Here is a 120,893-nt window from a genome sequence, read left to right on the forward strand (position 1 = left end):
TGGGCTCAAGTGCTCCTCCCACCTCAGCCTCCTGAGCAGCTGGAACTACAGGTGCACACCACTATGCCCAGCTAATTTTTTGTATTATTCATAGAGATGGAGTTTTGCCATTTTGCCCAGGCTGGTCTTGAACTCCTGGACTCAAGTGATCCATCCGCCTAAGCCTCCCAAGGTGCTGGGACTACAGGCATGAGCCACTTGCCCATTAATGGGTTATTTCTCTTAGATCTCATTTCTCCACCCTTCCTACTTTTGCTTTCCCCTCATCCACCCTTCCTCTCTGCCAAACATATCTAGTTGAATTTGTGTAAGTTCAGCACTTGTGTGATGCTCTGTCCCCCCTCTATCCATCTGTCTTCTGAAGCATTCATGCCTTCGTAGCCTTCCTGCCTCCTAGTCTTGAGGTCTAGTTCCAGTCCTAATCCCTGCCAACCCTCTTTACATTTCATTTCAGAGAAATATACCTCTTACCTAAGTAGACCTGCCTGAAGACCTGCCTTGACCTACAGCATTCCTGAGATGACTGTGCCAATCAAGTCCCTTTGGAGCCCTGGTTTTCTCATATTCATGGTGTTGTGTATTCAGGGCTTATTAAGGCATGTAAGTTAACTGAAGAGAAGAAGCTTTCTTTGTGTTCTCTGAGAATAGGTCTTATGGGCTTGGTTGTTGACCAAATTGGGTGTCAAAGTCAGAAAACTTAAAGGAGATGAAAAGATCAAAGCTCCTGCCCGAGGCCCCCTTTAGGCCCTTAGGTACCCAATTTTGAAAGACATAGCACCTGCCCTAAGGAAATCACAGCCTAAGAAGAAGGCGGGTATTTAAGCAGGTGAATAAAATACCTTATGGTAAGTGCTCTGCTAGTGGTGAGCATGCATTTGACAGAAACTAAGAGAAGAGAACAAAGCTACCATGGAAAGGTGGGGAGAGGGTCAAGGAAGACTTCTTGTAGGAGGTGCCACAAATACTGTGTTTTTGTTTTTTTATTTATTTGAGATGGAGTCTCGCTCTGTCACCCAGGCTGGAGTGATCTCGGCTCACTGCAACCTCTGCCTCCCGGGTAAAAGTGATTCTTGTGCCTCAGCCTCCCAAGTAGCTGGGGCTACAGGCATGTGCCACCACGCCTGGCTAATTTTTGTATTTTTAGCAGAGATGGGGTTTCACCATGTTGGTTAGGCTGGTCTCGAACTCCTAACCTGAAATGATCCTCCCACCTCGGCCTCCCAAAGTGCTGGAATTACAGGCGTGAGCTACCTCGCCCAGCCCATTTTTAACTTCAAAATACACAGGTAATGTATGTTCATTGTAGAAAATTAGAGTGAATTAAAAAGAGACACTGAAGATGAACATAAACACATTTTTAAAATGTTCTAAAGGCCAGGCATGGTGGCTCACATGTGTAATCCCAGCACTTTGGGAGGTGGAGGCAGGAGGATCGCTTGAGCTCAGGAGTCTGAGACCAACCTGGGCAACACAGTAAGACCCCATCTCTGTTTTTTTTAATGTTCTGACTTGTGCCAAGTTGGAGGGAGTTATGAGACTAAACATGTAATCGCTCCCTTGTACACGATCCTCTTCTGGAACATCACGCTTGGTAATGAGTGCCTAAAGATGCTGCCAGAGCAGTGTGCTGTATTAATAATTCCCCAGACTTGGAAGAGACCAAGATGTACTTTAGTAGGTGAATAGATAAACTATGGTATATCCGAATAATGGAATATTACCCACCATTAAGAGGAAATGAGCCAAGCACAGTGGATCACACCTGTAATCCTAGGACTTTAGGAGGCCAAGGCAAGCACATTGTTTGAGCCCAGGAGTTTGAGACCAGCCGAGGAACAAGGCAAAACCTCATCTCTAATAAAAATACAAAAAATTCGCCAGGAATGGTGGCACATGCCTGAAGTCCCAGCTACTCAGGAGGCTGAGGTGGGAGAATCACCTGAGCCCAGGAAGTCCAGGCTTCATTGGGCTATGATTGCACCACTGTGCTCTAGCCTGGGCAACAGGAGTGAGATCCTGTCTCGGAAAAAAAAAAAAAAATAGGGAATTACCTATCAAGCCATGAAGAGACATGGAGCAAACTTTAATGTATACTATTAAGTGAAAGAACCCAGTCTGAAAAGGCAACATAGTATATAATTCCAACTGTAGGGCATGCTGGGAAAGACAAAGCCATGGAGATACTAAAAAGATCAGTAGATCCCAGGGATTAGGGGAAAGGGAGGGATGAATAGGAGAGTGAAACTATTCTGTATGATAGATACTATAATGGTGGATACATGTCATTATACATTTGTCCAGACCCATAAAATGTATAACACCAAGGGTGAACTCATGTAAACTATGGGCTTTGGATAATAATTATGTGTCAATGTAGGTTCACAATTACAACAAATATACCACTCTGGTGTGGGATGTTGATAGTGGAGGTGGCTGGAGAAAAGAAGTCTGTGGAAAATCTTTGCACTTTCAACTCTATTTTACTATAAACCTAAAACTGCTCTAAAAATAAAGTCTATTTAAAAAATTTTGAAGAGTCATTTAGAACATCGACTTTGGGCCAGGTGCAGTGGCTCACGCCTGTATTCCCAGCACTTTGGGAGGCCGAGGTGGGAAAATCAGCTTGAGTCCAGGAGTTGAAGACCAGCCTGGGCAACATAGCAAGACCTCGTCTCTACTAAAGATAAAAAAAAATTAGCCGAGCATGGTGGTGCACACCTGTAGTCCCAGCTACTCAAGAGGCCGAGGCGGGAGGATGGCTTGAGCCCAGGAATTCAAGGCTGCAGAGAACTATGACTGGGCCACTGCACTGCAGTCTAGGAGACAGAGTGAGACTTTGTTACCTAAAAAGAAAAAAAACACACACACAAAACTTTGACAGATATTATTATGATTGTATCAGCTTTCTTTTTCTTTTCTTTCTTTCTTTTTTTTTTTTTTTTTTTTTTTTGAGACAGGGTCTCCCTCTGTCGCCCAGGCTGGAATGCAGTGGTGTGGTCTCAGCTCACTGCAACCTCCACCTCCTGGATTCAAGCCATTCTCCTGCCTCACCCTCCCGAGTAGCTGGGATTACAGGTGTGTGCCACAATGCTCGGGTAATTTTTGTATTTTTGGTAAAGATGGAGTTTCACCATGTTGGCCAGGCTGGTCTTGAACTCCTGACCTCAGGTGATCCACCCACCTCAGCCTCCCAAAGTGCTGGGATTACAGGCATGAGCCACCATGTCTGGCTTGCATCAGCTTTCTTTCTGCTGTTGTTTACATGTACATCTTTTTGCAAATACACCTTACCATTAAGATATGTCTTGTCTTTTATCCAGTCTGACAAGTTTTGACTTTTAAGAGGAGTACTTACTCCATGTATGTTTAATGTAATTACTGATACATTAGGGTTTTAAATCTACATATGGCTGGGTGCAATGGCTCACATCTGTAATCCCAAAACTTTGGGAGGCCATGGCAGGTGGATTGCTTGAGCCCAGGAGTTCGAGAACAGCCTGGGCAACATGGTGAAACCACGTCTCTAGTAAAAATACAAAAATTAGCTGGGCATGTTGATGCATGCCTGTATTACAGCTACTTGGGGCGGGGGGTGCTGAGGCAGGAAGATCACCTGAGCATTGGAAGGTTGAGGCTACAGTGAACCGTGATCATGCCACTACACTCCAGCCTGGGTGACACAGCGAGACCCTATCTCAAACAACAACAACAGCAAAACTACAGCTAACTATTCTTTTTATCTTATCCCACCTGCTCTTTTGTCCTTTTTTTTCTCCTTTCTTGCGTGCTTTGGTAAAATTACATTTTTTTATTATTCCATTGTTCCACTCTACTAGCTTGGTAGTTATACAATCTTTATAATTTTTTTCTTTAATTTTATTTATTAAAAATATAGAGACAGGGGTCTCACTATGTGGTTCAGGCTGGTCTTCAACTTGGGGACTCAAGTGATCCTCCCACATCCACCTCCCAAAGTGCTGGGATTACAGGAGTGAGCCACCGTATCCAGTCAATCTTTATAATTCTTTAAGTGATTACCCTATAATTACAACATGCATTCCTATTCCTGACTGGTTACAGTATAATATAAATTAGTACTTTACTTTGCCAGACAACACAAAGATCTTCGCTACTTTAACTACTGCCACCTTTTGTGTTGTAATTATATATATATATTTCTTTTTTTTTTTTTTTGAGATACAGTCTCACTCTGTCCCCCAGGCTGAAGTGCAATGGCGAGATCTCAGCTCACTGCAACCTCCACTTCCCAAGTTCAAGCGATCCTCTCACCTCAGTCTCCCAAAGTAGCTAGGACTACAACCGCACGCCACCACGCCCGGCTAATTTTTGTATTTTTAGTACAGATAGGGATTTGCCACGTTGGCCAAACTGATCTCGATCTCCAGTGATCGAGTGAACCACTCACTTTGGTGTCCCAAAGTGCTGGGATTACAGGCATGTAGTTATATATTTTAAGATTACATACATTCAATATTATGCATATTTAAAATTCCCAAAGACATTAGTACTCTACAAAACAATAAGTTTTCCTTATATTTACTCCTAAATTTTTTTAAATTTAACTTTTATTTTAGGTTCAGGGGTACATGTGCAGGTTTGTTCTATAGCTAAACCTGTGTTTAGGAATCACCACACTGTCTTCCACATGGTTGAACTAATTTACACTCCCACCAACAGTATATAAGCGTTCCTTTTCTCCCCAACCTCACCAGCATCTGTTATTTTTTGATTTTTTAATAGTAGCCAAGCCGACTGGTGTGAGATAGTATCTCATTGTGGCTTTGATTTGCATTTATCTAATGATCAGTGATGTTGAGCTTTTTTTCATATGCTTGTTGGCCACATGTATGTCCTTTCTAAAATAGTGTCTGTTCATGTCCTTTGCCCACTTTGTAATGGGGTTGTTTGTATTTTTCTTATAAATTTGCTTAAGTTCCTTATAGATGCCGGATATTTGACCAGATGCATAGTTAGCAAAAGTTTTCTCCCATTCTATAGGTTGTCTGTTTACTCTGTTGATAGCTTCCTTTGCTGTACAGAAGCTCTTTAGTTTAATTAGATCCAATTTGTCGATTTCTGCTTTTGTTGCAATTGCTGTTGGTGTCTTCCTCATGAAATCTTTGCCTGTTCCTATGTATGGAATGGGTTTTCTATTTATTTCTGGGTTCTCTATTCTGTTCCATTTGTCTCTGTGTCTGTTTTTGTACCAGTACCATGCTATTTTGGTTACTGTAGTATAGTTTGAAGTCACGTATTGTGATGCCTCCAGCTTTGTTCCTTTTGCTTAGGATTGCTTTGGTTATTTGGGCTATTTTTTGGTTCAATATGAATTTTTAAATAGTTTTTTTCTAGTTCTGCGAAAAATGATAGGAACAGCATTGAATCTATATATTGTTTTGGGCAGTATGGCCATTTAAACAATATTGGTTCTTCCTATCCATGAGCATGGAATGTTTTTCCAATTGTTTGTGTCATCTCTGATTTCTTTGAGCAAGGTTTTGTAGCTCTCCTTGTAGAGCTCTTTCACCTTCCCAGTTAGCTGTATTCTTATGTATTTTATTTTTGTGGTGGGAATTGTGAATGGGATTGCATTCCTGATTTGACTCTTGGCTTGACTGTTGTTAGTGTACAGAAATGTTAGTGATTTTCGTACATTGATTTTGTGTTCTGAGACTTTGCTAAAGTTGTTCATCAGCTTAAGAATGTTTTGGGCCGGGCACAGTGGCTCATGCCTGTAATCCCAGCACTTCGGGAGGCCAAGGCGGGCAGATCACGAGGTCAGGAGATTGAGACCATCCTGGCTAACATGGTAAAACTCCATCTCTACTAAAAACACAAAAAATTATCCGGGCATGTTGGTGGGCACCTGTAGCCCCAGCCACTCGGGAGGCTGGGGCAGGAGAATGGTGTGAACCTGGGAGGCGGAGCTTGCAGTGAGCCGAGATTGTGCCACTGCACTCCAGCCTGGGCAACAGAGTGAGACTCTGTCTATTAAAAAAAAAAAGGTTTTGAGTTGAGACTATATGGTTTTCTAGATGTAGAATCATGTCATCTGCAAACAGGGATAGTTTGACTTCCTCTTTTCCTATCTGGATGCCCTTTATTTCTTTCTCTTGCCTGATTGTCCTGGCCAGAACTTCCAATACTATGTTGAATAGGAGTGGTGGGAGAGGGCATCCTTGTCTTGTGCCAGTTTTCGAGGGGAATGCTTCAGCTTTTGCCCATTCAGTATCATGTTGTCTGTGGGTTTGTCACAGATGGCTCTTATTATTTTGAGGTACGTTCCCTCAATACCTAGTTTATTGAGATTTTTTAATATGAAGGATGATTGAATTTTATCAAAAGCCTTTACAGCATCTATTGAGATAATCATGTGGTTTTTGTCTTTAGTTCTGTTTATGTGATAAATCACATTTACTGATTTGCATATGTTGAACTAACCTTGCATCCCAGGAATAAAGCCTACTTGATCATGGTGGATAAGCTTTTTGATGTGCTGCTGGATTCAGTTTGCCGGTATTTTGTTGAGAATTTTTGCATTGATGTTCATCAAGCATATTGACCTGAAGTTTTCTTTTTTTGTTGTGTCTCTGCCAGGTTTTGGTATGAGGATGATCTAAGCCTCATAGAATGAGTTAGGGAGGAGTTTCTCCTCCTCAATTTCTTAGAATAGTTTAAGCAGGGATGGTACCAGCTCCTTTTGTACATCTGGTAGAATTCAGCTGTGAATCTATCTTGTCCTTGGCTTTTTTGTTGTTGTTAGGCTATTTATTCCTGACTCAATTTCAGAGCTTGTTATTGGTCTGTTTGGGGATTCAATTTCTTCCTGGTTCAGTCTTGAGAGGGTGTATGTTCATAGGAATTTATCCTTTCTTCTTGTTTTTCTAGTTTATGTGCATACGGGTGTTCATAATACTCTCTGATGGTTGTTTGTATTTCTGTGGGGTCAGTGGTAATATCCCCCTTGTCGTTTCTGATTCTGTTTATTTGAATCTTCTCTCTTTTCTTCTGCATTAATCTTGCTAGTGGTCTATCTATGTCATAAATCTTTTCAGAAAACCAGCTCCTGGATTCAGTGATCTTTTGAATGGTTTTTTTGTCTCAGTTTCCTTTAGTTCAGGTATGGTTTTTGTTATTTCCTGTCTTCTGCTAGCTTTGGAATTTGTTTGCTCTTGGTTCTCTAGTTCTTTTAGTTGTGATGCGAGGCTGTTGACTTGAGAGCTTTCTAACTTTTTGATGTGGACATTTAATGCTATAAATTTTCCTTTTAACCCTGACTTAGCTGTGTCCCAGAGATTCTGGTATGTTGTATTTTAGTTCTCATTAGTTTCAAAGAACTTCTGATTTTTGCCTTAATTTCATTACTTACCCAAATGTCATTCAGGAGCAGGGTATTCAATTTCCATGTAATTGTATAGTTTTGAGTAAATTTCTTAATCTTGACTTCTAATTTGATTGCACTATGGTCTGAGAGATTGTTATGATTTCAATTATTTTGCATTTGCTGAGGAGTGTTTCACTTCTGATTGTGTGATCAATTTTAGAAGATGTGCCATGTGGCAAAGAGAAAAATGTATATTCTCTTGTTTCTCAGTGAAGAGTCCTGTAGATATTTATCAGGTCCATTTGATCCCATGCTTAGTTCATGTCCTGAATATCTTTGTTAATTTTCTGTCTTGATCTGTCTAATATTGTCAGTGAGGTGTTAAAGTCTCTTTGAAGATCTCTAAGAACTTGCTCTATGAATCTGGGTGCTCCTGTGTTGTGTGCATATATATTTAGGATATTTAGATCTTCTTGTTGAATTGAACACTTTACCATTATATAATGCCCTTCTTTGTCTTTTTCAGTCTTTGTTGGTTTAAAATATGTTTTGTCTGAAACTAGGATTGCAACCTCTGCTTTTTTCTGTTTTCCATTTGCTTGGTAAATTTTTCTCCATCCCTTTATTTTAAGCCTATGTGTGTTGCTGCAAGTGAGATGGGTCTCTTGAAGACAGCATCTCAAAGGGTCTTGTTTCTTACTTTTTTTTTTTTTTTTTTTTTTTGAGACAGAGTCTCTCTCTGTCGCCCAGGCTAGAGTGCAGTGGCATGATCTTGGCTCACTGCCAGCTCCACCTCCCGGGTTCATGCCATTCTCCTGCCTTAGCCTCCCGAGTAGCTGGGACTACAGGCACCCGCCACCATGCCTGGCTAATTTTTTGTATTTTTAGTAGAGACGGGGTTTCGCCATGTTAGCCAGGATGGTCTCGATCTCCTGACCTCATGATCCATCTGCCTCAGCCTCCCAAAGTTTTGTGGGTTTTTTTTTTTTTGATACAGAGTCTCACTCTGTGGCCCAAGCTGGAGTGCAGTGGCACAATCTCAGCTCACTGCAACCTCTACCTCCTGGGTTCAAGCCATTCTCCTGCCTCAGCCTCCCGAGTAGCTGGGACTACAGGTGCATGCCACTACGCCCAGCCAACTTTTGTATTTTTAGTAGAGACAGGGTTTCACCATGTTGGCCAGGCTGGTCTCAAACTCCTGACCTCAAGTGATCTGCCCGCCTCAGCCTCCCAAATTGCTGGGATTACAGGTGTGAGCCACCATGCCCAGCCAGGTTTGGTTCTTTATCCACCTTGCCACTCTGTGTCTTTTTTTATTTTTCTGAGACAGAGTCTTGCTTTGCCACCCAGGCTGGAGTACAGTGGTGTGATCATGGTTCACTGTTACCTCCACCTCCTGGCTTCAAGCAATTCTTATGCCTCAGCCTCCCAAGTAGCTGGGATTACAGGTGTGCACCACCACACCCAGCTAATTTTTGTAATTTTAGTAGACACGGGGTTTCACCATGTTGGCCAGGCTGGTCTCACACTCCTGGCCTTAAGTGATCTGCCTGCCTTGGCCTCCCAAAGTTCTGGGATTATAGGGTGAGCCACTGCACCTGACCTCTGTGTCTTTTAATTGGGGCATTTAGCACATTTACATTGAAGGTTAGTATTGATATGTGTGAACTTGATCCTGTCCTCATGATGTAAGTGGGGTATTTTGCAGACTTGTTTATGTGGTTGCTTTATAGTGTCACTGGTCTGTGTACTTCAGTGTGTTTTTGTAGTGGTCAGTAATGGTCTTTCCTTTCCATATGTAGTGCTTTCTTCAGGCAAGTCTCATGGTAACAAATTCTGTCAGCATTTGCTTGTCTGAAAAGGATTTTATTTCTCCTTCACTTATGAAGTGTAGTTGGGCCAGATATGAAATTCTGAGTTGGAATTTCTCATCTTCAAGAATGTAATATTGGCCTCCAATCCCTTCTGGCTTGTAGGGTTTTTGCTGAGAGGATTGCTGTTAGGCTGATAGGATTCCCTTTGTAGGTGACCTGACCTTTCTCTCTAGCTGCCTTTAAAATTTTTTCTTTCATTTTGACCTTAGAGAATCTGATGATCAAGTGTCCTGGGGATGATCTTCTTATGAAGTGTCTTACTGGGGTTCTCTGGATTTTTTTAATTGGAATGCTGGCCTCTCTAGCAAGGTTGGGGAAGTTCTCATGGATGACATTCTGAAATATGTTTTCCAAGTTGGTTCCATTCTCCCTATCTCTTTCAGGTACACCAATGAGTCACAGATTTAGTTTATTTACATAATCCCATATTTTTTGGAGGTTTTGTTCATTTCTTTTTATTCTTTTTTCTCCATTCTTATCTGTCATATTTCAGAAAGCCAGTCATCAAACTCTGAGATGCCTTCCTCCACTTGGTCTCTTCTTGCTATTAATACTTGTGATTGCATTATGAAATTCTCATAGTGAGTTTTTCATCTTTATTAGGTCGATTACATTCTTTTCTATACTGGCTCTTTTCTCTGTCAGCTCCTGCATTGTTTTATCATGATTTTTAGCTTCCTTGTATCGGGTTTCAACATACTCCTGTAGCTCAATGACCTTCATTCGTATCCGTATTCTGACATTTCAGCCATCTCAGCCTGGTTCAGAACCCTTGCTAAAGAGACAATGTGGTTGTTTGGAGGAAAGAAAGCACTCTGGCTTTTTGAGTTGTCAGGGTTTTTGCACTGGTTCTTCCTCTTCTTTGTGGGCTTATCTACCTTCAATCTTTGAGTTTGCTGACCTTTAAATTTTTTTTCTTTTATCCTATTTGATGACCTTGAGGGTTTGATTGTTGTATAAGGTGGATTCAGCTGACTGGCTTCGTTTTTGTTTTTGTTTTGTTTTTGTTTTTGTTTTTGTTTTTGAGATGGAGTCTTGCTGTGTCAGCCAGGCTGGAGTGCAGTGGTGTGATCTTGGCTCACTGCAACCTCCACCTCCTGGATTCAAGCAGTTCTCCTGCCTCAGCCTCCCAAGTAGCTGGGATTAAAGTGCGCCCCGCCACCACGCCCAGCTAACTGTTTTTTGGGTTTTTTTGTTTTTATTTTTGTATTTTTTAGTAGAGACAGGTTTCACCATGTGGGCCAGGCTGGTTTCGAATTCCTCTCCTCAAGTGATCCGCCCGCCTCGGCCTCCCAAAGTGTTGGGATTACCGGCATGAGCCACCACACTCGGCCTGGCTTCATTTTCAGAAGATTTTAGAGGGTCGGTGCTCAGCTCCCAGCTCCTGAACTGTGTGCTCTAACTCTGGAGGACTTGTATTGGGCCCTGGCTTTGTTCTCTGACTCCTTGGGGTTAAGAATTCACTGTGCTAAGGGGCCATGGTGGCCCTGGACCACTGGTCACTACACTGCAATAGGTGGTGTCAGCCAAAGTGTTTCGTAGTGGGGTGACAGTGAGATTTGACCTCATAGTGGCAGCTGTGTCAGAGTGCTAGCAGGTGCCAGGTTGCCTGCCCCTCTGTGGGTGTTCACACAGTGGCAGAGGCAATGCAGCTAGGGCAGGAGGGCAGGGTAGGGGGGTGGTTATGCTGGTGACTGTGTGGGCAGTCGCACTGGAGGTGGTGTTCGCTGGGGGTGGGACGCTGGTGGGCGCAGGTCTGGGTGCCTTCTCTATGCTCCACAATTAGGAGTGGTTGCTCAGGGCTGGGGAGGACCCGCTGTTCTCTATGCAATGCTAGCGTAAGGGTCGTGCACTGACAGAGGTGGGGCTGGCTGGCTTTGTGCCCACCAAGGCTCCATCTGCAATGATGGTTGGTGACGGCGGGGGCGGGGGGTGAGAGACTGCACTCCCCCATGCTGGTGGGGCAAGGAAAGCAAAATCTGCCTGTGCAGTCATGCACCAACAAAGCTATGTTGGGAGATGTGGTGGGCCCACGGGAAGCTACAGTATGGGGAGGGAGCGTGTGGGCTGGTGTGTGGCCATACAGGCCACCCCATCGTAGCTCTCCACTGGTCAAGCATGGTCCACAAGTGCAGAAGGTATGATACCCCCCAGGGCACCCTAGACTGCCCTGCAAGCAGGTGTGAACAGGCTGGGGCCCTGGGAGAGGCCAGCATACCAAGGAATGCTCAAGTTGGACTGGCTCCATCTGATCGGCAAGACCACCCTGCAGAGTTCAGTTTCTACAGCTCCCCTAGAACTAACGTCTCCTATGGGAGCAAGGAGAGCCTAGGGGGATGGCCGTCCCTAGCTGTACTCCACTACAGACGCTCCCACATCAAACCCTCTGGGCTCCACATCAGCTGGTGTGCTGCCTCTACCACTTCTCTAAGCAGCTCTCCCTGCCAACTCGAGTGTCAGTGGTGGTCAAGGTATCTTCTCCTGCCAGGGTTCCAGAGGCCCATGGCAAGAACAGGTTCCTCCTTGCCAGTTCAACTCACTCATTTCCCCAGAGCCATTGGGCGCCAGGAACAAGTCCCAGTGTTCCTGGCCCTATACAGGATTCCCAGCTTCCTCCCGCTTCAGCCCAGCTTCTGTGTCTTCCCTCCATCCACTCTCAGTGCCTTCCCTCTGAAGATCTGTTAGGAGCATGCCAGTTGTCTCAGTCCCTTGGTGGGAGCTGTTCTACCTGGCTGTGTCTAGTGGACCATCTTCCCTCCCCCACTTTACTCATAAATTGACTCTTTCCCATAATAATCTTCAGTTCTCCTCCCCTTTATTTTCAAATTTCCATCTTGGGCCATTTTCCCTCCATTTTAAAAGCTCCCTTTAGTATTTATTTTACTGTAAGTCGATTGGAAACAAGTTCCTTTGGTTTATTTTTTAATGTCTTTTTCTTGCTTTCATTTTTGAAAGACATCTTCAGTGAGTATAGTATTATAAGTTGTCAGTTTATTTTTTTCTGCACTTTACAATGTCACTTCTTTGTCTAGTAGAAAGGCATCTGTCAATCCTTCTATTGCTCCTTTGAAGGCAATGTGTATTTTTTCCCCAGAGCTTCTTTTAAGAGTGTCTCTTTGATCTTCGTTTGTCAGCAGTTTCGCTAGATGGATCAACATGTGGTTTTGTTTTGTATTTAAATTGCCTGGTGTTCAAAGAAATTTTTGAATCTGTGGTTTTTTTAAATCAATTTTTGTAAATTGTTAGTATTTCTTTAAATACTTCTTCTGCCATCTCTCTTTCCTGAAGACTCCAATTACACATATGTAAACCTTTTCACAATGTTCCCTGTATCTTTTAGGTTTTTTCCCTACATTTTCCATTATATTTTTTCTTTGTGATTCAATTGGAATTTTTTTTTCTGAGAAGTTTTCCAGTTCACTAATTCTCTCAGCAGTTGTTAAACCCATGTACTAAATTCTTAATTTTAATTAATTAATTGTTTCTTTTAATTAAATAATAGCTTTTGGGAACTAAATCCACCATGAAATCTTTTACAGTGTATAATTCAGTAGTTTTTTAGTATAGTCCTAGAGTCATACAACCATCACCACTATCTAATTTCAGAACATTTTCATCATCCCCGAAAGAAACTCCAAGTACATTAGCAGTCATCCCCTATTCTCTCCTTTCCCAGACTCTGGCAACCACTAAACACTACCTTCTGTCTGTATGGATTTGCCTATTCTGGACATTTCATATAAATGGAATCATACAATAGGTAGCCTTTTACGACTGGCTTCTTTCACTTGGCATTTGTTACCAAGGCTCAATCATGTTGCAGCATGTGTTGGTACTTCATTCCTTTTTATGGCAGAATAGTATTCCCATGTATAGATGTATTACATTTTGCTTATCCATTTATAAGTTGATGGACATTTTGGTTGTTTCTACTTTTTGGCTATTATGAATAATGTTGCTATGAACATTGCTGTACAAGTTTTTGTGTAGATATATGTTTTCAATTCTTGTGGGTATGTACCAAGGAGTGGAATTTCTGGGTCATATAGTAACTATGTTTAACATTTTGATAAACTGCCAAACTGTTTTTCAATGTTTCAGCACAATTTTGCACCCCCAGCAAGGTACGAGGGTTTAAATTTTCCACATCCTGGCCAAACTTTGTTACTGCCTTTTTTATTTTAGGCATATTGGTGGGTGTGAAGTGGTGTTTCATTGTGGTTTTGGTTTGCATTTCCCCAATGACTAATGATGTTGAGCATTTTTATGTGCTTATGAATCATTTGTATGTCAATTAATTTATCTCTAAGTTCTAAAAGTTTCTAATAGATTCGAATAGATTGCAGGTCTTTGATGAAATTCTCCATTTTGTCATCTTTTTTAAGGATGATTATCCTTTTTTAAGGATGATTATAAAATAACCACAATTATTTTATAGCCTGTGTCTGATAACACCAATATCTCAATCTTCTGTAAGTCTAATCTGTTTCTGTTTTTTACTTTTTATTTTCTGTCACTTGGTTCTATTTATTGACATTACCTAGAGATTTTTACTCAGATGCTAGACATTGTATATGAAAAATTATAGAAGCTCTGTGTGATGTTTTCCTTCTTCAAAGACAATTTAATTTTCTTCTGGCAGACAGAGTAGGGGCAGATCACCCTAATCCAATTAGGTAATTTGATACTTTGAGGCTGGGTTTTAGGTTTTTTGAGGCTAGTTTATTTCTGCTTTGCCCTTACTCCTATCTGCAGTCTGTCAGAAGTCTCAGCTGAAAGTGTGGAGGCATTTTTCAAAGCTTCAACTCTTTGCTAGGACTGACCTCCAATTTTTGACCCCTCAGCACAATGAGACTTTCACTTTTTAGCTTCTTACCTGTCTCTCACTACGTAGTTTTTGTTTGTTTTTTTGTTTTTTAATCTCTCTTATTTGAATGACTTAGGAACCAGCAACTGCCTTAATGGGGGAAAAAAAAAACTATCAGTCTCACTTTTCAGCCATTCTCTCTTCTATGGGATCTTTAACCTTTTAATGCTGGTTTTCTTGCTAGCTCTGAACTCCACATTTTGTCTCTGTGGCCTTATAAGACTCCTAAAAGCTCTCTAAGCTGCACCTTCCTGCATGGCCCTAGACCCTGCGCTTTTTGCTTATAATTCATTAAATGTCTCAAGAGAGAAAATGGTAGGGAGTATTACCCTGATCTAATTGCTTTTTGTTTCTTTCTCATTCTTAGCCCCTCAGGTCTTGGATGCTGTGGTTGCTTTCTGATACCTTCAAAGATTTTTTTTTAATCTAACTTAACAGTGAGATATGTGGTCTAAAACCAGCAACCATGTCAGTACTGGTAGCTGATGCCCAACAGATGATAATTTAATGAAACTACAGCACTACTCTGAAAACAAATACCACAGTGACAGCTAAGACAGGTTGTTTTCAATCTGGCCCACTGACAAAACTACATTCTATGTGAGGACTAAATTCTCCCACGACTTTTCTTTATTTGAACCACTGTGTAACACTTGCTTTTAGAGGATACCAGTCATTTGGCATTTATTTGGTAGCAATGAATCATTTATATAAAATATGCATCTTACTTTTTCTCAGTTGCCTGTAACAATTAAGATAGCATTACTTGGTGCTGGTTTGATAGACACAAATGCAAGTTTTGGCCCTGAAATGCCAAAAGGGTTTAGCCAGACTATCCTATAATTACATTATATTTTTAAAAAATCATCCAAATAAAAACATAAGAAATTTGAAATCTTATTCTATACTTGCTGACCATTAGGAATATGCTGATGTCCACCATGTGAAATAATTTTATCTATTGTTAGTGATACAAAGTGATACTTCACATTTGTGCTTACTATTGCCACCTGGTTGTTTAGATTGTTCTGATTATAAAATTGTGTAAACATTCTCTACAGAGAAAAGAGGCAGAACATTATAGAAAATGGAAATGAAGTGACTAAAGACAGCCCTTGGTGTAAGTGCCCACTGAGAACACTGGAAGAAACTGACTTCAGAGTCCACCCAGTACAAATGGCTGCTGAGAGTCCCTGGTATAAGTAACCAAGGCAGTGCCTGGTCCAAGATGCCACCTAAAACACTGTGAGACTTAGAGAGGAGAAGCAGATTCTTTCAGAGCACACGGCAAGTTACTTGGCAGTTCCAGGGTCAGTGCTATGCTCTACATTGCCTCTATTTCTTCCTGAATTCGAAGAATTACAACAACTGGAAAAATAAAATTACTCCCTCTCTTCCCCCTAGACAGAAAATGAAAGTAATGAAGACTTTGGGTAAGAATTTTACAGCGGCATTTTCAAAGCTTTGCAAGGGGCTTTGTGCATTTAAGAGAATTTGCTATTTAGAGGTCCAGAGATCTGGCTTCTGGAGTTTGGTTATGAAGAAGGAAGAGGCAAGTTTGAAGAAAAGGCACTGATATTTCTCAGTACAATGTGAAGTCCTGAAATCATTATGAAATAGAATTCTTTGCAATTTATAAAGCAGTTAGGAAAATCCTCTTGTTTGTACTTAAGAGTTCACATGTACACATGCTCATGTATATAAGTGTGCACAGGCACATGTGTTAGCATTTGTTTCTGCATTTATGCATACATGCTTGCAAATCCCCCTTTTGGAGCACTCACCAAAAGGAACAGAATGGATCATCCATATTGGCCCAGGACTGGACCAGACTATATAAATTCAAGGGTTTATAATTATCAATTACTGTCCTTGTGAAGCACCAAGGCATTTCTCTAGACTTAGTTACTCAGACAGGAAAGAAATACTCATGACGGGTATGGCTGACTGAATGTATGGTCACAATGCTTCTCTCCCCGGTGGTAGCATACACATCCACACTCTAGCTGTGACCTCATGGTATGTGGAGTGTGCTTTCCAATCCCTGCACTTTGAACTTGGCCATGTGACATACTTTGGCTACAGAGCTGTTCATAGACATAGGAAGGCAGAGACTTGAAATACGTATGTGTGGCAGGCCTTGCCCTCTTGTATTTCTATTATTGCCATAAGAAGAACATGCTCCAGGTAGACCATTCTTCCAAGGAGGATGAGAGACCAGTGGAGTAGACCTGGGTCCAGCTTAGTTTGGAGCCAAGCCCCAAATGACATGCAGACTTATGAAGATGAATACATTACTATTGTTAAACAAATAGTATTACAAACTATTGTTAAAGTTTTAGGGTAGTTTGTTATAAAGAATTATTGTGACAATAGCTGACAAATACAATGGGGGAGGCAGTGAGTCCTGGGCTGAGACCAATTTCTGTGGGTAAGAAGGTGAAAAGAAGTGAAAGTAAATGTATCCAAGACAGAAGAATAGAGGACAGAAAGCCGGGTTAGGAATAGAAGCATGCATGCGAGGGGACCCCCGAGGGCAGCATTAATTTTGGGAGTTCCTGCTTTAATTAGCCCATCCTTTCAGCAAAGTTTGATCTGCACATGCAGTCTTGTGTGGTGGGTATAGAGAATAAAGTTTGGTTGGAAGCTGTGGGTGAAGAGCAGCCTCCTACTTAGGGGCTGTGTCTAGGAGTTCTGTGCAGTGACTACAGTGAAGTGGCCATGACCCACAGTCAAGTTGCAAACATCTGAGATGAGTTTGCTATGGCCAGGAAGAATTTTCTAGTACATCGTAAAGGAGAAATTAAAGGCCTCTGAATTGGTGGGGGATTGCTGGGAGTGATAATGGACTCTCAAGTAGCACTTCAATGTAAAGAATTACTGATATAAACTATGCACATGTAAATAAATTATAGGCATATAGAAAAATTATGAATTTCACAAAATCCACAATTTATCAAACATATTAAGTCCAAAGTGCCATGTTCCTCCACTTTTAGTATACGTAAGAGTCTCCTAGAGTGTTTGTTAAAACTGCAGATTCCTGGACCCCATTCCCTGAACTTTTTGATTAAGTCAGTCCAGGGCCACACTTTAAGAAACATCAATAAGCTGCTTCCTTGCTATGGTTACAACAACCCCTTGTCTTTCATGTAGGAATTTGGATATTTCAGGCCCATTTTACACATGATCCAACTATAATTGTCCTTTTAAATGTTGAAATAGCCACCAGAAGACCAGGCTTGTTGCTATGTGCCCTGCATTTTTTAAGCAGAACCTCCTGAATTCCTCTTTCCATCCTTGTTATTCAAACAACTTCTAGTGCTTAAAGTGCACCCCAAAACTCCTTATTGATGTGTCATATGTCACATCAAAGCAAGCTACATTTAATTTTTTGTGTTTGTCTTGTCACTTCATTGGTTAAAATCTTTGAAATTTCAGTTTTTAAACAAACAAAATCTGTTTTCACATCCTTCTGCCTTTTTTGGGGCAAAGTGGAGGAGAAAAAGTCTGTATTGCTTTTTGTTTAAGTCAGGTCTATTAATATATGATTTATATACAGTAAAATTCACCCTTCTTAGGTATACACTTCTATGAGTTTGACAAACTTATATACTGACATCACCACCACCACCAATAAGATTTGGGATCTTTCCATCACCCAAGAAAGGTTCCTTGTGTCCTTCGTTAGTCAATCTCATCTCCTTTGTAACTATGGTTTTATCTTTTGCAGATGTCAATACATGGAATCATAAAGTATATAATATTCTGTATCTGGCTTCTTTTACTTGGTTCAACACTTTTGAAATGCACCCTTGTCATTCATATCATCAGTAGGTTGTCCCTTTTTACTGCTGAGTAGTATTCCAGCATATGAATGCACTATAATTTGTTTACCCATTAACTAGTGGATAGACATTATGATATTTCCAGTTTGGAGCAATTATGTAAAAAAGCTTCTATAAACATTTGCCTACAGGCCTTTTTACAAATACACGTTTTTATCTCTTAGGTAAAAACTTAGGAGTGGGATTGTTGAGTCATATGGTGTATTAGTCCGTTTTCACACTCCTGCAAAGATACTACCTGAGGGCAGGGCACAGTGGCTCACATCTGTAATCCCAGCACTTTGGGAGGCCAAGGCGGGTGCATCACTTGAGGTCAGGAGTTCAACACCAGCCTGGCCAACATGGCGAAACCCCATCTCTACTACAAATACAAAAATTAGCTGAGTGTGGTGGCACACATCTATAATCCCAGCTACTTGGGAGGCTGAGGCAAGAGAATCACTTGAACCTGGGAGGTGGAGGTTGCAGTTAGCCGAGATCATGCCACTGCAACTCCAGCCTGGGAGATAAGGCGAGACTCTGTCTCAAAAAAATAAAAATAAAAAAATACTACCTGAGATAGGTAATTGATAAAGGAAAGAGGTTTAATTGACTCACAGTCCCACATTGCTGGGGAGGCCTCGGGAGACTTACATTCATGGTGGAAGTCAAATGAGAAGCAAACACCTTCTTCACAAGGTGGCAGGAGAGAGAAAGCACAAGGAAGTGCCACACTTTAAAATCATCAGCTCTTGTGATCACTATCACAAGAACAGCATGGGGGGATCACCCCCATGATTTAATCGCCTCCCAACAGGTCCTTCTCTCAATATGTGGGGATTACAATTTGAAATGAGATTTGGGTGGGGACACAGAGCCAAACCATGTCATATGGTAAGTGTATGTTTAACTGTAATAGAAATTGCCAAGCTGTTTCCAAGATAGTTGTACCATTTTACCTTCAGACCAGCAATGTATGAGGAATTGCTCATATATTCTTGCCAGCACTTGATATTGTATTTTTAAAAATAGCTATTCTAATATATATGGAGTAGTATCTCATTATGTACAATCAGTTATATCTGTTCCTGAACCTAGCATGAGCAATTGTGGAGCAATTGTTCATGCTAGGTTCAGGAACAGATATAACTGATTACTCGTATAGTACTTGTGGTAGAGTCTCCTAGGGTGTTTGTTAAAACTGCAGATTTAGGCCGGGCACAGTGGCTCACGCCTGTAATCCCGGCACTCTGGGAGGCTGAGGTGGGTGGATCACCTAAGGTTGGGAGTTCGAGACCAGCCTGACCAACATGGAGAAACTGTCTCTACTAAAAATACAAAATTAGCCGGGTATGATGGCGCCTTCCTGTAATCCCAGCTACTCAGGAGGCTGAGGCAGGGGAATAGCTTGAACCCGGGAGATGGAAGTTGCAGTGAGCCAAGATTGCACCATTGCACTCCAGCTGGGGCAACAAGAGCGAAACTCCATCTCAAAAAAAAAAAAAAAAGGAAAATCTGCAGATTCCTGGACCCCATTCCTTGAACTTCTGATGAAGTCAGTCCAGGGCCACACTTTAAGAAACACTGATGAGCTAATTCCTTGCTACAGTTACATTTTAGTTCCATGCCCTCTGTCACATGACTTTGCAGTTTCTTTCACTAGAGGCAGGGCATGTTGTCCTGCCTCTTTGATGTCAGGCCTAGTCATATGCCTTGCTTTAGTCCATCCTGCTCCAATAATAAGTGCTCCAGTTCTGATACTAGTTTTAAGAGGCCATGTAAGTTTCCACCCATCTTAATTGTGTTTCTTCCATTGCCATAAGAAAATCGTGCTCTAGCTAGATCAGGCAACTCCAGGTGAAGGGTGTCAGAGTATACATTTTTGCTGTTTTAAGCCACTGAATTTTGGGATGGTTGCTTACACAGCATTGTTATGCCAATAGCTAACTGGTACAACACAACAAATTTCACTGTGTGGCAAACTCTTCAAGAGTGCCTACCCATAAACATTCCTCTCTTTATAAACACTTTTAATAGACATTTTACAAAAGATGATATATAATGTCCAACAAGCACATTAAAAGATGTTCAAAATCATTAGTCGTCAGGGATATGCAAACCAAAGCTACAATGAAATGGCATCACATACTTACTAGAATAGTTAGAATTAAAAAGACAATTACCAAATGTTGGTGAGGATATAGAACAACTTGAACTCTCGTGCACCACTGGTGGGGGTATAAAATGGTACATCACTTTGTGAAAATGCTTGGCAGATTCTTATAAAGTTAAACATCCATCTACTATATGAGCGAGTTATTCCACATCTAGGTATTTACCCAAGAGAAATAAAAACCTACATCTACAAAAAGACCTGTACATACATAAATGTTCTCATAGTAGCTTTATGTGTAATGGCCAAAAATTGAAAATATACCAAATGTACTCCAACAAGTGAATGGATAAAGAAACGTGGAACATATAAAGCAGAATACTACTCAGCAGTAAAAAGGAACTAAGTATTGCTACATTCAACAACGTGAATAAATTTAAAAACATATGGAGTGAAAAAAGTAAGACACAAAAGTACATACTGTATGACTGCATTTATTAAAGATGCTAGAATATGCAGACTAATCTATTGTGATGGAAAACAGATCAGCGGTTACCTAGGGGCCTCGGGTAGGAGGGATTGACCACAAAGGGACACAAGGAATCTCTTGGAGTGATGGGAATGTTCTGTATCTTGACTGTGGTATATACATCTGTCAAAACTCATCCAAATGTATATTTCCAATAGGTTCAGTTTATTGTACATGTATTATACTTCAGGAAAACTGATTACACATTCTTCCTTTCATCCTCACTAGCAGAATCCTCATTTTGCTTAGCAGCAGCATGGTCTGGCCTGGGAAATGTCAGTGAAAATTCCTTGGTGGTGCTTCCTGGAGAGCTCTTTGATAGGGGCAAATTCAGGTGGTTACATGCCTTTTGTCATTCCTCTTTGTCCTACCTATAATAAAGAAATGATACTGGAGTTGCCATCCCAAAACAGTGAGACGACAGGCAAAAGGAACAAAGTCACCCATGAAGCATGGAGAAACAGAAGGAGCATAAGTTTAAATAAAACATCACTGTAGAGCTGTGGTGTCAGTAAAAAAAACAAACCCACTTCTTGCTTCACCCACTATATGGCAAGGTTTTTGTTATTCACAATCAAATATCATTTCAACAGATGCAGTCTCTCTCTGTTAAGGGATTGAACTTACTGTTTCTAAATCTCAGACCTATTTTGCTGATTTTTTGGGCCACACTCAGTTGTAGAATCTTGGTTGTTTTGGGCAACCCTGGCTCAGGGTACCTGAGCACCAGCTTCTTTTCCTGGCCCAGCCTCACGGGCCAGCTCTCATGCCCGGTCCCCACTTTCTTACATTTCCCTGAGGCACCCAGGTTCCAGAGTTCCCACAAAGTCACTGTGAAGCTCCATGCTGTCCTAAAGCAGGTAGACTCTCTTTTCTCTCCTTAATTTATTTTCCCAGTCAGCACACTTCGACTCAGGCTTTTTTTTCCAAAATGGAAAATTTGTGTTTTGTTCCCAAGTATAAAGCTTGACTCTCCTTACTGGCATTTTCCACCACTGTGCTCTTCTGCCCGTGCCTTTTTCATCATAGCACTTATCTCAGTTTTAATAATATATGTGTGATTGTTAATGTCTGTCTCCCTAACTAGATAGGTGTTAACCTTCAGAAGGGCGGGAACCACATCTATTTTGTTCATATCTTTATTCTCATTATTTGCAGGTGGTCATGTGGAATCCCTGAATGTTAAATGAATAAATAAAACTTCCACAGTATTTACAGGTGGCAAGTAGACTCCTAATTCATTAGTTCAGATTAATAGCCTTGTTCATGCCATGATCATTTTTTGAAAAAATTACAAAACCATGAAGACCAGGCCCACTAAAATATATACACTAATTTCAAACAGGTAGTTAACAATCATTTTTCATCTTATGTTAATTTTCTGACACCTTCCTCATACCAACTAGTATAATCCCTTTTAGGTGGGCGATTTTATCTGCTATTTTGTTGAGTAGATAATGGTCAATTGGTTTGAGTTCGCTCATCTATTTTCTCTACTTTTCAAAATAACTTACTCTCTAGGAATACCTCCTACACTCTACTTTCAACATGGAAGGCAGAGCTGCCCCTTTTCCTCCAGATACTCTGGAATCTTGCTCTCATAATCAACCCCCTCTGTCTACAGCAACTGCAGTCTCTTCCTTTCCAGTTGTCTCTTTCCTTCTGTCCTCAGGTATTCATTCATTCATTCATTCATTCATTCAACAAACATTTATTAAATGCTTGCTAAACACTTTGCACTGTTTTATGTCTTCGAATACATCAATGAGCAAATCTTCACAGAATTTACAAGCAAGTGGAAGGAAACAGAGCAGACAATAAACAAAATAAATATGTAAATTACAGTATTTACATATTTGTAATGTATGTATCGGCTAAGCAGAAATAAAGCAGGAGAGAAATAAAGGAAGGAAGGTGATGGAGGTTTTAATTTTAAATAAGGTAGTGAAGAGGGACTTCACTGGGATTAGCAAAGCCTCAAATAAAGTGAGGGAACACATCTTGTGGGTACCTGGGTATTATGTGCTAAATTGTGTCCCTCCAAAATTTACATGTTGAAGTCCCAACCTTTAGTGCTTCAGAATATAACTATACTGTATTTGGAGATAAGATCTTTAAAGCAGTGATTAAGTTAAAATGAGGCTGTTAAAGGTAGCCCCACACTCCAATCTGACTGGTGTTAGAACAGGAAGAGACACCAGAGGGAAGAGGAAGTAAGAGGGCTGCCATCGGCAAGCCAAGGAGAGAGGCCTCAGAATCCCACCTTGATCTTGGACTTCTAGCCTCCAGAACTTCGAGAAAATAAACTAGTTTTGTTCAGGCCACCTGGTCTGTGGTATTTGTTAGGGCAACTCTAGCAAACTCATATACCTGGGAAGTTTCCTAGGCAGGCAAAACAACAAAGGAAAACCCCCAAGGTGGGTCTTGATTGGCCCAATGGAGTGAGCAAAGACAGTATGAAATGAGATCAGAAAAGCCATAGGAACCAGATGCTGTAGCACCCTGTAGTCTATTTTAAGGACTTGACTTTTATCCTGAGTGAACTGGGGGACCTTTTGAGGGTTACGACCAGCACTATGGAGAAGCAAGAAGACCGGTGAAAGGTGTTCTAGACAGGAAAAACTTGAGTTGCTGGATCAAATACAGCTGATAAAACAAAGATTATCCTTTGAATACAGCACTGGTGGCCTCAGCGAGAGCAGTTTTGGTGGTGTGAATGCCTGACTGTAGTGTACTTGGGAATGGGAGAAGAGGAATTGAAGATAAGGAATTTTGAACACTTGAGTTTTGCCATACAGAGGAGCAAAGACTCGTGGTAGGAGCTGGAAGGGGAAGAGAGGTTTCTTGTTTGTTTGGGGCTGGGGAGAGATTAGAGCATGTTTTTAGCAGATGAAGGATAATCTAGGTATACCCATATTGCCAACACCTTAACAAATCTTCACCGGTTTTGGACCAGGTGCGGTGGCTAATGCCCGTAAATTGCAGCACTTTGGGAGGCTGAGGCGGGAGGATGGCTTGAGGCCAGGAATTTGAGACCAACCTAGGCAACACAGAAACCCCATCTTTACAAAACAAAATTAAAAATTGGCCTGGCATGGTGGCACGCATCTGTAGTCCCAGCTACTCCGGAAGCTGAGGAAGGAAGATCGCTTGAACGCAGGAATTCAAGGTTATAGTGAACTATGGTCAAGCCACTGCACTCCAGCCTGGGCAAAAGAGCAGGACCCTCTCTCTAAAAAAAATTTTTTTAAAATGTTCACTGGTTTTGATGCGGGTAATAGCCTCCCGGCCAGTCTCCTCATCGTTGATGCTGTCACTGCTGACGATGCATTTTCTTATCACTTCACTCATCTGCTCAAAAATCTTCAGGAAGTCTTGACTTGCAGCATTAAAAGTTCAAATGCCTTGGCTGAACATTCCAGTCTTCTCCACTCTGCCCTTTTGCAGTTTCATCACTGTCTTTGGTGAGATACAAAGTGTGCCAGGTCAGAGTCAGAAGACATGAATTAAAGTCATGATTCTGTGACCAACCAGCTACGTGATCTTAGGCTAACTACGTCAGTACACTGGGCCGGGGCTCCTTCCCGTTCGTAAGGAGGCGGGAGGCGTGTCGGGCAGACTGGATTGTCACAGGTCACTGCCATCTCTAACAAGCGGACTTCTGAGCCCCGTTGCGGCCACAAGTAGGACCATCTCCTGCACCCTCCTTACCCTTCTACTTCTAGGGACCACACGGCTTCTGTGGCCACTTCTTGCTGCTTCGCTTTTGCCTTCCTAAGTAGACTAGGCTTTAGAAGAGCTACAATGCCAGCTCCTTTAAGGTCGACCTCCTCCCGGTCACAAGGGACTTGCCTCCCACTCTTCACTTGGGACCGTCCTCTTCACAGTCAGAATCCGCCACGTAGTAAGTGCCGCTTCCAACCAATCAAGAGGCAGTTAGCGCAGACCTTTGAGGGACATCCACTTCCACCAATGATCTTCAAGTCTTCTCCAGCGCCTCGCTTTGTGGGGCGAGGCCAACCACCGCGATGGCCAATCTGTTGTAGAAAAGGTATTCCGGGAACTGATGAGCGCACCAATCAGGTAAAAAGACGTCGGGGAAGGGCATTTCTCATTGGTAATTGCGTCCGGAAGAGGGACGGGCCTCGAACGACGAAATTACGATTTGATTGGTAGGTGCGATGTTGACCACCAGGGAAAGTCCACCTTCCCCAACAAGGCCAGCCTGGGAACTTGGAGTGGCAGCGGCCGCAGCCAATGAGAGAGCAAACGCGCGGAAAGTTTGCTCAATGGGCGATGTCCGAGATAGGCTGTCACTCAGGTGGCAGCGGCAGAGGCCGGGCTGAGACGTGGCCAGGGGAACACGGCTGGCTGTCCAGGCCGTCGGGGCGGCAGCAGGGTCCCTAGCACGTCCTTGCCTTCTTAGGAGCTCCAAGCGGCGGGAGAGGCAGGCGTCAGTGGCTGCGCCTCCATGCCTGCGCGCGGGGCGGGACGCTGATGGAGCGCGCCATCAGCCCGGGGCTGCTGGTACGGGCGCTGCTGCTGCTGCAGCTGCTGCTGGGGCTCGCGGCAAGGACGGTGGCCGCGGGGCGCGCCCATGGCCTCCCAGCGCCGACGGCGGAGGCGGCGTTCGGCCTCGGGGCGGCCGCTGCTCCCACCTCAGCGACGCGAGTACCGGCGGCGGGCACCGTGGCTGCGGCCGAGGTGACTGTGGAGGACGCTGAGGCGCTGCCGGCAGCCGCGGGAGAGCAGGAGCCTCGGGGTCCGGAACCAGACGATGAGACAGAGTTGCGACCGCGCGGCAGGTGAGGGGCTGCCGACCCGGGGGAGGCAACTTGTTTACGCGCGCGAGCCGCGAAGGATGCGGTGTAGGGGGGCGGAGATCCGGGACCCGGGCGGGCGTCTTCCCTCGGCTGCGGAGGGCAGCTGGCGACCTGGGGACGAGCGCGGGGCCACGACGCCCTCCCATCCCCCGGCCAGCGACCTGCCTGGGCTCGGCTCCCGAGGGCCTGGTGCTGGCCGACGGGTCAGAGCAGCATCCTCGCAGGTGCGGGAGAATGGAATTCCAGGGTTGCAAAGAAACGCCACTTCCCCTCTTTCATTGTTTTCGGGCATTGATTCTCTTCCAAGGAACCTTTCCCTCTTTTTCCTTGCGCACATCACCTCCTGTCTGTGCTGGCGTGACAGCTGTTTTGAGAAAGGACTTTAGCAAAAGACGTCTACATTTTCTTTCAAACACAACTCTGTAGTGCCCCCGGACAAGGATTGAGATCAGTGTCTAATTGAGATCTGCGGAACACCTGCATCCGAATCACCTGGGGATGCTGGTGAAATCTACAGTTTTCTAGGCCCTACCCCAGTTTTACTGAATCAGACATTCCCTGGGTAAGAGCCTGGCATCTGCGTGTTTAAGAAGCGCGCCGGATAATTCTTGCACGCTAAAGTTTAAGAGCTATAGTCAGATTCTTGAATATTGGTTCTTGAACCTAAGAGCCATGGTTAGGTTCTTGAATAAGGGGTTTACTGTATAAACATTTAATATAGGGTTTTCTTTGAGTTTCTCAGCATTCAAAAAATGTTACTTCAAGGTGATTGTTTTAAAGCACTTTTCAAAGTCTAGACACAATGTAAGGCATGTTAACAGTAAATTTTGGGGACAGCCAATCTTATCACACCCGTGGAGAAAGTGATGTCCCATTTTATAAATGGAGTGTTAAAGGGAGCATTAAGTAAATTAAACTAGGGAAGGCTGGGCTCTGGATTGGAACATATTTTAGACTTATAGTCATTACTAGATCGTAACAAGCTAGATTTAATTTTAAATTAATATTAGAACTTTGATCTATATATCTGGAGACTACTATAAATAGGATAAGTACTAAAAGTCTCTAGGCACCATTTGAATATATAAACATTTGTAAATATATATATATAAAACAAAGTTTTCTTAGGTTTGCTAATGAGTCAGTTTTCCTGGAAGAGTGTTTTTGTTTATCATAAAGAAATTTCTGAAGCTCCTGCTCAAAATGAATTACATGAAGTAGAGTTGAGACGTTTTCTTTTTCTTAGAATTCAAATCCACTTCAACAGGTACTTACTGGTTAACAAGAGCCCAAGGATGCCCTGGGTGGCAGAGGTTAGGCAGGTAGTTCCTGCCTTCCAGGAGAGCGTGCAGTCTAACAGTACGGATGAAACGAGAAGACCTATAACAACATTACAGACTAGAAACAGTGCCAGTGTCAGGAATGTCCCAAGGTTTTTGTGGTGTTCTACTAGGTGAGGTATGGGAGTGAGGGTAGGTAAGAAGATAAGAGAAGGTTGTGGCAGAATGAGTTGGTTCCTGAAAAATGGGTAAAATTGTAATGGAAAGTCACTGGACTTGAGGAAACAGCAAGAGGCACAGAGGCCGGAGATTATGTTTGGAAAACATTTTGTCTCTGTGTATGTCTGTGTGTGTGTGTGTGTGTGTGTGTGTGTGTGTGTGTATGTAAGCGATATAGACATGCACATATGTATGCTAGGCAGGGAGAAGTAGATGAGGATAGAAAAAATAGGTTAGAGCCGACTGTGTATGCATATAGTCTGATGCTAATAGCATCATTGTCACTTGGGAGTATGTTAAAACTCCGGAGTGGGGCACCACCCCACACTCCCTGAATGAGAGTATCTGCATTTTAACAAGATCACCATGTGATTCACATGCACGTTAAAGTTTGAGAAATGTTGGGTAGAGTATCCTGAGTGCCAGGCTTGATCAAAATTACACCTAAGGAATGTTTCTCTAGCAATAGTGTGTACTGAAAACTTGAGTTAAGAATACCAAAAGGAGAGTGTTATAGCAGTTCAGATGAGAGGTTTAGTGTAAAGTGGTATAGGACAGAGGGGACAGAGTTGAGATATTTGATGCAAAATCTAGGTTCCTGGCAAGTGAATGCATTCTTCCTTTCTTGGTACCCTTGTCCAGAGATTGAGACTGCGTGGCCAGAAGTTGACAAAAGAGGTTTAAGGGAGCAGGGAAGAAAAGGTAAGGGGTTTGGTGTTGGACATGTGACTCGGAGGTGCAGGCAGGACATCCAGAGGGAGACATTAGGTAGGCGGGTGGAAATGAGTGACTAGAGCCAGTGAGAAGGCAGCGTAAATATGAATAGGTGAAGCTGTGGGAAAGGGAAAGCTCATGAGAAAACCTCAGGAAATGCCTTTTATTTTAGGGAGGAAGATGAGCCAGCAAAGGAGACAGAAATACAGCTGGCTAGGTTGGAGGTACAGGAGGAGGACTGGGAAGAAAGAGATTTGGCGATGAGCACACTTAAAGAGTTTAAATGAAGCAGCAGAGACAATACTCAAATTGCAAGAGGTTAAAGATTCAGGCCCTTCTGCCCCAATCCCTCCTTTCCTCACTGATGAGGTAATTTTTAGGAGAAGGAACCTCCGAACTTACTTATGTACTGAAAAGAGGGAGCCTGTGTAGACAGAATGAAAATGAAAGGGGCTGGGCGCATTGGCTCAGCCTGTTATCCCAGCACTTTGAGAGGCCAAGGCGGGTGGATCACCTGAGGTCAGGAGTTTGAGACCGGCCTGGCCAACATGATGAAACCCCATCTCTACTAAAAATACAAAAAATTAGCCAGGCATGGTGGCGGGTGCCTGTAATCCAAGCTACTCGGGAGGCTGAGGCAGGAGAATCACTTGAACCTGGGAGGCGGAGGTTGCAGTGAGCTGAGATCGTGACACTGCACTCCAGCCTGGGCAACAAGAGCGAAACTCTGTCTCAAAAAAAAAAGAAAAGGAAAATGAAAGGAACAGGTGATGAGGTGAAGGTAGTTAGAGAAGATCCACTTAGCAAACAGGAGGATCATTTCTTTCTCATAAATTGCAGTGAAAACAGGAATTTTGGCTTGAAGAGCATACATGATCACCAAACAGAATTGCCTAGGAAGAGATAGAGCCCAGTTTTGGGGTCTGCCTTGTAGTGTGGACTTAAGATAGTGTGGAATGTTTGAGAAACCTTGAATAAGTTGATAGTCAACAGGAGATAAATACGCAGTTTATAAAAGTTTTTTCTAAATGCTCTTAAAAAAAGATAAAAACCCAGAGAATATTAATTAGTTCAGTAATAATAGACCGGTAATTCTGTTTGTTTCAAGGAGTATTAGGGGAACAGATTTGAATTAACCAAGCGTTTACTATGAACAGCTGTGAAGAACTGCAGTACTGGCAAAACTTTTAAAAAGGAGGAGGTGTGGAATTATCTTTATTTTTGCATGTTGTCTTTTGATACTCAAGAAGCAATCCGAGATTCACCGGTTCATTGATACTTTTCTCTTGGTGGAATTTTCAAGTTTCATTCTAAGTGCTTACTGTGCATATCAAGCATGTGAATGAGTGAATAAGCTATTTATTTTCTTTAAAAGTTAGCTAAAATAAACTTGTTTTTCTGGTACCAATCTCGTTGTCCATGTTCTTCTGCTAAACATTACATTAGTTGATATTTAAGTGGGATGGTCATTGCAGAAAGTTGGGAAGAAAGTCTCATCACCTCACTGTTAGATTTTACATATGTTTATGTAATTTTGTGAATTACCAGTCTTCTGACTTCAACACAAATAGCAAATTGCAAAGTGTTACTTGGGGTTCTTGGGATGGGTTGGGAAGTCATTCTGACAATCTCAGAAGTTCTAAAGAACTAGTTTTATCTTAACTATCACTAATTTGCAAAGTACATGTTCCTTTTTCCTCTGGCTCTAATTCCTCTCTAACAAAAGTATTTCTAAATTTGACATTAATCTCTGGTGCTTCTTCAATATGTGCATCTGCAAACTGATTTTTTTATTAAATGAGATAACATGAAAATATTTGCAAATATAAGATGATATAATTTCTCTTTTTTTCTCTGTCCTTTTACAAAGTGATCTGATGTGAAACAAAGGTACAGAAATCTAGTCTTCCTCAGACTTTCAGATTTATAATCTTTTTTTGTTTGTTTTTTTAACTACTAGGACCCTTGAATAGTAGCATATCAGAATACCATGTTGAAAGGAAGCTCAGTCATATAGTCCTATTCCTATTCACTCACCCAACTCCAGACTTTTAAAGTTAACTAACAGTCACCTTTAAAGAAGAATTTACACAGAACTTTCAAAGCAAGTAATAAGCCAAAATAAATATACTTCAGGCAAGTAATGAACTATCCTTTGTGTCTGCAATTGTCTTTAGCTTAATTGATGCCAGGACTGTGCTTAGACTATGTGGACAGGGATGGGAGATTGCTTTTTATCTGATCTCAGGTCCCTGCATTCATAGGCATCTTCCAGATTGCAGAGAGGACCTGTCTTTATCAGTTGCTGTGAGCTGTAGCTTCAGCGTGTCTCTTTACTCCCTAAACATTGCCTGATAACTCCATTTGCTTTTCTCCTTTTTTTGTAAGAGGGGAACTTCTTATACATTTTTATTACAAATTGTTTTAAAATACAAAGGAGAAAACTTGTAAGTTGCAGAGCTAAATGTGAGGGGAGGAGATAAATTTGTGTGTGTGTTTAATTCCATTCTATTTGTAAATGACCATTTTGATTAAAAGTCTTTCATAGGGCCGGGCGTGGTGGCTCACGCCTGTAATCACAGCACTTTGGGAGGCCAAGGCAGGCGGATCACCTGAGGTCAGGAGTTCGAGACCAGCCTGGCCAACATTGTGAAACCCTGTCTCTACTAAAAATACAAAAATTAGCCAGGCATGGTGGCACACGCCTGTAGTCCCAGCTACTCAGGAGGCTGAGGCAGGATAATCAATTGAACCCGGGATGCAGAGTTTGCTGTGAACCAAGATCATGCCACTGCACTCCAGCCTGGGTGACAGAGTGAGACTCTGCCTCAAAAAAAAAAAAAAAAAAAAAAAATTATAGAATAAAGTAGAAAAGGTACTTTCAAAAATGTTTTAATGTAACAGGAAAAGGATATCTGTTACGCTTATGTTAAACCTGTACCACTGAAAACTTAGGTTGTATGTCTTTAAGGTCTAGCTGATATGCCAAAGTTATAAAGTATAGTTGGTAATTTTTGATATATTTGTTATGATTTGGGGCATGGCTAGTCTTGTCATATGTTTAAGTAAAGGAGGTTTGACTTGAAGATTTACTTAGTAGGTGAGGACCAGGAAGTATAGTCTAATCAGTACTACTTTGTTTCTAAACAAGAACATATGCCTCCTTTAGTGAGAGCACAAGTTTGGGCAAAGGATTCTCAGCTACGCCAAAAAAACAGGTTCAACCAAATCACATTTATAGTTTTGTGAAATAACGCCCTCTCCCCAACCCCCAGAAAGGATATTTGAAATTTTAAAATAAACAGTTGTTAATGTAGAAACTATTTAATCCATACAATGTTCTCCTATCACCTGCTTGTCTTCTTTCACATCGGAAACTTCCACAGGAAATAAAGTTCCTTTAAAATGATTTTATGAAGAAATTTAGCATACACTTATCAGAATTTGATAAACTTAACTGTAAATAGGCAGGTGTTCTGGGTAACTTAAGTCAGCACAGTTTTTCTTTTTTTATTGCGTATTCATTGTGGCATAAAGTCATTTCTCCTGGATTGAGGACATAATCAGAGCAATTACAGGATGAACGACATCTATGAGATTTCTGAGAGGAATAAAAAGCTGCACGTTTTAGTAATATAGTAGTTGCCACTTATGCAAACTTACAGTTAACAGAATAATGAGTTAAAAACCTGAATTTCTGCTCCTGTTCAAAATTTTGTATTTGGTGCATAACCTTAGGTAAATCACATCTTTTCCCATCTTCTCAGCCTTTTTGGTGGTGATTGTTTTGTGTAGATAATATGTTTGTCCTACCAAGGTTTATTCATTCAACAAACATTTATTTAGTTTTACTGGGGCCCAGGTACTGCTAGGCCCTGAGAGTAGATAAATGTCTTTTCCATAGGAAGCTCCAAGCCTGACAGATCATTGTGTTAAAGAATTAACTATCCTCGAATGGATAATAAGTGACATAAAAGTAGTGTGAGAGTGAAAAGAATGGAAGTGGCAAGTTATTGAGTCCCGGAATGAGAAAAATATCAAGGACAGTGTAGGCAACAGAATAGTGTGAGCAAGGGCACAGAGCAGGGAGTTTGTACAGTGAGCACAGAGCAGTGGTTCCTAAGCCAGGGCTCCAGGACCCCTACAGATCTGCAAAGATAAAAATGGGGATCCATGAGACTGCCAGTATTTTAAAATAACCTAATGGAAATTAAATATTTAATAGAAGGTACATTAAAAAGTCAAGTTCCTTTGCTTTGAACTAGAATTATATAAAACCTTATATAGTAATTACAGTTCTTTCAAGAAATGTTGACTATTTTGATTGGTTCTTAAGTATTTCCTCTAAAGATGGGAGAATTTATTATACACAGTGTTCATTTGGCAGGTGGAATAATTTAAGACATGGGGGAAAATATAGACTAGAGAACTTTTGAAAAGTTCACCCCATGGAAAGGGGGGAGTGTGGAGCTGGGAAGGAGAGGGGAGAGAGGGTTGGGCTGGTACAAGAGGCAGAAAAATGAGATTAGGAAAGTACACCGAAACCACATTGTGAAAGGCTTTATGTGCCACACCAAGCAGTGTGACCTTTCTTTTTCAGTGGGCACAGGGAACCTTGGAAGTTTATCAGATCTCTATTACAGAAACAAAACTGTGGGAAGAAGAGAGGGGAAAGAAACCTGAGGCAGGAAAATGTGTTAGAAAGCATTTTAAGGTGTTCTGATGAGAAATGAGAATCTTCTAGAGCAAGAGCTGTGGTAATGAAGAAGGCAAAGTTTTTTTTTTTTTTTTTTTTTTTTTGAGACGGAGTCTCGCTCTGTCGTGCAGGCTGGAGTGCAGTGGTGCAATCTCAGCTTACTGCAACCTCCGCCTCCCAGGTTCAAGTGATTCTCCTGTCTCAGCCTCTCCCAATTAGCTGGGATTACAGGTGCATGCCATCACACCCGGCTTACTTTTGTATTTTTAGTAGAGATAGGGTTTCACCATGTTGGCCGGGTTGGTCTTGAACTCCTGATCTCAGGTGATCCATCCGCCTTGGCCTCCCAAAGTGCTGGGATTACAGGCGTGAGTCACCGTGCCCGGCCAGAAAAGATTTAAGAGAAGCTTCAGAAATAGAATTAAGAGTACATGGCTGTTGTTTAAATGTAGAGGATGAGGGAGCACAAAGAGTTGATGTCTGATTTAAATGTTAGGTAATAGATGGATGGCTACCCTTTTAAGTGGCAGGAATAGGTTGTGGGAAAGAAGTTTCCTGAGCCTGTTATGGTGATAACAAGTAGATCCTGCTGAAGATGCAGAACTAGGATAGGGGAGACATGGTGAACTATAAATCCTGTACAGGTTTGGGGGCTGTCATACTCTAGATGGAGGTGAAGCTGTAGACATTGACCATCTAGGTAGAACATGTAGTACAAACAGGAAAATGCCTGCTCTATAGATAGAAAACTATAAGGATGATAGGTGAGGCCGGGCACGGTGGCTCACGCCTATAATCCCAGCACTTTAGGAGGCTGAAGCGGGCGGATCACCTGAGGTCAGGAGCTCGAGACCAGCCTGGCCAACATGGTGAACCCCCACCTCTACTAAAAAATAGAAAAATTAGCTGGGCATGGTGATGGGCACCTGTAATCCCAGCTACTTGGGAGGCTGAGGCAGGAGAATCGCTTGAACCTGGGAGGCGGAGGTTGCCATTGAGCAGAGATCGTACCATTGGGCAACAGAGCAAGACTCCATCCCAAAAAAAAAAAAAAAAAAAAAAAGAATGATAGATGAGGACCCAGGAGGGACTGGTCCTGTAGAAACCAGGAAAGAAAAATGTCCAGAATGAGGAGCTGGCCACAACGGTGGCTTTTGTGAAGACAGGCCTGATGAGGGGAGTGAATCTGGCAGTTAGGAAACCATTGAAAATCTTTCTTGAGAGTGGCTTCCAAGGATTGGATCATGGGTGAGAGTTCAGGGCTTGCTGAGGAATCATCCAAATAAATTCTTTTGTAAGCTACAGCAAAATGTAAGTGAGAGACAGAAGTCTCCAAAGTATTTACTGACAGAGATGTTCAATATGCCTTCTTCATCCACATCATAAATTTAATTTTTCTCTATGGAAATGACTAAGGTAAAACAGTGTTTGCACAACTGGTCTTATGAGACTCACCTGGGGTGCTTGTTAGGCTACATTCTCCCAGTCTCCCTCTTAGGATGAGACATGGGAACCTTTAATGGTTTTTAACAAGCACTCCAGATTATTTTTATGATCAGGTACACTTGGGTTACACTGAGATAGGTGAAATAACCATATTTTGCCTATGAAAAAATAACTCGAATAAAGCCATGAGGAGAATGAGAGGAGAGCCATGGGGATGTACACCCAGGTCTGACTTAGGCTTTGGTTCTTTCCACTGGAAAAGCTGTCTCTGCAGTTCCTTCAATTCTTGAATAAGTTAAGAGTTTTTCATCTTGATCTTGGAACCCTCAAAATAGGGCAAGTGGTCTTGGGGAGATAAATAACCTTACATTCTTCCTGTTTTGGGAGGTGTTCATTTTTCACTTTTTATCTCTGTTTATGTTTCTTCTTCTTTCTGGAGACAGCATTTCACTCTAACACTTAGGCTGGACTGCAGTGGTGCAATAACAGTTGACTGCAGCCACGACCTCCTGGGCACAAGCTATCCTCCCACCTCAGCCTCTGAGTAGCTGGGACTACAGGCATCTGCCACCATACCCGGCTAATTTTTAAAGTATTTTTGTACATTTGGAGTCTCAGTATGTTGCATAGGCTGGTCTGAAACTCCTGGCCCTCCAAGCAGTTCTCCTGCGTCAGTCTCCGTGAGTGTTGGGTTTACAAAGGAAAGCCACTGCACCTGGCTGTGTTTGTTCTAAATGCCATACCTTTTTAAAGTTCAACTTTTACTTCAGATACAGGAAGTACATGTGCTGATTTGTTACATAGTATATTACACCCAGGTAGTGAGCATAGTACCCAATGGTAGTTTTTCTTTTTTTTTTTTTGAGATGGAGTCTCGCTGTGTTGCCAGGCTGGAGTGCAGTGGCGTGATCTTGGCTCACTGCAACCTCTGCCTCCTGGGTTCAAGCGATTCCCCTGCCTTAGCCTCCTGAGTAGGTGGGACTACAGGCATGCACCACCACGCCCGGCTAATTTTTTTTTATATTTTAGTAGAGATGGGGTTTCACCACGTTGGCCAGGATGGTCTTGATCTCCTGACCTCGTGAGCCACCGCACCTGGCCCCAATGGTAGTTTTTCAACTCACCCCCTGCCAGTACTCTGCAGTGTCTATTGCTCCCATGTTTATGTCCATGTGTGCTCAATATTTAGCTTCCACTTATAAGTGAGAACATGCAGTATTTGATTTTCTGTTCCTGTGTTAATTCGCTTAGGATTGTGGCTTCCAGCTCCCTCCATGTTGCTGCAAAGGACATGATTTCATCTTTTTATGGCTGCATAGTATTCTATGGTATATATGTACCACATTTTCTTTATCCAGTTTACTGCTGATGGGCACTAGACTGATTCCGTGTCTTTGCTCTTGTGAATAGTGCACTAAATGCTGTATCTCATTGCTATCCTCTGGTCATCTCTGCATTCAGCCTGAGGACTTTGTTTTTTAGCAGTATCTGTCTACTTGATGTTTTTCTTGATCTACATTATGCCAATGAGCACCTCTTTCTTAGACTGTGATTAGGTATAGTAGCAAATCTTTATTGCTCCGGTGGTGCTTCTTAATTCCAACCACAGCAGAAGGGGTGCCTCCATTCCAGAGACATGCTTCTGGGGAGGAGCCCACAATGAATACTACAGCTGGCTTGTAATGCAAGAGAGTCTTGGTCAACTTGCAGTTTTACTTTGAATTTATATACATTGTGCGTCAAGTGATATAGAAGAGATAAAGTTGCATCTTGTATTCCTGACCAGGAGTATAACTATACATGCTTACAGTGTGCATGGTCTTTAAAGCTGATAAATACACCTAATGAATTCCTAGAACAACTGTACAAGTCATCCTTTAAACAACTATTTAGGCCGGGCAGGTGGGATCACACCTGTAATCCCAGCACTTTGGGAGGCTGAGGTGGGCGGATCACCTCAGGTCAGGAGTTCAAGACCAGCCTGGCCAACATGGTGAAACCCCGTCTCTACTAAAAAATATAAAAATTAGCCGGGTGTGATGGCGGGCACCTGTAATCCCAGCTACTTGGGAGGCTGAGGCTGGAGACTTGCTTAAACCCAGGAGGCAGAGGTTGCAGTGAGCCGAGATTGCGCCATTGCACTCCAGCCTGGGCGACAAGAGCGCAACTCTGTCTCAAAAAATAAATAAATAAAAACAAATAAATAATTTATGGAGAGTCTGCTCTGTAGCTGGAGGTGTATGTTCCAGGCAGAAGGAACGGTAGATGCAAAGGCCCTAAGCAAAAATTTTGCATGATGTATTTGAAGAGTTGAGGGGGTCTGTCTATGGATATGCAAACTCTGAAAAGCCTGTTAGACAGTCTAAATCAGGTAGGTGGTTAGATATGTATGTCTGCAGTTCAGGGGAGAGGCCTGAAACCAGATATAAATTTGAGAGTTGCCAGGATATAGATGGTATTTAAAGCTATGAGACTGGATGAGATCACCAAAAAAATTACATGTAGGTAGAGACTATTTTAAGAGATAGGAAAGATAAGAAGGAACCAGAAAATGAAACTGAGAGAGAATAGCATAGAACTGAGTCCAAAAAAAAAGAGTGTGGTGACCTGGAAGCCATATAGAGTGTGTTTCATGGAGGGCAGAAATGGCTGGTCAGGTGCTGCTGGGTGGTCAAGTGAAGCAAGACCTGACCACGGGATTTATCAGTGTGGAGGTCATTCTTGACTCTGACAAGAACCAGTTTAGTGAGGTGGTAGGGGCGAGAACTTGATTAGAAATAGTTCAATATAGAAGGAGAGGAAGAGATTAGGAGACAGTATATAACAACTCTTTCAAGGAGTTTTGTTGCAGAGGGGCAAGAAGTAGATTGGATGCTTGAGGAGGAGAAGGATTCATTTTGTTTGATCTGGTTTGGTTTTTAAGTTGGGGAAAATAGTATCAGGTTTGAATGCTGCTATAACAAAATACTGTAGACTGGGTGGTTTATAGACAACAGACCTTTATTTCTCATAGTTCTAGAGGCTGGGAAGTTCAAGATCAAGGTGCTGGCAGATTCAGTATCTGGTGAAGACTGATTCTTCACAGAAGCACTCCTAATGGTGGAAGGGGCAAGGGCATCTCTGGGGCTGCTTTTATAAAGGCATTAATATCATAAGTGAGGACCCCACCTTCATGAACTAATCACCTCCCAAAGCCCCACCTCCTGGTATGATCACCTTGGGGATTAGGTTTCAACTTATGAATTTTTTGGTGGGGACACAAAAGTTCAGTTTATAGCAAATGCTGATGGGAATATTCTAGTAGAGAGGGAATGACTGATGGTGTGGGAGTGACAGAAGACATTTGCAGGAGCAAGACCTCACGAATGCGTAACGGGGAGCTCTGTTGCTTAAGTGGAGGTGATGGTGGTAGATGGGAGTGTGGACAGTTCACTTGCACTAACAGGAGGGAAGGTGGAACCCATGGTCCAGGTACTGTTGCATAGATAGAGGTGGTAGGGGGAAACAAGCTGATTTCTCCTGTTTTTCCCTATGAAATAGGAAGCACAGTCACCAAGATGTGTGAGCTTGAAAGAGCTGGCATCAGAAGTTTGAGGAGCAGGGAGACATGAATGGCTAACATGGTTCAGTGGCATAATGGATAGACTAGGGAAGGGTGTTATGATTGTTGAGCATTGTTAGTAGCCTTTTTGAGGTTGGTGGTCGTTAATTAAAGTGAGGATAGTCAACATGGTATGTTTCTCTTCAGATACGTTCAACTGCACAGATGTAGGAGTGAGAAAGGGGAGAAGATTGACTTTAACCAGTTCTTCCAGAGTGTGACATGCGATATTGAAAACCCAAAGAATTGAGGCAGAAGTATGTTAAATATGTTAGGTGGTGACAGTAAACCAGCAGCTGAAATCCTCCAGGATGGGGCTAGTTACCTAAGGGTCAATTAGATGTCTACTAGGAGGGGTAAGGGACAAAACAGTCTGATCCTGAGGATTTTCAGAGAGGAGAGGAAAAAAGTGGTCTGGAAATGGCAATGAGATACATGGAGTCCACTTACCCCATTCTGAGCAAGGGTTATGGGAGAAAAAAATTATCTGTGCTTCTGTAGGGAAGCGATGTCCTCAGGGAAAGCCTGGTTTCTATGAGAGCAAAAAGATAAGTGAACGACCAGGGAAGACAGTGTTTCAGGGGAAGGGCTTTTAGGAGGTATGTAGGTAGAAGAGGACATACCAGGGGACATTGTGTTCCTTATGGGAATTAGAGTGTGGAATGAAGGGTGACCTATGAGTCAGGGGCTTTTCATAAGTTACATAAACAGATAAAGGGCATATTGAAATTGTCTTGGTCCAAAGACAGTGGTGGCAAGAGTGGTAGAAGGCCCCCTCTTTCTACGAATAGAGGCCTGGACATGGGCTGGTTTTCTTTTGAGTATGTGGGATAAGTGCCCAATATCTTAGATATCTGTTAATTTTAAAAATATTTTTAATATTTACAGGTCATTAGTAATTATCAGCACTTTAGATGGGAGAATTGCTGCCTTGGATCCTGAAAATCATGGTAAAAAGCAGTGGGATTTGGATGTGGGATCCGGTTCCTTGGTGTCATCCAGCCTTAGCAAACCAGAGGTAAGAATTTTCTGTTAACTGTTGACTGGAAAACTTAATTCTAATGAGTAATTGCTGATATTAAGAAGTTAGGGGCCCTATTGCCCAGGTTTGAGGCCTGTCTGCCTCTTACAGGTTGTGTCCCTTTAGGGCAATTACTTAACTTTTCTATTCCTCAGTTCCCCTCTTGTGAAATGAGATGGATAATAACATCTTCTTAGGATTACTTGGGGCATTAAGCGAGTTAATCCTATAAGTGAGCAGCTGAGGATACTATCTGCCATATCAGCAAAGCACATTATCTGAGCTATAAATGATTGTTTATTATCATCACAAGGTCTCTAGGAATAATAAGATAAATATAAATAAAAACTTTATTGAATTTTACTAGTTAGAAATCTGTGCTGCAAAATCCCATAAATTATTATTCCCTAATTATAAGCAGAATTCATCTGAAATTTTTTTGTAATGTAATTCCAGGCAAATTTGATTATTTGCAGAAAAAGTGTACTTAATAATTTGGAGCTCTAGAATAGTAGAGGGGAAAGAGCATAGATTCAAAGAGACCTCACTTCCAAAATTACTCTGTCACATGACTTCAAGCCCCTCAGAGCTTTAGTTGTTCTCATCAATAAAGTGAGGACACAGCCTGCCCGCATGGGGTACAGATGGGGGAGATTAAATAAGAGAAGCTGATTTTCCTCACCTTTAGTTTCAATTCTGATGGATTAAGTCTCTCTCCTTTTCTGGAGCTTTAGTCTGTTGTTTAAATTACTTAAAAATAAGTCCATCTTTTGAATGGTGACTACTAACATTGAAGCAGTCACCTCTGTTTTCCAGAATGCCCGTGGCCTTCTTTTATATCGAGTTGTTCTTGTAGGACACTCCCTAGGGTAGTCTTTTTTCTCTTTTGTCATCAATCTTTTTCTTTAAAAAGCTTCCTAGCTGATATTAAGTATGGAAAAGACAAATTCTTACATGAGGGGTTTGAGAATGACCTGAATATTGGTGACCAAACTTTCCAATGGGAAACTGCTACCAGTGACCCATCTATAATAACAGACTTTCCTGTGCTTTCCAGTAAACCCAGCCCAAATCTTTTCTGGTGCACCCAAACTGATATTTAAGGAAACAACACTGCCAAATTTCCACATTTGCTGTGTGCTAAACCCTGAGTAGACTTTATAAGTGGCTACTGTTTCTCAGTATACTGAAAATATATTTTGAGAATAGAGAACTTCTATTGTATTATGAATTATTAATACAAATAGCAATTTGATTGTAAATTACATTAAGTTTATAATTGAGTATGGTATTCAAGTGAATTACTACTTAAGATAAACTTGTTTATTTTTCTTCTGCTGGGATTATGCTTGGGTATGCATGTTTTACTTTATTTTTAAACTAGACATAAGAGATGATCAGCAAAATGAGAAGATTGTAAGCTGCTTACATCTGAGGTAATATCACAGTGTGTTGTAGTGGTTCAAAGCATGTGTGTGTTTGCAAACTGAAATATATATAGGTACAAAAAGATAAGTTGCATGCTATGGCAAAGTAGAATGCAAATAGTTGTAATAACCTGAGTGCTAGTAAGTGTGTTTGAGTTATAAGCAGCTAGTTGTATTTGAAGGTTTTCTTACACATAGCCGTTATATTAGCTGTTTTTAAAACTACAGTTCAACATTCTTACTATCTTTAGTTCGCACCATTTTCTGTGGTTTATTAGGGCTCCCTTGTTTTCAGTGTCCTCTCTCACACCCACCCACCCCCAATCCTAGATCTTTTGGATAAAATTTTTGCTTTGAAATGTTGAATCGTAGGCCGGGCGTGGTGACTCATGCCTGTAATCCCAGCACTTTGGGAGGCTGAGGCGGGCGGATCACAAGGTCAGGAGTTTGAGACCAGCCTGGCCAACATAGTAAAACCCCATCTAAATACAAAAAATTAGCAAGGTGTGGTGGCAGGCCCCTGTAATCCTAGCTACTCGGGAGGCTGAGGCAGGAAAATCACTTGAACCTGGGAGGCGGAGGTTGCAGCGAGCCAAGATCGTGCCACTGTGCACCAGCCCAGGCGACAGTGCAAGACTCCCATCTCAAACAACAACAACAAAAGAAATGTTGAATCGAAAGCCTTTTCAGAAAGCTCACTGGTCGCTTTTCATGCAGGAAAAGAATCCTGATACCTCTTTGCATTATCTAGATTTTCATTTTCTACTTCATAGAAAAAAAAAAAAAAGAAAATCTGAAGGTATTGAAACAGCTGTGATAACGTGATAGATTAACTAGATTTTACTGCTGCCCAAATTCTTGGGACCATTTCTTGAGAGTGGATGTTTAATATGTAGAGATACTGATGATGTAACGTTGTTCCCAGCATTGTAACATATACTCGATGCTCCTTACACAGTGTAATCCTCATAGTAACCCTTCTGAGGTTGATAAGTTGGTCCCATTTTGTAAAGAGGAAATTGCAGCTCAAATAAATTTGCTTGAGGTTGCTGACTGGCTATATATATGATGAGGTTGGAACTGAGCCCGAGATTGCCTGACTGTACTCCATTCTGCCTGCTCTGAAGCCCTTTTGCCAGCTTGTATATACCTCCCTTTCTTTACAAGCTCAGGCTCTTCATAGACTACAGTGGTTCTGAGACTGTTTGGTGTCAGGACCTGTTTATACTCTAAAAAATTATTGAGGGCTCTAAAGAGCTTTTTATCAGGCTGGAGTGCAATGGTGTGATCATATCTCTCTGCAGCCTTGAATCCTGGGCTCAAGCAATCCTCCTGCCTCAGCCTCCTGAGTAGCTGGGACTACAGACATGCACCACCTTGCCCAGCTAACTTTTTTTTTTGTGGAGACAGAGTCTCGATATTGCCTAGGCTGGTCTTGAACCCCTGGGCTCAAGTGATCTTCCCACCTTGGCCTCTCAAAGTGCTGGGATTACAGGCATAAGCCACCACGACCAGCCTAAAACAAATGTTTAAAAAACATGTATTTTATTAAAGAAATAACAATAAACCCACTCCACAATAACGTAACATTTTTATGAATAATAACTATATTCTTTAATACAAAAAATTTAATGAGAAAAGTAGCATTTTACATTTTTACAAGTCTCTTAAATTTCTGGTTTAATAGAAAACAGTTGTATCCGCGTCTGCCTTAAATATATTGCATTGTTGTTTTGATTTAACTACATAAAGAAGAAAATCCAGCCACATACAAATGTAGTTGGAAAAGGGAGGAATATTCTAGTAGCCTTTTCAAATAATTGAGGCCATTCTTTTTTAATAATCTGCCAAAACAAGTGGAAGTTTTTTAAAGGTTAGTTGCAGTGTGGAATCAGAAACCATATCAATGAACATTTTATACTCTGAACACTAACATCCATTGGTCTGTCTTGCCTTTTACTCATGCATGATTTTATAACTTAGAAAATACTGAGTTACATAGATCTTTTAAATGTTGGCATATTTCCTTATAGAATATTTTTTAAAAAAACAAATTTGTTGCTGTTACCACTGATCTCATCAGAAAAGTCTGTAAGTACTGGGAAGCTGTGAAGCGCAAATTGGCAGATCCAAGTTGTTTTGTTTTGTTTTGTTTTTTGTCTTTTAGAGACAGGGTCTCACTCTGTTGCCCAGGCTGGAGTGCAGTGGCGTGATCATAGCTCACAGTAGCCTCCACCTCCTGGGCTCAAGCAGTCCTTCCACCTCAGCCTCCTAAGTAGCTAAGACTATAGGCGCTTGCCACCAAGCTCAGCTACCTTTTTTTTTCTTTTTTTTTTTTTTTGTAGAGATGGAGTTTTCTTATTTTGCCCAGGCTGATCTCGAACTGCTGGGCTCAAGCTATCCTCCTGCCTCAGCCTCCCAAAGTGCTGGAATTACAGGCATGAGCCACCATGCCTGGCCCAAGTTTTCCAGTATTCTAGAATTCACTTAAAAACATAAATTTTATCACAAATACCGTCAGATGTGTTCTTTGAAGTAAAAAGTTCACTTTGTTCATTTTTTAGAAAATGTCTACCAAATACCCAGTTGACTTTTGAGTAAAATTGGAGCTCAATGAACAAAGCTGCTAGTTCAGCTCACAACTCAGTTCCAGAAGTGCTTTTCCTCAAGACATGCTTTAGCATGTGGAGAAAGGCTTGTTACATACTTCCTAATTAGTCATGCAGAATAATAAAAAGATGTGTTACTCAGGGTCAAGATTTAATGAAATCAGTCATTTTTATTGCTTCATCAAGAACATTTGTAAGTGGAACTGTCTCTGTTTTTTTTCTTTAGTTCAGGTGTATGACAGTGAAGAATACCATTGTATTCTTAGTTTGGTTCCTGAATTGTGCCAAGGCACCGGCAGTTTTAGTCAGCATTGCTTTTATACCTTCAGGGCAAATAGCAACCCAGTGAAAAGGCAAATCACACCTTGTTTGAAAACTGTGTGCTGTTTTGCACCCCTGAAAGAGTCCACAAACCATACTTTGAAAATTACTTAATTGGTATATGATAGAAATATAAGAATATTTGTGAAATTATAAACATATTAGCAAGGAGAGAAGACTGTATTGTGAGCATGAGTCATCTGTTATTCAGCAAGGTGTGTGCTGCTCAGCATCTAGAAGTTATGTTCAAAAGTTGAACATTTGTCCAGTTCAGATTTAGAAAAAAAAAAAGTTGGACAAAACACCACAAAAGGATCATCAAGGCCGGGCGCGGTGGCTCACACCTGTAATCCCAGCACTTTGGGAAGCCAAGGCAGGTGGATTGCTTGAAGTCAAGAGTTCTAGACCAGCCTGGGCAACATGGCAAAACCCCATCTCTACAAAAAATACAAAATACAAAAAAAAAAAAAATACAAAAATTAGCCAGGTGTGGTGACATGCACCTGTAGTTCCAGCTACTCGGGAGGCTGAGGTGGGAGGATTGCTTGGGCCTGGGAGACGGAGGTTGCGGTGAGTCAGGTCACACCACTGCACTCCAGCCTGGGTGACAGAGTGAGACCCTGTCTCAAAAAAAAAAAAAAAAAGAAATCAAAAACTGCCATTTGAAATGCTGTGAACTGGATGCATAGAGTAATACTACCTTCAAAATGCATCTGGTGCAGTGTTTTCTTAAGGTCCTTAACCTTCATAATAGTTAACTTTTTAAAAAGTAGTTAACTTCCTCTCTCAGAAACCCAGTGTGTTTGGTTGTAAAGGCTGGTGTAGGGAAGAGGGCCAGTTGTAGCAGGCAGAAAGAGCTGGCATGGATATATAGCAGGTGTCACCTCCCAGGTAACAATAAATAGGTTCATGGCTTCCTGTGGGGACTCCTGTGTTAGAATGTCAGTTTCTCCAAGCTTTCATCAAGAATGGTATGAAAGTTGGGCACAGTGGCACGTGCCTCCTGAGTAGTCGTCCCAGCTACTCAGGAGGCTGGGCCCAGTTGAGCCCAGGAGTTTGAGGCCAGCCTGGGCCACATAGCACAACCCTGTCTTATGACGAGGAAACAGATTTAACTCAGAAGACCAGAGAAGATGTATTCTCTGCAACTATCAAAGTTACTTATTAATCTGAGAAGCTGAAGGATAAAGGATTTGATAGACTGTATAATAATTTTTAAGTTATTGATAAAGGAATTGATTATGGATCACATGTACTTTTGCTGGAATAGTAAAGCCACACAGGAACTTTTTAGACTGTGTGGTATTGTGGAGGAGGGACTAGGATTCAGGAGCTTCAGTTTTAGTCTTAATTCTTCCATTAACTTACTGTGTGAACTGGCTAAATTATTTCATCAGTAGAGCTTTAATTTCCTTCTCTGTAAAGTTATAGAATTGGACTACATCTCTAAAGATAATCTAACTTCATGCATCAGGTACAGTCACATACATGAAACACCCAAGTAAATTATCTGGAGAAATTTTTGAACTTTCCCTTTTACTACATGTAAGGATTCTTCTGAAAATGAAGAACAAATTCACTAGGAATTACCATTAGGTACATACTTGCCTCCTGGCTTGCTCTGATGTTCTTAACCTTTTCTGATCCAAAAGGCTTACAAAATAGTGTATTTTGTTGTTTTAGTGGGATTTTGATTATGTCAATGGAAAAAATAAGCTCCTGGAAGATAAGGGAAATTGACAGTTCCACTAAGAACAGATGTTTTAAATTATATTTAGAATGAATTGTATGAATTGTGTACCTTGGGACACACATCTCATTTGCCACTATCTCCTGAAAAGAGTGTGGATACATAACCAAGCTAAAACCATTAAGGTGCATGTTTGTGTGTCTTAGAATAAATAATGCACCTAAAGTTCACTCTATTAGCTTTAACAGATGTGCTTAGGTTCTAAACATAATATTTTTGCCAGTTAATAGTAGCTAAGAATTTTGTTTTTAATTTTCAGATGTGAAATCTGATTTGCTTTCCTCTAGTAGTTTATATTCAGATTCAACCTTGAAAAAAGCACTAAGGAAATTTGTCTGTGATTCCTCACTGATTGTCTTAAAATTTTGTTTTGTAACACATGAGCATCGTTTTTTCTTTAGGATCTCTGGGCTACATTTGGAACACTTCACCAAATCTAAGTAGATTGAACAATCTACTTCTTTATGTCTTGGAACTCATTTTTAAATAGGAAGACCTTCCTTATTGTTATTCAGAATGCATATTGTAATTGTGTATATATAACTAACTTGTACTTAGATGAATACCTTTATCTTTATTTAGAGATACCATATTTGTTTTCTGTTTTGGTTTTCTGTTAAATATGCCCTTTTTTTCCTCTTAAGAAGAACAAACAACTCTATCGTCTAAACTTAGATAAGGTTTGGGGTTTTGCTTTATTTTAGGCATGTTTCTCCCCAAGGGACACCGCCTTTCTGTTTCAGACAGGTGCAGAAACAGACAGCTCTGATGCTGGTGCTCTCCAGCCTCCTCCCCATATCAGACTGCATTCCACTAATATAAGGGCTTTGAAAAGTGGGACTGCCTTTGAAAAGGGTACAGCTTTACTGGTTACTGATTTGTTTAGAAAGAGTCTATTAGTAGACCCTTTTAAGTATTTATTAAAAGAGGATCTGTAATCTCTTTTAAAGCTTCTCTTACTTTTACTGAAAGCTGTCCAAGTTGTTTTGCAGTTTTTCATTTGCACGCAAACTAGCACATTTTGAGTCTGTGTCATCTACGATGGCAGTTTATTTTGAAGCATAGCTGTCAATCATGTAGCAAGCCAATATTTAAATAATTGCCTGGGTTAATTGCTTTTCTTTTAATTATAGAAATGAAACAGTGCTTTAATTTAATTTTGTTATATTAATCCCTTAGCATGGCTGAAAGCAGTGCTGTGAACTAAGCTAATTTATCCCAGCATTGCATGTCACCAAAGGAAAAACTGATTTGGCCCGGTTTTTTTATTTTTTATTTTTTTTTAGGAAATTGACTCTTCATGTACATTGTTTATGTCATGAATATATATTAATCTAGGTGAAGGCAGAGATAGTTATTAAAATCAGTGTTCTTTTATCATGACTGTGAGAAGTATGCTTAAAAAGCTAGTCTGGTAGTTTTCCTTGAGGCATTTTGTTTTGTAGGTTGATTAAATTAGTGAAAAAAAGAATTAAACAATTGTTATCAACTTGATATTTCTCTGCTCTTGAGTACTAATTTACATTTTTTAAGATAAATACCAAATCATTGCAGAGGTTTTTCTCAACATTTAAGCATATAGCATATCACTTGGGATGCAATCTGACTAATACCCGGATCTGCTGAACAATCTCATTACCCCTCCCGTTAGGGCATCATCATCTAATGGTGATGCCCCTTCCCTTGTCTTTCAGGTATGACTCCTGGAGACCCTTTACTTTTATCAAACAGTCTTCCTTTTACTTTCCCCAATGTTTCCAGGGAAGTAAAAATATATATTTCCATAATACAACAATGTTGAAGCATCTCTTTTTTTTTTAAGTCACAAATAGTCAATTCTGATATCTAGTAGTGTAGTCAGTTGCTCATTTTGGTTAATTAAGATTTACTGTTTATGTTCCATTCAAGTGTATCATTTTTGAAGAATTAAAATATACAGACATATACTTGTTAATTTTGCTTTAGCATTGATTGTCTTTATTGATTAATAAAGTACTTTCAATCCATTAGAGTTCTTATGTTACAATCAAAGAATTTTAGGCTTGATAGAGCTTTCTGATAAATCAAAAACTGCAGCAGTTTGATATATTCTACACTGAATTAATCTTTATTTGGTTTTGAGGCCTTGTTTTTAAACAGATGTGAATCCATGTTTGGGAAAGAAATAACTGACCTTGCATAATTAAGCTTTCTGTCTGCTTCCCCCTTTAATTTACTTCTGGAGCAGGTATTCTCTAGAATTCAAAAAGCTTTTGTTATTTTTGAAATTTTGTATTCATGAATAATAGTTCTCTCCTGAAGTTTCCAATAGAGAATAAAATAAAGCTCACAATGAATTATAGGTAGTCACATGAGCTAGACTGAGTTTATATTTTTGCTTTTAACTTTTTTCTTTCATAAGTATACATGTATATATACACATAAACACATACAAATTACCTTAGAAGTTCAAAGTAAGCAGCCCTGGATCATAAACTTTTGTTTGAGTAGCACTTTATAGTTTGTAAAGTGATATCTATTCTTAGTCATTTACATAGCCCTGTGAAGTAAATATTCTTATTAACCCCAATTTTTTGCATGATAAAATTGGGGATCAAAAAGGTTCAGAGATTTATCTGATATAGTAAAGGTGAGACTCAACCCGAGATCTTTGTACTTACATCTTTCCCTCTTTCCAACATTTAATGCTTTTTAAAATACCTTAATGCTTACCAATTTATTTGTATTTTCTCTACTAATAATTCTTCATGTGCTTTATGGAAATTAATTACTCAAAGACATCTTGCGTAGAGCATACTTAGCACGTAGCTCAGCACATTTTGAGCATCTAAACTGCTTCTAGGACAACCCTAGTGGGATAGTCACAGGCACCAAAACTTAACACATCCAAAACTGAATTCAGCATTGCGGGATTGCAGGAGGGAGGCGTGCAGAATTGTGCACTGCCCAGGACAGATGTGATTCCTGCCTTTCTAGAACTTATAAGGTACTGTGTGGAGCCAGCTAGGGAGGCAAATATGAAATAATTATAGTACAAATAATGCAACTGAGTGTGGTAACTGGCACAAGGCAGGATAGAGCACAAAGAAAGACTCTAACAAGCATAAGTGCTTACCTAGCCTGATGGTCAAAGAAGGCCTCTCTTGTATGATCAGGAGTTACTGAGGCAAGAGATGGATAGAGAGGAGGCGGAGGATTATGCTGGGAGAGGAAATAGCCTATCTCAAGGCCTTAAGGCGACAGTTACCATGGCATGTTCGGGGAACTGAGAGAAGTTGAGGATGGCAACAGGAATGAGGGTTGGGAGAGAGTAGCCGAAATGAGCCCATTGAGGTAGGCCAGGATCAGGTTATGCAGGGTCTAGTAAGCTATGTTAGACATTTCAGATTTTATCCTGAGCCATGAGAAACCATTGAAGGTTTAAGTGGAAGAGATCACTCTGACTGTGGAAAATGGACTGAAACAACAGCAGAAATTGGGAGACTATTTCTAGTCTCCCACACTAGTTAAGAGACTGCATGGTAGTCATCCAGATGGGGATGATAGACTGGATGGAGACAGTGGAAATGAGTGAAGTAAAGTGACGGATTCAAAAGACGTTTAACGAGGAAGATAAAATTACAAGACCAAAGGAGGATTTAGTAGTAAATTAAGAACAGGTATAGAAAGGAAGAACATGCGTTGTTTAGATATGAGTTGGGAGAGACCATGAGAGCTCTCCAAGCAGAGATGCTAAAGAAGGCATTTGACTTTATGGGTCTTGTGCTGACAGAGGAAAAGTCTGGGCTGAAGTTAAAATTAGAATTGCTTGTGTCATGGGAACTGAGAAGATCAATCACCTTGAAAGAAAGTAGGGTGAGAAGACCTATGACCAAAGCTTTGAAGTCCAACATTTTAAAATTGAGAGAGACTGATAAGTTAGAGAAAATTGAGAGAAAAAGTGTTTCAATGATAGATTTGTTTTAGTAGGATTTTAGGGATTATCCTGCTTTCCTTCAGATTTTTGCATCTGCTACTTGGTGTGAAGACTTTATGAATATGTATAAATATAAATACTTCCATAATTAGAGATAACTGATTTATAATGCAAATGCCTCTTCAAACAACTCCTTGATTTGTTAGTCTTATTGAAAGTTTTGCAGCAAAACAGAACATCAGAAAACCCTTTCCACTGTCAACTGGAGAACTTGGAAAGCAGTGGGAAAAAGCAGGAAGCCTGTGGATGCCCAAAGTGATAAAAGCATTAGTCAGTGGTTGAAGACCAAAAAGGAATCCCTTTTAAGTTAGTTGTGGAGAGCGATTTTGAGAATCAAGTGAAATAAGGAAACGTGAGACATTTTGTAAAACAGTGAAGTGTTCGTTTTTATCCGAGGTCACATAGTAAATGAGTAGTAGAGTCAGGGACCCAGGGGATGGGGCTGGATGAGGTGCAGTCAGCTGGTCTGGTTGGTATGGATACATCTTGATTTTATGTTTTGGATGTGTGCTGTTGCCCCATCACCTTGGTTTGCAAAACAACTAGTATGGCTAGGAAAGTAATTGTTCTAGGCAAAGGAGACTTCCAGATAATAAAAAAGTCAACAATTTAGCATTTTTAATGGCATATTTTTCTTTTTCTTTTTTTTTTTACTTTAAGTTCCAGGATATAGCAGAATGTGCAGGTTTGTTACATAGGTATACATGTGTCATGGTGGTTTGCTGTACCTATCAACCCATCATCTAGGTTTCAAACCCCACATACATTAGGTGTTTGTCCTAATGCTCTTCCTCCCCTTGCTCCCCACCCCCGTCAGGCCCCAGTATGTGTTGTTCCCCTCCCTGTGTCCATGTGATCTCATTGTTCAACTCTCACTTACAAGTGAGAACATTAATGGTGTATTCATGTATTTCACATCTTCCCAATCTTAATGAGTTATATCTTTTTATTTGTAAGTTGTAAGAATTATTTATTTGTAAATATTGTAAGAATGTTATTGTATTATCCTAGAAATGCTCTCTGGGGTTCTTAGGTGGGGCAGGGATGTGTGCCCCTTTAATAAATATTCTAGGATAATTGGTGTTTTACACTCTCTTTCTTCATGGCCTATGTTCATTCTTCCTTATCTCTACATTCAGTGAGTCTGCATCTTGCCACACTCTTTTTCTTACCCCCTCTTCTCCTTTTTAAACCTTGTTGCTTCTTAGCTTATACACAGAACTTGGCTTTTGTTAACTGTCAGGGCCAGTGTGTTCCTTTTCCCTCTTTCCTGGTTAGGGAGCACACTGGTCTCACCAAGTCTCCTGAACCCTTTTCAATTTTCAATTTTATAGTGGGTGAGTTACTTCTGGATACAATTTTCGGGATTTGAGAGTGTTTAATGCTTGAGTCACTAATCAAGAAAATGCTAGTGTATGCAAATCTGGCTTCCAAAACCGAATGAGGAAAAGTTCTTTATAGAAAAATCCTAACTAGGCCGGGAGTAGTGGCTCATGCCTGGAATCCCAGCACTTTGAAAGCCTGAGGCAGGCAGATCACGAGGTCAGGAGACTGAGACCACCCTGGCTAACATGGTGAAACCCCGTCTCTACTAAAAATACAAAAAATTAGCCAGGCATGGTGCTAGGCACCTGTAGTCCCACCTACTCGGGAGGCTGAGGCAGGAGAATCACTTGAACCTGGGAGGTGGAGGTTGCAGTGAGCCGAGATTGCGCCACTACACTCCAGCCTGGGCGACAGAGCAAGACCCCATCTCAAAAAAAGAAAAGCAAAAAAAAAAAAAGAAAAGAAAAGAAAAATCTTAACTAATAAATGCAGAAAGAATGACAAAATTAGAAATTGCTATTCTAGTTCTTTTATTGAAATAGCAGGCCATCAAGCAATACTAAAATGGTAAAAAGTTGATGGGACACTTTAAATGGAGGGATCAGGCTGACTCCCCCAAACTCAAGTGATTGATAGTAACATCATTAAAAGTGGGGCATGCAAACACTATGTGCCTCCTAATATGGTATAGCATAGGGGCCAGCAAACTTTTCCTGTAAAGGGCCAGATGGTGCTTATCTTAGGCTTTGAGGATCATGTGGCCTTTAGTTGCAGCTAGAAAGCAGTCATAGACAGATACATAAATGAATGAATGTGTGGCTGTGTTCCAATCAAACTTTACTTACAAAACAGGCATTAGGCTGGATTTGGCTCATGGGCTGTAGTTTGTAGACCCCTAATGTAATAGGAAGTGCGTAGCACCAGATATGAAGGCTTCTTGTCAAAACAATTGAACCTGCATCAGATCAAAGCTCCAAGTCTAATCATACTTTTCAGGAAATATAGGAAATAAAGGAACAAGTTAAATGACATGTAGAATCCTGACTGTGGGACATTCTATAGGACAGATAATCTGGTTTCTCAAGTAAATCAGTGCATAACAAAGGGGTTGAAAGAAGCTCCTTTGTGGAGGGAAAAGAATCAGATGTAATATGTAGACTTGGAATTCCTCATCATAAAGTAGATCTTTGAGATAATAGGAGAAATTTTAAAATTTGATGATTTTACTCCAGTAAACAAGTATATAGTAGGTGAGTGGAGATAGATGAAATAGTTGGCAAAATGTTGTAATTGTTGAAACTGGATGATAGATACATGGGGATTTATTAATCTCCACATTCTATATGCTTGAAATTTTTTATAACCAGTTAAAATAAAGTTGAATGTACTCCAAAAAGTGTGTGAGTCAGTTGGGGAGAGGGATTGGCTGCATAGAAAAATAGGGAAGAATCAAATGGAAAACATTTTTTCTTATGGTTAGAGGAATTTTTGTTTTTTATTGCTGGTAGTGCTCATTTTAGTAGTAGTACTTCCTTTATTTTCTCATATGAAATTCCTTCCTCCACTTTAAAATTAAAGTTATTTTCACATTTTAATTTCAGATAGAAGTCCCTGATTGCAAGTGCCACTGGTATTCATTGTACCACTTAGGTTTTGTTAAGAAACAGAAACGGAATTACTTTACTAAACTGCTTTATGATTACACAGATAGACTCTGGGAGTTTGCTAGCACCTTTTATTTTAAATTATGAACAGGGAAAAAACAAATAAAATAAATACAAAAATTTAGACTTTTTAAAATGACTTAAGGGAGAAGCAAGTCACACAATAAGTTTGAGATGCAGAGCAGCGAATCAGAACAAATAGCTGCTTACATGAACAAATCAGTGGGATGTGAAAATGCATCACCGTAACCTACATTTTTTTCTACCAAGAGATTTGCAGCTGACTATCGGGTGACTCATTCCTATGCTTAGGGGGTGAGGTAATGCTATTGTGAAGGGTGATGTCATCTCTGTACCTGAACTGCATGCATATATTGCTTCTGTGGCTCTCAAGGAAAAGCTCCATCTGCTTTCACATATGCAGCCTGAAAGACTTGACAAGATTGGCACAAAGGTCAGCAGCCATGTGTATGACTCATAAGCAACCAATTAGTGAAGAGCAGCTATTTAAAAGTGAACTTTTAAAATCACAATCCAGAAATATGACATGATGATTCATTATTGAATCATAATGCCTTGTTGTTGTTTTGTGTTTTGCACTTACTGAGTTAATGCTGTTGAGCATTTAACTTTTAAAATAAGGAAGTTTGCTCAGTATGGTCAATGATATCAAATCTTGGATCTTTAAACTATATTTTTAATTGAAGATAAGGTTGGTTGGTCAGTCTGTTGGTTGATTGGTTGGTTTTACTTTTGGAGGTGCAGAGACCATCCTTAGGGCAAAAATGGATTCTATTTCATATTAGTTTGGCAGTTGATTTTTGCACTTAGGAGACATTGTATTCCCTAAGGACCTGCTACTGCTTTAGAGGAAAAGAGGTTTCTAATGGAAGAGGAAATAAGTCAAAATAAACGCTATCTGTTTACTGCAGACACACTTAACTCCTCTTCCTCTTTTAGTCATGCACACCTGCTTTCTCTGTTTATACTTTAACCTAATACTACTGTTGAGATGACCAATTAAAATATCTATTTTTAACTTTATTATTTGAATCTAGTGTTCTGGTAAATAAAATATAGAATATTTAACATAATATGGAGGTAGATAATGGTAAATACTTGATTTTCTATCTGATATGTAACTCAAAATAGAAGATCATATCGGCTAAATACTACTTATTGTTATTATAGGGTATGTGCATACTCTGACCTAAATTTGTTCTAATGGCAACTTCAAGTTGGACATTCTACAAAAGATAAAAATAAAGGTTTTAATTTTTGAGAATAAAATTTGTTATCTATTATCAGGAAATAGAAGGAAACAAAGAATAAAATAGTTATGCTAAGACTCTAAGGTAATATTAGGTAAGGTATATATACCAGTGTCACTTGAGAACTTACTGAAAATCAAATGTTTTTTCAGTAATGAGTAATAGGAACCCTTAAATGTCTAGAATTATGGTAAACCTTCATTTAATGGTATGGTCTTGAGTTTGATTATAGAGCTCCTGCAAGACTCTTGAGTACCTTTGTTTTGTTTTTAAACTCTTGTTTGGAAATAATTTCAAACTACAGACAGTTGTACAATAAACATGGTACCAAAAAAGAAAAAAAAAAACCTTATGTGCTCAGACTTTACCTACCCCAGCCTGGTTGCCTGCTTTATATGCTTGCCCGTGTCCTCTTGCCCACTCTCACTCTTCTCCCCCATTCCCTCATACACACTTGTTTTTCTTGAAATATTTGAGGATAAGTTAAATATGCATCATGGCCCTTTACTCTTAAATACATCAGTGTATATTTCCTAATAGAGATATTCTTTTACATAACTACAAAAGTTATAAGCATTATCAATTTATATTAATACAATGCCTTACCATCCATATTTAAGTTTTGTCAGTTGACCTAATAATATCCTTTATAGCATCCTCTACACCTAGTACAGCATCTAGTCTAGGGTCAGAGATTGCATTTATTTGTCACATTAGCCTCTTTTAATCTAGTTTTTTTTTTTCACAGCCCTTTATCTGACATTGACATTTTTGAAGAATATGGTTTCTCTGTTATTTTATTTTTAAAATGGAATTTTCCTTACTTTGTGCTTGCCTGATGTTTCTTTGTGCTGAGATTCAGGTTGTGCATTCTTGGCTGGAATACTACATAGGTGATGCAGTCTCTCTCAGGGCATCTAACTCTCATTGATGATTTTTACTTTTGGTTATCCAATCAAGGTATTATCTCTACTATGTAATATATAACTTTTGTTTTTTAATTTCTTGTAACTAATAAGTACTCTGTAAAGAGACACCCTAGAACATGTAGATATTCTGTTCTTCATCAAAGTTTCCACCTCAGTTTAGCACCATTGCTGACTCTGGTATGACCCAGTCTTTACTGTGATGGTGGCAAAATGCTAATTTTTCCAACTCCAGCCCTTCCTTTTCCCTCATATATTATTTATTTTATCTGTTTGCTATTGGTATGAACATGTGAATTCCTATTTTTAAAAATTCAGTACTTAATTATTTTGGTGCTTAATTGTCCCAGATTTGGCCAGTGGCCCTCACCCTTTTCAAGCACATCCTTGTTTTTTGAAAGAATAAGATGGTAAAGGCTCATCTCGCATCTACACTGCCCCAGCCCTGGAATCTGCCATTTCTCTGAGGAGCCCTGGTTCCTTTTGGTGGAGAATGAAATTAGATAACAAAATTTGGGCACCGGGTATGAGTGCACTACTTTTACAGCCACTGTGTAAACATAAATATAAACATTAGCTGACCTGGTAAGTATTTCTTGGAGGTACAGTGAACAATTTTTGAGGATATCACGGTGTCTCGGATTATAGTTACAGCAAAAAGGAAAGTTAAGGAATGGGAAGATTTTTGTCACTAAACTTACATTGCCAAAATTTTCTTAGATTTCAAAGCAAAAAAATACATGATGCTAGGTTGAAGGCTAGATAGGATTTCTGTGGACAAAGTTGGTACAGAAGGATGTTCCAGAAAGAAGAAATGACATTGACAATGACATAACTGAACAATATCAGTAACTTTAAATGTTGTGTTTAAATAACCATGCCTGATTTCCACCCATTGGGGGAGAAGTAAAAGACAAAGATGAAAGGTTTATTTAAGGTCAGTTTTAGAGGACTTTGAATGTCCTTTAAAGGATTTTGGATCTTCAGGATTTGGGGTCTTTAGTAAGAAGATAATAGCTGTTGAAGATTTTTTAATAGTGTCATAACAAGCTTAATTCTGACTCAAAGAGATTAATCTGGAAGATACATAGAAGATTAAGGAAATTTCCAGTTAAGAACTGTAAAGAGGCTATTATAGTAGTTCAGGCAGGATTTGAACTGGATTTGAACTGGAAAATAATAAGGATTTGAACTGGAAAATGAAAGAAAGAAGTGAATTAGAATAGTGGTTTTTAATCTGTCTTCCAAAACCCCAGGTTTGGGGCAAAGTAGGTGTGTGAGTTGAACACCAAATGAGAACTCTCAGTTACTGTATGCGAGTTTTCAAGTAAGTATCCCTTTAAAGAAAGCAATCTGCTGTTTAAAGAACAAAAAACTATGTAGAAAAATTTTGTTAACTCTTACTTCTCTCGTATTCCTGTTTCCTAAAGTTTTGAGCCTGGATAATCAGGAAAATAGTTGTGTCATTAATTGATGTAGGTCAAATTATGCGTTTTTTAAATGCCAAAGGTCAATGTCACAAAGACATGTACTAAAACTCTTACTGAAGAGATAAGATATTCTTGGCCAGAAGTCTTGGAATTATCCTGGACTCCTTTCTTTTGCTCATGCCATAAAGAGAATCCACCATGAAATCTTGTTGGCTTTACCTTTCAATTATATCCCAAACCTGACTACCTTAAACAGCTCGACTGCTTATCAACTAACCTCTTACCTTCTGCCTGCTCTTTCTGCCTCCACTCTTGCCTCTCAGCCTGTTCACTTTCCTTGTGGTTTTTCAAACATGATGGGTACGCTTCCATCTAAGAGCCTTTGCAAAGCCTGGCCTGGCGTGGTTAACTCTCTCACGTTAATACTTTGCCCAAATGTTACTTTCTCAGTGGGGTCTACCCTAAGCTCTTTATTGATAATCCCCTCTCCACCCCATGCGTATTTACCATTCTCCCTTTATCTTGTTCCATTTTTTTAACGGCATTTATCACCTAACATACCATATAATTTACTTATTTATTAAGTTGTTTGTCTCGTGACACCAGAATTTAACCTTCACAAAGACAGTGATTTGTTTGCTTTGCTCACTGATCTATCCCAACCATCAGAATGTGCCAGGCCATAGGTAAGCCCTTAATAAGCATTGTTAAAAGAAGGGAGGGCAACTGAGAACACAAAACCAGTGAGCTTACTTACCAGGCTTCTAGCTCATTGCAGATTTGAGAAAGCAAATGAAAGAAGGGATGGGACACTACTTGAATCAGTATCTCTAAACCTGTGTTCCTTGGAGCTGAGTCTATGACAGTAATTGGCCTTGATAAAAATAGCCCTAGAAAATACTGCATATATTATCTATTTACACATTAAATATTCATATTACACATATCACACATAATCATGTTACACATTAACATACTAATGGCTATAAGAGCTCCTATAGTAACCTCTTCTTGAACTCACTTGATCATAAAACTCTCTTTTGGTAACTCACCTACCATTATGGGACCCTTTTGGCCCATGGTAAACTGAGTTTGAGAAAAATCTTACTAGAGTACTATGTGTAGGGCCTGGGAGTGATTTGGCAGTTCTTTTAAATTACTTTTGGTTGATGGACTGCGCTGCTTCATGTGCTACTCAGAAGGAGGCTGGAGTACATCAGGATCAAGACTCCAGCTCTTAATTACTATTATTCTTTTAAAGGTATGATGCTTCTATTTTTCTGGGAGAAATAAGAAAAAAATAATAATTAATGTTATGGCCCTTTTAAAAAGTTAGCTTCTGTTTTAGGTATTTGGGAATAAGATGATCATTCCTTCCCTGGATGGAGACCTCTTCCAGTGGGACCGAGACCGTGAGAGCATGGAAACAGTTCCTTTCACAGTTGAATCACTTCTTGAATCTTCTTATAAATTTGGAGATGATGTTGTTTTGGTTGGAGGAAAATCTCTGACTACATATGGACTCAGTGCATATAGTGGAAAGGTAAGTGAAAATGCTGAATTTACTTTGGGGAAATCAGAATAAATTAGGGTAGAAAAAGTAATTTATTAAACTACACTTATTATTAGTTGAGGTTTATTGTAATTTTCCCCTGAGGTTGTCATTTGTTTTAATAAGAGAACTGTGAGGTAGGAAGGGGAAACTAATAACAGAATAAATGGCAGAGCCAGGAATAGCAGGAGGAAGAGAATTCATAAATATGGTCTACTGTGTCTCAGGTGTTTTTTTTTTTTTTTTTTTTTTTTTTGAGACAGTCTCACTCTGTTGCCCAGGCTGATCTCAGCTCATGGCAATCCCCATCCCCCACCCCATTCCACACCCCCTCAGGTTCAAGTGGGTTCAAGCGATTCTTGTGCCTCAGCCTCCTGAGTAGCTAGGATTACAGGCACATGCCACCATGCTTGGCTAATTTTTGTATTCTTAGTAGAGACAGGGTTTTACTGTATTGCCCAGGCTGGTCTCCAGCTTCTGGCCGTAAGGGATCTGCCCACTTCAGCCTCCCAAAGTGCTGGGATTATAAGCAGGAGCCACCGTGCCCAGCCTCAGGTGCTTTTTTTTATACATTATTTTGCAATCTTCACAGTCTTCCTAAGTGTAACTTTCGTGTTTTTTTTTTTACATTTTGACAGATGAAGAACCTTATAAAGATTAATAGTAATCCTAATAAGAATAATTGATACTACTCATTTATAGGGTTTGATCCTATAATAAGGTGATCCAAGAGGAAAGTTTATACTCATTTTACAGATGAAGAAACTGAGACTTTAAAAGGTTCAGAAACTTCCAGGGTCACATTTAACTTAGATCTATCTGACAACAAAGTCATGCTGTTAATAATCTAGACTTTCTCCAACATTAGCTCTTAGGATATAATCATAATATAATCTGCTTCTAAGATTGGGTCTTATAAATCCATTATCAAGAGTAGCTAATTAAAAGCATCCTTTCAACCAGGCAAGGTGGCTCACACTTGTAATCCTACCACTTTGGGAGGCCAAGGTGGGTGGATCACTTGAGGCCAGGAGTTCAAGACCAGCCTGGCCAACATGGTGAAACTCCATCTCTACTAAAAATAAAAAAATTAGCTGGGGATGGTGGCGCACGCACGCCTGTAGTCCCAGCTAGTCAGGAGGCTGAGGTAAGAGAATCACTTGAACCTGGGAGGTGGAGGTTGCAGTGAGCTGAGATCACACCACTGTGACGTGTAAACGGTTTATATACAGACTTGGACTAAAATAAGGAAGAATAGAAACGTGGTCTTTTTACTCTTGCATTTTTCAACTTTAACAATTCCTTATCTAAGTGTTAGGCCCATAGCACTTTCTTGCTCTTGCAGATGCTTTTCTGCCTTCTCCACCCACCTGCATCTGCATTGTGTTGAGGAGGCCATGCCATCCTATCTGGCCGTTTTTTGAGCAAAGCACTTCAATCTCTGTTTACTTCGGTAGTCTCATCTGTAAACAACAGGATTGAACCCGATCACCTGGTTTTCTGATTTGATGTGCTGCTACATAATTCTGGTATTGTAGAAGGTATGCTTTTCGTGAGGATTTTAGTTTGGATCATATTAACTCTTCCTTTTTTCTTTAGTGAAAATTTTAGGCAGTTACTTTTGAATACAAAAAGCTCTCAGAAAAGTTTCAAATTTTTAAAAACCAAACACTTTTGTTATACAGAAACTCTAAGGTTGATTTTTTTTTTAACTCACCTGAAATTTTATTAATGATATTGTAGAAAAGCTATCACAAGTAACTATCCATTTCTTCTTGTATATTCTATGGAAGTCTCCAAAGTAAGGCTAAAATTATGTAAATCCTTAAAATCATTCCCTGAAATAAATATTCATTGGTACTGTCATTGTTCTAAATAACTCATTTTAGGAGTTGGTAATCTAACTGATGCTTCTTATGACTTGAGTACTTCATACACATTTCCTTAGTTTCCTTTCACTTTTTAAAAATTACAGATTCCTTTAATATCTCTGATCTCTTATGAGTTGTCTCCTTTTACTAATTTTGTATCTAATTTTGTCTTTTCAGGTGAGGTATATCTGTTCAGCTCTGGGTTGTCGCCAATGGGATAGTGACGAAATGGAACAAGAGGAAGACATCCTGCTTCTACAGCGTACCCAAAAAACTGTTAGAGCTGTCGGACCTCGCAGTGGCAATGAGAAGTGTGTATTCAGATAGTGTTGCTGTTGGTATTATTTAGAAATACACCTAATACCAAAATTTATCAGATTTCTGTTTGTGGAGATTTTGACTATTTTGTTGCCTTAAAAGCATATATATATATATTTTTTTTTTTGATACGGAGTCTTGCTCTGTCGCCCAGGCTTGAGTATAGTGGTGTGATATTGGCTCACTGCAACCTCCACCTCCTGGGTTCAAGCGAATCTCCTGCCTCTGCCTCCCGAGTACCGGGGATTACAGGCACATGCCACCACACCCAACTAATTTTTGTATTTTTAGTAGAGACGGGGTTTCACCATGTTGGCCAGGCTGGTGTCCAACTCCCGACGTCAGGTGATCCAATGTGGGTCCTAAAATAAAAATGGTTTAATGGTTATTAACAAATTCTGAACTGAACTTCTCACCATATGCTTCAGGATATGATAACCACAGGGGTTCTCATATGATAACTATTTATTAGTTTAGTCTCAGGTTAATGATTTTTTTTTTTTTTTTTTTTTGAGACCAAGTTTCACTCTTGTTGCCCAGGCTGGAGTGCAATGGCATGATCTTAGCTCACCACAACAGCCGCCTCCCGGGTTCAAGCAATTCTCCTGCCTCAGCCTCCTGAGTAGCTGGGATGACAGGCATGCGCCACCATGCCCGGCTAATTTTGTATTTTTAGTAGGGATGGGGTTTCTCCACGTTGGTTAGGCTGGTCTCAAACTCCCAACCTCAGATGATCGACCCACCTCAGACTCCCAAAGTGCTAGGATTACAGGCATGAGCCACGGCGCCTGGCCTAATGATATTTTTTATAGCAATCTCATCATTCAAAGTTCTTTGAATACAGAAAGATGTTAAGACAAAATTGATGTGTTTCTTTGAGCTTGAACTTATTTGACTGTCTAATTATGTCTAGTAGGTAGTTTCATAGTTTATCTCAATTTTAAAATAATAATCATTTTATTCAATTTTCTTGAAGTATTAAAACATTTATTTAGCCTAATACCTTTCTGTTTCCTTCTTTAAATAATGAACCCCTTATGTAATTTTTATATTTAAATATGTGATTAAACAATGTGATACCTAGATTAGATATGCTGATTCTACATCAAATGCTTGATTTTTTTTAAACCTAATATTTAAGTTTTAAATTGCCTGTGTAGTAAAAATAACTTTAGATTCCATCTTTATCTTTTGAAAATGAACCAGACTTTCGGATTTTGTCTGATCCGATGCAGTGTAATTCAGTTTCCTTTCCTGAAAACTGTTTTCTCAAACTCAGTTAAGAATGCATTTATTCTTTCTACTTTGGACTATGAATAGGGCTTTGCATTTACAGACAACTTGACCTTCTTTATCCTGACTGGATTTTGTTTTTTTAAGTGTTTGAGTGCTTACTGGGAGCTCAGCCACCATAGCAGCAGATGTCCAACTTAACAGAATTTTGAGTTACCGGAATAGGAAGGATCTGGGTTTCTAAGATCCATGATTCTTTAAAATATAATTATTTCCATAAATGTCAGAATTCTTAACTATGCCATTTTATATCTAAGTGAAAAGACACAATACTCTCAGTAGTTGAGTGATTTTTCTATTTACTAACTATAGAGGAAACATTATTACTGCCACTTTAGGATAAGACTGCTGAAACTTACTTAGGAAAGGGTAAATGACTTGCCACATCTTGTTCAGTGGAGATCCAAGATTGGGGCTGAGGTATCCTGGATCACATTGCCTTTTTGAGGCCATGTTTTAGTATGAATTTAAGACTGGTGCATTCATCTTGACTTTTACACTGGTTTGTTAGGGCATATTAATTTTGCTACACTTAATGAAATGTATCCTGCCTTTAATTAAGAGGTAAGGCAGACTGTGTGCTACCTCATTTTAAGGTGACATTGATGTGTTTGGGGAAAATCACTCTGATGTAGAAGTACAAACATTTGTAAGTTTTTGAGAGAAAATCTGTCCCTTAGTTGTTGTAAGGGACACATCAGTCAGTCCACAACCCTCAAAACCATTGTGTCTGAAGGGTCAGGACAAAGTTCTTGTGGGCCCTCTTGTGGCATAAATCAGTAGAGCACTCTTTTCCAGAAGGTTATGTTGAGTTGTTAGTTTTCTCATCACATAATTTTAGTATTTGCTTCTTCAATCTAGAAGAGTTCTATATTATTTTGTCCCTTTCTTTAAATGTAAATTTCTAAAACACACCTTTGTAAATTTAAGGTGGAATTTCAGTGTTGGCCACTTTGAACTTCGGTATATTCCAGACATGGAAACGAGAGCCGGATTTATTGAAAGCACCTTTAAGCCCAATGAGAACACAGAAGAGTCTAAAATTATTTCAGATGTGGAAGAACAGGAAGCTGCCATAATGGACATAGTGATAAAGGTTTCGGTTGCTGACTGGAAAGTTATGGCATTCAGTAAGAAGGGAGGACATCTGGAATGGGAGTACCAGGTACCTAACACCACTGAGGATTTAAAATACGGTTCTTCCTCTCCCAGTCTGACCAAACTTATTGATTGGGTGGAACGAAATTACTACTACTTGGGGCTCTCAGCTTGTTCTCTGTGCTTTTATAAATTTGTGATTTTAAATGGTATTTTATGGGTTGGAACTATATAACTACTGCTTGAATTATTTAAGACCTTTTTTCCATTTTTGTTTAGTTTTGTACTCCAATTGCATCTGCCTGGTTACTTAAGGATGGGAAAGTCATTCCCATCAGTCTTTTTGATGATACAAGTTATACATCTAATGATGATGTTTTAGAAGATGAAGAAGACATTGTAGAAGCTGCCAGAGGAGCCACAGAAAACAGTGTTTACTTGGGTGAGTAAATGTATCTTATCTAATGATAGTACACATTGACATCTAGATTGTCTTCTTACATTGTTCCTTCCTACTTCAGGAGTGCCTGTAGTAGTTTTAAATCCTAATATCATCTCTGATGTAGGTTGCCCTTGAGATTTATACTTTGATTTCCATTCCTGCTACTTTTCCATTTGTCCAATTCTGAAAATTTTTTTGTTGTTGTTGGAGATGGAGTTTCACTCGTCGCCCAGGCTAGAGTGCGATGGCATGATCTCTGCTCACTGCAACCTCCGCCTCCTGGGTTCAAGCGATTCTCCTGCCTCAGCCTCCTAAGTAGCTGGGATTACTGGCACCTGCCACCATGCCCAGCTAATTTTTGTATTTTTAGTAGAGATGGGATTTCACCACATTGGCCAGAATATAGCGCACCCGACCTCAGGTGATCCACCCACCTCGGCCTCCCAAAGTGCTGGGATTACAGGCATAAGCCACCATGCCCAGCCCAATTCTGAAATTTTTAATTACTGTCACATATTCTTTTTCTCTGAGGTCTATATTAGAAAGGCTTAGAAATATTCTCATTATATAACATGATTTCAAATTACTCATTAGCCAAGAATGGTGGCATGCACCTGTAATCCTAGCTACTCCAGAGGCTGAGATGGGAGGATCGCTTGACCCCAGGAGTTACAGCCTACCCCAAACTATAATCATGTCACTGCACTCCTGCCTGGGTGACAGGACAACACTCTGTTTATATATATATAATTATTTATATGTAATTACGTATATGTATTACATATATAATTATTTATATGTAATTACATATAAAATATATAGTTAGGTATATATCCTCAAAGTCTATAATTTTCTATATTTGTATTTTCATCCATATTAGTTTGTGCCCCTCCCTTAAGATTGGATTTATTTCTTTTTTATCAGTGCATCTGTACAACTGATCTAAAAAAATAAAACTCTGGTGTGCTTCTGGGCAATTTGGAAGCCTTTAATATTACAAATTTTGAAAACTCTTGGATCTAATTTGAACTAGTCTGCATCATCAAATACTCATAAAATTCTATAAGCTCTGACAATGTGCCATCCACCTGTTGGTTTGAATGAAAAGCAAGAATTTGAAGGAATAACATGTCATTTGTGTTATGATAGTATTTAACTGAATTGTTAGCAATATTTCTAGAATTATAGGTGTTTAGGTAAACTTTCTTGAGAAAGTTACTTAGTCTGAGCTATTTGTTTTGTGAGAGTACAGTGACTTATCTTTGAATTTTTCTACTGGAACAATTTTTCTGTATTACTGAAAATGTGCTATTATTCAGTGAGAAATATCATACGGACCTTTTGTGTAACTTTCCCTCCCTGTTTTTGTTGAATAAACATTGAATTTATCTTTGAGTGCTTCAAGCATGTTTCTTCTTTGACAAGAGTTTTGTGGTGTATGTAGAAATAACTGGAATTAATGTAATTTTATTTAATTAAAAAGACCTTTTTAAAAAAATCAATGCATAATTGACAATGTTCTGGTTGATTCAGGAATGTATAGAGGCCAGCTGTATCTGCAGTCATCAGTCAGAATTTCAGAAAAGTTTCCTTCAAGTCCCAAGGCTTTGGAATCTGTCAATAATGAAAACGCAATTATTACTTTGCCAACAATCAAATGGAAACCCTTAATTCGTAAGTGAATTGTAAACTTTTCTAAATACTATTAGTGTTCAGAGACCTAATCCTGACAGTCTTTGCCCTAGTTTTGAATACTGCAGAGATAAGAACTGTTATATACTTTATATTTTATTGATAAACCATGATGGTATTTCAGATGTTAATAATGAATTTTTATTTTCATTTAGAGCATCATTTCTTGGAAGCAGCAGTTGCTTCAATAAAAATGTTAATCAAATATTTCTCTATACAACTTAGAAAAACTCTTAATCATTCCCTGACCATGCCAAAGTAACATTTAGTGCTTAACATACTTATATTAAGACTATTTAGGCAAAAGTTATCTGGTTAGCACATCATATTCTTTGAGACATGAACGAATAGAAATCAAATACTGTGCACCTACTTCTTTCATTATCTTTCTATACCTTGTACGTGTTTTTTTACTACATATGTCGTGTCATATTTTAATTGTTTGTTTAAACAACTCAGATTCTCTGTAAAACTGTGCTTTTCAAAGGCAAGAGCTCTGGGCCATTTGTTTAACTTATATGCTTGAATTGAATTATGGTTGAATATCAGTTTATTCAATTAAGCACATGCATTTTTATTCAAGTCATAACAGTTCAGACTTAAGAAATGTTATTATTAAGAAAATAATAATTTTCTTTTAGAGTCTCCTTCCAGAACTCCTGTCTTGGTAGGATCTGATGAATTTGACAAATGTCTCAGTAATGATAAGTTTTCTCATGAAGAATATAGTAATGGTGCACTTTCAATCTTGCAGTATCCATATGGTAAGTGAAAATACTGAGTTTTATTTATTTTATTTTTTAATTTGAAATTAATTAATAGAATTCAAATGAAGAAAAGTCGATTAGAGTATAGACAATAAAACATCTTGGGAGACAATTTCATGAATGATTACTAAGCATACAAGCTCCAAAGTCAGGTTGCCAGGGTTCAGATCCCATTTTTGCCACATGCTAGGTTGGGCACATCTAACTCCCGTGTCTCAATTTCTTTATCTGTAAAATTAGAATAATAATCCTAATATCTATGTATTGAGTTGTTGTGAGGCCTAAATGAGATAACGCAGGCAAAGTCTCAGTTAACATCATACGTGGCACATAGTGTCAGTAAACGTTGGTTCTCGTTATTAGCTCTTATTTATCAGGCTATATTATGTAGGCTGTATAGTTGCCTGTATAATGAAGAAAATGTGTTTTTCATAAAACTACATGAAAATGATGCACAATGAGGTTATTTTCTTACTCAGACAAGAGAAATTAGTGCAAAAGTCAAGAATAGGTGAGATTTGGCATGAAACACATTTTCTATTTAGTAAGCAGCAGTTTTTTGAAGTTAGGATATATTCAGATATGAAAGCCTTTTAAACAGTTGTGTAATTAAGAAGTCCTCAAATCTGTATCAGGTAAACACGTAGACTCCTCATCAGTTACCCTAGATGTTAGCACTGGAAAGTTATTATATAAATTAAATTGATTTTTAAAAAATGCCTCTGAAGTAGAAACAGCAGCCTTTATCTTTTTTTTTTTTTTTTTTTTCGAGATGGAGTTTCGCTCTGTCACCCAGGCTGGAGTGCAGTGGCACAATCTTGGCTCACTACAACCTCCACCTCCTGGGTTCAAGCGATTCTTCTGCCTCAGCCTCCCGAGTAGCTGGGAGTACAGACGCACGCCACCACGCCCAGCTAATTTTTGTATTTTTAGTAGAGACGGGGTTTCACCATATTGGCCAGGCTGTTCTCGAACTCCTGACCTTGTGATCCACCTGCCTCGGCCTCCCAAAGTGTCTGGATTACAGGTGTGAGCCACTGCGCCCAGCTCCTTTATCTTGATATTGATCAAAAGACAAGTTAGGCTGGGAGTGGTGGCTCATGCCTGTAATCCCAGCACTTTGGGAGGCTGAGGCGGGCGGATCACTTGAGGTCAGGAGTTCAAGACCAGCCTGGCCAACATGGTGAAACCCCGTCTTTACTAAAAATACAAAAATTAGCCAGGCATTGTGGTACACATGTGTAGTCCCAGCTACTCAGGAGGCTGAGGCGGGAGGATCACCTGAGTCCAGGAGACAGAGGTTGCAGTGAGGCAAGATCACTGCACTCCAGCCTGGGCAACAGAGCAAGACCCTGTCTCAAAAAAAAAAAAAAAAGGCAAGATAAAAGAGAATTGTGTAATCTGACCACATAGTACAAAATAGAAGACAAAAAAAGACAGGCTATTTTTCTGGGACAAACCCATTTTGACAGCCTAAACTGAACCAAACAGCATGGATGTTTTCCTTTCATTTTGTGAAGAATGATTGGTGGTAAAATTTGGTATTTTATTGATAACCAAACAAAAGGAAAGCTAAAAATACCCTGAAGGAAGATTGAGTATTAATTCTTATATTTAAAGAATTGAATTATTAATGAGGTTATGAATGGAGTAGCCCTTAAGATTTTTTTCTAGTCTTATTACTTAATATAAAGAAAATTTAATATGCTTATAGGATAAAGGAAAATGTCTATATTTACGGGAGAAAAATGAGACAAATTAAGATGTTTAAAATATGTTAAAGAAGAGAGACAAAACTTAAAAGGAATTAGTGTGATAAGTCACAGGAAAATGGATAAATTTTAATAGTTAAAGACGGGCCTATTTTCGATTACCTTTAAAAAAAACCGTTTTAATGTTTCTATTTGAAGATAATGGTTATTATCTACCATACTACAAGAGGGAAAGGAACAAACGAAGCACACAGATTACAGTCAGATTCCTCGACAACCCACATTACAAGAAGAATATCCGCAAAAAGGATCCTGTTCTTCTTTTACACTGGTGGAAAGAAATAGTTGCAACGATTTTGTTTTGTATCATAGCAACAACGTTTATTGTGCGCAGGCTTTTCCATCCTCATCCTCACAGGGTAAGAATCATGGTTGCTTACTGTCTGGTTTCCACTTCCCCACCTCCTATTTGCTTCTCAACCCATTGCAGTCTGGCTTCCATCCCTACTGCTCCCCCGAAGCTACTCTTGCCAAAGTTCTCAGTGATCTTCCTTGTGTTAAATGTAATGGACATTTTTCAGTCCTTATCTAACTGAACCTCTTTGTATTTGACACTGTTGAACATCTCCCTTTGACCTTTCTTGCCTGACTTCCTTGACACCATGCTCTCCTGGTCTCCTTGGGTGTGATGTGGATGCTTCAGGACCTGATCTTTCTCATCCTCTCAGTATTGTTGGTATTCCTCAGCACTCCCTCTTTTCACTGTTCATCCCACAAACTCTCCTTAGATGGTCTTCCCTACTTTCCCAGCTCCAATCTTCTTATATACTAATGGTTCCCAAATCTGTTTCTCTGGAACAGCTATCTAGTAAGTGCTACACAGGCACTTCAAATGAGCCATATCTCAGACTGTCCTCATTTCCACTCCCATTCCCCTCCCCTCCCCAGCCTGTTCTAGCATTTTTCTCTCTCAAAGAAATGTACTGCCGTATGCAGTCACGAAAGCCATGAATCATTTTGCTCTCCCTTATCAGTCACCAAGTTCTGTCGAATCCTTCCTCCTAGATATCTTCACATTTTTCTTCTTCTCTATGTGTCAGTTTTCATTTCCGCAGCACAAATACCATCATCACACCTCTCCTGAATCACTCCTGAAATAACTTCTAACTGGCCTCTGTGCCCCTAGTCCTCAGGCTATCTCCAGTCCATTCTCCACACCCTAACTCTAGCTGCATTTCTGGGCTTAAAAACCTCTAATACCTGACCCTCCTCCCCATTGTTAAGCTCAAGTCCAACCTTCTTAAAACATGCAAGGTTCTGAATGATTCGTACCCTGCCTGCACATGACCCATCCTTCACTGGTACCCTAATCCCTTCCTCTCCTCCACCGTGCCCAGCCACTAGGCTGAGCTGCTTTCAGTCCTTCCTGTAGACCGTGCTCTCGCTTAGCCTGGTGGCGCTCATCCCTCTAACCTCGCCTTGGAACCTTGTTCCCTACCTCCTCTCCCTTCCCTCTCAAATAATTAACTCCTGGGTAATATCTTTTAGTTTGAAATTAGTTGCCACGTCCCCTGGGAAGTCTTCTTTAACCTCGTATTTCTGAGTTAGATTTCCTGCCTATGTCTACACTCTGTACTCCGGAGTACAAAAATATTTAATAGGTAATTCCTAATTTCTCTCTCTACCTCTAGACTGTACATTCTTTTTTTTTTTTTTAAGAGACAGGGTCTCACTCATCTCACTCTGTCACCCAAGCTGGAATGCAGTGGCACCATCTCAGCTCACTGCAACCTCCGCCTCCTGGGTTCAAGCAATTCTTGTTCTTCAGCCTCCCGAGTAGCTGGGACTATTGGCATATACCACCACACCCAGCTAATTTCTGTATTTTTCGTAGAGATGGCGTTTCATTATGTTGGTCAGGCTGGTCTGGAACTCCTGGCCTCAAGTGATCTGCCCACCTCAGCTTTCCAAAGTGTTGGGATTATAGGCATGAGCCACCACGCCTGGCCTAGACTGTACATTCTTAAGGACAAGAACCAGTCTACACTGTTTACCACCATCTCCTCAGCCCCTTACACAGTGCTTGGCACATAATTGGAGCTCAGTAAAGATTTGTTGAAAGAATCAGTGACTAAACAGGTGACCCACAGTGCCCCAATTTGACCATGATAATTATTAACATCCTCTAAAACATCTTTTAGGAGATGTTGGTAAAGAGGCATTGCCTGATTTAATTTCCTGTTCTTAAAAGCATTTTAATGCAATCTATGAAACTGGTTAGGAAGGAAACCTCTCTAGTCTTTTTGTTGTTGTTGTTGTTATTGTTACTGGGTTTTTTGTTTGTTTGCTTTTTTTCCCTACCTCATTTTGTCAAAAGAAATCACTCTAGTCTTGCCCAGGAGTTTGTGTTTATGCTTACATGTGTGCATTGTCTTTCTATCTAGTTATGTATCATGCTGTACATATGACATACCCACATTATAAACAAACAAAATCCCCTCAAAGACTGGAGGGATAGCAATGGGAAGATAAACTTTTTTTCTTTTATAATAAAGCAAAATGCTGCACTTTGTTTTCATAATGCTTTTATTTTTCTTGATGCTACTTATGTATTTTTCAGTGTTGTTTATTTTATAACCTAAAATTGTTAGCTAACTTCAGTTCAGCTTTGTACTGGTAGTGATTTTGTTTTTCACCTTATCAGCAAAGGAAGGAGTCTGAAACTCAGTGTCAAACTGAAAATAAATATGATTCTGTAAGTGGTGAAGCCAATGACAGTAGCTGGAATGACATAAAAAACTCTGGATATATATCACGGTAAGAGTCTTATAAAATACAACCATCTGAATCAAAGAAGAAATGACCTAAGATCTTGTTTAACTTTTTTTTTAATGTGTGGATATCTAGAAAAATAAAACATAGGCTTAACCCTCAATAAATAAATAAATTCAGGTAACAAATGTATTAAAAGTGGTATATACCCTAAGAAAGATAAAAATAGAGTGTTATAGGAATTTAGAATTTCAGCTACCAAATTAAGTTCTTATTCAAGTAACTTAGTTATTTAGGGTCTACTATGTACTAGGATTAGCATTTATAGTACCAGATAATAATTAGGTTTATAAGAGTGTGATATGAGTCTCCACGTTTCGGAATCCTCATTTATTTTCATTATTGTTCTATCTGTAATAGGAAGTAGAAATATAGGGAAAAAAACACTAATAGAACAGATAGTTTTTAAAAGCAGAAGGGGGAGATGGATTAGCTAAAAGTAGGCAGTTTGAATAAAAGTAAAGAAGCTATTAGCAATCTCTCAAGTATAAAATGTCACCTTTGATGCATTGTGATAACTGGAAATGGTGTTATGGTTTATTTTTCATATTACATGGATTATACCTATTTTTCTCTTTGTCTTGATAGCATACTTCTTATCACTTTAGTGATATGGGGACAAGGAAAAGACGTGGAACTATACTGCTTAATATCTAGGGTAATGATTTTATGGCAGAAAAGATTGAAAATAATAGATAAATACGTATATTGGGGCCCTCCAAGGAAACAGAAATGACAAGATGTGCATATATATCTTATACATAGGCATATATCTTTATATATATACTTCTACATAGATACAGATGCACAAGCATATTCACAACAAATTAAGGAAATACTTGTGACAATTACAGTTCTCATTTTTGATACCTGTCATGTGGTCACAGCTGGTAGTTATAAGTACCTTCTTCCTCTATCCATCCCATATTCCCTTTCCCATTGGAGAACAACACCTCAGCCGGTTGTAATTCTTTATCTGGTAGGGTGACCCAAATCCACAGTCCTGAAGGGTCTGGGAGATTGGTATTTCTGCCTGGATTGGATTGTTGTAGTTTTCCATTGACCTTAATCACAAGGCATGATTATACAAAGAGATCCCTAAGGGATCTCATGTATTTCAGACCTACTCTTTCTTACACCTCCACTGTGAAACAGCAATCCAATTTCCCCTTAGTAGTCAGGATTAGTCATCCAGCCAGCACAGTAGCTGTCTTCTTTGTTGATTGGAAGGCATGAGGAGTTCAAAGTTGCTGTTGTATCTCCTGGTGGAAGTGTTCCTCTCTCTTAGACAAAGACCTCTAGGCCTGCCGAACATAAGGTCACAGGAACAGGAAGCAAAAATGTTGCCAGTGGATCACCAGGCGGTAATGGTGGGTGATGCCACTCGCATTTCCATCCCTTGATCCCTGGACCTGTAAATACTGGCTATGGGAGAAACCATGCTATAATATATTAGACACTGATTCAGAGCATATCCAGCTTTCTGGAGAACCCTGGCCCAGCCCTGCAAGGTACCTACCTGGCAGTGTAATGGAGTCTTAAAAGGCCATTCTACCTTTCTATCAAACCAGCTGCTTCAGGATGGTGGGGAACAGGTAAAAACAGTCAATTTCATAAACAAAGCAAAATTTACTAGGTGATTAACAAATGCTAAAGACTACTTTAATACCTTTGCTAATAAAAATACTAATATATCAGTGACTGTCAACACCAGCAGGCAGTGAGAGAAAGAATAAAGGATCCAACAACTCCCATGAGGTAGTCTACTACTGAAGTCATTCACTGTTCATTAAACATTTATTCTGAACAGCTGTGTGCAGGACAATATTTCAGGCTTTGGGAGAAATAAAAAGACTGCTCCTATCCTGGAGAAGCTTAAAGTCTATGGGAAAGATACTACTGGGTAAAACAAGCATGTAAGAAGAAAGTCATGAACGAAATCACTAAATCTGTTTGTGATGATCTAGGAGGACATCATAAATGAAGTCATATTTGAACTGAATTTTAAATTGTGAGAGTTCGGCAAGTAGAGATGAGGTTTGGGGAGTAGAATAAATGCGATAAGATGAATAAAGATGTATTTGTCAGGCTTTTGTCAAGAAAATTAGAATAATATACTCAAAATTGAATTAGACTTAAGTCAGTTTTTCTTTAACTTTATTCAATATGAAGAATGCAGCTCTTGGGTCTTTTTTTTTTTTTTAAATATGGGAGTTCTATAATAATACCTAATGTTTTTTAGTGGCGACAATGTCCTAGGCACTGTTAAGAACATGAACTCTGCATTCAGTCATGAGTTCAAATCTCAGCTCTGTCATTTATCAGCTGACAACTTAGGCAAGATGATACTTACATTTCTAGGGTCTGTAATCACATATAAGATGTTACTCTTTTTAGAAGATAATCCATTTTTATATAGGTGTTTTCCTTAATATGGGAAGATAATTCAGCTGGCCCTCCAGGAGTAGGATATGAAGTTTGTGGGCTTTTGCATTTGGGGAGACTGATTTGTACTGAGGTACCTTGACTGGCTATTTTTAGGAATACAGATTATTACTCTTCATTTTCTATGAAAGGAATTGGCCCATGGAACATTGAAATCTATTGCTTCTCCTTAACTCCATGCTTTAACCAGCTGAGGCAACTACTAAATTAATGAGTATGTAAGTCTTAAAGTAAATAATGAGTATGTAAGTCATAAACTTACCCTTATAAGGGATATCAGACATCATCTAATTTATTCATTAATTCATGCATTTATTCAACAGACATTTGTTAGACTTTCGGTTTGTCAGGTAGTGCCCACCCATTGGAAATACAAAGAGAAACAATGATTTTCTGTATTCATGGCCCCCATAATACAGTGGCGGTGGGAGAAGGGAGCTGCTTACACATCATTGCAAAAAATTAAGTTTAAATACTTCAAAGTATTATGTGCAGTGTGTTTTGGGAATGTCGAGACAGGGGTCTAAGAAAGCCTTACGGAGGTGATGAGATGAGCAGAATGAAAGAAAAATAGGGTTCATTAAGTGCAAAGAGGAAGGCCATCCCAGTGGAGCAGACAGCAGAAGCAAAACCTTGAATTGTGAGACAGCATGGTGCAAATTGACTGGATTATACAGTGCAGGTCAGTGAAGTCAGCACTAAAGGGAGAAACAGGCTGCTTAGTGGAGGCCCCTGTGAGTGACAGATGGTGAGTTGGCTTCTGTTTGACTTGGTACCTCCAGTGGTAGGTACATTGACTCGTGGGGCAACCCAACCCATGTCAGCTTTGGTTCCTAGGAAGGTTTATGGCTAAAATAGTACCTGGGTATAATAGGATTGATTAAAATTTTCCCATAAAATTGACAGGTAATTAGCTAAGATAAAAACACATTTTCTGTAACTGATTACAAAATGTCACAGAATGTAAAAGATATGAGGATTAGGAATATGATATTTTGGTAGATGATAGGAAGTATTGGACAGCACACATCACTAGTGCAACAGCTGTAAGAACAAGTGATTAACAAGTGATTCTCAGTTAAACACATCTTTTTTATTTTTAATTTTTTTCTAGGAAACATAAGAAGGTGTTTGCTTCATTTATACAAATAGGACTAAAAATGCTGTTAATCAAATTCAAAATATACTATTTATTAAGATGAGTTCTATGAGTTTATACATTTTTATGTGTCATAAGATTGAACTGATTTTCACATTACCACAAAATTTAAAACTGTTGCAAACCTTTATAAATTTTACCTCTTTTTAAAGATATCTAACTGATTTTGAGCCAATTCAATGCCTGGGACGTGGTGGCTTTGGAGTTGTTTTTGAAGCTAAAAACAAAGTAGATGACTGCAATTACGCTATCAAGAGGATCCGTCTCCCCAATAGGTAATGGGTGGTACCTTCAGTAAACTTGAAATCAGCACAGTGTGATCTAATCTCATGGGTAAAATATCCTTCTTACTGTACTCTGTAAACACCATAGAAAACAGTTTCAGACGTTTCAAATCTTAGGTTCTAAGTGCTGCCAATTAACCAGCTGTCTAAAAGTTGTTATCTCTATAGGTTGCTTTCTATCTACTTTTAAAACATGCCCTTGTTTTTTATTATTAACTCAGGACTTTTCGTTTAGTGGCTTATAGTAACTGTAGACTTCAGTAAATTGCAGCATTTTAAAACATTCTATATTTTTGTGTAAATACGGAAAAGTACTAGAACCAAAACATTTGAATTATATTGTCTCTACCCGGTAATAACTATTAACACTTTAGAGTATTTCCTTTTGATTTTGTTTTCTGGTCATATATTTACCTAACTGGTAGCCAGTTGCCAGTACTGTACAGTTTTGTCTGTTGCTTTCTTTATCATATCCTCTATATTTTTCATGTTATTAAGAATATGTTATTAGAATCCTAAAATATATTAAAAGTATTTTGTGGCTTGGTAATAGTCCATTTAATACACGTGCCATATTTGTTTAACCATTTCTTATTGTTAAACAATTTGGTTTCTAATTTGTTACAATTAGAAATAACTTTACCATAAAAAAAATCCTTTGCAGTATTCATCTTTTTATGTACCTTTTGACAATATCTATTTCCTTAGGATAGATTCCTAGAAGTATGATTTCTGGCTCAGAACAGTGTGATGCTTAAGATGATAGGGTTCCAGCAATACCTTTTATTCTAACTATGTAGAAGGCCCTTGTTACTTTTTTTTTTTTTTTGAGACAGGGTCTTGCACTGTCACCCAGGCTGGAGTGCAATGGCACGATCTCGGCTCTCTGCAACCTCCGCCTCCCTGGTTCAAGTGATTCTCATGCCTCAGCCTCCCGAGTAGCTGGGATTACAGACGCGCACCACCACACCCAGCTAATTTTGTATTTTTAGTAGAGATGGGGTTTCACTATGTTGGCCAGGCTGGTCTCAAACTCCTGACCTCAGGTGATCCACCTGCTTTGGCCTCCCAAAGTGCTGGGATTACAGGCATGCACCACCACACCCGGCTAATTTTTGTATTTTTAGTAGAGACAGTGTCTCACCATATTGGCCAGGCTGGTCTCGAACTCCTGACCTCAAATGATCCACCCGTCTTGCCCTCCCAAAGTGCTGGGATTGTAGGCGTGAGCCACTGTGCCTGGCCTCTTGTTGATTCTTGATTAAATGCACACTAATTGTTGTGCTGTCGTCATATCTGGTAGTCACAGTTTTTTCAAATTCCTGACTGGTAGGTACAGGAATTGGATGGTTTGGGTACTAGGGAACTATTTTTTTTCTTTTGGCAAATAACTTTTGAGTAGTTTAAATATTCATATGTGCCAGGCACTACATAAGTGATAAAAACTGAGCAAGGTTTCTGCCCTCAAGAAGCCTGTACCTTTTTGGTGCTTCTGTATGTACACGCAAGTAAATACAACGCAAGAAAAATTTTGACCTTTGCCTTATCTTAGTAAATATTAATAGCTTCTCATGAAGAAGAGCGGATGTGGCCAAAAGGCAGTCAAGGAAGTCAAGCTTCATAGAAATGGCGGCATTTGCTCTGGGTGCTCAAGAGTGGCCTTTCCCTCAGTAGGAGACAGGTGGGGAGGGATGGCCAAGTGCATGAAATGGCCCGAGCAGAGGCTCTCACAAGCACTTGCAGGTGGTATGGAGAATGGTGAGAGTTCTGGAATAGATGGAACAAAGGGTAAGAATAGGGGAGGATGGAAGAGAGGAAGAAAAAGATAGGTTGGCCAGGTACAGTGGCTCACGCTTGTAATCCCAGCACTTTGGGAGTCCTAGGCAGGTGGATCAGTTGAGGCCAGGAGTTCAAGACCAGCCTGACCAACATGACAAAATCTCATCTCTACTAAAAGGCAGTTGGAGGTTACAGTGAGCTGAGATCGCATCACTGTACTCCAGCGTGGGTGACAGAGTGAGACCCTGTCTCAGGAAAAAAAAAAAAAAGATAGCTTGTAGCACCTTAAATGCCAAGCAAAGAAGTTGGGATTTTAAAACTTTATTTGTACGTGCAGTAGATGCGCTTGTAGCATTTATTTCCAGAAGAGAAAAACAAACAAAACTGAAATACTTGTATTTTTTAAAATACAGGGCTTGTGTGGCCTTTTAGAAGTATACCCTAGGCTGGCCGGGCACGGTGGCTCACACTTGTAATCCCAGCACTTTGGGAGGCCAAGGCAGGTGGATCACCTGAGGTTAGGAGTTCGAGACTAGCCTGACCAACATGGTGAAACCCTGTCTCTACCAAAAACACAAAATTAGCTGTGTGTGGTGGTGCGCATCTGTAATCCCAGCTACTCGGGAGGCTGAGGCATGAGAATCACTTGAACCAGGGAGGTGGAGGTTGCAGAGAGCCGAGATTGCGCCACTGCACTCCAGCCTGGGTGACAGAGCGAGACCCTGTCTCAAAAAAAAAAAAAAAAAGTATAACCTAGGCTAACTCATCTGTTTCTAATTTTAGTTTCAAGAAAAGATCCTATTTTATTATTTTTCTGTTTTCACTATTAGATATGAATACTTCAGATATGAACAGCCTTCAGTGTTGTCTTACTTTGTCTCTTTTTCAGGCTAATTTTATTTCTTTAATTTTCCTTTTTTATTGATATATAATACGTCTACATATTTTAGGGGTATAAGTCATATAATTTGTAAAGATCAAATCAGTGTAATTGGAATATCCATCACCTTAAATATTTTCTCTCTTTCAGGGAATTGGCTCGGGAAAAGGTAATGCGAGAAGTTAAAGCCTTAGCCAAGCTTGAACACCCGGGCATTGTTAGATATTTCAATGCCTGGCTCGAAGCACCACCAGAGAAGTGGCAAGAAAAGATGGATGAAATTTGGCTGAAAGATGAAAGGTAACTAACTTTGTTACACATACACTTAAGCTAGTTTTTTGCTTGTGTGATTACAATATCAGTTTTATAACTTTAGGGATTTTTTTTTTTTTTTTAAGAAAAGGGAACAGCAGAGTTCTGTTGTTTCATGTTTTGAAAAGTTCTCTAGCCACTTGTGAAATTTTGATTTAGATTCTGAGAACATACAGGGGTGACTCATGCCTGTAATCCCAGCACTTTGGGAGGCCGAGGTGGGAAGATGGCTTGAGCCCAGGAGTTCAAGACCAACCTGAGCAACATAGTGAGACCCTGTCTCTTAGAAAAAATGAGAGAACTTACATTTTAAAAAATTACTAGTTGATAGGACTCTATACATTGTGATTGATTGAGGGATTTATAGTGACTTTTCTCAGTATAAGGTATCTGCTTCTGTCTCCATTTTTTAAAAATGTTTGTTATTTAGTTCTTCTCTTAGCAGTTAACAATTTACAACTCCTTTTTAAGTAGTTTTGAACTATTTGCAGTTAAAAATACATAAACTTAGCCTGAATATATTGCCCATATTAACTATGATGTGCTATAGGAAGGCAGGCCCTTTAAAAACTATTAAAGGAGAAGAAAAAGGAAGCATGTGTAGATAGACTGCCACCAAACAACTGGAGTGAAACTCCTACCTACAGGTATCTAAGCAACATTAGATCCACGTGAGGTGCCTTGTTAAAGTGGTGCTTATTATAGACTCAACCAATAACTAAGCCATAGAAGGACCAAGTGAAGTGGCCCCATGTCTCAAGGCCTTGTGAGGCGCTGCCCTAATTTAGATTAATTTTAAGCCACCAAGGAATCCTGTCCTCACTTTGCATAAAAGGCTTTGGCTGCTCTGGCAGCCCCAGACAGTCCAAGGTAACTGTTTCATGTGTAAAATTAAGCTTTAAAATTAAGTTTTTTAGAAGGAATGAATGAATGGAATGTGATGTTCTGTATGTCACATTGCATGTTTTTATTTAGTTTGTATGTTGTTTTGTTGTTTGTCATTTGGTAAGTGGCCTTATTATAGTTGAAGCTTTTTAAACAGAGGGTGCAGTTCAGGTACTTGAATCAATATATATTCACTCTTACCCCTTTGTATTTCTCCCACTTTTAGCACAGACTGGCCACTCAGCTCTCCTAGCCCAATGGATGCACCATCAGTTAAAATACGCAGAATGGATCCTTTCTCTACAAAAGAACATATTGAAATCATAGCTCCTTCACCACAAAGAAGCAGGTCTTTTTCAGTAGGGATTTCCTGTGACCAGACAAGTTCATCTGAGCGCCAGTTCTCACCACTGGAATTCTCAGGAATGGACCATGAGGACATCAGTGAGTCAGTGGATGCAGCATACAACCTCCAGGACAGTTGCCTTACAGACTGTGATGTGGAAGATGGTACTATGGATGGCAATGATGAGGGGCACTCCTTTGAACTTTGTCCTTCTGAAGCTTCTCCTTATGTAAGGTCAAGGGAGAGAACCTCCTCTTCAATAGTATTTGAAGATTCTGGCTGTGATAATGCTTCCACTAAAGAAGAGCCGAAAACTAATCGATTGCATATTGGCAACCATTGTGCTAATAAACTAACTGCTTTCAAGCCCACCAGTAGCAAATCTTCTTCTGAAGCTACATTGTCTATTTCTCCTCTGAGACCAACCACTTTAAGTTTAGATCTCACTAAAAACACCACAGAAAAACTCCAGCCCAGTTCACCAAAGGTGTATCTTTACATTCAAATGCAGCTGTGCAGAAAAGAAAACCTCAAAGACTGGATGAATGGACGATGTACCATAGAGGAGAGAGAGAGGAGCATGTGTCTGCACATCTTCCTGCAGATCGCAGAGGCAGTGGAGTTTCTTCACAGTAAAGGACTGATGCACAGGGACCTCAAGGTCTGTATTTTTGGAGCATCACCCTTGGGGTTTCAATCTGACGTTTTGTGATTCAGAGCAGTACTTGCAGTACTCTGAAGGATCCTTAAGAGTTGGGGAGAGTAAAAGCATCTGAGAGCAGAGGTCTGAGAAAGTAGCCTTGAAGGGGCCTGCTGCAAGAATAAGAAGTCTTATGTCTGAAAACTTTAGGCAAACCATGCATTCATTGTCTTCAGTAATGTGTTTGTGTTCATTTTACTGTAAAAGGTATTCTCAGTAGTCCAGGTGAGGGAAAAAAAAGAAAAAAGAATCTTTAGGTAAAATCCACCATGAGCAGATATAGCCTGTTTTTTTGTTGTTGTTGTTTGTTTGTTTTTGTTTTTCTATGGTTTTGAGTAACCCTGACACCAATACCTCCAGGGCTCTGAAGCAGCATGGTGAAAGGGATCCGAATGGAAAGAGAGACATGGGTTCCTTCATTAGCCAGCTTGAATTGGGGCAAACCTCCATACTTTTGCTTCTTTTTCTGAACTGTTTAGACTTTGGGGGAAGGGGTAAGAAGCCAAATGGGGAAAGGTAGCAAATAGTTAACCAGATGACTGTTTATAGCTCTAAAACCTTGGATTCTATTTTCAATATATTCGGTAGTGAATTTTGTAGTAATATAATATGCAAAATTATTAAAGAGTCTTACTAAAACATTTCCGTAGTAGTGTTTCTAAAAATAAGTACATGGAACTTTTATGTAACTAATTTCCCACATTCCATATACTCTTAGCCATCACCAGTAGATGTGGAGTGAATGTATAAATACTTTTCTGATGAAAGTAGCTTAAAGTCTTGATAGATGTGGATCCATTTTAAGTCTTTTCAGTTTTATGTAACCACAGACTTGCTTCAGGCACAAAAGTAGCTATTTGGACACAAGTTATTTTCTTCTAAAATCAGCAGTAGGTTTTCAAATTCTTGGGTATATTTTAAGAGTTTTAGGGTAACAAGAATAGGAATTAGAAATAATTCTTATTTTTTAATATAATTGTTATTTAGTCATATAAATCATTATGCTTCAGTGATTTTGACGTGGGCCCAAACTGATTGCCAAGAATTGTTCTGCACTGAATGAAAAGTTCAGAGATGAATTATTTGGTTGGATTGGAGAAGACAGTTTACAGGAGACCACACACCCCTAATTTGAGAGAATACTAGCATTTAGGTTTGAATATAGTAAACGCTTATCACTAGGTGGGAAACAACTAGCTGAAATACACATTCTTCTTGTACTTAACACTTGCTGTACACACAAATGCCAACTTGAAAGACAATGAATCATGTTTTCACTAATAATGAATATTCTGCTAATTTTATAATGTAAATGAGATATTGGTAAATATCCATTTAATGCTACAATGTTGTCTAAAGATTTTTCTGTAATTGTCTATGCACCAGAAAAATTGCAAGAAGAAAGTTAATATTCCTGTTAGTTTTTCTAGAAATCAGAAAGGTTTATTCCTTTCTAAGTAGAAGACAATTCCTTTTAAAGATTTCTAGTGCACCCCCTCAACCAAAAAAAAAAAAAAAAAAAAAAGCCAAGATTTTTGTTCCTGGGTGAAAAAGCTGTATATTTTGCTACGTTCTGACCTAAATCTTTGAGCTCAATGTTAAACCTTCTAGGCCCTCTCCCCGTTATATTTTGGTCACATTTTTGTCTTCAGGACTTTGGCTCCTGCCTCTTCAGACTAACTTCTAGTCTTCTATTTTCTCCACTCTGAGCTTTTCTCAGTTCCTCTTGATATACACTGTTCTGACAGAAACCTGGTCCTTCTTCATTATTCTCATCACACCTGGATTATTTATTCTGTGGTTTCTATGGGGTATGAACCATATCTGTTTCTTTTACCTGTTATAGTCTCAGTACAATGCCTGAATGTTCTAGATGGTCATACCATTTATTTTGAATTTTATTTTCTTTGCACTCAGAAGCGTTTATACTGACTTAACCAGAAAAGGAAATCTGTTAGCCCACCTGGCTAAACTGTTGAGAATTCAGGTAAAGCTTTAGCTGAGATCAAGTGATTTAGCCAGAACCTGGTTTCTGTCCTCCCCATTTCTTGTTTCTATTTAAGTCTTTTGGAGTTGGTGGGGTAGAGGGTGGAGAGAAAAGTATTGCTTTTTCCCACTATTTATCCAGAATTTTATTCTACTTAAACCAAGGACACCTACCCATCCCTCAACAAGCCCAATCCCTAGCCAGGCAATGGGATTCTGTGGATTGGCGTAAGCAACTTGTAGAGCATGGATGCCTTCCACACTAACCATGGGGTTTTGCTGCACAGTCAGCAAGAAGGAAGTTCCCAAAGTAAAGTCAAGATACTTCTGCTGCAAGCACAGGGAGATAGACAAGCCAAGCCAAAAAGCTTGTCTATTATAGGGTTCAGTAAATAACAACTGCCATCAGATGTTGGGAGTTGGGAAGAAAGATGACATTTAATGCAGGATAGTCTATTATTGCCTCTGGTACAAAGTTATTTATTGGAGAGCTGCAGATTATTACCATAGATCTTATACACAATAACTTCATGCTTCCAAGTCAAAATCGTTGAATGGTATTTTAGAGTTTGGGAATGCAATGTTATTTTCTGGCAGTATTTGAAACATGATGAAATTCAATTTCATGAGCTAAATGGCTTCCTTTTTCCTCATTTCAAAGGCTATGAATGGTGGTCATATTACCCGCAGAGTAGAGTAGACTCTGAGGGAGAGATGATGTATTTCATGTAGGGCACCTTGGGTTTGAGAAGCCCATGAGACCTCTGGTTAGATGTATTCAATAAACAGTGTCATATGAGTTTAGAACTCAGGGCAGAGATCTGGGAGTAGATGTAGTCTTGAGAACATAGAGGTTTTACGAGAGGCAGCATAGAGTAGTAGTGAAGAGCTCTTATCCCTTCTGATAATCTATATCCCCCTCTCAGACGCAAACCAAAAGATCGGTCTGTTTCATTCATTCACCAAATAGTAATTAGCTACCATAGAGCAAGAACTGGACTGAAATCTGGGCACGTGGCAGTGGATCACAAGGTCCTTTCCTCATAGAGCCAGACTGCTCAGGTCTGAATCCCTGCTTCACCACTTGCTAGTTGGGTAACCTTGGGCAATTTGTTTAACTTCTGGGCCTCACTTTCTATGTCTGTAAAATGGGGTTAGTACTCATCTAATGGGGTTGTAGTACATGAGTTAGTAGTAGTAAACTGCTTTGAACAGTGCCTAGCCCATTGCAAGTTCTATTTATGAACTAGTTATAACTATTAAGGCTTTAAGTCATAAGTGTAGAGATGCTTGCCTGGGAAGAATATATAGAATAATAAGATTGAGGATTAAGTACCATGATCCCTAGGGAATGTGCACCTCAAAGGGTTTAAGTAGATGTTCAATAAATACTAGCACTTTTTGCTACCCTTCCCTTTTCTTTACTAGCAGTACTTGTCTGGCACAGAAAAATTGTCACTATTTTCCTGTTAGCCCATTTTAAGAAATATGCTTGAAAATATCTAGTTTGTTGTATTTTTTCTTTGTAGTCATTTAAATAATTCTCTTTACTTTTTCACCTCCATGCACACCCACTGTACTTTTGTCTGTTGTATTCCTTCCAGCCATCCAACATATTCTTTACAATGGATGATGTGGTCAAGGTTGGAGACTTTGGGTTAGTGACTGCAATGGACCAGGATGAGGAAGAGCAGACGGTTCTGACCCCAATGCCAGCTTATGCCAGACACACAGGACAAGTAGGGACCAAACTGTATATGAGCCCAGAGCAGGTGAGTTTTTCAGACCTTTACTTACTAGCACAGCAGCAGATGTACCTGATGAATCTCTTCTCATGTTTTCATTAAAATACCCAGTAATCTAAAACCCAGTAAGTCTGAAAATTATGAAAACTGGCAGTAGTGTTCCAGTAGTGGAATAGTGACACAGCTAAGATGTAGTTTCTACAACCTGAATTGGGGCTGGATTAAGAAAAATACAACGCATAAAATGCACTCACCCCCTGAACAAACACCTGAGAGCAACCAGGAATTTGGAAAGAGACTTTGAATGCCACCCTCCCAAACTTAACTCGTTTGCCTTGTGTAGACTGTGTTGGAACTGTTTTCAGAGCCAGCTAGACCCAGAGGTACTACTGAGCTGCCCTTTGTGGTCACTCATAGGCAACTTCCAGCATGTACCACAGTAGGAAATAGAGGCACACAGGCTGGCAGGTGTTGCCTTGTGGGCTGCTTGGCCTTCACAGGAAAAGCACTGTAATCAGGGCAGGGACTGGAAGAGCTGGGGGAGCAGGGCATCCTGGAAGCATCAGGCGAGCATGCTCAGCCACCACCAGGCAAATGATCTTCACAAGCTTCTCTATGCTTAGAGCAGCGGGTCTTGGACGTTTTGGGCTCAGTACATACTTACACTTGCAGAAATAACTGAGAACCCAAAAGGTTTTCTTAACAAAATTTTATCTATCAATATTTGTTATATTGGAAGTTAAAAGAGAAATTTATAAAACTTTATTAAATCAACTAAATAACAATGAAACCTATCACATCTTAAGGTATTTTTATGAAAAGTATTTTCTAAAACAAAAAAAAATTAGAGGCACCAATTCCCCTGCAAAAAAAAAAAATTAGAGTGACATTTGTTTACATTTTTGCCAGTCTCTTTAAAGCTGACTTATAAAAGTGCTACATTCTTCTATCTGCTTCTGTGTTCAATCTGTTGCAGTATGTTATTTTGGCTGAAGTACATGAGGAAATCTGGCCTCACACAGATATGTAGTTGGAAAGAAGAGCAATATTTCAAGTAATTGTAGATATTTTGTCTTTGATAGTATATCAAAACTTAGTAAATGATAGTTTCTTAAAAGTCATTTACACTGTGAAATCTAAAACCATTCATGAATATTTTGTACTCTGGTACTTTTAACATCCCTTGGTCCATTTTGTACTTTGAATGGATCTTTGTACCCATGCTTGACTTTACATTGTGCATTAGTCATTTGGAAACTATTGGTTCCCTAAGTTTGGCAACTATTCCAAAAGTCATCACAGTTCATTATGTAATATAAAAAGTCACTTTGGTTAATACAACCACCAATCTCACCAGAAAAGGCTGTATGTACGTATTAGGAGGCTATCAAATTCCCACTGGTAGATTGAAATCTTCCAAAATTTTAATTTTCATTTAAAAGCTCAACTTTTATCATTGGCAACAAATACTGTTAGTTTTCCTTGAAATGCCATTCTCACATTGTTCATCTTTTTTTCTCTTTAAAAAAAATATATATATATATATTTTTTTGAGATGGGGTCTTGCTGTGTTACCCAGACTAGTTTTGAACTTCTGGCCGCAAGCCATCCTTGAACCTCAGCCTCCCAAAGTGATGGGATCACAGGCGTGAGCTCCCATGCCCGGTCTCATTGTTCATCTTTAAGAAAGTGTCCCTTGGCCAGTCGCAGTGGCTCACACCTATAATCCCAGCACTTTGGGAGGCCGAGGCAGGCAGATTACCTGAGGCCAGGAGTTCGAGACCAGCATGGCCAACATGGTGAAACCCCGTCTCTTATAAAAACACAAAAATTAGCTGGGCATAGTAATGCATGCCTGTAGTCCCAGCTACCCAGGAGGCTGAGGCACAAGAATTGCTTGAACTTAGGAGGCAGAGGTTGCTGTGAGCCGAGATTGCACCACTGCACTTCAGCCTGGGTGACAGAGCAAGACTCCATCTCAAAAAAAAAAGAAAAAAAAGAAACTCTCTGTCAAGTGTCCAAGTCTCAATAACTGTAGTTTGTCTACCAATTATTCTTTCAAGTCAAAATGGTGTTCTGTGAAAAGAGCAGCTAGAGCATATTGTAACTCAAATAATTGCACAAATGCTAATGATATTCACAAGCTAATCTATGCTTACATCAGCAGGTCTCAACTTCTTAAAATTAGTTTGTTTTTTAAATTGACTCATAACTGTACATATTTATGGGGTACATACTGTCGTTTTAATACATACACTATTTAGTGATTGGATCAGGGTTATTAGCATATCCAAGGTATCAAACTTGGAGACAACTATTGTACTTTGGTATGGAGCATAAATGTTTTTCTGAATATTTTCCATTTTGTCAGATTATTAAAAAGGTGTATATTTAAAGGTTGAGATTTAATAAATTAAGAATTTTTACTGCTAAGGACATTTTAAGTGAAATGTTTTTTGGTTTTGCCTGTGAGCACGTGGTGCTGAAGAATGTAATTGCTACTGGTACAGCTTGGCACTGCTCGCTTGATTCATGCTTAGGTTCTGTCAGTGCAAATGTCAACACAGTGAAAAATTATATCTTAGTATTATTATGAAAATAGTCTTGGCCTTGCAGACCTTTTGAAAGGGTGTTAGGGTCCCCAGGAATCCATGGACCATACTTCAAGAACCACTGGATTTGACTATCTTTGAAAGATTATATCAGAGACCAGTAATAGGAACTGCCTTTGAGGAGGGCAACTTTGTTTTACTGTCATAGAGCATCCTTTTGAAGTGTTTGCATTGTTTACCTTAGTCAAGTGTTTCTTTTTTACAATGTGAATTTTTATTTTGTATTTCATCTTTGCAGGAGGTTGCAGTGAGCCAAGATCCTGCCACTGCACTCCTGCCTGGGCAACAGAGCAAGACTCTGTCTCAAAAAAAAAGAAAAAAGAAATCAAGCATTTTTACATATTAAGAGTCAAAAAAGTATCTTAAGTGAAAAAAAAACAAAATGCAGAAATGTGTACACCTTTTGTGTAAAGGAGGAAAAGAGATACACATTTGCTTATATTTACATTAAAAAACTCTGGAATGATGTGTAAGAAACAAATGGCTATGGGGGCAGTGGCAGAGGGGAAGTAACTGGTGGGGCTAGGCCGGTGAGGGACAGAGTGAGAGGGAACTTTTACTGTTAGCTCTTTTTGAGCCATCCGAATGTGTTACCTATTAAAAGTTAATTTGAGATGAGAAATATATAAAAATTGGCAATAGACATCAAACCCAATGAATGATATGTGCCAATGGTTCTTGTGAATATTGATACCAAAATGAGAATAAAATCCAAAATGTATTCCTAGTAAAAGACAAATAATTTTAAGTATGCTTATCATTATAAGCTGAGTTTGTCATTCCTATATTAACAAAGATAGGAAATGGACGATGGTAAGAACATGGAAAATAAAGATGGGAGTAGGGATTTGTACTTGATGTAGCTAAATTTGGCAAATAGAATAATAAAACAATATTTCTACCTCTGTATCACTTACAGACGACAAACACAAACTGCAGCAAAGGGAAAGGATATGGAAATACAAGTGATGCTAAAGCCAAATATTAGTTATGACAACAAATAAATAGATGTGTTTAAATATCCCCATGAAAGGGAAACTTCAGGTTGGATTATAATTTAAAAAAAAAAGGTTAGAAAGGGAAGCTAGGTAAAAAAATACTAAGCTTTATATATAGTTGCTATTTGAAGATTTATTGATGAATAAATTATATTTACTTTCATTTTGAACTTCTAGGCCACAAAGAAATATCATAGATATTGTAAATGCCTTTTTATGATTATAATATATTAAAAGAAGGGTATAGTGGTTTATAAATTGATTTTTATAATTTTGTCTGTTTTTATTTTTGCTTTTGCTTCTGTTTTGCTGGCTGGAAATTTTATTATTTTTTTGAGACAGGGTCTTACTTTGTCACTCAGGCTGGAGTATAGTCATGTGATCTTGGCTCACTGTAGCCTCTGCCTCCTGGGCTCAAGTGATCCTCCCACCTCAGCCTTCCAAGTAGCTGGGATTACAGGTCCACACCGCCATGCTCAGATAATTTTTTTGTTTTTTGTGGAGACGAGGTCTCACTATATTGCCAAGCTGGTCTTGAACTCTTGGGATCAAGCAATCCTCCCGCCTTGGCCTCCCAAAATGCTGGGATTACAGGCGTGAGCCACTGTGCCTGGCCAACTGGAAATTTTAAAACCCTCCTAAATAACTATCAGGTCAATAGATGATGGGTTCATAAGTGCAGCAAACCACCACGGCACACGTTTACCTATGTAACAGACCTGCTCGTCCTACACATGTACCCTAGAACTTAAAAAAACAAAAGAGTTTTTAAAAATAACTATCAGGTCAATAATGAAGTAAAAATACTCATACAAAGTATTAAGAAAATGATGAAAGAAGCTGGGCACTGTGGCTTGAGCCTATAATCTCAGCTACTCAGGAGGGTGAGGTGAGAGGATCACTTGAGTCCAGGAGTTCCAGGCCAGCCTGGGCAAAATAGACCCCATCTTAAAAGAAAATGTAAAAAACTTTTTTTTAAAAATGAAAGAAATGAAAAATAGTGAAATCTATAGGAAGTTTTCAAAGTTCCATTTGGAGATAAATTTATTTTCAGGCCTTCATTACATAGCACATTACTGTATAAGAGATTAGAATTCTGCTCAGTAGAAGGCAGGGAGGAGCCAAGAAGATGGAAAACAAACATAAGAATTGATACTGGTGAAACAGTAAAATAGCATCACCATGGTTGTTTCTAATAGTTTAAAATAAAGATAATCCTCTCTAGCACAGATACCTACTTAAGGGGGGAAAATCACAAATAAATTTAGAAATTAGAAGAGATACAGAAGAGATTTTTATTTATAGGAGACTTTCATATATAGTCAATTGGTTGCAACCAAAAGTATCCAAACTGGGTTACGTAGAAAAATAAATAAAATAAATCTATTGGCCCTGGTAATTGAATCATCCTGCTCAAATGATCTGGCCAAGGCCTGGTGAAAGGAAAAATTAAAACTGTATGAAAGATCAAAATACTATAAATACATATTTCTATCTATAGGAAAAACGACTAGAAGAGCCATAAAATATCAACAGTCATTGCTTCTGAGTAGTGGGACTTCAAATGAATTTTAATCTATTTTGGACTTTTCTGTATGATCCAATTTTTCTACATAGTCATATAACAGAATTGATATTAAAAACAGTTTTGGTTGGGCATGGTGGCTCATGCCTGTAATCCCAGCACTTTGGGACAGGTGGATTGCTTGAGCTTCAGAGTTCGAGACCGGCCTGGGCAACATGGCGAAACCGCATCTCTACAAAAAATACAAACATTAGCTGGGCATGGTGGTGTATGCCTGTGGTCCCAGCTACTTGAGAGACTGAAGTAGAAAGGATTGCTTGAGGCTGGGAGGTGGAGGTTGCAGTGAGCCAAGGTCATGCCACCGTGCTCCAGCTTGGGTGACAGAGTGAAACCCCTTTAAAAAAAAAAGAGGTATTTTGGCCAGGCATGGTGGCTGACACCTGTAATCCCAGCACTTTGGGAAGCCAAAGCGGGCAGATCATCTGAGGTCAGGAGTTCGAGACCAGCCTGGCCAACATGGTGAAACCCCGTCTCTACTGAAAATATAAAAATTAGCCAGGCATGATGGCAGGCACGTGTAATCCCAGCTACTCGGGAGGCTGAGGCAGGAGAATTGCTTGAACCCAGGAGTGGGAGGTTGCAGTGAGCCGAGATCTTGCCATTGCACTCCAGCCTGGGCAACGAGAGTGAAACTCCGTCTCAAAAAAAAAAAAAAAACACCTTTTTAATTGTGTTTTTAAAAATTTATTATTTAAGAGGCTGGAAATAATAATTTTACATTTTAAATATTGTGAAAACAAATAAAAGGAATTCTATCTGGATGCTTATTAATGAAGGCTCACAACTTGGGAAGCCCCTCCCACCCAGCCCTATTTAAAAGAGACGCTTCTTCCTTCACTCCCTACCTGGGTCCATCCCATTACACTGGTTTCTTTTTAGAGCATTTTTAACTCTTTGAGGTTCTTTTTTCTTTCCCTGTGAAATTTAAACTATCAGTATAGGGACTTAGCTTGTCTCTCATTCTACTCTTAACACCTGAAACAACACCTAGAATGTGCATAGTTTCATAAGTGTTTGGTGGATGAGTGAAGGTGAATGCTAGTGAAAAGATGAACACCAGGTAGTCCTGGCCACCCCATACACACTTCTGTGCTGACTGTAGTGTGGCTTGTGGCTGCTGTGTGTGTGTGTGTGTGTCTTGGAAATGGGTTGCCATTTGAGAAAGGAAGAGGTTGATGACAACTGAAGCTATATTTCGTATTCTTGAAAATACTAGAAAATTAGGATAGCTGTAGAAATTTTATGGCAATGTATAGTGGTTAAAATTTGGTAGTTAAAAATGGACAGTCTTAATTAGCTTCTTAATCCTCTTTAAACACAGAAACTGTCACTTTATAAAGTGCTCCTTAAAAAGTCGCTCAAAATAGTTGGGCTGTATGAATTGTACAATCTTACCCAAGCCTTAGAAGCTATACTAAAACATTGTTTTAAAATTATTTATTATTAGAACTCTTTTAATTTTCTCATCCTTGAAATAAATGAGCAGGACCCATGGTTACTTTGTTCTTGTTTGTAATTACGAAGAAACACAGGTTAAGTTCTAGATTTGCACACAGCGATTAAACAATTCAAACTCAAAGGATATATTCTACCTCCTAATTCCTTATTTTTTAGATATTTTGTAAATAACTTTTCATGCGTTCATGAGGCTACACTTCTTTTTTTTAAATATATTTAATGACATTAGAAACAATAAATAAATTTAGTAACGCATTATATATCAATCTGTCCTCTAGGGAATACAGAAAGTATAGGGACATATAACAAAAAAGTAAAAATCACTTACCAAAATATCTGTAAGACATTAACAGCAGTTATTTCCTTTTCTCTCTCTCTCTCTGTGTATATCTATATATATGTATTTACACCTTACTTTAGAAAATAAAATTGGAATTCTACTCTAACATTTTGGATACAATATTAAAATATAAGCATTTCCCATATTACTAAATATTCTTAGAAAAGATTTCCAGCTGCATAGTATTCAACATTCATTTGGGACATTTTAATTACTTGTAAATTTTGCTATTAGGAATATCACTTGGGTAACTATCCCTGTACCCAAATACCCAAATGTCTGTACACATTTCCATTTGCCCTAGGGTGGGTAAAATTAGATGGGATCATTAGGCAGGAGTAAACATTTATTGCCAAGTTGCTTCTTATAAATTTGTGTTTATTTATATTCTCCAAATAGTGTGTGAGGGTGTCCTTTTCAGTTCCCCTATAAGATTTGTTTTTGCACATTTTTTTTTACACTTCCAAAACCCCAGGGATAAGAAGTGAGACAGGATTCAGATTGCTACAGTCTCTTGGAAGGGAAGAGGGTGATGCCACCGATGTGGTCACTGAAGCTTTCCATCTGCTCTTCTATAAGCACAGAGGCAGGCAGGCTGCGCAGAAGGCCAGGGAGACAGATGCCAAGTACGGTTTAGAGGGGAAGTTGTGAAGGGATCATAAACCCTGGCAACTGCCCTGTGACCACCTCTACTCCCCAGTTAAGAAGTACTGGTATGGAGCATTTCCAAAGTTCCCTTCTTTGGCAATTTCTCAGATGTCATGTTATATCCCTAAAGAAATTTTCACAAATAAAGGGGTTCTTCTGAGTCACCAAAAGGTCAATTTTAATTTAAATAATGCTTTCTTTAATCGAGTAGTTCTGTTGTAATTCATTTGTTCATTTTAACAACTAAGTATTTATTGAGGGCCTTCTCTATACTTAGCCCGAGTGCTGGACGATAGCAACACAAAAGAAGCATTTCCCTTCCTCCAGGACTTGATAATCTAGTTGTGAAGAATAAGAAATATACACATGAAAAATACAACCAAGAATGCAAAGTATCCGTAATTAAGTGCCCTAATGAAGGCTAACTACAGTTGATTAGTGGTTTGGAGTAATGAAGATTTTCTCATAAAAATGGGTTAGGACTAAGATGATTAGAAATGAAAGATTTGCTTTAGATAGCGTTCCCTTTGAAAAACCTCACCTCAGGGGTAGTCGAGCAGATTTTGCTGGCTCCCACAAACTTTTTTAGCATGGCAAGTCTCCAGGTTTCCGAGGGGCCTGTTTTACTGATGCATATCTCAGAGCTATACCTGGGCTTTCCTTCTGTAATGCTGAGTAGTTTAATTACTCTTGGTGTAGTAGTGAAGAAAAGAGACTTGGGAGATTAACTCTTTGCTAACATTTTTACACATGTACTTGCATTTAAACCAAGAAGTGACTAAGTAAACTTTGGGATTCAATAATGCTGTAATATCAACTGTACTGTCTCTGTGTTAATTTTTAAATTTTCTTTATGTGGGATTTCAGATTCATGGAAACAGCTATTCTCATAAAGTGGACATCTTTTCTTTAGGCCTGATTCTATTTGAATTGCTGTATCCATTCAGCACTCAGATGGAGAGAGTCAGGGTAAGTACCCTCCCTACTAAAAAAAAAAGTTTCAAACAGAAAATAATCTAACATTTACAAAAGAGTTTTTTAAAGACTTAGTTCTTCTTAGTACCAGCAGATTGGTTAACTAAAAGTGAAAGAGGTGATGTGAGTAACACAGAGAGTTCTAGACTATTTGCTTCCATTTAAAGCTCAGTCTTCAAAAACTTGTTTGGTTAGATTGTTTGTTCTTAGTTTTTGCTTAAATTCATCACAATTTAACAATGTTTTGCACTCAGTTTGTTATAAGTAAAGATCTAGGGGAACCACAAGGTAATGGGGGCCACACACTCATATATTTAAAAGCTGGCAGATTAAGCACAATTAGGTTTCTTTCCTCTCAAAATAAACCATGACCACAGCCTTTAAAGCAGATAGTACTGAAAGTCTTTTTTTTTTTTTTTTTTTTTTTTTTTCTCCTCAAGGCAAGGTCTTGCTCTGTCGCTCAGGCTGGAGTGCAGTGGTGTGATCACAGCTCGCTGCAGCCTCAACCTCCTGGGCTCAAGCCATCTTCCCATCTCAGTCTCCCCAGTAGCTGGGACCACGGGCATGTGCCACTATGCCTGGCTAATTTTATTTTATTCATTTTGTAGAAATGGGCTCTGCCTATGTTGTCTAGGCTGGTCTCAAACTCCTGGGCTCAAGTGATCCTCCTGCCTTGGCCTCCCAAAGTGCTGGGATTATAGGGATGACTGAAAGTCATTTTAAAGTAGCCCTCTGGGCCAGGTGCAGTGGCTCACGCCTGTAATCCCAGCAGTTTGGGAGGCTGAGGCGGGTGGATCACGAGGTCAAGAGATCAAGATCACCCTGGCTAACATGGTAAAACCCCGTCTCTGCTAAAAATACAAAAAATTAGCTGGGCGCGGTGGCACGTGCCTGTAGTCCCAGCTACTCTGGAGGCTGAGGCAGGAGAATGGCGTGAACCCGGGAGGCGGAGCTTGCAGTGAGCAGAGATCACACCACTGTACTCCAGCCTGGGCAACAGAGCGAGACACTGTCTCAAAAAAAAAAAAAAAAAAAAGTAGCCCTCTGGGCCAGACATGGTGGCTCACACCTCTAATCCCAACACTTTGGGAGGCTCAAGCAGGAGGATCACTTGAGGCCAGAGTTCAAGACCAGCCTGGGCAACACAGTAAGACCCCATCTCTACAAAAAATTAAAAAATTAGCAAGGCATGGTAGCACATGCCTTGAGAGGCTAAGGCAGGAAGATCACTATGATTGTGCCACTGCACTCCAGCCTGGGCGACATAGCAAGAACCTGTCTCTGAAAATAAAGTGGGCCTCTGTCACATTCTTCCCTATCTTTCATAAGTAGCTACCCTCACCTCTTCTAGTTGTTGTCCCTGGTACTTATCTCCATATTTTCAAAGTTTAGGCTCTTGTCACTATTTCTTATTTTATCAGTTTTAGATCTCACTTATTGATCTCTGGCCATGGTAGAAGAGGATGTAGTTCTCACATAGAGCAAAATGACTCATATCTTCTAACCGAAAGGACCTACCAAATGTTCTGTACAATAAATGAAGAAAAAAAAGTCAAAATAACCAATTTCAGAACACCAGAAATAAAGGCCCTAAAAGCTTCCAGAAAGGAAAATAAAACAAGTCTAACCTAAGTAAAAGGATCAAGAATCAGATGGCATCAAAATTTATATAGTTATAAATGCCTCAGAGAACACTGTCAAGAAAGTGAGAAGACAAGGTGGACGCGGTAGCACATGCCTGTAGTCCCAGCTATGTGGGAAGCTTGAGGCAAAAGGAATTTCTTGAGACCAGGAGTTCACGGCTACAGTAAGCTATGATTATGCCTGCAAATAGCCTGGGCAACATGAGACCCTATCTCTAAATAAATTAATTAAATGAAATAGAAAGTGAAAAGGCAGCTCACAGAATGGGAGAAAATATTTGTAAATGCTATATCTGAAAAGTGTCTAGAATTCAGAATATATAAAGAACTATTACAACTCAACAAAAAGACAACTCATTTTAAAAAGCGGCAAAGCAATAGACCTTTCTCCAAAGAGGATAAACAAATGGCCAATAAGCATGTGAAAAGATGCTCAACATCGTTAGGCACTAGGGAAATGCAAATCAAAACCACAATGAGATACCACTTCAGCACAATCTAGGGTACCTGTAATAAAAAAATTTAAAAAAAAGGAAATGGCAAGTGTTGGCTAGGATGTGGAGAAACTGGAACCCTCATACGTTGCTGGTGGAATGTAAAATGGTGCAGCTGCTTTGGAAAACAGTCTGGCAGTTCCTTAAACAGTTAAACATAGAATTACCATAGGATCCAGTAATTCTACTCCTAGGTATATACTCAAGGGAAATGAAAACATAGACAAAAGCTTGTATACAACTGTTCATATGAGCATTATTTCTAATATCCAATAGTAGAAACCACCGAAATGCTCATCAACTGATGAATGGAAAAACAAAGTGTGGTATTTTATACAATGAAAAGTATTCAACCATTACAAGGAAGGAAATACTAACATGTGCTGCAACGTAGATGAATCTTGAAAACATGCTGAGTGAAAAAAGCCAGACACAAAAGTCCACTTTTTTATCATTCAGTTTTTATGAAATATTCAGAATAGGCAACTCCATAGAAACAAAGATTTCCAATATTTTCTTTGTGCTTTAATATGGCCCTTTCTCTCTCTCTCTCTCCCCTTCCTCTCTCTCCCCCTCCCTCCACACATACATATATACACATATATGTAAATGTACATACACACACACACACACACACAGAGTCATCTTGGTATCCACAGGGGATTGGTTCCAGGACTCCCTGTGGATACCAAATCTGCAGATGCTCAAGTCCCTTATATAAAATGGTGTAATATTTGTATAGAACCTACATATATTCTGTGTATTTTTAATCTTCTGTAAATTACAGTACCTAACATAATGTAAATTCTATGTAAATAAGTATTATACTGTATTGATGAGGGAATAATGACAAGAAAAAAAATCTGTTATCTGTCCAGTACAGATGCAACCATCTATTTTCAAATTTTTTAAATATTTTCATTCTGTGGTTGCTTGAATCCTTGGATGTGGAATCTGTGGATGTGGAAGACCAACTGTATATTTTGAGGCTATTTGATGGAGTGTACATCTGTGCTCAGGAAACATATGTAGTTATTAAATCAGGAAAAGCTATTGATAAATTTTCCATTTGATAAATATACAACCTCTTAGTCATTTTGTTAGAGTATCAAAAAATATTTTCATGTTGTATGTCAAAATAAACTTAATAAGTGATACTGTTTTTCTTTTTAGACCTTAACTGATGTAAGAAATCTCAAATTTCCACCATTATTTACTCAGAAATATCCTTGTGAGGTATGTGTAATTCTCATCTTTTATCTTCTTTAGAATCATCTTTAGAACGTAAGCAGTCCTTAGCAGTCGACTCAGTTTCCCTATTTTACAGATGAGGAAGCCAAAGGTCTAGAGAGGAAAGAGACCTGCTCCCAAGAGCCCAGAATTGGTTAAAACCAAACACTGGAGCTGGGGCCTGGCTCCTTCAGCCTAATGTCCAGTGTTCCACACTGTAGCACCTGTGAAATTTATATATTGATAAATCTTGAATTTCCTTAAGTAATTAAATTGAAGTGAGTTAGTATGTGTTCATTTTCAAATTGGAAAAAGTCAAAATTTATCTTTCAGTATTATAAGTATAATGAAGGGTTGCATTAAAAAATGGACTTTATAACAATATATTAATACCTACATATACTTAAATCTGTTTTACTAAAAATTGTCATCGTGTATTTTGCAAACTTGATGAATCTATTCCCAGGGTGGCTCATAAGAGTACATGTTATGTTCAAAGAGATTTTTAAAAACCAAGAAAAGGTGTTGGTTGCTGATCTCTGCCATAATTTTTTCTAATTAAAATTTCTATTGAGATAATTGTAGATTTACATGCAATTATGATTTTTAAAAATCATATTATATTTATGTTTCAGGGATGTGATTAAATAATCCTTTATAATGTGTTAGAAAATCAAATTACCCAAAAATTGTCCATGTTTTTTTGGAATGAGGGTTGGCAAACTAGTGCCCACAGGTCAAATCGAGCCTGCCACCTATTTTTATAATAAAGTTCTATTGGAACACAGCCATGCCCATTAATTTACAAATTGTCTCTGGATGCTTTTGTGCATTGATGGCAGAGCTGAGTATTTGTATCAGAGACTTGAAAACTCAAATATGGCTCAAAAGCTTAAAATATGTACAGAAATATTTTGCCAGCACTGATTTTAAAAACTGTACAGTGATCAAACCTGGCCGTTTTATCACAAAACAATTTTTATATTTTCAGTATGTGATGGTTCAAGACATGCTCTCTCCATCCCCCATGGAACGACCTGAAGCTATAAACATCATTGAAAATGCTGTATTTGAGGACTTGGACTTTCCAGGAAAAACAGTGCTCAGACAGAGGTCTCGCTCCTTGAGTTCATCGGGAACAAAACATTCAAGACAGTCCAACAACTCCCATAGCCCTTTGCCAAGCAATTAGCCTTAAGTTGTGCTAGCAACCCTAATAGGTGACGCAGTTAATAGCCTACTTCTTAGACTATGCCTGTCCAAAACTGCAGACTTGAAAAGTTTTTTCTTCGCTCAATTTTTTTGTGGACTACTTTTTTTATATCAAATTTAAGCTGGATTTGGGGGCATAACCTAATTTGAGCCAACTCCTGAGTTTTGCTATACGTAAGGAAAGGGCTATCTTTGTTCTTTGTTAGTCTCTTGAAACTGGCTGCTGGCCAAGCTTTATAGCCCTCACCATTTGCCTAAGGAGGTAGCAGCAATCCCTAATATATATATATAGTGAGAACTAAAATGGATATATTTTTATAATGCAGAAGAAGGAAAGTCTTCCTATGTGGTAACTGTATTGTTCTAGAAATATGCTTTCTAGAGATATGATGATTTTGAAACTGATTTCTAGAAAAAGCTGACTCCATTTTTGTCCCTGGCGGGTAAATTAGGAATCTGCACTATTTTGGAGGACAAGTAGCACAAACTGTATAACGGTTTAAGTCCGTAGTTTTATAGTCCTATTTGTAGCATTCAATAGCTTTATTCCTTAGATGGTTCTAGGGTGGGTTTACAGCTTTTTGTACTTTTACCTCCAATAAAGGGAAAATGAAGCTTTTTATGTAAATTGGTTGAAAGGTCTAGTTTTGGGAGGAAAAAAGCCGTAGTAAGAAATGGATCATATATATTACAACTAACTTCTTCAACTATGGACTTTTTAAGCCTAATGAAATCTTAAGTGTCTTATATGTAATCCTGTAGGTTGGTACTTCCCCCAAACTGATTATAGGTAACAGTTTAATCATCTAACTTGCTAACATGTTTTTATTTTTCACTGTAAATATGTTTATGTTTTATTTATAAAAATTCTGAAATCAATCCATTTGGGTTGGTGGTGTACAGAACACACTTAAGTGTGTTAACTATTGTGACTTCTTTCAAGTCTAAATGATTTAATAAAACTTTTTTTAAATTAAGTATGTTGACTCTTATTTTGAGGAGTTAGTCCCAAAATGGTAGATTTTCTAATTTATAAAATGGGATCATAGATCTAGGAAGAGTCATAAACCTATCCTCAAGAAAACTTCTTCCTAACCCATTTCAGACAGGTATCTGTTTCATCATTTCCCAAAGACTTGGCAGGCCCTTTCAAAATTCACAAGATCCATAATTGACAGACATTTGCTCAGTACCTACCCTGTGCCAAGGACTGAGAATATAGAGAGGACTTTCCCCTAAAGGGGAGCTCTCAGAGAAAAGGGCTGTGGTGATGCTAGTTATATTGATACCGAGGTGTATCTGACACGTGCCACATCGAGGCATGTGGCAGGCTGGGCTGACGGGGCATGAACCAGCTAGACACAATCTAGAAAGGTCAAAATGCATAGCGCATCTCCATATTACAAACAAATAACGTCTGCCACGCAAGGTTATGAGCAACTTGTACGCTGGAAAAACACTTCCCAGATCTTTGTGGCTGACTGTATATCCAGACTCACTCGCAGCAGTGCTGCTCAAACGACTTCCTTCCCCAGCTTCTGCTTGGTTCCTGTCCAGCTCATCCCCGTCATCTTCATCTCTTGGTCAGCCTGCTTTAGTTGCTATTCCTTTTCTCCCTTCCTCTTTACCCCAGCCAGGGGTGAAGGTTTGTTGACTTCTGGCAGCACCCCCCACTCAGTCCCCCAAAGATCCTTTGACCCCCAGGACTTCCCTAGGAGCTAGCCATGGCAGACACTACTATTACCATTCTACTTACTGTCAAATCCAGGTCCAGAAAGGTGCTGTGATTTGTTCAAGGCCACAAAGATAGCAAGAGCAGAACCGGGATCAAAACCTAGGTATTTAGATTCCTAGTCAGTGTTTTGTCTACCCACGTGCACCAAGCTGTCTAGGGATTGGTAAATTCTTACATGATGTAATCAGGTTTTCTTTCATTTTAACCTGGGTTTGCCTTTGCTGACCACCAGCAGGAAAGCAGGCATAGGGTTGGGGAAGTTAAGAGCCTGGGCCAGCAACACTTAAGTCCTTAACAGTAGTCAGAATGGAGACCCCTGTGTTCTCACCCACAGCCCTTTCTACTGAGTCCAAACCCCACTGCCCACTTTAAGTTCTGTTGTTTTTCTGGCATCTTTCCATCCCCCACACTTGCCTCTGCTTTTAGCACATTGTATTTGATAATACTTATTCTCAGGCTGCAGAGCCAGCAACTCTGATGAAGATCAGCTCCCCCTTGTTCGTTTCTAAGATCTCAGAAAGTAAGGGGACACCTTCTTGTAGTCCAGCAACATCCAGCGTAAAGCCTGGTACTTGATTACATATTTGTAGAATTGAATTTGAGGAACCTACATATAACACCTGCTACAATAAAAATCTGGCAAAAGTGAAGGAGGAAAGATGGCTTAAAATTCCTGATGCTAGCTGGGCGCAGTGGCTCATACCTGTAATCCCAGCACTTTGGGAAGTCAAGGCAGGTGAATTGCTTGAGCTCAGGAGTTAGATACCAGCTTGGGCAACATCGCAAGACCCCAACTCTACAAAAGATACAAAAGTTAGCCAGCTGTTGTGGTGCATGCCTGCAGTCCCAGCTACTCCGGAGGCTGAGGTGACAGAATCGCTTGAGCCCAACGGGCAGAGGTTGTAGTGAGCTATGGTTGTACCACTGCACTCCAGCCTGGGCGACAGAGTGAGACCCTGTCTCAAAAAAGAATCCTGATGCTAAAAACAGATGAAAGCGTCAAATCTCAGAAGTTTTTTGTTTGTTTGCTTACTTCTTTGTTTTTGAGACAGAGTCTCCCTCTGTTGCCCAGGCTGGAGTGCAGTGGCACCATCTCGTTTCACTGCAACCTCCACCTCCTGGGTTCAAGCGATTCTCCTACCAGGAAAGAAGAGCACAGGGCTCTCCTGATTCACCCTTCAGGGAGGCAGTAGGACTAGCCGGAGGGCTGGTCCGGGGATAGGAAGCCCATGAGAAGTTTTGAAAACTAGCTACCTAGTCTGCTGTTTGCCTCCCAGGAGCAGACAGAAAAGCAGACTTTTATGCTGTTAGGATGGAGTGGGGGGTTTCTCTCACTGACATCTTTGTCTGGATGCATTTACAACAAAAGCCATTTTATTTCTGTGCCATTTTTCTCTGAGAGAGTGGAGATAGAGCAAGCTCCCAGTCTAACCACTAGCCATAGTGGAGAAGTCAAGGGCTAAGCGGGGACTCTGGATGTTCTTTGGCTCACTGCTGGGAACATCTATGATCCCCCATAACTAGATTGTCCAGGCACTGCCTTGTGAGACTTCCCCATGGAGAGCCTTTCCCTGCAACTACAGTAGCTGTCACCAGGTGACAGTCATGCCTTGCTTAAAGGTCTGAGAAATGCATTGTTAGGTGATTTTGTCCTGTGAACATCACGAAGTGCACTTACACAAACCTAGATGACACAGCATGATGTCTACCGAATATTGTAGGCCATGGTAACACAATGGTAAGTATTTGTGTGTCTAAACACAGAAAAGGGACAGTAAAAATACAGTATTATAAACTTTTTTTTTTTTTTGAGATGGAGTCTCACTCTGTCACCCAGGCTGGAGTGTAGCGGCACGACCTCAGCTCACTGTATCCTCCACCTCCTAGGTTCAAACGATTCTTGTGCCTCAGCCTCTGGAGTAGCTGGGATTACAGGTGCCTGCCACCAGGCCCAGCTAATTTTTGTATTTTTAGTAGAGACAGGGTTTCATCATGTTGGTCCAGGCTGGTCTCGAACTCCTGACCACACGTGATCCACCCGCCTCGGCCTCCCAAAGTGCTCACCGTGCCCAGCTCCAGTATTATAATCTTATGGGACCACTGTTGCATATGTGTTCCCTTGTTGACTAAAACATCGTTATGTGGCACATGACTGTAGTAGACAGTGGAGAGCTGAGATAAAGAACATTTTTCAACATGTAAAGTTATTCCTCCCTCCCCTCAAACGTTCAACACATCACGAGAACAAGCATGTCAACATAATCTAAACATGCCAGATATTGCAAAATTCGACCGTATAAAGTCCCACATGCCATGAACTGCTTTTAAATTTCTCATGTGAACAATGACTTAAAACAACAAATAGGCCGGCTGCAGTGGTTCACGTCTATAATCCCAGCACTTTGGGAGGCCGAGGTGGGAGGATCTCTTAAGCCCAGGAGTTTGAGACCAGCCTGGGCAACATGACGAAATCCCATCTCTACAAAAAAAGTAGAAAAATTAGCCGGGCATGGTGGCACATGCTTAGAGTCCCAGCTGCCTGGGAGGCTGAAGTGGGAGGATCACCTGAGCCTGGGAGGTTGAGGCTACAGTGAGCCATGATTACACCACTGCACTCCAGCCTGGACTACAGAGTGAGACTGTCTCAAAATAAACAAACAAAAAACAAATACAGGAACAGTATGTGCCTGGCTACTTCCAACAACTCTACTTCTAACAACTCTCAGTATCCCTAATCCCTAATCCCTTACTCGGTGCCTCCCTCTTTGGAGCAGCTGAGTAGCTTTCCTTTCTGATTCTTCATGTTCTGGGGGACTAAGAAAAGATTGGGGAAGGGAGAGGAAACAGAGAGAACAGCCCATGCAAAGGCATGGAGGGAAGGCAGGAGTAAAAAAGAGAGCTCTCAAAGGTGGGGTGGGGAGAAGTAGACCAACTTAAGAATTATTTTTGAGTCAGAAAGACCAGGATACTGGAATTCACTAAATACAGGTAAAGGAGAAGATGGCTCCTGAGTTTCTGGTGTGGACGCTTTTATAGAATCCAGAGGAGAGTGCACTTTGGGGACAGAAGAAATGACAGATATCCCTTTTTGAAGATGATGGATGAGTATTCCAGGACTTTGTTGGTAAACAGTTAAGGTATTATTAGAAAATCGGAAGCTGTAGAAAATTACTGAACTGAGGAAAGACACGGTGAGAGATTTTAAGATCACTATAGGCTGGACACAGAGGCTCACTCCTATAATCCCAACACATTGGGAGGTCGAGGGAGAAGGACTGCTTAAACTCAGGAGTTCAAGACTAGACTGGGCACCACAGTGAGATCCCTATCTCTAATTTTTTTTTTTAAATCACAAGATCACTATGGTGGCTGAGGAAGAGGGTTGACGAGAGGGAGAAAGAGTTGGAGATGAAACCAGACAGGGGCCGTTAGCCTTTATCCAGCAAGAGGTCAGAGGGCCTGAGCCAGGGCAGTGGAAGCTGAAAGCCATCCCTTCTTTGTCCAGCAGCTGACCACGTGCTAGCTCCCAACAACCAGAGGGGGGTCTTCTATCAATGCTCTGTGATGTTGAGTTTTAAAGGACTTCAGGGGGTGCTATAGTTGAGTGGCTCTTTGGGAAGAACCTGCTGCTTTCTCAAATGATGTTAGCTTTTAGAGTACCCAGAGAACATTGTCATAAATGATGGCAGCCACTTTGGGACCAGCTCCTCTCTTGCTAGCAGCAAGAATGTGAGTAGGAGGAGGAGAGGAAACAGTGCCGAATTTGCTGGCATAGAGGTCTACTGCCTCCCAGGAAGAGCCTGGGAGAATTTTCACCACCCAGAAAGGTCACAAACTTGCCCCAACAGAGTGAGAGAGTTTGATATTGATACTGAGAAGCAATGAAGGAGAAAGGGTGCTCTTTCTCCAAAAGGATCTTTTCATGACATACTCAAGAAAACAGCTGTCCAGCCTGGCCAACATGGTGAAACCTCATCTCTACTAAAAGAAAAAATACAAAAATTAGCCAGGCATGCTAGTGCACTCTTATAGTCCCAGCTACTGGGGAGGCTGAGGCCGGAGAACCACTTGAACCCTGGAGGTGGTAGCAGGAATTGTCGGTACAAAGACCTGGCCCAGGAGGAAGAGGAGCTCGGGCAAGCCGAGATCGTGCCACTGCACTCCAGCCTGGGCCACAGAGCGAGCCTCCGTCTCAAAACAAAACAAACAAAAAAAACCCAGCTGAATAAGTGAAGATATATTCATACTATAGATAACGCAATGAGTCAGTAGCATAAGTGGAATTACTAAATGGTTTATGAAGCAGATAAACGACAGATTCAAGTTGCAGAGAAGTGTGAATAGTACAACTGCAACCAAGTAAAAGAGTTTCTATGTCTGTTTAAATGGAATTTTTCATGGGCACAGAGGAAGTTTTGGAAGGATTCTCACCAAATGCTACACTAGCTACCTTACAAGGGTAGAGTTGGAGAGGGTGGAAAGATTATTAACTTCAATATGCATCTCAGCATTGTTTCAGTTCTTTCCAATGCAGATAATACTTTAATCCAATGTGATTAATAAATTAGATTTTAAAATTAAGAAAAAGGAAACCAATAAACAACATTTACAATACCTTTTTTCTTTTTTTTTTCTTTGAGACAGTGTTTCACTCTTGTTACCCAGGCTGGGCTGGAGTGCAATGGCGTGATCTCGGCTCACTATAACCTCTGCCTCCCGGGTTCAAGGATTCTCCTGCCTCAGCCTCCCAAGTAGCTGGGATTACAAGCATGCGCCACCACACCTGGCTAATTTTTTGTATTTTTAGTAGAGATGGGATTTCACCATGTGGGCCAGGCTGGTCTCAAACTCCTGGCCTCAACTGATCCACCCACCTCAGCCTCCCAAAGTTCCGGGATTACAGGTGTGAGCCACTGCCCCTGGCCAGCGTTTATAATATCTTAATTGATCTCATATTTGTATTCTGCTTTATAGTTTATTTTACATAGTCTCATTTAATTCTAATAGGATCTCTGCAAAGCAGATATTTTATCACCGTTTTATATGAAAAAAAAAAAAACCAATGCAATAAAATAACTACAAGAGCCTAACAAGAAGCTTGTAATAATACAGTTATCACTGCATTGCCCTTGTTAGCATAACAATCCCCACTTTTCTGAATAATCCCTAATTCAGAGAGCATTTTAGAGGAGTAACAGGTGACAGGACAGCGCTGGGCTTTGGAATTAGGGCTGGCTGCATTACTTCTTCCTTGTTTACAATTTTCCTTCAGCTCTCCAATCTGTTTCCTCATTGCAAACAGTACATTTTGAAGATTAAATAATAAATACAAAATTTAGTGTAGAATCCAGTAAATAGAATTCAATAAACGGAAACAAAATGAAATCACAACTTTAGTTCTCTCAATTCTAAAATGGGCACAGTCCTGTGGTAGGGTTATTCTGAGGACTAAGTGACAACTATGAGTTAAAGGGTCATACAAATATGTGTGACTTATTTTTCTTACGATTATATGATGGGAGAGAAAGGCACAGAAAAAAACCCTTTAGTAAAACACGCAGCATATAAAAACTTTATAATGTTTATGCATAAATGGGGACATTGAATATGCCTATGACAAGGACTACAGGCTGGCATTTGATTGGGTGAGGACAACGCATTTTGCAAATATAAAAGGATGGTTATTATTCAAGTAGTCAAGAAACGCCTTTGTTGTATAGGGATTTCGGGTTGCCCAGGGGGTGGAGGAGGGCTAGGAATGCCTCCTTTCTCCCAGGCCTTTGACCCTAGCTGCTGGTCTACAGGAATCAGCGGGGAGCCGGGGCGCAGCGTGGCCGGAGGGTTTGGAGATGAAAGATAGGAGGATGCCGTCTGGATTCTCGGGGCTGGGGCAGGGAATCTGGCTCGGGCGCAGCTAGGAGCCGCGGCAGGAATTGTCGGTACAAAGACCTGGCCCAGGAGGAAGAAGAGCTCAGGGTGGCCAAGTGGGGACGACAGATGCCGAGGCAAAGCGGGGGCTCCGCGGGCCCGCGGCGCTCTTGCGTTCCCCCGCAAGGGCCTTGGGATGGAGGGTGGGGAACTGAGTGTCACCGAGTCAGTCCAGTGCGGTGACTGATCCTCTTGTGACAGATGCAGGAGGGTGGGCTGGGCATGAGAACTACCGGCGATGGAGGTGTGGCGTGCGGGAGATGTTGGCCAAAGAGGAGGAGGGACGGGAGGAGTCCCTCGCTCTCCTAGGTTAATTACCACTCACTCCGCCCTCGGGACTAATGGATTCGTCCGGGACGCAGACCTGCTGGGTAGCCAGAGGGTGGCTACTGGATAAGTTTCAAAATCCAACGCTATTGGAAGGCCTGCTGCATACCATGTCCTATACTAGGCAGTTTATATTCGTGGTATCTCATAGAATACCTTCAATAACCTTGGGAGATATTATGGCCCCCATTTTACGGAGAAAGAAACTGAGGCTTACTGAATCAAAAGATTTCCATGCAATGGGTATAATCAGGCAAATCATAGGTGAATTGTAAGTAGTTTTAAAAAAAAATGAACTCTATTTAGCTACTCATCAGAAATAAAAGCTGAGCGCGGTGGCTCACATCTGTAATCCCAGCACTTTAGGAGGCCGAGGAGGGCGGATCACAAGGTCAGGAGATCCAGACCATCCTGACCAACATGGTGAAACCCCCTCTCTACTAAAAATACAAAAATTAGCTGGGTGTGGTGGTGCACGCCTGTAGTCCCAGCTACTCGGGAGGCTGAGGCAGGAGAATCGCTTGAACCCAGGAGGCAGAGGTTGCAGTGAGCCGAGATCATGCACCACTGCACTCCAGCCTGGGCGACAGAGCAAGACTCCGTCTGAAAGAAAAAAAAAAAAGGAAAGAAAGAAATACAAACGAAACCAACAGTGGATCCCATTTTTCTGCTATCACTTGGAAAACATTTAAAAGATTTATGCGTGTAAGCAAAAGTGTGATGAAAGAATTATCTCATAGCCTGTTGTTAGAAATGTATCTTTATGATTTTGTCAGTATCTGTCTAAATTTGAAAGATAATTTCTCTTGAAAATTCCACTTTGGGAATCTATTCTTTAAAAATAATCACACGGGTAAATGTCAATCCTTGTGGGAAAGGCAAGTAAAAGAGTTAAGGGTTTTTTAAATGTGATTGACCCACTAGTATAGGGTTGCTGGAAAATACTAGCCTGGAGGTCCAATCAGCTCTATCCAATTCCAATTACCATGACCCTCAGGCAGCTTCGCCATAATCACTGCACTCTGGCATCACCATGACCCACAGGCTCCTTTTCCAAGTGTAAGGGCTGTTTATCTGTAGTAGATTCTCCAACAGTGCTTGCTATAGTGCACATTTCTTGCAAGGCCTCTTTCAAGTTGTTTTTCTTCCTTTCTTTTATTTATTTATTTATTTATTTATTTGAGATGCTCAAGCTGGAGTGTGGTGTCACAATCTCAGCTCACTGCAACCTCTACCTCCTGCATTCAAGCAATTCTCCTGCCTCAGCCTCCTGAGTAGCTGAGATTACAGGCATGTGCCACAACGCCCAGCTAATTTTGGGGGTTTTTGCTTGTTTGTTGTTTTGAGATGGAGTTTCACTCGTCACCCAGGCTGGAGTCCAATGGTGCGATCTCGGCTCACTGCAACCTCCACCTCCTGGGTTCAAGTGATTCTCCTGACTCAGCCTCCCGAGTAGCTGGGACTATAGGCGTGCACCACCACACCTGGCTAATTTTTTGTATTTTTAATAGAGACAGAGTTTTGCCACATTGGCCAGGCTGGTCTCCAACTCCTGGCCTCAAGTGATCCTCCTGCCTCAGCCTCCCAAAGTGCTGGGATTACAGGCGTGAGCCACAGTGCCCGGCCTCTTTCTTTTTTTCGGAGAGGAAGTCATATTATGTTGCCCAGGCTGGAGTGCAGTGACTATTGCAACCTCCAACTCCTGGCCTCAAGAGATCTTCCTATCTCAGCTTCCCCAGTAACTGGGACTATAGGTATGCACCACCCATCCACTACTTCCAAGATTTAAAGAATCAAAAGTTTTAAGAACCTACATTTTAAACACTCATAGGTGATTCTAAGGCACTGCTTCTCAATCTTGACAGCACAGTAGAATAATAATGTGACCTTAAAAAAAAAATAGCCAATACCCAGGCAGCACTCCAGCCCTGTAAATCACAACCTGAGGGTGTGGAGCCCAGGCCTCAGGATTTTTTTAAGCCTCCTGATAATTCCAAAGTACAGTCAAAGCTGAGAACCACATGCCTCCCCTTTCATAGTGGCTACAGGACCAGAAGCATCTGCAGAAATGCAGTATCTCAGGTTCTACTCCAGACCTGCTGGACCAGAATTCATGTTTTAATAGGAACCCAAAGTAATTCACACAAACATTAATATTTGCAACGGACTGTGGTGAAGTTTTAGATTTATTTCAACCCTTCTCCTGTACTGGCCCTACCCTGACCGCTTCTGGGACAGGCTGGCACTAACAAGATAAAATGCACCTGCGCCATGGTTCATTCTACTAACATCTCCCAAGCAATTCCTAAGAGGAAGGGACTATTCTAGAAGGGACCTATAACCATTCCCCCAGATCCATAAGCTCTGGATGGACAAATGCAGGCCGAGTAGGAACTAGCTTCGAAGCAATACAAATGTTGACAATGAGAACTCTAGGTTTGTTGGAAACTTAAAGTAAATCAACAACGTGAGACATCTAGCAAAACTTCAGACACAAGCAGGTTGCATTCATTGGTCCCTACCACCTCTCACGGGACCTCAGAACTGGTCTGCCCACCTCCAGTCTTGAACCAACTCATGCTGTCATGACAGAATATTTTACAACATAAATCTGGCCATGCTATTTCTTCCCTGCTTAACATCCTCTGAAAGTCCCTGGACATCCTCAGGTTCAAAGTCAAACTCATGAGCCTGACATACAAGACCCTCCACCAACTTACCCAGTTGAGCCCTAATTCTTGAGAACCCACATGTGCCCATTCCGCTTTTCAGGAGTAACAAATGAACTCCTGGCCTTTTCTCAAGCTGCCATGCTCCCTAGCTTGTCTGTCTGTTACCCCTTTGCTTCCTCTACCCACCTGAACCCTCACCCCCTGGAAACCCTTCCTCTCAGGTCTCTCCTCCAGGATCACAATCTTGGTGAATATCCTCCTGATCGGCCCTCATCCCAGTGAAGGGATGAACACGACATAATTAGGAAGAGGTCTATCACCTGACTTTGGGGGTTTTTTTTGTTTGTTTTTTGAGACATGGTCTCACTCTTTTGCCCAGGATCGAGTGCAGTGGCATGATAATGACTCACTGTAGCCTCAACCTCCTGGCCTCAAGTAATCCTCCCACCTCAGCCTCCCAAGCAGCTGGGACTACAGGCATGCATCATCACACCCAGCTAATTTGTTGTTGTTGTTGTTTTGTAGAGATGAGATCTCACTCTGTTCCCCACACTGGAGTGCAGTGGCACAATCATGACTCACTGTAGCCGTGACCTCCTGGTCTCAAGCAATCCACCTCAGCCCTCGAGTAGCTGGGACTACAGGCATGCACCACCATACCTGGATAATTTTTGTATTTTTTGTAGAGACAGGGCTTCACCATGTTCTCCAGGCTGGTCTTGAACTCCTGGGCTCAAGCTATCCTCCCACCTTGGCCTCCCAAAGTGCTGAGATTACAGTCATGAGCCACTGTGCCTGGCCCTGACTTTTCATTTGAAGGCCTGTCCAGCAGTCTGAGAGCAGTTTGACTCTGTTCTCAAGGCATAGCTTTTAAGAGCCAAGACCCACCTGAGCTTGGACACATCAGGATATAGTTTTAAGTGTTTAACAGAAACCCAAATTACCAGTGACATAAACCAAGGGTTCTCAACCGTAGCTGGGGAGATTTTTAAATATCCAACGCCGGCCAGGAGCCACTAGTGGCTCACGCCTGTAATCCCAACACTTTGGGAGGCCAAGGTGGGTGGATCACCTGAGGTCAGGAGTTCGAGACCAGTCTGGCCAACTTGGTGAAACCCCATCTCTACTAAAAATACAAAAAATTAGCCAGGCATGGTGGCAGGTGCCTGTAATCCCAGCTGTTGGGAAGCTGAGGCAGGAAAATTGCTTGAACCCAGGAGGCGGAGGTTGCAGTGAGCCGAGATTGTGCCACTGCACTCTAGCCTGGGTGACAGAGGGAGATTCTGTCTCAAAAAATTATCCAATGCCAGGCTATATACCTCAGGCCAATTAAATCAGAAATTTAGGAGAAGGGGCAAGAATCAGTATATATATATACTTTTTAAGCTCCACAGGTGATTCTAATGTACAGGTAAGCTTCAGAAACATTGGCTTAAACAACTGGAGGTTTATTTTATTCCGCGGGACACTCTAGACCTGACGAGACTGCTGTGTACCACTCAAAAATCCAACCTCCTTCTCACTGCCATTTCACCATCCCTAAGGTAGGGCCCTTATCCACAAGGTCCAACTAGGCTCATAACTTGTCCAAGCACCAGGATGCAGGAGGGGAAGGGCATGACCTGGGAAGAGGCATATACCATTTTTGCTTATGGCCCATTGGCTGGGATCTAGTCACACGGCCGTGTTTTATGCAAGGGAAGCTGGGAAATGTAGTCTTTATTCCAAGTGGCCATTGCTCAGCAAAAATCTCAGGTGTCTGTTAATACAGAAGAGAAGATGGCTATTGGGGAGAATCTAGCAGAGCTCAATCTAAGGAAGAATATCCTCGAGAACAGAAAGGTCATGTACTGGGATAGGATGTGGCAGTGCGTGCCCTGCCACCTGGAGAAGTCATCACGCCAGGAGAGAGCCACAGCTCAAGGCAGTCAGATATTCACTCAGTCCACAACTCAATTCTTTCTCAGTCACCACAGCCAATATACTGGCCTTCCTGTTCCATGAGCACACCCAGCACTCTTCATCAGATAGCCTTGTGCTTGCCACCAAAGAGCTTCTGCCCAGAGTTTCTCCTGTCATTTCGGTCTCAGAGAGGTCTCCATTTTTTTTTTCTTTTTTTTCTTTCTGAGACGGAGTCTTGCTCTGTGGCCCAAGCTGGAGTGCAGTGGCACGATCTCGGCTCACCGCAACCTCTGCCTCCTAGGTTCAAGCAATTCTCCTGCCTCAGCCTCCCTAGTAGCTGAGATTACAGGTGCCCACCACCACACCTGGCTAATTTTTGTATTTTTAGTAGAGATGTGGTATCACCATGTTGGCCAGACTGGTCTCGAACTCGTGACCTCAAGTGATCTGTTCACCTCAGTCTCCCAAAGTGCTGGGATTACAGGCATGAGCTGCCGCATCTGGCTTGCATTTTTTTTTTTCATAGTGTTTATAATCTCTCTCTCTCTCTCTCTTTTCAGAGACAGGGTCTTGCTTTATTTCTCAGGCAAGAATGCAGTAGTACAATCTTGGCTCATTGAAGCCTCAACCTCCAGGACTCAAGGGATCCTCCTGCCTCAGCCTCCCAAGTAGCTGGGACTACAGGCACACGCCACTAAATCTGGCTTTTTTATTTTTTGTAGATATGGAGGTCTCACTATGTTGCCAAGGCTGGTCTTGGACTCCTGGGCTCAAGCAGTCCTCCCGCCTTGGCCTGAGATTGCAGATGTGAGCCACTGCACGCAGCAGCCCTTATAATCTTGAGATAGACTACTAGGGTTCAAATCCCAGCTCCACCATTCACTAGCCGTCTGACCTTTCTGTGCCTCAATTTTCTCATCTATAAAATTGGGATGATAATAGTGACTGTCTTTACCTATAAAGTTAAAATGGTAAATTTTATGTGTGTATTTTATTGAGCATTTTCAAATTTTATGTGAGCATTGTTAAGAGCACTTGGTTATCTCTTTCAGGTTTTCACCCCCAGGCTCCTTGCGGGTCACCAATAATAACCTTGTTGCTATTAATACATCCAGTGCTAAGTCCTCAGTCCTGGCCCAGCAACAGCATCTGACGCTGCTGATCCGCAGGTTGCTCCCTCCTCCCTGTCACCTTTCTTCATGTGATCTCCAGAAAACCAGACCCCTGTGGTTTTTGTCCCACCTCAAAGCTCCCTCCATCTGCCTGACCTTTCAACTTTGACCTGCTCTAGACCTCAGTCCTCGGACCACTTCCACTCCTTGGCAAGGGACTGAGTCTCCTGATTTTCAATGCCATCCATATGCTGTTAATTCCTGAGGATCTATCTCCAGGCCCTGACCTCTCTCCTGGACTCTGCCCTGTGTAGCCAGCTGCCTCCTCAAATCCTAGAGGCATTTCAAACTTAATATTTCCAAAACCAAACTGATCTTCCCCAAACTCATTTGGACTATCGTTTTCTCCATTTCAGTGAAAAGCAGGTCACCTTTCCAGTTTGCACAAACCAAAAAATGGAGTCATCATCAATGTCTCTTTCTCTCATGTACTCCACAGCCAATCTGTCAAGAAATCTCAGGCTCTGCCTTCACACACAATCAAAATCCAACCATTTCTCCATCTTCTCCACCTCCACAGTGATTGCTGTGGTCCACGCCACCCCTACCTCTCACCTGGATTATCCTGCTTCTCCCTTTGTCCCCTCTGTCTTTTCTCAATCCAGTGGTCAAAGTGATTCTTCTAAAACAGAAACCAGACTGGGTGTGGTGGCTCACACCTGTAATCTCGGCAATTTGGAAGGCCAAGGCAGGTGGATCACTTGAGGTCAGGAGTTCAAGACCAGCCTTGCCAATATGGTGAAACCCCATCTCTACTAAAATTACACAAATTAGCTGCGTGTGGTGGCATGCACCTGTAATCTCAGCTACTCGGGAGGCTGAGACAGGAGAATTGCTTGAACCCAGGAGGCAGAGGTTGCAGCAAGCCGAGATCGCACCACTGCACTCCAACCTGGGGAAAAGAGCGAGACTCTGTCTCAAAAAAATAAAAAATAAAAATAAATAATAAAACTGAAACCAGGTTATGTCACCCTTTGTTCATTACTTTGCAGTGGCTCCCGTCTCACTCGAAATAAGAGTCGCAGCCTTTGTAAGGGCTTACCTGCACCTAGACAGTCCTGAGAAACCTTGTAACCACCCTGACACTGCCTCCCAGGCACCTCCCCAGGGTCTGCCCTTCCTGTTCCTTCACTCCCAGTACTCCCCGTGCGAAGGGCTCCCCTTCTCCAAGGTGTTGCTCAAATGCCACCTGCTCTGAGGAACCTGGTGTCATAACTCTGACATCCTCCTACCTGCTTTGTCTTTCTCCACTCCACTTACAACCTTCCAACATGCCACATTTCCCTCGTTTCATTTATTGTTATTTTCCCCAATTAGAATGGAATCTCCTTGTCTTATTATTATTTTCATTTTTGCTATATTCCCGGTACTTAGAATTGTGCCTGGTACACAGGTGTTAAATATGTATGTGCTAAATGAGAGAAAAATGGTTGAATTAAAAATCATTTTTCTCCAGCATTGTGGGTCTGTTTCTTCATAGTATAAAGAACTCAGATGTATTATTTATGTTGCAAATATTTTCCTACTTTGTTCTTTGCCTTTTATTTATTTATTTTTTTTCTTGGCAGGGTCTCACTCTGTCACTCAGGCTGGAGTGCTGTGGCATGATCTCGGCTCACTGCAGCCTCCACCTCCTGGGTTCAAGTGATTCTCCCACCTCAGTCTCCCAAGTAGCTAGGACTGCAGGAGCACACCACCATGCCTGGCTAATTTTTGTACTTTTGGTAGAGATGGGGTTTCACCAGGTTGCCCAGGCTGGTATTGACCTCCTGGACTCAAGGGATCTGTCGGCCTCAGCCTCCCAAAGTGTTAGGATTACAAGCATGAGCACTGCACCCGGCCTGCCTTTTTATTTTATGGGGCTTTTTTCCATGCAGGAAGTTTGATTATTATGTACGCAATGTATTAATTTAATTTTTTAATTTGTAGTTTCCAGATTTTATGTCATACTGAGAGAAACTTTCTTTTTATGTGTTTGTGTCTGTGTGTTTTATATATAAATATTTGTTGTGGTAAAATACACACATAAAATTTACCATTTTAACTATTTTTAAGTGTAGAGATCTATGACATTAAGTACATTCACACTGTAGTGCAATCATCATCACCATCCATCTCCAGAACTTTTCAACCTCCCAAACTGAAACTCTGTACCACTGAATAATAACTCCCCATTTCTTCCTTCCCCAACCCCTCACAACCACCATTCTTCCTCCTGTCTCTATGAGTCTGACTACTCTAGGCATCCTATACAAATGGAATATATATTCTTTAATGTTTGGAAATTAATGGACATGTTCTGGAATGTTGCAAAGCCAAAACATTCTTTTTAATTTTTTAAAAGTAGATACAGGGTCTTGCTTTGTTGCCCAGGCTGCTCTTGAACTCCTGGGCTCAAGAGATTGTCACACATCAGCCTCCCAAAGTGCTGGGATTACAGGCATGAGCCACCACTCCAGGCCCCAAAACATTCTTGAGATACACTATGGTTTGGATATGGTTTATCTGCACCAAATCTCATGTTGAAATTTGATCCCCAGTGTGGCAGTATGAAGAGGTGGGGCCTACTGGGAAGTGTTTGGGTCATGGGGGCAGGTCCCTCATGAATGGCTTGGTGCTGTTCTTGAGGAAGTGAGTGAGCCCTTGCTCTCAAGGGACTGGGAATGAATTCGTTCCCAGAAGAGTAGGTTGTTATAAAGCCAGGACACTCTTCATGTTTTCTTTTCTTCGCTTGAGTCCACTTACCCTTTGACTTTCTCTGCCATATTATAGCACAGCATAAAAGCCCTCTTCAGAAGCCAGAGCCATGTCCTTGAACTTCCCAGCCTGCAGAACCATGAACTAAATATACCTCTTTCTTATATAAATTACCCAGTCTCGTGTGTTCTTTTATAGCAACACAAAACGGACTAGTAAAAGATATTTCTTTTCTTTTTTTTTTTTTTTTTTTTTTTTGAGATGCAGTTTTGCTCTTGCTGCCCATGCTAGAATGCAATGGCTTGATCTTGGCTCACTGCAACCTCTGCCTCCTGGGTTCAAGCAATTCTCCTGCCTCAGCCTCCCAAGTAGCTGAGATTACAGGTGTCCACCACCACGCCCAACTAATTTTTTGTATTTTTAGTAGAGATGGGGTTTCACCATGTTGGCCAGGCTGGTCTCGAACTCCTGACCTCAGGTGATCCACCCACCTCAGCCTCCCAAAGTGCTAAGATTACAGGTGTGAACCACCACGCCCCAGCCGTAAAAGATATTTCAATCTGTGCATGCTCTGATCCACCTTACCCTAGCTCCCTAGTTATAGTCTATGTCCAGCAAAGACTTGTCACTCTCTGTCCAAGACTTCCAGGGGCTGTGCATCCTCTTCTGCTATTTCTCAATGTGTGATTCACATGGCACCAGTGACTCAGCCGCCAGTGGACCATATAAAACAACAGATTACTGGCGTTCACACCAGATCTAATGATTCTCCATCCAGACCTGGCAGAACTGAGGAATCAGCATTTGACCCAGGCACTCCACGGCCATCCCCTGCTAGGAACTCTCAGAGTCAAAGGTCAACTGTGAGTGACCACTTGATCTGGAAGAGGGCACACTGCCATGGAAGCCTGGGGCCTAAACCCTCACCCCTTGGTTGCTGGTGCTTTCTGTGAAATGAGTGTAAGAATTCCTGTGTCACAGAGAAGAAATGAAGTTGGAAGATGATACCCTCTGTGGCCATGTTTTGTAAGCTCTGAAATATATGTATAACATAAAAAAGCTGTTAGCATTACCTTCAAGCCCCCAGTACTGTCTCTGCAGCCTCTGCCACGGGGTCCCTCCCAAGGCCAAGAAAAGACAAATGCATCCATAGAGTTGACATCATGGTGGTGGGGCGCAGCACAGAATCTACAAGTAAGGGTGGGAAAATAAGTATCAATCAATTCTCTTTTATATTAATAATTGAAAGAAACACTCTATTAACCCTTTGAAAATGTTAAGTGCATTCATGTACTTTCTTTTTTGTATCTTGTAAGATGGGTATAATTATCCTCCCTTCTACACATGAGAAGACGAAAAGTCAAAATGAGATTTTTATGGGAGGAGAAAGCTAAACCCAGCTCAGCCAATCGCAGCTCAGCTACCACCCGTGTGACATTTGGCCAAGTCACCTGAGGCCTTGGTTTTCTCTGCTACAACATAGGCCCGATGGCTGTATTCACTCAATGGTGAAGGCAGGTATTGAGTAAGGTAAGGTATGTGCTCAGCCCAACATGGGGGCTGGCACATTGCATGACATTGTGAGTCTAGTTCCAGGATACCTGCTCCCGATTCTCTGCTCTCAGCCTAATATTGAGGAACTTCAGGGGACCCTAAAAAATACAAGAGGAATGAAGGCAGATGGGGATAGCTGCTGGAATCCGGCCATGCTCTCCCCAGCAATAAACTACGTGAAGAGTGAAGAGTTTTATTCTGAGACTATTAAGATGTCTGTTGACCAAAGCAGGTTCCCCCTGGATCTATTCACTAAACACAGCTATTGGACCAGGGCAGAGCTGGGACTAGGAAGACACAGGGGATGATCGAGACACCACCCAAACCCAATTTGGAGTTCCTATTGTCCTGCTTGTCCCCAAAGGCAACTTCAGTTGGAGAGAGAAGAATTCAGTGGGCAAAGTTGTGAGCCATCCTCAGGAATGTCTGTCTGGGTCACTTTACCTGATATTGCCAGGTACTGATAGCTTCCTTGCTCCCTTCCTGGAGCCTGAAGCTGCTGGGGGCAGCTACAGAAGACAACTGGAGCCCTTCTGTCTCTTTCCTGTGCAGGCCCTTGGAAAACCATTGCTCTCTCTCACCCTCATTCCTTCCTTCAATATTTGTTGAGCACCTGCTATATGCCAGGTTTCAAGAGCAAGAAAGAAAGTAAAACACTCCAAAAGATTTTCAAAAAAGAAATTATTCTAAAGATAATACATATTAAAATTACATATGGCTGGGCGTGGTGGCTAACACCTGTAATCCAGCACTTTGGGAGGCCGAGGTGGGCAAATCACTTGAGGTCAGGAGTTTCAGACCAGCCTGGCCAACAGGGCAGAATCCCATCTCTACTAAAAATAGAAAAATTAACCGGGCATGGTGGCACATGTCTCTGTTACAAACAAGTGCTCGGTGCCGCAAAGAACCAGCACTCAGGCAAAAAGTTTTCTCAGTAAGGCAATTACTTCTACAGAAGGGTGCTGCCTGCATCGGCCACGGTCACAAGAGTACCCCAACAAAGGAGAGAAGGGGTTTTTTATCCCTAACGCAGTTCTTGTTTCTGTGTCCTTTCCCCATTGGCTGGAGTTGGACCTCACAATCTAAGCTGACCTGATTGGCTAAGACTTAAAATTCTCCAAATAGGGTAAACGCACAATTTGCTAAAATAGGAGTGGGGAGGAGAGACTGTCTGTTACTAACTAGGCAGGAGGGAAGGCATGCCTAGGCATGCCTGGACCTGTATGGGCACAGCAAGGGGGTTGGTTACAGAACAGAAGGAAGTTTGAACCTCTTTCTAAATAAGGTAGCGAGACGAGGACTTTGAAGGCCAAAGTGGAGAAAGGGGAAAGCAGGGAGAAGGGCTAGCTTATAACCTTACAACTTATAAACAGGGAGGTAAGTTTTGAAGAGGAACTTAGTTGTGCTACCACTTGTAATCCTAGCTACTCTGGAGGCTGAGGCACGAGAATCACTTGGACCTGGGAGGTGGAGGTTGCAGTGAGCTGAGATCACGCCTGGCAATGGAGCAAGACTCTGTCTCAAAAAAAATTTTTTTAAATAAAATAAAATATAGCTCACAATGATTGAGCAGTCACTGTTTGCCAGGGCAGGCACTGGGTGTTCACTCTTGGACTCCTCACAGCCCCCCTCTGAAAGATGTAGGAACAAAGGGACTTAAGAACACAGAGAGAGAACAAACTGTTAGGGACAGGGGGTTGTCAAGACAGGATTCTTCAGAGGAGGCTGTGTAAGCTGTCAGCTGGGGCAAACTGGGGGAAACCAGGAGAAAGTTGTTTACAAAAAGTAACAGCAAGTGGAAGGCAGGAGGTGGGAGAGCGGTGAGTATGCGTGTAGGGCAGGTTGAGATGGGGTTGGAGGGAGGGGTTGCTGCCTCCTAGGAAGGGCCTTACGCTGTGGGACCCCCCACGTGGTGGTTATACAGGGAGATGATGAATATGTAATCAGACCTGTGTTTTATAAAAGATTCCTCTGGAGTTAAAATGGGGAGGACTGCAAGGGCCGTTCCCGGGTGCCATAGAGGAGGCCTGCTGCAGTGGGGTCTGAATGGAGGGCCAAATTCGAAGGAGATTTCTGAGGCAAAATCTTAGGACTTTAGTAGCTATTTCTCAGAGCTGTTTCCTCAGCCTCCTGTGGGAAGGTGCAGCAAGCGCCTCAAAAGCAGAGTGTTGGGGTCTCAACTCATCCTTCTCTCCTGTGCCTGATGCCTTCCTGGGCTCCCCTACCGCTGTCCTCTCCTGCTCCAGCAGATCCAGGTCATGGCTCACCTTCTTGCTCTGTCCCCCTAGGGGAGAGACAGTGATGGTCTCTCCAGAAACAGACATTTCCAAGGAGGTTTCTGAACATCTCAGATTAAGAACTAGCGAAGGATATCTCTGAATCCAGCTGATCTTCTTGGTCCAGGTAGTTGTTCACACTGATGGCTATTAATCAACGAAACTTGGACATTAGGGAGCAAGACAACCGTTTTTATTAAAGTTTTAGAATAGGCTGGGCACGGTGGCTCACGCCTGTAATCCCGTCACTTTGGGAGGCCGAGGTGGGTGGATCATCTGAGGTCAGGAGTTCAAGACCAGCCTGGCCAACATGGCGAAACCGTCTCTACTAAAAACACAAAAAATTAGCATGCACCTGTAATCCCAGCTACTTGGGAGGCTGAGGCAAGAGAATCGCTTGAGCATGGAAGGCAGAGGTTGCAGTGAGCCGAGATCGTGCCATTGCATTCCAGCCTGGGTGACAGAGGAAAACTCTGTTTCAAAAAATAAATAAAAATAAAAAAAATAAAGTTTTAGAATAAAACTTTTATTTAGAATAAAGTGACATGCAAGTTTTCAGAAATGACTAAAACTTTAGGGTTGGAATCAAATCTGGGATTTAAATTCTGGCTTTGTTACATGTGGACTTGAGCCAGGTACTTAACCTCCCCTCAACCTCTGTTTCTTCATCTGAATATGAAGACGAAATATGTGTGGTGTGTGCAGCAAATATGTATTGTTACTAATGTTTTCACCTCAGCTAAAGGATTTTGTAGAAATTCCATGTGTTAAAACCATCAGCTGATCCACATGACCTGTCACTGAAATAAAAATTATTTATTAACAAGCATTGAGATGTAGTAAGCTTTCTTTTGTAGATACTTTCTTTTATAGACATCTTAGAAGGCATGTTATGGATAAAACAGATTCACTAAAGATTGTAACAAGATAGGGAGAAAGGAATGTACTGACCAGGAAGCATTTTACAACTGATGAAGAGATAAAGGGTCTTTGAAAAGTTATTCCACCTCACCAGGGATCAAAGAGACTGTACTCTTATCAAACTAATAGGCAGTCTTCTTCCTTTCTTTTCTTTCTCTTTCATTCTTTCTTTCTTGAGAATAACAGGGATGATAAGGACACTGTGAATTAACTACTCTCATAAATGGCTAGTAGTATTCTAAAGAGATACATCTTTTATTTTTTCTTTTCTTTTCTGCCTCCCTTCTTCCCTCCTTCCTTTTCCTCTCTTCCCTTCCCCTCCGCCTGCCTTCCTTCCTTCCTTCCATTTTAATGTTTTATTGTGGATAATTTCAAACATACCCAAAAGCAGAGAGAGTAGGATCATGAACTTGCAAGCACCCGTCACCCAACAATTTTTGTCACTGATATTGTTTGACCTATTTCCTACCCCCATCAACGCTGTTTGTTTTGCTAGAGCTTTTTTAAAATAAATTTCAGACATCAATTCTTCAGTTAATATTTCAAGAGAAAATGATCTGTAATAAATAAATGCTTAAACATAACCAAAATTCCCTCATCACACCTAACAAAATTAGTAACCATTTCTTAATATTAAAAATACATCTGATTAGAAAGTAGTAATTGGTAATATGCTTCAAGAACGTGTTCATGCATTTCGACCCAGTAACTTTGCTTCTCCTTTTCTTTTTTTACTTTTTTTTTTTTTTTTTTTTTTGAGACGGAGTCTCTCTCTGTCGCCCAGGCTGGAATGCAGTGGTGCGATCTCGGCTCACTGCAACCTCCACCTCCTGAGTTCAAGCGATTTTCCCTGCCTCAGCCCCCGAGTAGGCAGGATTACAGGCGCCCATCACCAGGCCTGGCTAATTTTTGTATTTTTAGTAAGACAGGGTTTCGCCATGTTGGCCAGCCTGGTCTTGAACTCCTGACCTCAGATGATCCACCCGCCTGTGCCTCCCAAAGTGCTGGGATTACAGGCATGAGCCACTGCACCTGGCCTGCTACTCCTTTTCAACCTAATTACAGAAAAAAGGTTTATGTTGTAAAAAACATCCTGTTATTTGTAAGAGAAAATGCATAATGGAAAAAATCTTGAATAGCTAACAATAGTAAATTATGGTATGTTCATGCAGTGATGTTTATAAAGTTTTAAAATTCACGCAATGATGCAAAGTTTTAAGGTTGAGTGGGAATGTTGATAGTTAATGCAATTAAAATCAAGCAGGATTTAAAATTACAGTATTCAATATGATCCAGCAATCCTACCACTGGGTATTTCTTCAAAGGAAAGGAAACCAGTATATTAGAGAGGCATCTGCAGTCCCATACTTATTGCAGCACCATTCACAACAGCCAAAATATCAATCAACTTAAGCGTCCATCAACAGACAAATGGTTAAAGAATGTGGTATATATTTGAATGGAAAACTCTTCAGCCACAAAAAGGAATAAAATCCTGATATGGATGAACCTGGAGGACATTATGGTAAGCAAAAGAAGCCAGGCACAGAAAAACAAAAATTACATGTTCTCACTCATATATGAAGTCTTTTTATTTTTTTTTTAGATGGAGTCTTGCTCTGTCGCCCAGGCTGGAGTGCAATGGCGCAATCTCGGCTCACCGCAACCTCTGTCTCCCGGGTACAAGCGATTCTCCTGCCTCAGCCTCCCCAGTAGCTGGGATTACAGGCATGTGCCACCACGCCTGGCCAATTTTTTTGTATTTTTAGTAGAGACGGGTTTCTCCATGTTGGTCAGGCTGGTCTTGAGCTCCCAACCTCAGGTGATCTACCCGCCTTGGCCTCCCAAAGTGCTGGGATTACAGGCGTGAGCCACTGCGCCTGGCCATATAAGAAGTCTTTTAAAAAGTTAATCTCACAGAAATAGGAAGTAGAATAGTGGTTATTAGAGGCTGGGAAGGGTAGGAGGGGAAGCAAAATAGGGAGAGGTTGGTTAAAGGATACAAAATTATAGCTAGAAAAGAGAAATAAGTTTTACTGTTCTACAGCACGATAGAGTGACTAGAGCCAACAACAATTTATCATATACTTTCAAATAGCTAGAAGAGAGGATTTTGAATGTTCCCAAGATAAAGAAATGATAAATGTTTGAGGTGATGAATATACTGGTTACTCTGTATATTAGTCACGGTTATCTAGAGGGACAGAACTGACAGGATATATATATATATATGGGAGCTTATCATTAACTCACACAATCACAAGGTCCCACAACAGGCCACCTGAGGAGCGAGGAAGCCAGTCCAAGTCCCAAAACTGAAGAACTTGGAGTCCATGTTCGAGGGCAGGAAGCATCCAGCACGGGAGAAGGATGTAGGCTGGGAGGCTAGGCCAGTCTAGTCTTTCCACATTTTTCTACCTGCTTTACATTCTAGCCAAGCTGGCAGCTGATTAGATGGTGCCCACCCAGATTAAGGGTGGGTCTGCCTTTTCCAGCCCACTGATTCAAATGTTAGTCTCCTTTTGGCAACACCCTCACAGACACACCCAGGATCAATACTTTGCATCCTTCAATCCAATCAAGTTGACACTCAGTATTACTGTCATTGCACCCTGATTAGACCACTACACATTGCATATATCAAAACATCACCATGTACTCTACAAATATGTACAATTATTATGTGGTAATTTTTTAAATAATAATTTTTTAAAAAGAAAGAAATCAACCAGGGGGATGATGCAAGAAATAGAAAGTAGGCCTGAAAAAATACCTTAATAAAATGTATTATTGCCTAAAAACAGAAAAACAAAAATAATTACAGAATTCAGTGTGAACTTTGTAAATACGTGTATAAAAGGTCTCACTGACTATCTCAGGCACTGTTCAGTGTTCACTCGTAAGATAGAAGCATTATTAATGCCTCTTACAGATGAGAGAATTGAGGTTCAGAGAGATTTTCTAGAACATCTCTCAGCTAGTAAATAGTAAATTAAGGCATGGGTGAAGCCTCAGTTTTCTGACTCCAAAATCAAGATTTTGGCCGGGTGTGCTGGCTCACACCCGTAATCCCAGCATTTTGGGAGGCCAAGGCAGGTGGATCACCTGAGGTCAGGAGTTTGAGACCAGCCTGGCTAACATGGCATACCCCATCTCTATTAAAAATACAAAAATTAGCTGGGCTTGGTGGCATGCACCTGTAATCCCAGCTACTTCGGAGACTGAGGCAGGAGAATCACTTGAACCCAGGAGGTGGAGATTGCAGTGAGCTGAGATGGCGCCATCACACTCCAGCCTGGACAATAAGAGTGAAATCCTGTCTCAAAAAAACAAAACAAAACAAAAAATCAAGATTGTAACCTTTATCCTGCCACCCTGGCATCAAAATGTTAACAGTAGTTATCACTGAGTAGTGGGATTTTATAGGTGGTCTCCTTTTCCTCTTTCAAACTTTTCTTCACTTTGCAGTATTTTCTACTGAAGGCATTATTAATTTTATGTTAGAAAAAATATTATCACATTACATATCTAAAATTTCATAATTACAACTAAAGAGGAACATATTTGGAACATTTACTAGATAAAAGGGCTAACATGTCAATGTACAAAGAGCTCCCATAAATTGATGAGAAGAGCCAGGCACGGTGGCTCACGCTTGTAATCCCAGCACTTTGGCAGGCCGAGGAGGGTGGATCACCTGAGGTCAGGAGTTCAAGACCAGCCTGACCAACATGGAGAAACCCTCTATTAAAAATACAAAATTAGCCAGGCATGGTGGCGCATGCCTGTAATTCCAGCTACTAGAGAGAGTGAGGGAGGAGAATCGCTTGAACCTGGGAGGCAGAAGTTGCGGTAAGCCAGAATTGTGCCATTGCACTCCAGCCTGGGCAACAAGAGTGAAACTCCATTTCAAAAAAAAAAAAATTGATGAGAAGAAATAAAACTCAAGAGAAAAACATGGGACTAGGAAACCCAAGGACGAATAATATAGAAAAAATTTCATGCCTGGCTAGTAGATGGGTAATTGCAAATTAAAACCATGATAAGGGCCGGGCACCGTGGCTCATGCCTGTAATCCCAGCACTTTGGGAGGCTGAGGCAGGTGGATCACGAGGTCAAGAGGTTGAGACCATCCTGGCCAACATGGTGAAACCCTGTCTCAACAAAAATACAAAAATTAGCTGGGTATGGTGGCACGCACCTGTAGTCCCAGCTACTCAGGAGGCTGAGGCAGGACAATCACTTGAACCCAGGAGGCAGAGGTTGCAGTGAACCGAGATCATGCCACTGCACTCCAGCTTGATGACAGAGTGAGACTCCATCTCAAAAAAAAAAAAAAAAAAGATACCACTTTTCACCCATCAAATCGGCAAAAATTAAAGATTGATAATATCCATGTGCTGGTGAGGAGAGAGGAAAAGAGACACTATCACCCACTGCGGTGGGATGGGGACTTTTGACTTGACTCTTCTGAACAAATTCTCTTAGTCTCTATTAACACTAAACATCCATACCGTTTTACCAGCAATTCTACTTGTAAGATTCTGTCTTACAGAAATAAAAACATCAATAGGTAAGGATATATGTTCATGAATAGTTATCGCAGCACTATGCATACAGGAAAAAATGGAAAAGCATGACTATCCACTAATAATAAAATTGTAATACATCAATATCCATCAATTCAATGGAATATTAGGTAGTCATTAAAAATAATTAGATCTGTAAGTCGGGGGAAAAATCAGCCTGCAGAGTATTGTGTCCAGCCTGGCTACTCCAGTGTGCCCTACAGTCCTGCAGCATCGGCATCAAGCATGTTCTCACTCATCTGTGGAGTCTTTTAAAAAGTTGATGTTATAGAAGTAGGAAATAAAATAGTGGGAGCTTGTTGGAAATGCAGAATGTACACCCCAGAACTACAGAACCAAAACTTGCATTTTAATAAGATTCCCTAGGGGAAACACTGGTGTACAGTATGATCCCAAAGCAAAAGATTTCTCATGTATTGGGCAAAGCTGGATAGTCACAACCAAAATCTATCCTCTTCTAAACTAATAAACCCCTCATTTTTAGCTGGGGACATGGCCATCCAGAATAAAGATTATACTTCCTGGCCTTCCTCAAGGTTTGGTATGGCTGTATAACTAAGCTCTGACCAAGGGGACAAGACAGTAAGTGAAGAATATAATTTCTGCATTTTGCTCGTAAAAGAAAGGTACCTGTATCCCCAGGTTATTCTTCTAACTGAAAAATGTCAACAACTGGATCAGCCACTGTATCACTCAGCTTGGGCTGCCATAACAAAATACCACAGACTGGGCAACTAAAACAACAGAAATTTATTTTCTCAGTTCTGGAGGC

The 120,893-nt window shown here is 40.5% G+C and overlaps 1 protein-coding gene and 2 long non-coding RNA genes across 3 annotated transcripts; 1 reads left to right on the forward strand and 2 right to left on the reverse strand.

Annotated features, from left to right (window-relative positions):
* Positions 1-20,500: 20,500 nt before the first annotated feature.
* Positions 20,501-24,748, reverse strand: LOC109025793 (uncharacterized). The gene is made up of 2 exons (XR_010129933.1): positions 23,596-24,748; positions 20,501-20,926 (listed from the first exon to the last, which is right to left on the reverse strand). It is a non-coding gene; the product is annotated as an uncharacterized lncRNA (long non-coding RNA).
* Positions 24,745-95,325, forward strand: EIF2AK3 (eukaryotic translation initiation factor 2 alpha kinase 3). The gene is made up of 17 exons (XM_004031375.5): positions 24,745-25,360; positions 38,223-38,352; positions 56,404-56,598; positions 58,656-58,789; positions 61,020-61,254; positions 61,467-61,629; positions 63,163-63,303; positions 63,963-64,085; positions 65,999-66,219; positions 68,505-68,617; positions 72,389-72,511; positions 75,330-75,479; positions 76,603-77,383; positions 81,013-81,180; positions 89,662-89,763; positions 93,080-93,142; positions 94,128-95,325. Exons 1-17 carry the CDS (start codon positions 25,053-25,055, stop codon positions 94,326-94,328), a joined length of 3,351 nt encoding a protein of 1,116 aa, XP_004031423.3. The 5' UTR covers positions 24,745-25,052; the 3' UTR covers positions 94,329-95,325.
* On the reverse strand, positions 76,435-113,312 carry LOC134756778 (uncharacterized). The gene is made up of 3 exons (XR_010129934.1): positions 112,780-113,312; positions 111,855-111,969; positions 76,435-77,535 (listed from the first exon to the last, which is right to left on the reverse strand). It is a non-coding gene; the product is annotated as an uncharacterized lncRNA (long non-coding RNA).
* Between the last annotated feature and the right edge of the window lie 7,581 nt (positions 113,313-120,893).

The sequence above is a fragment of the Gorilla gorilla genome, chromosome 12 (assembly GCF_029281585.2).
Source record: "Gorilla gorilla gorilla isolate KB3781 chromosome 12, NHGRI_mGorGor1-v2.1_pri, whole genome shotgun sequence".
Lineage (NCBI taxonomy): Eukaryota > Metazoa > Chordata > Mammalia > Primates > Hominidae > Gorilla > Gorilla gorilla.

What these genes read in the sequence shown, in the direction of transcription:
- EIF2AK3 (XM_004031375.5), top strand. Translation starts at nt 25,053, where the DNA reads ATGGAGCGCGCCATCAGCCCGGGGCTGCTGGTACGGGCGCTGCTGCTG. An exon ending in CTCAGATGGAGAGAGTCAGG is followed by an intron (nt 89,764 to 93,079) that starts GTAAGTACCCTC and finishes TTTTCTTTTTAG; the next exon opens with ACCTTAACTGATGTAAGAAA. An exon ending in CTCAGAAATATCCTTGTGAG is followed by an intron (nt 93,143 to 94,127) that starts GTATGTGTAATT and finishes TTATATTTTCAG; the next exon opens with TATGTGATGGTTCAAGACAT.